At 38.4% G+C, this 144179-nt stretch overlaps 2 protein-coding genes across 3 annotated transcripts; one reads left to right on the forward strand and one right to left on the reverse strand.

The window, feature by feature from the left end:
- The first annotated feature begins 7047 nt into the window (after nt 1-7047).
- On the forward strand, nt 7048-64194 carry SLC13A4 (solute carrier family 13 member 4). Its single transcript, XM_026693037.2, has 16 exons — nt 7048-7279; nt 22017-22145; nt 25942-26078; nt 29632-29813; nt 30788-30842; nt 31973-32012; nt 34776-34853; nt 36909-37099; nt 51355-51474; nt 53310-53411; nt 53739-53840; nt 55513-55610; nt 56379-56509; nt 58714-58875; nt 60937-61074; nt 61585-64194. The coding sequence occupies exons 1-16, from the start codon at nt 7169-7171 to the stop codon at nt 61723-61725; spliced, it is 1917 nt and encodes a 638-aa protein (XP_026548822.2). The 5' UTR covers nt 7048-7168; the 3' UTR covers nt 61726-64194.
- A 2775-nt stretch (nt 64195-66969) lies between these two features.
- On the reverse strand, nt 66970-76711 carry STMP1 (short transmembrane mitochondrial protein 1). 2 transcript variants are annotated; one of them, XM_087968518.1, is made up of 3 exons: nt 76595-76711; nt 70223-70276; nt 66970-68954 (listed from the first exon to the last, which is right to left on the reverse strand). In XM_087968518.1, exons 1-3 carry the CDS (start codon nt 76607-76609, stop codon nt 68877-68879), a joined length of 147 nt encoding a protein of 48 aa, XP_087824644.1. In that variant the 5' UTR covers nt 76610-76711; the 3' UTR covers nt 66970-68876. The 2 variants fall into 2 exon arrangements, with proteins under 2 accessions (XP_087824644.1, XP_026550864.1); XM_026695079.2 differs by lacking the exon at nt 76595-76711 and having other exon boundaries at nt 70223-70303.
- Nucleotides 76712-144179: the final 67468 nt, after the last annotated feature.

Consider the following 144179-nt stretch of genomic DNA (forward strand, 5'->3'; position numbering starts at 1 on the left):
TGGTAGATCAAAGTCTCCACTGGCTGTGAAATGGCACTCTTCCCTCTCTGTGAATCTTGTGATTGAATAAGGCATGACTTGGGTCAGATTCCTGATGAGTTTCCTATGTGGCTCATAGATTAGTCTGGAGTTTTTTCAGGTCCATCAAAGCAGGGGTCTCTAACCTTAGCAACTTTAAGACTTGTGGACTTCAACTCCCAGAATTCCTCAGCCAGCTGGCTGAGAAACTCTGGGAGTTGAAGTCCACAAGTCTTAAAGTTGCCAAGGTTGGAGACCCCTGCATCAAAGGACCAACTAATGGCAGTTGATCCGTTTGGCTGAGAAGGAGAAAAGAAACCCAAGCTGTATTTCTACTGGACCGAAATCACTGTGAGATGACAAAAGTGACAATCTTTGGGAGTAGGAGCAGGGGTGGGCTTCAAAATTTTTAGCAAGGAGTTCTCTGCCCAGTTGCTGGGTGGGTGTGGCCATGAAGGGCGTAGCCTAGTCAACCTCCTGCACCACAGTGGGGTGTGTGTGTGTTTTTGCCCTCAGGGACTTTCCTTAAGCCTCCATGATGGAGAAAACAGCCTCCTGGGCTCTGGAGGCCCTCTGGAGGCCAGAAATGGACCCATTTCTGGCCTTCCCGAACTTCAGGGAGGCCCGTTTTTCATCCTCCCTGAGTTTCCACATGTGCCTTGCACTTACCTGCATCCAAAATGGGCCGAGTGGGGACTCCTGGGAGGGGTGGGGTGGGGTGGGCAGGGCCAGCCAGAAGTAACATTTGGGGGTTCTCTGAACTATGCAGAATCTTAGCTAGACATTCTCCCGAACCACTTGCAAACTCCCAGCAGCCCACCCCTCAGTAGGAGGTATCTTTCCCCATTGTGAAGATAGAAACTTTCATTTGGATTGTTTTGGTCCATCAAGACCATCCTTACTACTGGTAACTACAAAAATAAGTCCTTGAAGTTTCTCGGTAACATTTTCAGAAGCAGTTTGCCAATAATTTCTTCCTAGAGATGAGAGCGAGTAATTAGCCAAAACTCATCCAGTTGGCATCCATGTTAAAGACAGGGCAAAGAGTCATAAACTTCCAGCTTCTAAGCAAGTGCCTTGGCTACTAGACCAACATATCTTCCTTGAATCAAGTGGATATCTCAGGATAGTCATTTACAGAGCTCTGTAGGAAGAGAAAAGTGACCACAAGGATCAGAAAGAGGAAGGAGACGACATGAGATACATTTAGTATTATAGCCCTATTTTAATTAATATTCATTAAGAATATTCTTCCAATGCTGTGGGCAGTTATAAGAGTACCTCAACCATTAGTTACTGGCATTTACAAAAGCCAGTGTCACTGTTAGATATTTACATACACACCTCTGATTGGTTGGTCTGCGGCGGTGGGAATTTAAAGAGCCGTCACTGGTTGTAGCCGGGAGCAGCTCAGTGGTAAGAGGAGCTGCCACTGCTGCGGCTTTGTTCTGAACAATGCAATAAAGAAGCTAAGCAGTCGGAGCCTCCCACGTTATCTCTTGCCTACAATTTAACAGTCACCAAGCCATATATTCTGACTGAGTCTTGGAAAGCCACATGATGTTCTTTGCTGTAGAAGTAAAATTGTCTGTTCATGCATGCAAATTGTTTCAGGGATCTGTCTAATAATATGAAGTAGGAGAAAGCTTAAGTGGCAGAGTCGTTAAGCAATGGCAGCTTTATAGAGAAGAGCCTTAGCATTCTCCAATTTATCTTTGAAGTGAAGGTGAGGTGAAGATTCTTCAAAGTTTATGAGCCGGTCTCACTGAACCGAAATTGTCAGTGGTTGTCAATAGTCAGAGTAAGGGAAGGTAGAGAGGGAGAAGGAATTATCTAATTTTCTTCCAGGATGTAAGAAAGGTTTAAAAAAAAAAAAAAATCCTTACTTGCAAACTGGGAGGCATGGTTTAAGACAGGGCTCTCCAACTTTGGCAACTTTAAGACTTGTGGACTTCAACTCCCAGAATTCCTTACCAGCACTGACTGGGGAATTCTGGGAATTGAAGTCCACAAATCTTAAAGTTGCCAAGGTTGAAGACCCCTGGTTTAAGAGATAGATACTTAGCAGATTTGTACAACTTGCAACTATTTGTTTCGTGACCAGTTGAAGTTATGATAGCACTGAAAAAAAGTGACTTATGGACAATCTTCACACTTGCAACCATCACAGTGTCCCGGGGGTCATGAAAGCTCCATTCATGACCTTCCCAGCTGGCTTCCAGATTCACTTAATGACCATGTAATTAATAACTGGAATGATTCATTTAACAATCATGGCAAAAAGTCATAAAATTGGGTGTGACTCAATGGAAGAGTCTGTATTGATAGCGATCATAAATCTCTCCCTTCTCATTTTTCCAGTAGGACCAACTGAACCTAAATGAGATCACAATTTGATCTCACCCCCTCATGTTGTAACAAAGAATCAGGGGAAGTTTTTGTCCTTTAGCATACCTTCACTTACTGAAATATCCCAATCAAGAATATTATAGTACTGGAGGTGCCCCATCTTTCCATTTAAGATTACCTTTAAAATATCATGAAGAAAGATGACAGTATGTGTCAGATATGCACAGTGCAATTGTTAATTAAAGGTAACTGTAACTTCTCTCACAGGAAACCTATATCTGCATAACTAACCCCTCTTCTCCTCCCTTCTTCAGCTTCCATCTCACTCCAGTTTAAGTCCTGTGACTGTCTACCCATTCTATGCATTGATCAAGTGAGCTGCTGCTCAGAAAAGCGTATACTTTTAAATAAAATATGTTAGTCAGGAAAAGTGCTACCATATCAAGATGTATAATTAGAGAACCAGTGGTAAGGTTAGTAATACATTACGTAACTGAGTCTTACTGATGAGAAACCAGGAAAGATGGAACAAAAACTTTATTTATAAAACTAAGTTGGATCCGGGAGGAAGGCAGTGGAATCTTCTGAGTAGATTCAGCCATTATTGTTGGGACAAACTAACTATTAGTCAATAGCTTCAAAGTTTTCTTTCTTTCCTCCCTCCCTTCCTCCTTCCCTCCCTCCTTCCTACATGATAGCAGTGTTCCAATATTTGAGGGGCTGCCACAAAGATATTTTCCAATATCTTCCAATTTCCAGAAGGCAAGACAAGAAACAATGGATGGAAACTAGTTAAGGAGAGAAGCAATCTAGAACTAAGGAGTAATTTCCTAACAGTGAGAACAATTAACCAGTGGAACTGCTTGCCTTCAGAAGTTGTGGGTGCTCCATCATTGGAGGCTTTTAAGAAGAGGCTGGACTGGTATTTGTCTGGAAAGGTATATGTCTCCTGCTTGAGCAGGCTTGGACTAGAAGACCCCCAAGGTCCCTTCCAACTCTTTTCTATTATTCCTTCCTTCCTCCTATTCTCTCTCGTTCTTTTTAGAAATCTTCATTTACTCAAGGAGATGTTGAGGAACTGGGGTCCCCAGCCTAAACTTCCAAGAAAAGAAATCAATCCACAAAAAGTTTGTACCATGCTTCAGTTGAAAAGCAATGAATGAAATTTGCTTGTGCTTTTCATTCTTTTCTCATATTCCTGCAAGGAAGCTAATATTTGGCCCAAAAAATATATGTGTTAAGGTTGACTTGTCTAAAATGGAAATTTGGATGCAATACTGCATATATTAGGGAAAACTATCTTTAAATATATATATACTATCCAAGCAAAGGAATAGTGTGAATAATAAATGGATGTCTTAATCCAACAACCATTAATGCGTATCTTTAAGCATTATTCACTTGCGTAGCTTTCTTTCTTTTTTTTTTCACTGCTTGGCCCAATTTTGCTTCCATTTCCAGATTACTACTCATATCCTGTAGATATGCAGCTAGCAATGCTATGTCATTTGTGAATTCCATATCCATAAACCTCAATTCCTTCTTACCCTCATTATAAAATCTATATGCATAAAGAACAGGATTTCAGAAAGAAAAGAGTCTTGCCATGCTCAAGAGCTGATAGTGAAGACACCTATGATACCATGATCCGTTTTCATGGAGCAGCTGAAGTTCAGAAATGACTTTTGGAAAAATATTAACAAAGCATTGACCATTGTGATTTTGCCATTTCTCATTATTCTCAAGATTTTATCATCTCAACATAGCCTGTGAATCTTTCACAAGGCAGCCTTTTAGCAAGACCTTAGCTAAACTTTAAGCCACATTTCACAGCACTGTGTGACTTCTCTCATAGTCAAAATGAAGTATTGTTGATTTAACAGAGCCTTGGCTTGCTCTCTGAATAATACATATACAAACAAAGCATAAAATACTATGCAACTCCCTGTAGAGCAATCAACTTAGAAATAACTCTTTATAGTCCAGAACTTCAAGCTTCTAAAATAAAGTATTTCCAGCTTTGTGGGTTTTCATCCACCTCTTTTATTGTAGATAATGTCAGTAGTTAAAAAATATAACAATGGCATCCCAATCATTCTATTTTATTCAGTAAACTATTTCAAGACAAAGGAATAAAGCAGCCATATTCTAAGATATATTTGGGTTTGGGGTTCATTTATTAGAGGAAATGTGTAAAAAGCCTAGCAAATGAGGGGGTGGGGGAGAAAGAGAGAAAATAATTGGTTTAATTGTAAACCTTTACATTAGATCAAAATTGGTAGTTGTTTTTACTTGAAAAATAAATTCTTCCAAATAATTAAACAAGGAACCAAAAGATACTACATAGGGTTTCAAAATCCATCAGGGAGTGAAAGGTGATATTCTTTGTGAAGGATTCCATTAAAGTTAATTTGAAATAATAAAAAAAAATCATATATGCTTGCAGTCATGGCAAAAAAAAAAAAGTAAAGATGGTGTGATCAAAACTCTACTCTGTTTTTAAGTGTGTCATGGCTATCATTTTGAATTTTAGTTAAACACTCCTTGGACAACTCTGAAAAACATAAAGATTAGCAGATGACTTATGAGTATTTTGGAGGATATATCTAGGGTCAGGCCAAAATACACAAACTGGTCAGTTTCCCGCTAAGCGGCAAAACCAATAACTAACTAACGAACTATATAATATATAATCTCCTTCAAAATCATCATGAAATCATCATTCTCAATATTAGTAAAGCAAAAAGGACTTCTATTTTACCCCATAATGAAAGCAGAGGTGAAGTATGTCAACAGCTACTGTAATTTCTCCAGTCCAGTAATAGTTAATGAATGCCTTTCTGCATATCATACAGCTAAACTCAGAGTTGGAGACCCACCAAGAAAAATATAGTACAGAATCCACATGATTTGGAAATGTGAGCACATCAGCAGAACTTAATGCAAAGTCCAGCTGTGCCTGGTCATACTTTTCATCCAACCCAGATCAGAGTGGTGAGAAATTCCTGGAATTGTGTTAGGATTGTGAGAAGCTACAAGTGCATCCAGCTATATACTGTTGGAGTCCAGCATTGGATGCCCTAGGAGCTGTTGATAAAGTTCTACAGAGGAATTATTGAATCTGTCATTTTTACATCTACAACAGCCTGGTTTGGTACAGCAACTGAACAGGACAAGAACAGACTCCAATGGATAAGACTGCAGAAAAAAACATTTGCAACCAATTTGCCTTCCATAGAAGACCTGTATATTGTGCAGGTCAGAAGGAGGGCTGAGAAAACTACAATGGACCTTTCACATGCTGGACATAAACTGTTTGAACTCCTCCCTTCAGGATGACGCTATAGGGCATTACATGCAAAAACAACTAGATATGGGGACAGGTTGTTTCCCTCATGCCATCACTCTGCTGAACATCTAATCCTTACAATATTGCCTTATATCTAAGTATATTTGCCTATGTTGTATGGCTGTAGTATTATTATTATCCTTCTCATCTTTTCTACTACTCCCCTCGTATTGGTAGCATTATGATTATTATTACTCTGTTGCTTTGCACACCTAATTTCCACAGCACTACATGCCTAAGGATGTAGTTCCATACTACCCATGTAGTATGGTTGTAATACTATTATCCTTTTCATCTTTCCTACTACCTTATCCTATTGGTAACTTATAATAATATTGCTTTGTTGTTCATATGTACACTGAGAGCTTCTGCATCAGAGACAAATTCCTTGTGTGTCGAATCACACTTGGCCAGTAAAGAACTCTTCTCTTCTCTTCTCTTCTCTTCTCTTCTCTTCTCTTCTCTTCTCTTCTCTTCTCTTCTCTTCTCTTCTCTTCTCTTCTCTTCTCTTCCATTCCATTCCATTCCATTCCATTCCATTCCATTCTATCCTGCTGGAGTCCAGCATTGGATGCATCCACCTCATGTGAATAACTTCTACCATTCATGCTGCAAATATTTGCATTCTTCAGAAACAAAGCTGCTGGGGTGGAAAGTGAAGGAAATCAATGAATTATTTTGTACTGACAACAGGGATTCATATTTTCACAGCAGTTCTCTGACCTTGAAATTGCCACACTGTTCAGCATCTGGGGTTGGAGCTAGAGAAGCCGCAGGGGTGGTTGGGTGGGAATAGCCTGTTCTATGGAAGGACATTGATTTCTTTCACAGAAAGCTCCTTAGGTTTTGCCTAAAGGGGAAAAACGCTTCCACCTTGGTGAGCTATGGTAGGCTGAGACTCCTTTTTTATCTGAAAGTCAAGGTAATCTTTGCAAGAATTGCTGTGAAATTCCTAGCAGTGGGGGTGAAAAAGAAAGTAAGAGGAAGCTAATCCCTAAGCAGTTGAGAAAGGAAAAATCACAAGAGAGCACAACGGAGAAAGAGGAGGAAGTAAATCTGAAAAACTGTGAGTTTTCTTCAAAGTTTTAATTAGCACGGTGAAAACCCAGTTGGGGCACACCTGGCAGTGTGTTACTGGGGAACAAAGCAGTTGTAGGTGCAATTTGCATTCCTTTCAAATAGTGATGGAATGTGAAAATACATTCTACGTCATGGAAGTATCCTTGAGATTTTCCTGATCACCAAAAAGCCAAAGAGCACAATGTTCTTCAGGTACTTTCAGTGTCATGGTTGTGAAGAACCATTAGTCGGCCCTACCTAAAAACCACAGACCTCTTAATGCATTGAATGAGGCGTCTTTGAAGGAAGGAAATTCTCCAGTAGAAAAGAAGAAACCATTGACTGGAAGAGTCCATTTGGGAATATTCATCAGAAAATCAACAAGCTAACAATATGCAGTGTGAAATGACGGTAGCCAAGGAATTTCTCCAGGCCAGAAACCTACTACTGGTTGTTTTAATTCCACTTTTGCTGCTTCCATTGCCAGTCTTATGTCCAACAAGTGTAAGTATTTTAATATGTTCTTCATTACAATTTTAATTGGGGACTAAGATGGACCACGGAAGACAGAGTAAATGAGCTATTGATCAATTAGGTTAAATGAATAATTAAATTTTAGCATGCCTATATTTCAATATAGACATGGGGAAAGGGACGACTTTCCTGGCTTGGAGCGGAAAAAAATAGTCTTTTTTTCAGGGAATGAGGAACATTCAAAATGTCCCTTTCAGCTCCCAAAGTGAGAAATGAACCACGTGAAATGATCCGATAGATAAAAATGTTCAGGAAGCAAAAGTAATTTAAATATAATTCCAAAAGTTATTCCAGGAATCAGGATTTGGGCACACATTCCCTTTTACTGTACTAATTACTTCAATGGATGAGAAACCAAGGAGAATGTTATCTTGAATCCCGCAGACATGCTAGCTTGGGATGACAGGATTTGAATATAAGATCTCATCTGTTTGAAGCTTATCAAAGAAAGATCCAACTTAGAAATAAGGACAGATTTCCTGGCAGTGAGAACAATTAACCAGTTGAAAGGCTTGCCTCCAGAAGTTGTGAGAATTTTGTCTGAAATTTTCTGCTTGAACAGGAGGTTGGACTAAAAGACCTCCAACTCTGCTATTCTGCTATCTTCAAAACCCTAGATTTGGAGAAGCTGGTATGGGAGTAGAGGGACCCAAGGAGAAGCAGAGGTCTTCTTGAATGGTTTCTTCTCACACAGTGAAATGAAACTAGCAGCTCTGGGAAGGGGAGGATGTCTTTAGACACCATGACTGAGCTTTCTCCAACATTTGCCTTATTGCTTTCTAGCTTTTCAACCTGATTTGGCTATTCGATGTAGCAGCTAAATTGAAGATCAGTATCCAGAGGCAGTATAAAGCAGAGACAGAGACAAAAAGATAAAGGGTAAAAAGTGACAGATTTGGCATCTTCAGGGATGCTACTGGCAATTATTTAAAAAAATGAATTGGAGAGAAGAAAAATTGGCTCAAGTAAGAAGATTGTACTGCTAGGACTAAGAAAACATGGTTTGGGGTTATATAATGCAATAGCCACATAATGAGTCCCTGTCATTTAATTGTCTCAATGAAACCCTACAGATATAGAAGTGATCCTGGGCTTAGCATTCATTAATCTTCCAATTGGTTGTTACCACTATTGTATAGGCAGAAGCTCAACTGCATGCTGAAGGGGAAAAAAATTAAAAGAGAGGCACATGCAAGCTGCAAGCCATGTGCTTCAATTTTAAGACCAGTTCTTTTTACATAGGAACTGACAGAGGTTATTCAGTGATGAAGATATTGCATTTCAACACTTCTGAATTGCTAAGCCCTCTTTACAGCCTGATTTTCTATGTTGAACTCTGCAACTGTATTTGAACTCTTTGAACTTTTTCCAATCTTCCTTTGTCAACCCCAAAATAACTTCCTTTTTTGAGAATAATATGCACTTGTCCAAAGTCATCTGAGGAAATTGTATTGTTTACTTCAACTTGCTAGCTTTAATGAACCCAGAATATAGCTTTTTCATAAATACGTTTGAAACCTCTTTAATCCTGTTTTTCTTGTTAGTTTCTTTTATTTAAAATAATAATTAACAAAGACAAGAAAAGAGAAGAGCAAAAGAAAAAGAAAAAGGAAGAAAAACATGGAGAAGGGACTTATAAGCTATAAAGTAGACAAAAGTTTACAAAATATATTAGAAACTAAAAAAACATTCCCATTATTCTACTAGCAACATTAAATTGGTGCAATATATGAAGATAATATATCAGTTTAGCACTTTAAACAGCATTGTACAACTGAAGCCAACTAAAGTCAGTCAAAAGACAAGAATAGTCAGTCTATCAATAAAATTTAACAAGAATTTCTAACTCATCTAAGACAGTCTGTCTTAATTATATGACTAATCAGACAAAGCCTAGTGTTTTAAGAACTTATGTTAAAAGAAAGACAAACCTGAGATGCTAATTAACAGTATCCTCTTGTCTATCAAGGTTATAGTGAATTAAACAAAGCAGAAGTCAGCTAAAACTGATTTAAACAAGGGAAGCAAAGAAAGGTAATAAGATTCTTTCTCTGCTACAGATAAAATAAGATAATGAAGACAGAATTAAGATGCAATGAACAGAAACTCACACAAACATTAACAATCAGCAAATAGTAAATTAATATAAAATGCTATTAAATGTCCGTAGCATTGCATATTTACCCTTAATTCTATTTGCTTAATCTATCTTTCAGCAAAAAGAAAAAGGAATCCTTTTCAACTGTAAATTATTTCAATGTTCCTTTGTTTTGAAAGCTGTTGAATTTTTGCTGATAAACACGGAATAGTTTATATTGCCGCAGACTTTTTTTCTCAAATAATATGTTACCAGCTTGTCTCCAACTTTAATTCAAGGGCTTGGTGTTTCAGCTTTCAGCCCTTAATCAGCCTGAAAAATTAAAGTATTTTGTTAACCAATGTCTGAACTACAAGAGAATGTTCTGTAATATCTCAGGCTGCAACAGTGGAATATATGTGAGGAATTCATGAAACTTTAGGTTCCAGAACTCTCAGTTCTTATGGCCAATGGTGAGGAATCTTGGGGGCTATTGCCTGTCATGGTTGCTCTGACAATCAGGAATATTTGGTTGTACAGTATTATCTCAGCTTTACTATAGGACAGGGGTTTCCAACCTTGGCAACTTTAAGACTTGTGGACTTCAACTCTGCTGGTTGAGGAACTCTGGGAATTGAAGTCCACAAGTCTTAAAGTTGCCAAGGTTGGAGACCCCTGCTATAGGACAGAGAGAAATTCTTCAACTTGTTTTCATTTCTACTTGTTTTCATTCACCTGAAGCTTTAGAAATCTTTCTGAGGAGAAAAAGCTTTCAGGTGTTCATGGGTGGAGATCTAGAAGATATTTTGTTGTCAGATACCCAAGGCTTGTTCTGTCAGAAATAAGCTTTTCCAGAAGCATTTTTATTGCTAAAGGGAAGTTCTGCTTTTAAGAAATTATTAATGTGAACTAGCCCATCATTCATGAGGCCCAGTTCCCATCTCTCCCCACCAGTCAAGCCTCCAACCCAGAAAGGTTAGGGACTGCTGCTTTAGAATTAAGAATGAGGCATATATTTTAAATCAGAAATCCCATACCTTTAAATAGATTCCCAAAATTGTGCAGGTATTTTCATCTAGTCTTTCCTGTCAATAAATTCCAGCTAAGTTTACTTTTAAAAGTAAATTAGTTAGGGAAAAAATAAATCTAATCTTCATTTCAAGTAAATGCTTAGGGATGTAAAAATATTCAGTTTAAATATTTGATTAATTGCTTTTCCAAATCTGAGGTAGAATGTAGTCTGGATTCCCAGAAGGGAGGGGCTGCATTCCAGATGGCAAAGAGGGACTGAAGCTTAAATAATTTGGTCAGGAGAAAGAGAATTAAGTAGGAGCCTCTCTAGCAATTCTCACTATATTATCTATGATGATGCAAATAGTTGCTTTTATTTGGCAAGATTCTGTCTATAAATAAGGAAAAATAAAGGAAACTGGTCAGAAGTATTTCCACTTGTATTTCTTGCTTCTTGTGGCCTGAAAAATCTGACATTCTGGAAGGGGGGAAGCCAGCTATCAATTTGGTGGCATAAAAACAGATGTCACTGAATTGATTTGATGATTTTGAATATGGCCAAAACTCACTTTTCTGGATTGAATCAGTTATTCAGTTTGTAAATCCAAATAGTACAGTAGATAATATGTCCAAACTGATTTTACTTCCCAATTGAATTAATTTGACTTCCCATATCAGATTTATGATTCCACAGATAAAATTGCATCTAAATCCACATTGGTCCCATAGATGCTACACATTTCTTTAAAATGTTTGATTTAATTGGCTGAACAGAAAATCAATTTAAAACTCCATTTACTTTTTGGAGGAATTTAAATTGCCAGGTCAGCTTGACTAATCTTATTAACCTTGAATTCTGTGTCAAAAATGAAAGGACAGCTAGTAATTAAACATCATATAGTAAAGCAAAACTACTGTACTCTACTCTTTATTTCTGGCAATTTTACATCAGATCAAGAGAAATTGAAAGAGATTCTAGCTGTGCCTGATCAAGACAGGTTGGTTTTTAAATACTTCGTAATTAAATGCCTTCATTATTCAACTGCCCTGCTTATTGACCATTAAATAACCCAACAGAAACCAATTACATTTTAACTGAGATTAATAAACTGGCAAAGGTGATTGATGGTTTTCTGTTTACCATTTTGCCACATGAAATTAGTCAGCATGCCACCTGGAATTCCCAAGGTCACAAACAGAATGTGTACCAATGGATAAGGGGGGAAATGAGCTATAGCCTCTTAGGAGCACCTGATCAAGTACCATGGTGCCTTCCAGATGTGTTGCATAGCAGGGGCCATGTTTGCATAGGAATTTGATGCATCGCCATTCACATCTGGAAGGGTCCCAGACTGAGGGAGGGGGAATGATGGAGAATTTTGGGAAATGTAGTCTAACTCACTTTGAGGGCCAAGCATTGAGGAAGTCATATACAAATGGGTCATATCCTGATTGTGTACTTTAAATTTGGATTTACTTTTTTATTTTATTCTGTTCTTTTTAATTGTTTATAAGCTACTTTTCTATCAAAATAGACCTTTGTTCACACATGATAAGCCATGATTAGCTCAACTATGGTGTCTTAACTGTGTCTGGGTTTACATGTGCCAGTAGGCCCTAATAAACCACTACAACCCATAATATGTTGTATGTGCTATACAACACATTAAACCAGCCAAGAAAACAACTTTAAGGTGACTGACAGTGGAAGCTGAACTGGTTGCTGTCTCTATGATGAATGTACAGCAGGAAACTTGGTTCACACCCCAATGCATTTTATAGTTGACTTTGACTGATATTGAACAGCTCTAAGCTAAGAAACCCTCCAGCAAAATTATTTGATGGATTGTTTGATTTTGTGCCATAAAGTCAGTATCAACTCTTCGCAACCATCAATATCTGTCCCCAATCTGGTCCTTCATTATAACACTTCAGTCTTAAGACTTATGGAGACAGAGAAATAGAACTCTGTTTCCCAACATCTACTTTATACCTTCTGTAGTAAAGAATAGCAGAATTCAACTTTTGTACAGTCTTTGTGTTCCTTTTTATAATTTCCTTCCACCTTGCAAGCCCACGCCCTATTACTGCTTTTGATGTAATAAATAATACTTATTGATAGTGTTTATTTCTATATTTGATTACATAGAGGAATACATAAAGATTTAATGGTACAAGGTAGCTTATAAATAGGCATAAATAAAGTTGGTTGCATTCTTAGCACATTTTTAATAGAATTCCTTTAATTTCAGGTTCCTTTTCCTTGGCTCCCTCCCCCACCCACCCACCCTTTTTTTTTTGGCTTTTGCATCTTAGCCTCTTCAACTCCACAGGCCCATTGCTTTAGAAATTCTTCCAGTTTCAAGATTTTCTTGTGGTGTAACACAAGGAGAATGGGCTGTTTGGAAAATAAACACAACCCATAGCAGCAGGCTCAGATTTAGCCATGTGCTTTTCAGAAACATGCCTTCTATATTTATTAACTCTTAAAAATATCAAGTAAATGTTTGCAATGAATTATTTTGATGTCAAATCCTCTGGGTTTTGAGGATAATCTTTATTAGCAAATAATGTTTTAACCAGCATTCTGCATAAATAAATTTGCAAAGTGCTCATAACAATAAAGCCTTCTCAAAGGCTTTATTGATGACCAAGATTTTAGATAGATAGATAGATAGATAGATAGATAGATAGATAGATAGATAGATAGATAGATAGATAGATAGATAGATATTGTGTGTGTGATTATAAATACAAGATTTCAAGGATTCCAAAAGCATCTAGTTCTCTTTATCCAAAGGGCTAGAATTATAACTTCATCACGTAACAACAAGTACTACGTTATATAAGCTTAATTACAGTTCTTTAGCAGAAGAATGAAGGAATGGATGGAAAATCTTAAAAACAAGAATCCAACTGAAATGCTAATGCTAGCATGTTGGGAAATACAAATGTCTGTTCTTCAGCAGATTCTGAAGGTCTCATGTATATTTTATCTTGTCCTTTGAAATACATTAACATGTAAAATTTAAACAGAGGAAAGTGATATTCCAAAACTTTTTGATTTCTGTCTCTATGTAAACCAGGCAAACCTGATTAATACCATAATCTCTTTTGACTTTTGCTGATATTGAACAAATATAAGCTATGAGAAAATCCTGAGATGGATGGATGGATGCATGGATGCATGGATGGAAGGACAGATTATATATAAGAGTCAGTGTCAACTCTTAGTAATCACATAAAGAAACCTTCTTCAGAAGGCTCTGTTTAATCCATCAGGTCTTCTAAAAGTGTACCCATCACAATTGTAACTGAGTCCATTCACCTTGCTGCTGGGTATCCTCATCTTCTCTTTCTTTCCAACTTTCCCAGCTTCAAATTCTTCCCCAGAGAGCTAGATGTTCACATATTGTGAAATCGAATAATTTGAGTCTTGAATGAGAATTCTGGGTTGATTTGTTCAAAAATTCATTCCCCCCCCCCTCCCGTTTTCTTGGCTATCCTTGATATTCTCAAGACCTTCTCCAGCATGAAAGTTCAGAAAGATCAACGCCACTTTTATCCTGCTTCTTTGGAGACTAACTTTCACTTCCACAGGGAAAAAACATTGTCTGCATGATTCTGATCTTTGTAGCAGCTGAATATCTTTTCCAAGACCTGCATTGCTAGCTTACAAAGTACTACTCTGCAGCACATTTCTGAAGAAAATCCCAAGGCTTTAGGCTAACTTGGGATTTAAAAAGAAGATTTGTACATAGTCACCAGGAGCTGAGCTCAGCTTGAAGGAATTTTTAGTGACCAATAGTTTAGCCATATAGCTAAATTACATGACATGGTGTGACAGTTTAAGTACACTCTGAATTATTTTGTCCTTACTACTGCTTTCTTCTTTTCCTCTCCAACTCACACATGTTAAAAAATAAGGAACTGTTGAACTTCAGAATTTGCTTTCAAAAAATATCCCTTATGCTGGCATTTTAACAGTATGTTTCCTGTTATTCCCTGTTTATATTATATTTGTGTTTTGACTTCTCTGTAAGAGCTCAAGGTCATATAGTTGATTTCCACTTGCTTATGTTCACCCAAAAAATAACTCTCTGAATAAGAACAGGACAAAATATTATGACTAGTGGATTTCCTGTCTGAATAGAGTTTGATTCTATCTGCTAGGAACAGAAGCTCTCAAATATTAAATGTGCTTTAAATGGCTAAATTGTTAAAAAGTGCCACTAGAAAATGCCTAAGCAGCTTAATGCCCCTGAGATGTTTTAGTCTTCAAATCTAGTTAATCACAAGTATCCTGGTCATTGGCAATGGATTCCATTTATATATGCTCCAAATATGCAGAGCTTGCCAGATTGCTTAACCCTCTTCAGTAAAGGAGAATATGTGAAACTCAGGGTTGAGATGAAGGATCCTTGGTGGTCTCTGAGCTTGATTGTTTTCTTGCAGGTATTTCATTACCCAGACTAAGTAACATCATCAGAGCTAGCAGTGCCATTGCCTAGTTTGAAGAGTCTGCAAGAAAATAACCCTCTTCAGAAATGTAATCTCTAGAATGGGTGTTAAACCTATAATCTGATACCAGAATTGAAGTGCAAACGATAAATACAAAGCAAGCGGATTTCTGGGTTGGGTGGTATAAAAACCATTGTAATACATACAAAATTGATGTAATAAAGTAGATATACTCTATTAGGTTCACACACTGAGTTTGCTTAACCATAATTAAACCACATGGCCTGGTTTATATAAATCAAGGAGAGAAGTAACCTAGAACTAAGGAGAAATTTCCTGACAGAACAATTAACCAGTGGAACAATTTGCCTCCAGAAGTTGTGAATGCTCCAACACTGGAAGTTTTAAAGAAGAGATTGGACAACCACTTGTCTGAACTGGGGTTTCCTGCCTAAGCAGGGGGTTGGACTAGAAGACCTTCAAGGCAGGGGTGGGATTCAAATTTTTTAACAACCGGTTCTGTGGGCATGGCTTAGGTGGTGGGCGTGGCTTGGTGGTCATGTGACTGGTGGACATGGCTTGATGGTCATGTTATTGGCTGGGCATGGCCAACTCAATATCATTCACATTGAGGCATGCATCTCCTTGTCTGGCCTCTCATGACTGTGGGGATGTTGCAACAGTCGTAAGTGTGAAAAATGGTCATAAGTCACTTTTTTCAGTGCCACTGTAACTTTGAATGGTCACTCCACACAAGCAAAGTACCAACGAAGGAGGGGGAAAAAACTCCAGAGACGTTCCTGAGACAAGAAGTCTAGTCCTGCCAAGAATGTAATAAGGGTCAACGGAGAGGCAGTTTCTGTAAGCAACACCAGAATGTTTCCTTCCTGCCTTCCTTACAGGATTAGGCCAGTAATTTCTTCTAATAACCTGGTCTCTGAACTGCTTAGAATGTTAACAACCGGTTCTAGCGAATAGGTGCGAACTGGTAGAATCCCACCCCTGATTCCATTCTATTCTTCTCTTCTCTTCTCTTCTCTTCTCTTCTCTTCTCTTCTCTTCTATTCTATTCTATTCTATTCTATTCTATTCTATTCTATTCTATTCTATTCTTTCTTCTACTCTATTCTATATAGAATCTTAATGTGTGACAAATGTTCATATGGCAGACAGTAGGGGAATTTCTCAGTAAAATACGCCTCATTAGCAGAACTGCAAAAAGACATTCACAACATTTTGTAAAATTATGTATTTCTCATCTTTGGGTAGGAAGGGATCTAAGCATTTTTCATTCTACTTTTCAAAAACCTGAATTATGCGAAGAGTTCTTGTAGATGGGTAAGAATTCTCCAACTGGATATACTGAAGGTATGATGGTTGGTACCTTATAACCTTCACCCCCGCCCTTTTTCTTTTACTGGGGAATCAATGAGGTCTGGCTCTTAGGTTTAAACTAGCTTTCCTATCAACTTGTAACATATGGTTTACTAGCTTTCATTCACACAAACTTTAAACTGTTTGGCTTAACATGTTGAGTAAAGCCATTGTTTTCCTATGTGTAATTTGAACACAGATGCAGTTTGAAGGGGAAATAGCCACAAATTATATGAAAATAATCTGGTGCTTGTGGGTTTGGAATATAATGCTTATAATTACTGTTATATAATTGTTATAATCACTATGAATCTCATCACAATAAAGTGAGTCACTCCTTTCATTATTATATTCAATGAAGTAACTCAGGAAGAAAAATCTGGCAGTCACAAGGTTCTAATCAATAGTTCTGTGCTTGCAATATACTAGGAATAAATCCAATTAAGTGTAGGAGATTTTTTTTTCTTATTTAATAATGCATAGAATTGCAGACGTACTTTCTTGGAAGTAATAGTATGCACATATTGAATCTAGAATTACTTTAAACTGGGAAAACTATTCATTAAACTATCTGAGAAAAGAATGAGTTAGCATTTAAAAGTGTGAGATATTCTTTCATTCCTTTTCCCTTTCCTTATTCCTTTTCCCCTTTCAGTTAGAATCTGGGTCATAGCCTGATCAAAAGCAGGGTAGAAATAAGTTATTTCCAGCTATCTTCTGATAACTAGGTGATTTATTTAGCTAGCTATATAAAGTAGGCCAATCAGGCTTGCTTAAGGCAAAGTGCACCCCTTTTGCGATTTCCAAATTGAGTATTTTGACCCTGCTGGTATTCAGCTCTTCTGGGTAGCACAAGCCTTTTATTTAATTGTCCACCCTACAAAAATCTGAAGATTTCCATCTCCAGTTCAGCTCCATTTTTGTTTTAAAGGTCTGTTGAGCCCTTAGCCACCCCTGCATTTTGAACCTCTTTCTTTTTATAAAATCTTTGCCTTCTCCAATTGAGGTATGTTGAACTAAGTTTCCATCATCCCCTTAGCATGGCTGGCAATATTTATTTATTTTATTTATTTATTTATTTGATTTGCCAATTGTTTACAAGATAATAAGTATAAGTGTATACATAGTTGTGAATACATGAAATGGGTACATATAAGAAAAATAAAAGAATAAGAGAAACAATAGGACAGGGACGGTAGGCACGATGGTGCGCTTATGCACGCCCCCTACAGACCTCTTAGGAAAGGGGTGAGGTCAATAGTAGACAGTCTAATGTCTGTCAAAGGTATGGACATTGTACTGCAACTGGGTACCATGGCATGAGAGACTCTTTTTCTCGTGTATTTTTCTCTTGAAATTCAGTCTGTTAACTTTGCTGGCCATCATGATCATCTTCACCAATTCTGGTCATTGTCATCATGTTTTAAAGATCTGATGATTCTACCCGAGTGAGTTCCAACTTGGATAAAGGCTTAGAAGAGATTCTGAAAGAAATAAGAAAACTTTTAATTAAGGCAAGGAACATTTGTAAAGTTCATCAAGGAAGGATTCCACAATAAAAGGTGGAAAAAAATGTGGAGGTTCCTGCTAAAGTGCCAAATATAAGTGCTTCTCAAAAAAGCAAACAATTTCAGTAAGGTCAGGTTGGTCTCTCCAAGAAAGATTATTACCACTTGAACAACATAACTTGAAGCTAAAGTCCTCGGTATTAAGCAGAAGTTGATTAAAAGGTTACTATGAGATTTCTCTACCCACCTAAGAGTTGATTATGATCTCCTGCATTTCTCAGGATTATCTTCCTTCTGCTTCCCTGTATTTTTATGTTGCTGTAATAGAAGATAACATTCAGCTAAATAGTTTTACAAACTGATTTCTCCCAGGAGACGGGAAAGTTGAACACAAGTTTTCTTTGCAGAAAGTCTCAGGTTTAATTCCTTTGCTTTTTAAGAGTTATGTTTTAACTCTATATATTAACCTTTTTTTAAAATTAGTTTGTTGCCTAAATCAAATTAAAAGGTTGTCCCTACAGTGAGCTTCCATTCATATTCACAAACAGTCCAATTAGTTTCATTTTGATATCTGTTTCTGTTGTGTTTGAGGTCCATACAATAGACAATTGGAAGAAGTATGAACAGCTCTTTGTACTCAATATACAGCTCTTTCAATAGCATTCACTTTCTCCTTTTCCCAGCCTGTCCTCTGCTATCTTCTCACTCTGTTTAATGTCAGGGCCAAGTTAGATACAACTGGGTAAGGAGAACCAATGGCTTGATTTCATTTCATGCAACTTCATACATTCAGTGACAATCAAAGCTCTTGATTTACCGGATGTTTCTTTCCACTTATAACAATGGAATGGTCTATGCTTTTCATGCAGAATTGAATGAACATGTGTTGTATAAGTTTATTTATTTTATTTTATTTATTTTATTTTGATTTGTCAATCGCTTACAAGATAATAGATATAAGTATATACATAGTTATGGATACATGAAATGGGTACATATAAGAAAAATAGAAGAAACAATAGGACAGGGACGGTAGGCACATTGGTGCGCTTATGCATGCCCCCTACAGACCTCTTAAGAAAGGGGTGAGGTTGATAGTAGACAGTCTAAGGTTAAAGTTTTTGGGGTTTGGGGAAGAAACCACAGAGTCAGGTAGAGTATTCCAGACATTGACCACTCTGTTGCTGAAATCTTATTTCCTGCAATCAAGTTTGGTGCAGTTAACCTTGAGTTTGTATCTATTGTGTGCTCTTGTGTTGTTATGGTTGAAGCTGAAGTATTCAGCCATTGCAATGTATGATTTTATATACCATACTTAGATCAGACCGAAGACGGTGTAATTCAAGGTTTTCTAGGTCTAGAATTTCAAGTCTGGTGGCATAAGGTATTCTACAACTAGTAGAGAAGTAGAGAACTCTTCTTGTGAAATATTTCTGGACTTTCTCAACTGTGCTAATATCAGATACGTAATGTGGGTTCCAGACCGATGAGCTGTATTCGAGTATTGGTCTAGCAAATGTTTTACATACTCTAGTTAGTAGTGTGATATTACCAGAGAAAAAGCTATGTAGGATTAGGTTAACAACTCTTAATGCCTTTTTGTACGTTTGCATCTTAGAGATGTAGTTTGGAACCACAAGAGCTTGTCTCTTTACAACTCATACTTAAGCGGCTTTGTTTCTTAATACTGATTTTATCAAGCTAAGAGAAGATGGCATACATAGTGATACCAAAGCACACTCCAAAGAGATTTTCAATGGATTGGATGTTTGAAAGAATTACCACATGGAATTCTGGGAATTGAAGTCCACAGATCTTAAAGTTGCCAAGGTTGAGAAACATAGTTTTAAAGCAACTCAGAGTGACTTAGACTGCTTTTGCACCAAGCAGTTTATGCCAGGATTTTCAGTCCAGGGAGAAACAAGAGTTGGAGTAGATTAATAATAACAGTAGAGTCTCACTTTCTGATGTAGACGCTCACTTAGCAGAAGTCATCTTGTGGCTGATGAGTAACTATGTTGGATGCCATCAAGAAATAAAATGGGGGGAGAGAATGGACATTTCAAGATTTTGGACTGACTCATCCATTTCTGAAATATGAAAATAAAATAGTCTTTTTGCAATCTTCTTATTGTTCGCTGCTTTGTAAGAGCTGTAGTCACACTGATAGAAAGATCTGCAGCATTCATTCCATCAAATCCAGATTTAGCGTGCAGCTGCCACTTGGCTAAGTCTAGCTGTGGAAATAGTATTCTTGAATGACTAATGGTATTGGCATTGTGAGAGTGTGCTTGTATCTGTGTGTACTATGGTGAAAAAAAGTGTGGTTGTTCTATAAGTGCTATGCTGTAACACATAAAAGCTAGTTGGAGTTTCAATTGCACCATCGCGATCTTGATTTCTTTTTACCATTTTCTTGCCTCAGTGTAAATAAAGATAATGAACCTCTGGGATGCACTATATTTTGTACTATGTATATTAGTACATTAAGATTTATTCAAGGTGTAGAGATATCCTACTTTACAACAGCATACAGCCCTGAATAGGAAAAGACTGCAGAACAGTGTGTGAAAAGATACAATATATGCAACATAGTTCAAAATGGCTGATAAAGTAAGATTTACAGAGTGGAGCTGAGAAACGAGTCAATTCATTAAAAACTGAAATTTGTTCCTAGGCTCTAACGGGCAGTGTTATCTGGAGCAAGTTTGATTTTGTGACTTTTGAGGAAATGGGTAAGGTCTTCTAGTTGGTGATCTCAGTCTATTAGGTTCCAGTCTATTAGGTTCAGGTTCTTCTTGCATGATTAAAGCCACCCAGGAAGTGTCCTATATTGGATCCATACAGTATATTTACTTCTTGGTGTGGGTGATGGTGCTTTCAGTCTTAACTTGCCTCTAGTTAGTCCTAACCTACTCAACCTAACCATCCTGGACAATTTCTGTCCCGTCTCCAAATTCCCCTTTCTAGAGAAGGTACTGGTCGGGATGGTTGGGCTTCCTTGGAGGAAACCAACTATCAGTATCATTTCAGGGTTCATTTTGGAGAGACCATTGGTTTATTTATTAATTAAATCTGTATGCCATCCATTTCCCTACCAAGTTACTCTGGGCATCTTACAATACCATAAACAAGAGATTAAAATAATTACAGGATTAAAGCATTAAAAATTAACAGAATAAGAAAATAATAGAGTTGGAAGGGATCTTGAAGATCTTCTAGACCAACCCCCCACCCACCACAACTTCTGGAGGCAAGCTGTTCCACTGGTTAATTGTTCTCACTGTTAGGAAAATCAAATGTTGTCTGATTTTTTTTTTGTTTATAAACAGATGTTGTGTTAGGAAACTCATCAAATGTTAAGTGTTTAAACATTAAAATGGTTGCATTAATTAATGACCTGTGGCAGAGCTGAGATTAAGTGATGAGTTCATCTTGATGTTCTTTGATCTCTCAGCCAGTTTCAATATTTTTGATCACAGCAGCCTTTTGAACCAGCTTCAGCAGTTGTGAATGGGAGGCACTATTTTGTGGTAATTATTATCCTCCTTTCCCTGGGGCAAGTTTTAATTGCAGTTGACAGGGGGAAATGTTATACCCAGAGCCCAACAGTGTGGAGTGTCACAGGCCTAAAACTCTTGTTTAACATCTATAGAAAACCACTGGGTGATGTCATCTATAAGTTTGGGGGCAAATCTCATCAGTGTACATTGAGTGACTTGAATACAACCAATCTGCACAACTTGAAGAAGCAATTCATAAGCTATAACATCATTGTTAGCATGAGGGTTAACATCATTGCCCAGATGATCATTGGTTGGCCTCTCCCCTCTTCAGAAGAGCTTTATAGCTCCCGCTGCCTTAAGAAAGTTCAAAATATTCTTAAAGATCCATCTCATCCTGGGCACTCTTTTTTTTTTAGAACTATTACCATCTGGCAGATGGTGCAGGGTAATAAAAACAAGGACAAATAGGCTGAAAAACAGCTTCTATCCCAGAGGAGTAGCTCTATTGAATTCTACTGCATAGTGTAATACTAATGTGGTATCACAAGTTTTCAATTCAATTGTATAGAATGTGAAGGATGTGTGTTTGTGTTTTATTTTTTATAGTTATAATGTACACTGAAGATGGTATTTAATTTCATTGTACAAGGTACAATGACAATAAGTAAACTAACTGACTTTAGACACCTCAGTTGAATCATTTCTTCAGCCAGTAGTTGCAGCTCAGAAGTGTTCACATGACTCTAATTATTCCTGTATGTCTTCCCCAGGAAGCCTCGTGTGCCTATGTGCTGATTGTCACAGCGATCTATTGGGTATCTGAAGCAGTGCCCCTTGGAGCAGCAGCCCTCATTCCTGCTTTCCTCTATCCACTGTTTGGTGTCATGAAGTCCAGCGAGGTCAGAATTGTGTATTTTTCCTTCCTTCGTTCCAATGGTAACATCAAGGATCCAAGAATCACACTTGACTCTCGGACCACCATGTCATTTTCTTAGCAATTGAAGCTTGCCACACTTTCCTTTGGGACTTCCTAGTTTGATCCCAGTTATTTCTCCCATTTAACTGTAAACCAGGTCTGACCCTGCTTAGCTTTCTGGAATCAGCAACAGTTGGCTAAGTTAATTCACTCCAGTAGATACATCCTTTCATGAATTTATAGTTCATGATTGGTGGCCAACTTTGAACTTTAAAAATACATAGCCAACTTACTATCTGCTGAGATACCCTTATTTCAATCCTTTTTAAAACACAGGCAATGTTTCTTAGGGTTTGTTTGCTATAAAATGCAATAAAAAATGCTATAACCAGTACTGTTTAGGGGCAAGCTCTTTATTCCATTTTATTCTGTTAGGCTTTAGAACCTACAGGTATCTGATTTAATAGAGGACTCACTGACACATCTATTTGTGAAAACTTTGAAGTGAGGTTATTTGCATTTCAGCCCTCATAATTTTGGATAATGTCATGCATATTTTTTAAAAACAAATCATATCTGCCTATATGGCAAATAAATGTTCATTGCACAATTAATAACTAGCTCATTTTAATATTCCTAAACATGACCATTGCAGAATCTCAAAACAGTGACATAACCATGTGAATCCATTGCAAATATGTCCTTCTAAGTCCATGAATGCCTGCAGAGTGGGGAAAAAACTCGCCTGATAAACACTGGATCTTCTGCAATGGGAGATGTATGTTAAATCCATGTCTGCCATACCTTGTTCAACCTCCCAGGTTTACCTGATAAACTTGCATTATTCTCAAATGCAATTATTGGCATACTTATATGGTTTAAGTTAGCATCCTGTTGATGCAAAGAAAGCAGTGACAGACAGAATAATGAATAATCAGAGAACCATGTCTTCTGTCTCTCCAAAGATATCACAATTTTAGATGTTGAGTTGGAATGCCACATACTGTTTTAGGAATGCAGAGTTCCTAAGTTATATAGTTTACTGAATTCCATAGGAACTGCCTAGTTCGTATTTTATCAGGTAAGCTTACAATCTAAAATATATGACCTAAAAGGAGGGAAAAAGAACAAGCATAGGCATCAATTTTCAAAGTAAAATGGTAGTTAAATGTCTGTGGAGAGTCTCAATCATCCAGGTCATAGTTATCTCAAATATGCTTTTTTTCTTCAAAAGGCAGATGAACAGTTTTTTTCTCCTTGAAAAAGAAGAAAATGTTTCAATTCTCATCCAAGAAGCTTCATCAGTTCTGATAATGGGGAGGATGGAAGGATAGGTACTGACAGTTGAGACTGAATGGTGGAGAGATGGAAGGGTGGGTTCTGATGGGATGGCGGGGGATGGGGGGGATGGAAGGATTGTATTTCATTGTAGTCATCTGGTCATTAGCATTCTCTCTAAGACTTGTTTATCTATGACCTCAGGGTTACCTGAATCAGGGTGTAACTAATTGTGGAATCTTCCTGGATGTCACAGCTCCAACAAATACACCCCCAATCAAATCAAAAGTCTCTAGCCACCTCTCAGAGAAAAGAAAATTAATTGTGAAAATTAATTAAGTGGCCATGTTGGCATTTAGCTGGGTGCAGCTGGTACTAAATTACATCATACATTCCCCCTTTGACCCTGGTCTTCTCCCTACCCCCTGGATGTGACTTCTCCAATGGGAGACATCCATCTCCAAGAGTCATCCATCATGCTCTCCAATAACCTTCTTACCTCCAACAACTTTGGGCTGCCAGGGTGACTATCTAGGCATTTAAGGAATGCCTTGTTTTCCCCCACTCCCTTTCCTGGCAGCTAAAAAGACCAAAGAAGTATCTTTTTAGTTGACACTGGAACTGTTGCTGCATTAAAAACTGGAGACAGGTGGTGTCTTATTCTTGGGTCAGAAGTGAATCCTTCTTGGGTGAGAAGCAAAACATTTTCTTCTTCTTCCTTAAGGAAAAACAACAACAGTCCAGTTGTCTTTTGTAGAAAAATAAGCACCTTTAAAATGGTGGTTCTTATGACCAGCTGGATATTATTGAGCAAACAGCCTGACAGGAGAAAGAGAAAATACTGTTGAGAAAGCAGCTTGACAACTGATAGCAGGCTGATAGAATAACACGTCTTTCAAATTCCCTCAAAATAGATGCATATGAATGGCTGCAGTAGAAATAATTCACCCATTACCAGCAATGGTGTAAGAAATACTGCTTTATGACACCTCCAACATTGCTTCTCGTATATCTTGGAATGAAATATAGGCATTGCTTTAGGGAGTAGGGAAATCATCTAAAGTGATATAGGAACTGTCACATTATAGTACCGCAGCTCCTCATGTCACTGCTGGTGAAATATAAATTAGCCCTTAGCCTGAGTATATATTTATCTTTGTACTAACTCTTCCCAAAACAAATTAGTAACATTAGAATGTCCCTGGTTTAGCAGAACAGAGTTAAGTTACTCTGACACATTTATTTATGCAATTATTTATAGACTGCCCACTTTAACAAAGGACTCCAGGCAGTTCATAATCAAGGCCAGGTAAAAACAACAATCTACCTAACCTCATCTAGCTAACCCTGCAGCCTGCAAAACAAATCTTCAGATCTTTTCAAAGTGCTTTCTAAATCGTCTTAGAAACCATACTGTAATTTTTCTCCACAGTACAGCAAACCTGCTGACACTTCCTCCTCAGGGTCTTTTGGCTTTTAAGAATATAAGCCTTTGTTTTAGCCACCCTGCAAGAGGGTAAAAGGGATAAAATGGAATAAGCAAGGTTTTGTGTTGTTAAGGGATTCTTTTCGATTCTTAAATTAAATTCTTCCACTTAAAAAAAAAATCTGCATGGATTACCGTGAAGTGCAGGGCAAGAGCTGGGACTTAGGGAAAGGACTAATGGAAATAAGCAAAAAAAATAAAAATAAAGTTTAACCAAGATAGTTGCATGGCACTTTGGAAACATCCATTGGGGGTTATTTAGCAAATAAACAGACTTGCCTATTTATTTTAAGACTGGAATCTTGCTAGAACCTCCAAGGAGAACCCAAGACAAGATAAAACAATTAAAAATGCTTAACTTAGGTATCAGATTTTAAAACCATTTCCCCTTAAAAGCTTTCAAAATAAAATAAGTATTTCAAAATCTGGTGTAATGTTAGTAAAACCTACAACAGGATTGGGCCTATGAATAAAGGGAATTTCATAGTGGATGGATGTACTAGTTGTTTCAAAACAAGATGGATGGCAAATAGATAGATAGATAGATAGATAGATAGATAGATAGATAGACAGACAGACAGACAGACACAGATACACACACACACACACATACATAAGCACTCACAGAGGGAGGGAGAGAAAGAGAAATATCTATTCCATGCCCTGCACATCAACTTCAGCCAAATATTATTTTACATCAGTCTCTGGGAATCGTTTTTCATTGGAGAAGACCAATGGTGTTTTGTTTTTTTAAATTTGAGAAGACCAAATTACTTGGTGTCATTTCCTTAATATCATTGGTCTTCAATAAAAAAAAGATTTAAGATTTAAACCAGGACCATAATACAGTTTTAGGAGCAAATCTCTGGTGCTCACAGACATAGAAGTGGGGATTAAGTGTTGCTCCCCAGGAATGCATCAAAATTTGGAAATTACATGGACCCAATTTCTAGATGACTGTAAGTAATATATACCTCATTTCCTCTGTCTACCCATTGACTTCAATTGTCCATAGGTTGCTGCTGAGTATGTCAAGAACACCACCTTGCTTCTCATTGGGGTTATCTGTGTGGCAGCTTCTGTTGAAAAGTGGAATTTGCACAAACGGATTGCCTTGCGCATGGTTATGATGGCTGGAGCAAAACCAGGCATGTAAGTGAAACACCTTTCTCTGATGATGGTCTTTAGCCAGTCAGTGGTTTGCAACAAGAGAACAACCAACTGATAAAATGCACAATAAACATTTGATAAGTGCATCATAAAGACATTTTAAAGATACAGGTAGTCCTCGACTTACGACCACAATTGAGCCCAAAATTTCTCTTGCCAGGCAAAACATTTGTTAAGTGAGTTTTGCCCCATTTTATGATCTTTCTTGACACAGTTGTTTAGTCAATCACTGCAGTGATTGAGTTATAACACAGTTGTTAAGGGAATCTGGCTTCCCCCCGTTGGCTTTGCTTGTCAGAAGATCACAAAAGGGGATCACATTGCACTGCAACTGTCATAGGTATGAGTCAGTTGCCAAGTGCCTGAGTTTTGATCATGTGACCATGGGGATGCTAAAATGATTGTGTGGAAAAAAGGTCATAAGTCCCTTTTTTCAGCGCTGTTGTAACTTTGAATGGTCACTAAATGAACTGTTGTAAGTCGAGGACTATCTGTGTAAAAAGTACAGTAAAATAAGTTTAGAAATCATTCTCCTCTGATTTCTCTTTCTGCCTTAATGTCTCGTCTGTTTACTCTGATGCTTCTGTTTTACCTTTGTAGAGACTACCAAAGTTTGTTGATTTTATTATAAGTAATGTACATATGAAAATCCCCTTCATCTTCAGCACATTATTTCGACAATACAAAGAGAATCTCCATTGTGGCATCTTTTTGAATAGCAAAAAGTAGAAAATTTATTGATTTAACAAAGAAGACAAATTATAAAGATGCTGCAAGAATCAAGAAAACGAAGGATTTGGATTACCAGATTGGTCTTGATATTATCAAGCATGTGCAATAACATGATTAAAAGAATGGATAACTCGAACTTCCGGTTTGTCGGCTTCGCAAGCGGCAGGGATTTGCGATCCTGCGTGATCCCTGCCGCGCTAGCCGCTTTGATGCCTCCGATCCATCGATCTAGAGGCTAGGGCTGCCATGAAGAGGCAGCCCAAGATAGGAGGGATCCGGACAGGGGGTTGGGGTCTTCGAAGACCCCTTCCCCACCCGGCTTAACCCTCTTTCTCAAGGCGGTGGAGCGGTGGTCTGTAATGGCCGCCACAAAGAAGCTGACAGCTGGACAAGATCGTGCTGGAGGAAGAAGGAGAAAGTGGTGAAGCGAAAGTTTCTTGGCTGAACTGGACTATAAGATACAAGTAATACAAGTAATATCCTGAAAATTCGGATTTTTTGAAAGATACTTTGTTTCCAGAAGAGATTTACAAGCGGCGAGTGAAAGTGTTTTAAGAGAAAGTTTACTCTCCTTCCACATGGATTTAACAAATGGATATTGAAAATCCTGCTATTTTATAGAAGGTAAAAATTTAAAGCTTTCTGTTATAAGTGGGAAGGGAGAGGACAAAAAGAAAATTTTCATTAAGATTTTGCTGGAGGAGATGCCTGGAAGATTTTGAGATTGGAAGTTAATTGTAATAAGACTTTAAAATACAGATTGGGTTTTTTTTTCCCTTGCCAACTGATATTACCCCAGGAAGAAAAAGTGTGAAGAACTTTGTGTTCTGTTTGGATTGTTTGATGACTTTGGGATTTTGGGGAATTGTTTAAAGTTTTGAATTATCTTGGTTGTTTTAAAAAGAAGAAGAAGAGAAAAAAGAAGAAGAAAAGGTTTATAATGGCTTTATCTGTTGATGAACTGAGAGAGGACTATGGTAGAATAAAAAAAGAAGGTAAAGGCGGTGTGAGAGAAATTTTTTGCTTTTTAGAAATGGCGCTTGCTACTTATCAACAAACGCAGCAATTAATGGAGGATAAAAAAGAAGAAGAAGAAGAAGAAGAAGAAGAAGAAGAAGAAGAAGAAGAAGAAGAAGAAGAAGAAGAAGAAGAAGAAGAAGAAGCCATCTTTAATGAGTCTACAAAGTTTACAAAGCTGATTAAGAAAGGAGGGAAAAAGAGAGGAAGGAAAAAGGATATAAGACTTAAAAAAAAAACATCCAAGAAAGAGAAAAATAAGATGCAAAATCAATATACTGTTAGAAAGCAAAAGAAAAGAGAAATGCAACAGAGGGGGGGAGCGAAGGGGGGTAAAAAGACCAGATGGGATAAGATAGGAAGGAAGAAGGGGGGAAAAAGCCAAAAAGGTATGAAATAAGGTGTGGAGAAGAAATCTTTTTTTATGGATAATGGATAATGCATAACTTTGTTTTAAAATGTTTCTGCAAGGTACATGACAGTATTGTAGTATTTGTATGAGAATCAGAAAATTAGAATTTTATAAGGCTTAAGTAAAGATTAAAATATTAAAGGTTTAATAATGATAGATTTTAAGATTTAATAAAATATTAAAAGGAATGTCTAAAACATTTAGTTTAAGTATAGAGTTTAATTGACTATTGTGTGGATGTTTGTATGAACTTATTATTATGGTATTTGTTTTTGAAATAGATAATTGGAATGCTATGAGATTTAATGTTTAATTATATATTTAATTACTTTGTGGATTTACTATTTTAGTAAGTAGAATGTACTAAGCAGAATTGGATAGGGAATTAGGTGTTACCTTAAATGTTAATGTAGGGGAGCGATGGAAAGGCATCATACTTTGATTGGTGATTTCAGGAGAAATATTTTTTTTTAATATGAATGAGATAAATGGATAATTGAAAAGAATGGACAAAAGATATAAATATAATGATTTAAATTAAGATGAAATAAATAAAATAGAATTAAGAAGAGTGGAAAGCGGGGAGAAGTTATAATAAAGATATAGAAGGGTAATAAGATAGGTAATGGCATATAAGCTGAACATGAATTTAATTGAAGTCCATACAAAGAGAGGTAATCCGGGCCAAGCTACTTTTTAAAAAGAAGTTTTATGTTTTTGTGTTTTGTGTGTGTATGTCTGATTGAGATTTAATAAAACCTTGGGAGAAAGCGAGAGGAATATTTGTAAACAAGGCAGAGGAAAATATGAATATGATGAGTATAAAATGGATAAATATAGAAGAAATGTAATTGAATAAGAGTAAAGAGAAATAATGAGAAAATTGCTAAAAAAATATTTAAGTGGAAATGGGATATATTAGAATTGTATTGTATAAAACAATGTTTTATTTGGCTTGTAAAATTTATAATGGAAAGAGGTTCAATATCTTTAATGTTTAATGATGCTTTGTTTGTCTGTAAAATTAATAAAATTTGTTTTTTTAAAAAAAGAATGGATAACTCTCAGACATGACAGATATTATATCTAGAAGGACATGATTTACAATTAGGATAGCATGCCTTCCTTTGGTATGAGAAAAATAAAATTCATAGATACTTTCAAAATTGCTATATAAGAAATTCACTGATATCGCTATTGGAAAAGATAAAACCTAAAATGCACTTGAAAATACCAGAATGGCTCTCAACTATGGAAGCCTTTACATACCTAAATCTGGTGAAGCTAGAAAAAATCGTGACATATAAAATTATAAAAATGTGGACAATGAGATTTTAACTGACTCCCAATTGATTCTTCTGCCTTAAACTCTAGGCTGCTTCTTTGCTTTATGTGTTGCACCACTACCTTATCCATGTGGCTTTCCAACACATCCACCACAGCTATGGTGATGCCCATTGTAGAGGCAGTTCTTCAGGAGCTTGTGAAGTCTGAGGAAGATCATGAGATGAATGGCACTGCAGGAAGCACCATCCGGGAAGAGAAAGAGACAATAAGTATGTGATCATCCTCATTCCTTTTTAATGCTTTTCAGAGAGAGATGAGCATAGTCCAAGTTGCTATGGCAAATCATACACATGCCTTCTGCCTTCACCTAAAAACCTCAAAGGGAGTTTTCTTAGAATCATAGAGCCAGAAGGGATTTAGAGGTCTTCTCATCCAGCCCTCTGTTCAAGGCAGGAGGCTTATACCAAGCCAGTCAAAAGGTTGTCAAGTCTTTTCTTAGAAAATGTCCAGTTGTGAAGGTGGCTTGAATTTGATTTAGAGCAGGGATCTCCAACTTTAGCAACTTTAAGACTTGTGGATTTCAAATCCCAGAATTGAAGTCCATAAGTCTTAAAGTTGACAAGGTTGAAGACCCTTGATCTAGAGGCCTAGCAAACCAAACTCCAGAATGTGCAAAGACTTTGAATCGCATTCCAAGAAAGGCAAGCACAGCTTCTCTTTGGCTTTCCAGCAGAAAACATGGAAATTGGCCAGAGTAAATAATATAGTCAACCTATATGCCCAATTTTAATTCCCAGCTGAATACATAAACAGGACTAAACTGGCTGGAAGAGGTTGTTTCGTCCAGTTCTGGCTTTCCAAATAAGAGGAAGCAAATCAGATAAATGAAGCATATCTAATGAGCAGCTGATTTCAGTTGTTTCACAAATTAGAAACAGATTGGAAGAAAACAAATCGATGCTCCACAATTACAAAGATCTTTCATGATCCTCCTAAATTATCATGGAAGACAAGGTTATCAATAGCTTATTAGTAGCTTTAATCAACTTGTGGAGATCAGTGGACACATTTAGAATTTTGGAAGCATATTATAGGCCCTCTCTAAAAGTTATTTTCAACCATCATTTTATTTTTTGAGAATACGTCTGAGATCCATGTGGGGACCAGAGGCTTTGAGGGATAATTTGGCAACGCTTGAGACCAACCCTTATCCTGCCTCCTTTTCTTGTCTCTTTTATTTTAGGTCTTGGTGACAAACATGGCCAAGGCTCCCTGGAGCTCATTTTCATCAACGAGGAGTAAGAATGAAGCCTGTCCAGCTCTAATGGACATTTGAACCCTTTCAGGTCACAATGAGATAACATACCAGGAGCAGAACATGAGATATTATATCAAGAGAGATTTAGAGATTGAACAGGTTTAAGAGAGGAAAGAATTACATGTGTTGTTTTAATATTTATCGAAGGAAGGAAGGGAGGGAGGGAGGGGAAAGAAGGAAGGAAGGAAGGGGAAGGAAGGAAGGAAGGAAGGAAGGAAGGAAGGAAGAAGGAAGGAAGGAAGGAAGGAAGGAAGGAAGGAAGGAAGGAAGGAAGGGAAGGAAGGAAAGAAAGGAAGAAAGGAAAGGGAAGAAGGAAGGAAGGAAGGAAGGAAGGAAGGAAGGAAGGAAGGAAGGAAGGAAGGAAGGAAGGAAGGAAGGAAGGAAGGTTCCCCTAAAGGATAAAGTCAGGCATACTTTTTGTTACATTGCATATACTTGGTTTTTAATCAATTTAATATTAAGATACTCCTTCCCCCCAGTTTTCACTAGAATTATCACCAACGAAAAAGAGAATCAACTTGATAATTTCCCACCCCAAGGGAAATTATCCCTTCTTTTTTTGTCTCTAGCATGCTTCCATCATACTGAATTCCTTCTGCATAGCTCAGAACTAAACCTAGAACTAGAGCAAGCAGAATTACATTGGGATGCAAATCTCCAATGACCTCTCTATAAAATGAATAATTTTTTAAAAGGTGAATTTACAAAGAGATTTATATAAAGCCCCAGTGTTCTCTCCCAGCACTGCAGTGACGTGAGAAGTAACAGCTGCTTATTGTACAGGTGCAAACAGCACAGCTATTCTCCAAGCCAGTTGTCCATTTTTATTTTTATTTTTTTGTGAGCTGGAGAAAACAAGGACGAGACAAAGCTGTAAACAAAACTGCTCTGCTCTCACCTTTTGTTCTCCCAGGCAGGCATACAAAATACCTATTTGACCTTCTTACATCACTTGCATGAATTTGAGCCTCAGTCTATCATTTGTTGCAGGAGTGCTGGGATAACAGAATTGGATACAAAGCACCATGATTTCCTGGGAGTATATGCTATGGCACATCTATGATTCATTATTAATGTTTGTCCTTTTTTATTCCCCCTTGTTATCTGTAGTGCTACAACTGCTGATTTCAGCTCTCTGATGCAGTCCAAGGTATTTTTAGAGCATGAATTTGTGCTTCAGTAACTCTCTACATCAGGGGTGTCAAACTCATGCCCTCATGATGGCGTCACATGACATATCGGGACTTTTCTTCCCCTTAGCTAAACTGGGCATGGGTGTGGCCAGCGCATGATGCATCCAGCCCACGGGCGGGGAGTTTGACAGCCCTGCTCTACATCATTCATAAGGACTATCCCAGGGTAGTAAAATAATGGTGGAACAATCAACTCCCCCTTTGCTGTGCAAAACTAAGCCACATTGTGGGTTTTGTGAGTACAGATGAAAACACAATCTCATAGAATGGAACCATGTCAGATACGGATGTCATAAAATAACCCAGGAAGCCCATATATGTTTTATAAGATCTCTAATTTGTCTTTATTCTGGAGAAGTGGGAATATTTTTCCCCCTTTGAAAAACCACTGAATAACAGCCATTCTCCATTTTTATTTCCTATTCGTCTTACAAAATGAGGATACTCTGAGCTTTCTTGTAACTCAAAATGATTCTAGACGTTGCTTCCTTGGTTAATAACAAGCCCCTATTTCATTAAAGTAACCTAGATAATAATATTGGTCTGACCCCAGTTTGAGAATTGTGTTCAGTTCTGGTTGCTACATTTTAAAAAGGATCCAGACAAGCTGGAAGAGGTTCATTGAAGAGTGGGGAGGAGGATTGGAGGACTAGAGACTAAGTTGCATGGCAACTGACTGGAAGGCACAGGAATGTTTCACCTTGAAAAGAGACAACCAAAAGGGAGTACAGTTTATTCACCTGAATAAACATTGACATCTTTTCTTTATGATCTATGAATACAGGACATGAATTTAAAATTTCAGATATATGCTAGAAAAATATTCTCACAATAATAGCAATTTGATCATTGAACTCATTATCCAAAGAAATACAAAATTGTGTTCAGACAGAGACTTCATCATAATCTGTTGAGGATGACAATGTAAGATAAGAGTTTAATGACCATGGCCTATAGACCACAGGTCTTCATATCCAGATGTCCTGACAGAAACCCAGATGTAAACCCAGTCAATCACTGCTCAGTGGTCTTCATAGCAGGCCACTTTACCTCTGAAGATGCCAGTACAGTTGCCACATCAAGAAACGCACTCTGGCCACAACAGTGACTAAACCCTGAAGCCCAATACTATCCAACAGTTACCGGCCATGAAAGCCTACACTAGTATAATCTGTTGAAGAGTTTTTGATTTGCAGTCCTATACTCAACAAGGGTTAGATTCAGAAACCTAAAGGGCCCTTTCCATATTCTATGCTAATGTAAGCTTAAATTGCATTAATCAACTTAGTATCCATATCTACAATGCTGATCTGGTTTCATTTTAGAGTTCTATCCAGTTCTAGGATTATCTATTTAGGACACTGGCTTTCATATTCTCTAAGCTTATTCAGGCTCTATCTCCACTAATCTTCTGCTTCCATGAAAATGGCTTGATAACATTGGATTTGTAATTCAAAATGTTTCGGTTCTTAGAATCCTTTTTCCATGTCTCAGCCATATCCTTGAGGTTTTATACATGGGTGTGTAGAGATTCTCAGTCATCCAGGTCATGGTTGTTCCAAAGGTGCTTTTTCAGGAGGCAACTGGATTTTCTTGTTAAACATTAATCTGACTGAGTCTTTCAATAGGATATCCACAATGTAATAATTCATGTTGCTAGATGGACTGTTCTTTCCATGGACACTGATTGTTCTTTGGCTATTGGGTTGATGGGATAGAATTCTGTAGTTGCAGATGTATTTAAAATCATCTAAAATCCTGTGATTCTCTGGAGAAGCAGATGAAAGTGAATCTTTGTTAAAGCTTTTTATTAGCAAATGCTAATAAAGAGGACGTAGTTGGAGGACATTCCATCTAGCTATTTTTGAGTGGGTGGTTAGTACATGAGGCTGGTCAAAAAGAAACTGAATGACTGTATCAGCTCTACGTTGCCCGGGAGAGGTCTACATAGTTGCTAATAGCTGAATCAAGAGATTGCAACACCATGAAGTAGGTAGTTCATCAACTTTAAGAGATAACACTGAAGAGATTTATAGGCAAAAGTTTCAGGACCATGTCACCAATACAAAACACAAACCTATTACAACTAATAGTCTTCAAGATGTTCACATATTTCTGGATACAGGAGCGTTCCAGAAACTGGACAGGAAGTTTTAAGACTAGCTGAGAGTTAAGCAGCAGCCCCAAAGGCAGAGAAGGCTTCCCATTGATGAAATTCTATTTGTTAGTGATACATTTAACTCTGCCATAGTTCTACTTTGGACTCTGGGTTTGGGGTTTATACTCCCCTTTAAAGGAGCATGTTCTCACTTTAGGGATCCTCCTAGACTCATCACTTTTGCTAGAACAACAAATAGAAACTGTGGTTTACTTTGGCTGTATAACAATTACAAGCCTGTCAGAATTATAAAGTCCTCATAATAATGATTTGTGTCCTCAACACCTCACACCTAGACAACTGCAGCTCAATTCTACATGGAGCTATTTTTGAAGGTCACCTGGAAGCTTCAGTTGTTTATTAGTCACCTGCTACTCAGTGACAGTAGATTTAAACATCAGTATATGATCACTGCACTGGCTGCCAATTTCAGTTCCCATAGCTTGTTGCCAAACAATTTAACATGTGGAAATATTCCTAGAAAAACTTATTTTGGGGTGGGGGGAGTGATTGAAGAAGATGAAAAGTGATGTTTTCTAATAAAATATTTCTGGTCCCTCAGAACATGAATGGGGTACACATGATAGCCAACACGATTGGAACAATGAATTCCAGAACAAATGGGCAACATCTACCCCAGGTGAGGACATTATTTTGTTGGAGACAAACATTAAGTCAGTTGCTCTTCACCCAATAAGATTTAGTTTCAGAAATTAGCTAGTCACATCGTAGCTTATTATTGATACACTATGACTCCAGCTAGCTAAAAATGGAATTAAATTTGGCCTGCTTCAGAAAAAGTATCAGATTCAACCATGCTGCAATTCATGGTTAACCACAATAATTTCCTATGTATGCTAAGACAATCATCTCCAGATGTTAATTCTTATAGCAAACTAGATTTCTTGTTTTAGTGCAGTTGGCTATTGTGCTGTCTATTGACTAGGCAGTGTAGCTCTAGATCAACTGCCTTATAAACATATTTTAAAGTTTCTAATCAGACCATATTCAATGAGCTGTAACCAGTTTGCAAGACCAGAACAAGATGTAGTTTCAGCTTTCAACTTTGTATTTAAAGATTTTCTTCATAAACAAGGGGGGAAAAAAATCCTTTCCTTTCATAAAACAACAGCAATCATATATATCTATTCATCTCTTCTCTCTCTCTATCAGATATGTTGCTTGTCTCTCTGTTAAATATGTAATAACACAAAACTAAGAAAGAAACAGCATTCACTGAGTTTTTAAAAGTCAACTTGAACAACAAAACAGCATAAACATTAAAAGTTCAAGCAGGACACACTGAAGTAGTAAATACAAGTGAAGACAACTGACAGTTTATATAGGATATTCAATTTCCTGCTCATAGGTAGAATCCATGTCTGTATGCTTGAGATCTTCCAGAGGTTGATAAACTAAACTCCCAGCATCTCTCTTAATTGATCATGCTCTGGTAGACCTTGGGGGATTTATAGTTTATTAATACTTAGTGGGCTATAAATTCCACATTTCTCTTTGAAGAAATGTTCAAGTGGGTTCCAATAAGAGAATCATTGGGTAGTTGCTAAGTTTTCTGGAGGTCTTGGAAACCAGACTGGAAGCTTTGGAAACCAGACTGGAGGGTCCAGGCTTGTGGTGGTGAGTTGTCTCCACAGAGAGTTGGCTAGGACTAGGTGTCCCAGGCAAGGTGACAACAGGGAGGTGCTGGCAGAGAATTATCCCATTCTGAAGTCAAGACCTATCTAATCCAGTATTCTGTGACATGGTAGCCAATGTGATGTATATTATTTGTCCAGTACTACATTTATGATTCAGCTTTCCTCTGAGATTCTGACCAGTTCTGGAGAACCGGTAGCAGAAATTTTGAGTAGTTTGGAGAACAGGCAAATACAACCTCTGACTGGTCCCACCCCCATCTATTCTCTGCCTCCTGAGTCCCAGCTGATTGGCTGGGTCTTCTTTTGTTGTCCTGTACTGGAAAGCAGGTTAGTGGGGTGGGAGGGAAATGGATATCGCAATAACCTTCCCCCAGGAGCGGGGAGGGATGGGGATTTTACAGTATCCTTCTCATGGAGGTGGGTGGGAATGGAGATTTTACAGTATCCTTCCCCTGCCACACCCACCAAGCCATGCCTCACCCACCAAGCCACACCCACAGAACCAGTAGTAAAAGAAATTGAATCCCACCATTGTATGAGTACCTGAAGTTTTCCTTCAATTTAATCTCACAATAACCAATCTGTGAGGTAGTTGGGCATGGTATTTGTTCACAATGTCAGCCTGGATTGCACAATTGAGGAACAATTTGAACTAGACCATCCCTTTTTCTAAATACAAAAAGATTGTACATCAGTCTTATATCATTTTTTTTCCTGACAATTAGTAAATAAATCTTGTAAATTTGTTTTACAATCTGTTTTTATTGATGAATATTATTGCAGTTGTGTGATTTCAGTTTGAAATATTTTTATGATAATTTGTCCCAACTTGGCCTTCAGCAAATTTTCTGGGGATTCAGCGATCAGAATTCTGAGGCAGCAAGAGCAACATTTCCAGCTGACCAGGAATTCTGAGAATTGCAATCTCAACATTTCTTCATGACCCTGGGTTGGAGAATGTTGGTCTAGAAGAATGAAGATTTGTTTCTCCATTTTTAAAGCAAACAAATTGACACAAATGATGTTTTTCCCCCCAGGCTCAAATCCTTGTTCTGCCATCCCAACCTCAAAATTTGGACCAACATAGCAAACAGCAATATCCATCCAAGCATGATCATATGATCTGCAAATGCCTCTCACTGAGCATTTCCTATGCAGCAACTATTGGTGGACTCACAACCATCATTGGTACTTCCACCAACCTCATCTTCCTAGAATATTTCAACAAGTAAGTATTAATAAACTCTGACTGAAACTGATGTGAAAAGATATGTGTTTATCCTGATCCCAGGCATAATTTTTTCTTATCCATTAGTTTCACAAGATATTTAATATAAATTAAGGAAACAGGCAGGCATGATGTTTTTCCCACAGTGGCTAAAGTGATTTCATTCACATAATGATCTGGAAATTATATCTAAAAGGAGAATTTAAGGAAACAGGTGTGTTTAGTCTCAAGAAGAGAAAATTGAACAGGGATATATTCACACTTAAAAGAATCTTCATTTAACAACCCCATAATCCCTTGTAGGGTGGAGCCTGGGCAACTGAATGGAGCTAGCAGACTGTTTTAATGGCCAGATGCCCTTCCTATTGCCAATGCCGAGTTTTGTTCAGCAGATATCTTCTCAGTGTGCCCAGGGGGAGAAATATCTGCCTCTACCTGTGATCGAACTCACAGACTCCTGATTGTGAGGCGAGAGCTCCACCTCTAGGCACCACTCCATTCACACTAGAAAGAATGCAGCATAGAAAAGGGCTGAGATTTCTTTTTCTCAGTGTGTATTATCTTAAAGTACAGGAGACAAAACAATAGCTGTAAGTTACAAAATGGCACATTCCATCTGAATGATAGGGAAAACATCCGAAAGATAATAGTCTGGCAGTGGAATCAATGATGAGCAAATTGGCAAGCTCTGGATATGTTCAGAGAGAGATTAGGCAGTTGTTGATTGCCAATGCTTTAATCTGGAAACTTGCATTGAGGGAAAAATTGGATTCAATACAATTGCTTCCAATTCTTTTCTGCAAATGGTGAGAAAGTACAAAATGAAGCTCATCTACATAGAAAAGTTCACATCTAAGACTATGAGTTTAATGGAAGATAAGACAGTACTTGAGGAGCCAAGAAACCTGTGAAATAAATATTTGGTGTTGTGAATCAATAAAAGTGAATAACCTAAATGCAAATTAGGAGTTGAAAACCTGCACACTTGATTGGTCCTTATACAACAACTTGGGATTGGGCCAGAACCAGTCCCTGATTGGCCACTTTTGGGACTGTCCTTATTGGTCAGTAGTTGGAACCTGTTGCACATTTTCATTGGTTAATAAGGCAGCAGCTAACCCTATAAAAGGGTTACTGCTGCCCATAGCATTGCTCTGTTCCATTCTGATTCCTGTTATTATTAAAGAGTTGAAGTCACTGGTCAGATGTCTGGTCTCCTTATTCTCCAAACTTAACACTGGCGACGAGGATGGGATCCGGAGACCGAAGAGCTGACTAAACCTACAGAGCAACCTACAGAGCACGTGGTTGATCACGCACCATCAACGGCAACATGGCCAGCGGTGTCGTACCACCCGCCTCCATTCACCCAGAAACCGAAGACTGGGAGTCATACATGGATAGGTTCCAGATGTTTCTGGAGACCAACAACCTAAAAAATGCAACAGCGGGAAAAAAGAGCTATCTTTCTAACTCACTGCGGGCCGACCGTGTTTAAGATGGCAAAGTCACTTGCACTTTCCAACCCTCGTCAGAAGACACGAATATTACCGAGGGACCAACAGAAAGGTGAAAGCCTTGCCGATTACATCGCGGACCTCCAAACCTGGGAGGCCTCTGCGGATTCGCAAATTTAGAAGAAGCTCTCCGGGACCGCCTGGTTCTGGGCCTAGAAGACGGCGCTATCCAGAGCAAAATTATGGCTAAGGGGGACATCAGCCTCACCAATGCCCTTAAAGAAGTCTCGGCAGCAGAGGCGACAAAGAAGTCGGCAGCCCAAATGCGCCGCACCAACGCACCGCCACGTAAACTCGCCACTGATACCTCACCTCGCTCAGAGAGACACCCGGTATCAACTCACCACGAAGACCTAGAGTCCCCCGTCCGACAGCGATGAGGAAGAGGTCAGCCGACTTCGAACGGAGAGAGACCAGTCCTCACAACACTCATTTCGACCGTGTGCCGGCTGTGGAGCAAATCACCCACGATCCGGCTGCAAATTCCTTGACGCACTTTGCCGCCATTGCGGGAGACGCGGTCACATCGCAAAGGTTTGCAGGAGCAAACAGAACTCCAAACCCCGACAGGCCGAATTCCAGTCTTCCGATTCTTCGGCACACACCGAGAAAAGTTGAACCACTCCTACAGAAACAAGCCGTCCACCACTTCCACCAGGCGTGAAGAAACCAAGCGGAAGAGACCACCAAACAATCACCATAGGCCACGCTACATGCCTTGATGCCGGGAAAATCCGAGTAAAGGTCGCCATCGAAAACAAACCTATGCGTGATGGAGGTAGACTCAGGATCTTCCTCTTGATGGTGTCGTGGAAAACGCTCCAACAGCTCCTTCCAACGATTCGCCGCCAAGACCTTAACCCTCAGAGGGTTATACTCAAAGACTATCAGGGCAACCGAATTCCCGCCGCCGGGTCCCGCAGATTCCAGGTCTCATTCAAGGACCGCACCGTCGCACTACCACTGACTGTCGTGGATCGAGACAGGCCTAGTCTTCTAGGCCTGCAATGGTTCAGGCTGCTCGGAATCACTGTAGCCGGAGTCCACAAGGCCGAAAGCGTCGATTGGGAGGAAGCACTCGTGCAAGAATTCCAAGACATTTTCGCGAATGGACTAGGCAAGTATAAGGGGACCCCAATCTCGCTTAACTTGAATCCCTGAAATAGCACCCATCCGCCTTAAGCTGCGTTGGGTGCCGCTTCGCTTTAAAGCCTAAAATCGACGAACAACTCGATAAGCTGATAGCGCAGGGCGTACTGGAACCCACCGACCACACCCGTTGGGAAACCCCGATAGTAACGCCTATCAAGCCTGATGGGTCCCTAAGAATTTGGCGGAGACTACCGGGCCACATTAAACCAACCACTGCAGCAAAGTGCTTATCCAGTACCGGTAGTGCAACACTTACTCCATTCTCTGGCGGCGGAAAGTTTTCACCAAACTAGATTTAGCCCAGGCGTATCAACAATCGCCTGTAGACCCAACCACAGCCGAGGCGCAAACGATCGTAACACATAGGGGCGCATTTAAATGCAACCGGCTCCAATTGAGTAAGCGCGCCCCTGGAATCTTCCAGAGTTTAATGGAAAGGTTGTTACAAGGGATAAAAGGCATTGTCCCATATTTCGACGATGTACTCATCGCCGCACCTAACAAAGACATCCTAGAAAAACGACTCAGAGAGGTTTTACTAAGATTCCAAAATGCAGGCCTCAGAGTAAAAAAAGATAAATGCCACTTATGTACCGAAAAAGTAGAATTTTTGGGATACCTCCTGGACAGCCAAGGAATTCATCCCACCAAGACAAATTACGAGCAATTAAAAAGGCACCCACTCCTAGGAACAAGGCAGACCTACAGGCTGTTCCTTGGACTTATCAATTTCTATAATGTGTTTTTACCCCACAAAGCAACAGTAGCTGAACCATTGCATAGACTATTAGACAAAAAGCAACGTGGGTTTGGGGACAACGGGAACAACATGCTTTCCAACAAGTAAAGAAATTGCTAACTTCTGATTCAGTACTTATGCAGTACAACGAGACTCTGCCGCTCACTATCACGTGTGATGCATCACCTTTGGAGTTGGGGTATTCTGGCCCACGTGTTACCAAACGGAGCAGAAGCCCCCATCGCGCTTTTTTTTTCGAACCTTAGCTAAAGCTGAACGAAATTATAGTCAGCTGGACAAAGAAGCTTTAGCTATTGTTGCTGCAGTTAAAAGATTTCACGAATATGTTTATGGCGCAGGCTTACAATAATCACTGATCATAAACCGCTACTGGGGATCATTGCGGGTAATAAACCAACCTCGTATATATTGTCCCCCAGAATGACCCGTTGGTCTGAATTCCTGGTGGCCTACAACTACACCTTGCAGCACCGCCCGGGAAATCGATTCTCCACGCCGATGCATTGAGCAGAACACCGCTCCCAGACACTGTTGTGGATCCAGCCCCAACCCTCTCAACACTACAGATTGAAACTCTACAGGCACCACCCTTGACGGCTAGAGACATTGCTTTTGAAATGAAACGTGACCCAGTTCTGCAACACATACTACGCTGGGTTGAACGGGGTGGCCGACGGACCAAATTGCACCTGAATGGGCGCCTTCAAAGCCCGCCAAACCGAGCTGTTTTCCCAAAAAGGCTGTATCTTGTGGGGCGATCGAGTCGTAATCCCTGGCAAATTGCAACAGACTGTGTTGGCGGTATTGCATGAGGGACATCCGGCATTGTGCGGATGAAATCACTGCACGCAGCTACGCTTGGTGGCCAGGAATCGACAAAAGAATCGAGGCCTGGGTCGCTGCGCCAACGTTGCCAGGACATCAGCAACGCCCCACCGAAAGCAAGCCCAACCGAATGGGAAACACCGAGGGGACCGTGGTCCCGTATTCATATTGACTTTGCGGGGCCTACCAAAGGTCACACTTTCCTGATTACTGTCAATGCCTATTCTAACTGGCTCGAGATTCATCGAATGCACACGACTACAACCGACTCAGTTATTAATAAATTAAACAGACTATTTGCCACGCACGGGTTTCCGGACGTGTTGGTCTCGGACAACGGCCCGCAGTTCACTGCATTGCCCTTTGAACAATATCTGGCTGATCGGGCATCCGCCATGCGCTGACTCGCCCGCGCACCCTGCGGCGAATGGACGGCAGAACGCATGGTACAATTTGTGAAAAGACCCTGCATAAAATGGAATTTGGCAACATCGACGAGAAAATCAATCGAATCCTCTTATTGCAGCACATCACGACCCACAGTGTGACCAACAAAACACCCGCTGAACTTCTTATGGGGCGGAAAATACGATCGCACCTTGACCGGCTCCACCCCGCCGCACCAGAAAAACCTTTCGCTCCAGCAGCAAATGCCGGGAATTTAAGGTAGGCGATTTAATCTTTGCCAAAAACTTTTCCGCGACCCATTATGGATACCCGCAACCGCTACCCACCTCACCGGGCCTAGATCTTACCGCCTGCTAACAGATGATGGGAGGTGTGGAAACGCCACATAGATCAACTCCGATCGAGATTACCACCCAGCGGCCATGACTTCCCGGTTCAACAACTCAAGGGGAGGGAGTATCGAGGGAATTGACTTTGATACAACTAATAGCAGGTCAACGGGAGCCCTACAGCCCAGCGAAGCACCGGAACATGAAGCGGGAGGGAGTTGATGTCTTCAGGGAACTTAATACGGGGGAAACGAACTGCAAAACCTCGAAGAAACACGCAGCAGCAGAGACAACCACAGTGAATGCAGCACGGAATCGCTGTGCAGCGAAATAGAACTTAACAATGGTCATCCAAACGCTCCACCGAACCGGACATTGGACAAAACCCGGTGGAGCCTCGGAATCATCCAGGCAGACCAAATGGCCTGCCTATCTTGAGGATTTTATCACAGCTCCTCAAACGGAACCCAAGGGGGAGGAGTATTGTGAATCAATAAAAGTGAATAACCTAAATGCAAATTAGGGTTGAAAACCTGCACACTTGATTGGTCCTTATACAACAACTTGGGATTGGGCCAGAACCAGTCCCTGATTGGCCACTTTTGGGACTGTCCTTCTTGGTCAGTAGTTGGAACCTGTTGCACATTTTCATTGGTTAATAAGGCAGCAGCTAACCCTATAAAGGGTTACTGCTGCCCATAGCATTGCTCTGTTCCATTCTGATTCCTGTTATTATTAAAGAGTTGAAGTCACTGGTCAGATGTCTGGTCTCCTTATTCTCCAAACTTAACATTTGGGTTCTATTATTATTCTGTTTTATACTCTTCCTTACTTTGATAGAGTTCTAAGTAGTATTTTCATGAGTGTAGCATTCCAAATCTAGATGTATGCATTACTGTTCATAAACTATGATCACATCAGAGCTGTGAGCAATCATATTCTGAAAAAGGCCTGAAGCTGTATAAGCCTTTGATTAGACAACTCACAGTGGTATAGAATGGATATATCTGACAAATGGGTTCTTGGTGTTCTTTGAGCTTGGTTCTTTTCCTCAGTGAATGAGAGATAAATTTTCTGGTTGTCCTGCAGTCTTGGTTGCAATATAGCAATAGCATTTAGACTTATATACAGCTTCACAATGCTTTATAGTCCTCACTAAGTCAGCGGTCGCCAACCGGTGGGCCGCGGCCCACTGGTGGGCCGTGAGAAAATTTTGGTGGGCCGCAGAGAAATCTCACACCCAGAGCACCCCCCCCCCAAAGCAATTAATCCAGGCTGCGCTGCCCACATGGCCCGTGGGAACCCTCCCCGCCCACTCACTCCTTACCCGCACACTTGCCTGCTAAATTGTTATTTTTTCCTTTTTCGGACCATCATCTGTTTTGTTGTGCCGGGAGATTTAGATTAGCTAGGAATCAGGAAATGGTTGGAATTCTTGCTTTCTAGTTACTCTTTAGATCTTTGGCTTTGCTTGTAAGCACAGCTGAACCTCCCTTAGGACTGAAGGTTCTAAATTTGAGAGACTGAGCTTGCCGATGGCAGATAGATAGATCACTGAATGATTTTGTGAGCAACTCAAACTGCTTGCCTGCTTTGCCTGATTTTGGGTAAAAGTTGCTCTTTTTTAAAATAAAAAAATCAATGTTTACATACATGGTGTGTTGTGAGTTAATTTTGTGAGTTTGCTTGCTAGCAAATTTTATATGACAGACTGAGCTAGCCAATGGCAGATAGATAGATTTCTGAATGAATCTGTGATTCTGTGAGCAACTCAATTTGCCTGCCTGCTTTGCCTGATTTTGGGTAAAAGTTGCTCTTTTTTAAATAAAAAATTCAATATTTATATAAATATTTATAATATTTACATACAAGCCATGCCCAGCCAGTCACATGACCACCAAACCACACCCACAAATTAGGCTATGCCCACAGAACCAGTTAGTGGTCCCTGGGATTTAAAATTATGAGTTTGGAGGTCCAAAAGGTTGGCGACTCCTGCTCTAAGTGATTTACAGAGTCACCTTATTGTCTCCAACAATCTGGGTCCTCATTTTACCAACCTTGGAAGGATGGAATGCTGAATCAACCTTGAGTCTGGTGAGATTCGAACTGCCAAATTGCAAGCAGTCAGCAGAAGTAGCCTGCAGTACTGCATTCTAACCACTGTGCCACTTCAGCTCTTTCTTTTATAATTTTTCTTGATCTTGATTATATTATAGTTTCTTTCTTGATTATACTAATGAGAGTATATCTACAGAATAGTATTGCAGAATATAGAATAACACAGTTGGAAGAGACCTTAGAGATCTTCTAGACAACCCACTGCTCAAGGAGACCCTATACCATTCCGGACAAATGGGCATCCAAACTCTACTTTCTTGATTACACTAAAGAGGGTATATCTACTTTTTTTAAAAAAATTCATGTACTTATAAACTCTAACAATGAAACTAGTGAATGTGGGAATTAGCTCTTTCTTATTTCTATTTGTTTATGGTAAAAGGATAACCATGAGAGAGAGATTATCAAGAATGGGGAATACAGGAAAGCATTTAACAATAAATCAATTTCTCTCCTTATTTTTCTCTTAAGCCCCCACACATACACAACTGACAATTAAAATTGACATTCATCCAAAAGTGCTAATTGCCAACAGGAACTTTCCTCCTATAGTAAATGTGATAGTGGTATTGCAAAACAAATAGCATGGTGTTTTTTTTAACCCTGGTCACTTTCTACTACTATTGCAAATTTTATCTAACATAAATACAGCAGGACACGTGAAAATATGGGAGATGACCTGATGCATAATATTTGCCCCATCCCACAAAAATAGCTCTATTTCTAACTTTCCAACATGAAGTGAGACCTAAGAGTGATTTTTAAGCATAATTGCTGGTCAACTTTTAAGTTCTTCCTAGCTTCAAGAACTTTATCTGATAATGGGAGAGTATCTAAACAGGATCAGCCAACCAAACATATCTGGAAAACACATTCTCCAATCAGCCTATTTAGCTATAAAGTTCAAGTGGGGAAAGCTCAAGTTATCAGTCATTTAACTGTTTGTGTTAAGAAAGATATTTTTATTTATTTATGTATTTATTTATTTGTCAAGCGATTATAAGATAACAGATATAAGTATAAACATGGTTATGAATACATGAAATGGATACGAATAAGAAAAAAAAGAAACAATAGGACAGGGACGGTAGGCACATTGGTGCGCTTATGCTTCTTCTAAATATATGCTTCTTCTAAAGCTACTAGATGTTACATTTCATAACCATTTCGTCAGTATTGCAATAATTTAATGCTACTCAGATAAGATTTAGCTGGAATAGGTAACTTTCAAATCCATGTAGCTGGAAAGATGTAACAGACAAGCTAGAAAGGTGCAGTTTTGCAATCCTGCAGGACTCCATAAAAAAGTCTCCCATAGTTCACACCAGAACGGGCGTTCACACCAGAACGGCGCCGCCTGGCATGAAGCCTTTGCAGCCGACCCTGAGCGAGCGGTCCGGGAATCCCATCTTGAGCGGGCTTCCTTTGTTGGGTAAGGCGATCGAGCGATCGGCTGGGATCTAGCGGGCGGCCTGGCGAGCGCGCGCTTGAGAGCCTCTGCAGCCCCGAGACGCTCCGAAAAACTTTCTTCGCCGAGGCTTTCTTGGAGAAGTCCCATTTTCCGGTTGCTAAAGGCAGAGGACAGAGCTTCCATTTGCGGGCCACCTGAAAAGCCGATCTGACCCGTGGGGAGGAAAAGCGCGAGGGGTTCCCAGCGAGGGGATTTTGCATTTCTTGGACTTCCGAGTTCTTTGCTGCTTCTCCCGGAAGGAGGCGATTTCTTCGGGCGCTTGAGCCCATCGCCGCGCGGAAAGGAAACAGCCCCAGAGGGGAAAGTGAAAGTGCCGGAAACGATCGGGAAGGGCCGGCAGAACCATCTCCCCAAGAGAAAGTGAGGACTGCAGGCGCGATCTCTGCTTGGCGCCTCGGGACTCAGACTCGAATAGAACTAGTTTAGAGTAAATGTTTGGCGGATTGCTGGCCTTTCAAAAGATACAAAGATTCGTCCGTGGCACAAAGCGAGCGTTTCTACCACGACCGCGAAAGAGCGCTAACAAACAGCCCGGAGGCGCAAAGGCAAGCGGGCGAGGGCCATCTCATTCATCAAGGAAAACAAAAACAAATAGTTTCCTGTGAGCTGTTCAATCTTTCCTTCACTCAGATAAAAACCCTTGGATCATTGTGTTACAACTTCCTGTTTACAGAGTAATAGCGATCTGCTTTTCAAACAGCGATAAATTCCTCTCTGCCAGTTAAACAATTAACCTGCTCCTTGCAGACTCTTAATACTACCTCATTACCTCAAATCTTACAACTTTTCTACCTCATCAGCTATATCAACGATTAGATAATCAATTTCTATAAAATATTTTATTAATGGTTTAACTGATTTATTGTTTTAATTGATTAGTGTGATTAGAGTGTTTAGTGCAAATAGTGTGATTACTGATTAGTTTAAAAGATCAAAAATTCATGTAATTTAATTGAATAGCAAAATCATTGATCTAGTGAATTTAAATGAACAGTGTGGTTAATGATTAGTGTAATTAATTGATTAATGATTAGAGTAATTAACTATTCAGGCTGATTGTTGCTCAGGAATATTATCTGACTTGAGAGATTACTGCAATTGATTGTTTGATATAATATTGGCTATATAGATTACCCAAAATTGTTCCTCTAATTAATTCAATCAACGTACTATTTTAACAATCCTACCATGCCAAAAAGAAAATCCTACGCCAAACCAACAACCTAAAGAGAAGATGATCCCCACCAATGAACCACAAGACTCCTGCACATGCCTTAAATGCTACAAAAATCTAAAGGATAATGAAAATTCCATCAAATGTTCTCTGTGTAAAAATACACTCATCATGACTGCTTGGGATTACCTGAGCAGATGATTCAATACCTAAAATCATCCAATGAGTTTCCACATATTCTGCAAATCATGCAGACCCAAACTGGATCTGCCTGAAAGAGTTGATACCATTGAAACCATTGAAACATCCCCTACCATCGAAACCATTACAACATCCCTCAACATCATAGTAGCATCCCTGGACGCCGTAAAAGAAAGAATATCCAACCTTGAAAAAAAAGGACACAACGCAAAAACCTGAACATCCAATAGCTACTAACCACATCTCTACCAATCAACCACAATCCAATCCACAACCCAATCCACAAAAACACAACCCAGACAAATATTGATATCCCAATTCTCATCAGAGAAGCCGTTGAGCGTGAACGGAAACGCCCAAACGCCATCTTATTTGGTCTAGAAGACATCAATGTCAATGATGACATCACAACTGTCCGAAACATCATCAGAAATTATCAAGCATCAACCATCTCCGCTGATGAAATACTTGACATTTCCCGCATTGACCGAGAGCTCAAAAATAGAGATGGCTCTGTGGCCCCACGCTTTGCAGGGTCATTTGCAAAATGAATCAAGCAAACGTAAATTCATTTATACTATAAACTCACTCGCCAAAACCAACACCATCCATAAGAACCTCCGTTGCCGCCCTGACCTAACCATACAGCAACGTGCCCGCTCCCGTGCACTCCGCATCGAACTCAAAAACCGTCTAGATAATGGAGAGAAGGACCTGTACATTGACTACCATGCTGACTGTATCAAAAGTAAAACCACTCAACCCAATACTCAGCTTTTACCCTCAACCACAACCCTACCTCAACCCATCCACCATCACCCAAGACTAGGCACGCACGCCCCCAACTACCTCAATTCCAACTACTGCCGGCCTTAATTGCAAACTACTCAATGCAAGAAGCCTCGTGAATAAAATACCTGAATTTCTCTTCCTCCTAAATATGGCTAACTTCGACATTATATTTGTCTGTGAAACATGGCTCAATGCATCTCTCCCGACTCCATTACCACAGTAAGAGACTATCATGTTTACAGATCAGATCGTGAAAATCGTCGAGGAGGTGGAGTTGCTATATTCTATAAAAATCCTTACATCTAAAAAAATATCCAAGTTACCCAGGAGTTTGCCCTTCCTGAAACCATCATCTGTGAACTATCCTCAAATATCACAATTCGATTCTTACTATGTTACAGAGCACCTGATTATGACATCGAACATGTAAACAAGCTAAATACATTACTAACATGGGCTGCATCCTGCCCATACCCTTTTATCCTTCTTGGTGATTTCAATCTACCTCATATTAACTGGACCCTAAATGATTGTACAACTGAAATCATACACACAACCTTCTACAATGCTATTACAAATCTGGGACTGGAACAACTAGTAACCAACAACACTAGACTAAACAACTGCCTCGATCTCATCTTCTGCAACAGTTTGAACCTAATCTACGTGAATACAATCTAAAGAACCCTTTTCCAGTAGTGACCACAATATGATCGACTTTTGTCTCAACATACATCCACACAAAAATCACCACAATGATGTAATCCCCTATTGTAACTTCAAAAAGGCAACTATGATCTTATAGACAACGATCTCTCATCCCTTGATTGGCAATCTCTATTCACTGGATGCAATACCGTTGAAGACCATTATAACATATTTTTACTTGAAGTCAAAAGAGTCATCAAACTATATGTACCAACAACAACTCCCAAAACAAAACAAAAAGCAGATTACCCATATCAATAAGGAAACTTCAATCCAAAAAGAGATCACTCTGGCGGAAAAACAAATCTGGTCACGTTGCCAATTTCAAAAACCGATACAAAAATCTATGCCACCAGATAAAGACCGAATGCACCAATTATCACATTAAACAAGAGGAAAACCTTCTAAGCACCAATTCCACCGCGCTTTTTACAATTTTGTAAACAACAAACTAAAAGACTCAAGGTCCATCCCTAGGACCTGATGGTAAAGACTGCAACGACGACACCATTAAAGCCAACATCTTTAACACATTCTTCGCTCAGTATTTGTAAACAGCAATGGATCATGCCCAATATTTCCTAGCCGTACCACAGATAACAACAATGATCTAATACATATCGATTTCACAGAAGACAATGTTGAAAAAGCAACACGCAACCTAAAACCATCTCTATCTATTGGACCGGATGGAATATGTGCCTACTTCTTAAGAAAGCTATCCACTGCCATAGCCAAACCTCTAAGCATAATCTTTGAAAAATCTTTCAGAACCAGCTCCTTGCCTAACCTATGGTCACAAGCCACAGTCATCCCCATCTTCAAAAAGGAGACCCAAGCCTAGTTGAAAACTACAGGCCAATCTCCTTATGCTGCGCCACCTGTAAAGTCATGGAATCAATTATTAACCAATCCATCATCCTTCACTTAGAGACAAATAACCTACTCTCCAATAAACAATTTGGTTTCAGGAAAAAACTATCCTGTAATCTGCAACTCTTACACTGCAAAACATATGGACGACACAACTCGACCAGGGCAAAACAATAGACGCAATCTACATAGACTTCTGTAAAGCCTTTGATTCAGTGGTACACGACAAACTACTCCTAAAAATAAAATCCTATGGTATCTCTGGACAACTGAATAACTGGATAGAAGCATTCCTGTCAAACAGACAACAAATGGTCAAAATCGGGAGCGTCTCTATCAAATCCAGTACCTGTCAATAGTGGTGTCCCCAAGGGGGCGTGCATAAGCGCACCAACGTGCCTACCGTCCCTGTCCTATTGTTTCTCTTATTTTTTTATTTTTCTTATATGTACCTATTTCATATATTCACAACCATGTATACACTTGTACTTATTATCTTGTAAACAATTGACAAATCAAATAAATAAATAAATAAAATAAAGGCAGTGTTCTAGGACCAACTCTCTTCATACTCTACATAAACGACCTCTGTGATCATATTAAGAGCAATTGCGTTCTCTTCGCTGATGATGTAAAGCTGTTCAATACCACAGACAATACTGCTACCCTACAAAAAGATCTTGACTATGTATCCGAATGGTCAAACAAATGGCAACTTCAAATCTCAACAAATAAATGCTCTGTCTTACATATTGGCAAAAAAAATCAGAAAATAAAATACAAGCTGAATAGTCAAGATCTTGTTGATGACCCAAGCTCTGTAAAGGACCTTGGAATACTCACCTCTAATGATCTAAGTGCTAGAGCACACTGCAACTACATAGCCAAAAAGGCATTAAGAGTTGTTAACCTAATCCTACGTAGCTTTTCTCTGGTAATATCACACTACTAACCAGAGCATACAAAACATTTGCTAGACCAATACTCGAATACAGTTCATCAGTCTGGAACCCACACTACGTATCTGATATTAGCACAATTGAGAAAGTCCAGAAATATTTCACAAGAAGAGTTCTCCACTCCTCTACTCGCTGTAGAATACCTTATGCCACCAGACTTGAAATTCTAGAACTAGAAAACCTTGAATTACGCCGTCTTCGGTCTGACTTAAGCATGGTATACAAAATCATACATTGCAATGTCCTACCTGTCAATGAATACTTCAGCTTCAACCATAACAACACAAGAGCACACAATAGATACAAACTCAAAGTAAACCGCACCAAACTTGATTGCAGGAAATACGACTTCAGCAATAGAGTGGTCAATGTCTGGAATACTCTACCCGACTCTGTAGTTTCTTCCCCAAACCCCAAAAACTTTAACCTTAGACTGTCTACTATTGACCTCACCCCTTTCCTAAGAGGTCTGTAGGGGGCGTGCATAAGCGCACCAACGTGCCTCACGTCCCTGTCCTATTGTTTCTCTTATTCTTTATTTTTCTTATATGTAACCATTTCATGTATTCACAACTATGTATACATTTATACTTATTATCTTGTAAACAATTGGCAAATCAAATAAATAAATAAATAAATAAATAAATAAATAAATAAATAGTAGCTAAGTGGATGATTACATCAGAGAGAAGGCATTTCCTGGTATTTGCATACTTAGTTGCTAATTTGACCACTAAGATTTTCTCCTTTTCAATGAATTCAACCTTTTTCTATCTTGTCTTTTTTTTCTTCTGTTTGATCTTCTTCCCTTGGACTGATGAAACAAGTTTAAAATAGTGTAATTGAATTGCTGTAAAAATTATACGTTCTTCCACACCAAGGTAGAATAAGAGTGGTAGTGAATTGGTGATGCTCAAGGAGGCTTTACATAAATTGTGAATACATTTCTTTTAACTTCTTTACAGCCATTACCCAAATTCGGATGTAGTGAATTTTGGAACCTGGTTCTTATTCAGTTTACCTATCTCACTCATTATGCTGGTGTTAACCTGGTTCTGGATGCATTGGCTTTTCCTTGGTTGCAAGTAAGTGAAACTGTGATGATATGTAGTAGGCTGGATTCCCAGGCAGGAGGGAGAGGGGGCATTCCAGAGGAATAAGGGACAACTTAATCCAGATATTATGTGTAGGAGAAAGAGACTGAAGACAGCCCCACTCTAATAGTTCACAGAGTATATGGCAGATGCAGATAATAGAGTGTTTAGTCTGGCAAGTTTCTGTCTGTAGGTATGGAAACAATAAAGAATATGGCTTGGAAGAATCACCACATGTTATTCTTGGTTTTTGGGTCCAACAAAAAACTGCCCTATCTATCAACATTCCCAATCTATAGTCAGAGCGCTACATCACGCTGGTATTACATCAAAAATGTCCCAGTATGGAACATTAAAGCTATGAAACGGAGGCCAAGGACTAGCATCAGCAAGTAACGGATAATATATTCACAGTTACAGTTACAAGAATTGGGCCGCAAATATCCAGATAATCAGTAGATCAGGGCACAGAATATAGAAATAATTTAGTGGCTGGAATTTTTGTAGCCCAGCTCTGTTAACCTAAATGATTCTTGTATTCTTCTGTTTCTAATAGCAGGTTTTGTTTTCAGCTGTTTTAGATTTTGTATCATTTGTTTTAGTTAATCTTTTTAAAAGGAGCCTGTTTTGCAACCCTGAGGATTATTATACAGAAAGAAATTGTATTCATGCTAGTACACAAATAGCTGGAAGCTGGCAATGACCTCAAGCTGCCATTGGCCTTATCTGGAAGGGCTCCAATCAGTCTCTTGAGACATTTTGTTTCCTAATAAAAATAAGATATAATAAATCAGAAATAATGTATACTCTTGCAACAGGTCTGAACATGATTTTTGCACAATGAACAGTTAGTTACATTCTGTTGGCACTGCCAACTTCAAATGTTTTTTAGTGCAAAATGTACATTTTGTGGCTTATTATTTTGTAATTCTGTTTACTGCAATATATTCAAGAATATATTATGTTAAAAAACTTGACATAGCAATAATCCAAAAGTTGGAGTTTTAAAGAAACCCAAAGCTATGTTGTCTGTTCCAAGTACTGGGGAAAATATGGCAGTGGGAAGCAGAAGCTGAAAGAGACGGGATAACCCCCCACCCCCAAGAACAGAAATCAAGCAAAAACCCAATTCTTATTAATGGAGAGCATCCCAAGTCAGTAGAATTTCGTTTCCCATGCTTCAGAAGTTTTCTGAAATTGGATCACAAGAGCTGTAAGTGCCATTGCCCATACTTTTTGCTATAATGTAAAATGAAAATTTTACATTATGCAAAAAGAATCAGAAAACAAAATAAAATTTTGAAACCACTTCAGTTAAATCAGAATGCTTAATTTTGCATCAAAAAAGCTTGGTCGGATGCAAGTTCAAACTGAGATGTAAATCATAGTTGTTTAATTTTGATCTTCACACTTTGGTTAAATTGAAATAAACTTAAGATATGTATATATTGTTTACTTGCACTGATGGTAAGTAATGTGGGTCAGATGCTGGCTTATATACTCCTGTGATCTGATTCAGAAAAACTCTTATGTGGTTGTTGTGCTTAGAAACACCAATTTCAAAATGAATTATGGTATGAATCCATTTCATTTCACAAAGGACTTTAAATACTTTATGAACTAAATCTACACAGAAGGACCTCCTTCTGTTCCTTTTTATGAGTATCGAGGAACAAACCCAGTTGGTAAACTGAATACTTTTTTCTGGCATTAATTCAGCTCTCCCCAGAGTGTGGTTGTCGAAGCCAATATGGATTTGCTGCAAATCTTGCTGCAGTTTCATACTCTAACTTCCTTCCGTTTTCCCATATCCTATTTATTTTCAGTTTCAAGGAAACCTGCTCAATAAGCAAGAAGAAGAAAACCAAGAGGGAAGAAATGTCTGAGAAGAGAATCCAAGAAGAATACGAGAAGCTGGGAAATATTAGGTAGGAAAAAGGGTACCCTTTTTGCTTATTGTATTACACTGAACCAATCTCTCATTTTCCAGATTTATTAGAACTTCCATGATTTCCACACACAATAGCTGGATAAAAGTTCCAGCTATTGCTGTTTCAGTACATTTGGAAGTGCCAGATTGAGAAAGACCATTCAATTATATATCAATGGACCAAGATCCAAGAAAAAGCATGGATGAAATCAACGTGGAGGAACTGCCTTCTACATTCTGAATAGAACTAATCAACAAAGTATTGGGTTGTGGGATTCTATTTTAAAAGCTTCTTTTAAAGTATAAATAAATATTTCCTTTCTAGCTATCCTGAGATGATGACTGCATTCTTTTTCATTTTGATGGCTTTGCTCTGGTTTACAAGAGAGCCTGGGTTTATTCCAGGCTGGTCTTCCTTCTTTGAACAGTAAGTAACTACAGTACTTAGAAGCACAATGTTAGGTTTCCTGACTAGAACTCAACTGTAAATCAGAGAACTCATTATATTATGTCTTAGTTTGACCCTTAGCTGGACTTAACAGAAGATTCTTAGCTAGATTAGACCACTATCTGACTGTCCCTATCATTGTGGAGTTTTTGTTTTCAAAATTTAATCAGTTTAAATCAATTTTTCATCTTCTGTGTATGTCCTTCTGTGTGTTCAGATCTTCAAAGTTTTCTTCCCTGTCTTCTACTGTTTTTCATTTCTTTTTTTATTGAAATATTTTTAAATCGACATTTTTTTAGGAATGCTAGTTTTGAGATCTTTTTCTTGCTAACTTCTCCTGACATAGTAGTTGTGTAATATGTAGACACGGTGGCATAATAAATTCAAAGCAATCCTATTCATCATTGCTCTGAGGTGTGTGTGAGGATGTGTGCATGAGGTTGTGTTTAGATTCGGTTTCAGAACTCCTCCATTACACGATCACATAACAATATAGTAAACTATACATATAATCCCCAATATTTCTGATGCTCCCATTTCTCAGCTGAGTTTCTCTATAAAGTACAGATAACAGATAATCAGAGTTGGAAGGGACCTTATAGGTCATCTAGTGACTAGTCCAAGCAGGAGACCCTACACCATTTCTGACAAATGACAATCCAATCTCTTCTTGAAAGTCTCAAGTGATGACCTCAGCTTACAACAATTTATTTACTGACCATTCATGGTTACAACATCACTGAAAAAAGTTACTCATGGCCGTTTTTCACACTTACGACCATTGCAGCATCCCCATGGTCATGTAATCAAAATTTGGGAACTGATTCATATTTATGACGGTTGCTGTGTCCCAGGAAAATGTGGTCACTTTCTCACAAGCAAAGTCAATTGGGAAGCCAGATTCAATTAACCACTGTGTGACTAACTTAACAAACTGCAGTTATACACTTAACAGCTGTGACAAGAAAGGTAATAAAATGGGGCAAAAAATTCACTGTCTCATTTACCAAGAAAAATTTGGGGCTCCACTGTGGTCATAAGTCAAGGACTACCTGTACTGTTATAAACTTTGGATCTTCTTGTTCATTTCTCCATTTTTTGAATGAGAAAATAAACAGCAGCACAAGTTAGGAATTTCCTGGAAGAATCATACTAAGCTGAATGTGCCTTCCACCAAATTTTGGGGGTAATTAAGTTCCCATCTCTAATACTACATGTTCCTTTGAAAGATCTGTAGTCTGCTTCTGGGAGCCACCATCCACACTTACTCATTGGTTGTGGAGACAATAATGCAGAACAATATCAGTAGTCCTCCACTTATCTTATCTCTTTTCTTGTTCCTTAAATTATTTATGTACCATGCTAGATAAAATTGCCTGACTCGGTAAGTATTACAGAATGTTCTTGTAAATATTTGCGTACAGTGCTAAGACATAGCTTGACTCAGGTGTGGTACAATGAGGATCCAGGCATTATAGCATGGAATTATGTGAAAACCAGGATGCCATGGCTTGTTTAACAAACCATGATTCATAAAATAAATGACATGTGCATGGAGTCAGTGAGGGGAAAGAGGACATGCATCAGAAAATGAATTTATGTGCTGATTATAGTCAGTGTCTGTTGTAAAACTGTTTCATGGTTTTCCTAGGAAAGGCTATCGGACAGATGCCACTGTCTCTGTTTTCCTTGGTTTTCTTCTCTTTTTGATTCCAGCAAAGAAGCCATGCTTTGGAAAAAAGACGAAAGGTATGAAGGCTTATATATGGAGCAACATTTGACGTTATTTTATTTCAGTTGGTATCAGTATCCAAAACTGAGTTCACATATTCACATCACAATTGTTGGTCACAATTATACTGTTACTTCCCAGATTGTCTCCTTGGGGTGAATGTTTAGCTGGACAACAGATCAAATTATGATTTGCCATAGGCTAGGAATTACAGACATTCTAACTGATCTTAGCTTGTGAATGCCAAAGGCAAAAAGCAGGATAAGGAAACTGCAGCTTTCAGATAGCTATTTTAATTGTGACCTGCTGCTCTATGACTTGAACTGAAAAATAAATAAATTGAACTGAATTGCCAGGTCAGCACCCCAAACATAGGATAGGGTAGAGTAGGGTAGGGTGGGGTAGGGTGGGGTGGAATAGAACAGAACAGAACAGAACAGAACAGAACAGAACAGAACAGAACAGAATAGAATAGAATAGAATAGAATAGAATAGAATAGAATAGAATAGAATAGAAGATTTGGAAGGGACATGGGAGGTTCTGCAACAGAAACCTCTTCTTTTTTCCTATGTATTACTTTAGACTAGATTTTCTTAACCTGATAGCTTCCAGTTGCATTGGTTTTATTCATCTAATATGTACAATAGGCGTCAGATTTTACCTTAGAAATTGCCGCTTTCCAGATTCTGCGGAAAAAGTATTTCTTTGTAGACATTTTTAGACTGTGCAGTTCCTAACTGCAAAAGATTTCGAAACAAAGCAAGTGTATTTTATTTTGTCATAGGTCATGTTAGTAAGTCTACGGATGTTAACTCAGGAGAGTCCATAATCACCTGGAAGGACTTTGAGAAAACAATGCCATGGGAAATAGTAGTTCTGGTTGGAGGAGGTTATGCTTTAGCAGCTGGATGCAAGGTAAGATAATTAACCTCAGGAGATTCACCCCTGGTAACACTCTATGTCAGTGTTTCTCAAGCTTAGCAGCTTGAAGATGTGTGGACTTCAACTCCCAGAATTCCCCAGCCAACCAGAATTCTGGGAGTTGAAGTCCACACATCTTCAAGCTCCCAAGATTGAGAAACACAGTTCTGTGTGATGAAAGTGTTACACTGCTTCCAAAACTAAAATACTGCCAGTGTGAGGGACTTTCCCCTCTTAGTAGCTTCATTCCTTGATGCATGGTCAAAGCACGTTAACAGGGTGAAAGCCCAATCCAAAAGAGGGTAGGATCGACCCACTTCTCCTTATCAATTCAATTTTTCCTTCCCATATTCTTTGCCCGGTGACTACCAGAAAATGGAATCCCTCCAGGGATCTGATACAATCACTTTCCAAGTGTTACAATATTCCAACTATTCCAAAAATGGACTTATAATTTGCTCTGAAACTGATTCTTTTAAAAGTTTGCAGTTTAATTATCACTTGGGCCAACTAGTAGAGGTAGTCTTCAACTGAGTGACCATTCAAAGCTACAGCAGTACTGAAAAAAGTGACTTATGACCAGTTTTGAGCCATGGTGGCACAGTGGTTAGAGTGCAGTACTGCAGGCTACTTTTGCTGACTGCTGGCTGACTGCAATTTTGCAGTTCAAATCTCACCAGGCTCAAGGTTGACTTAGCCTTCCATCCTTCCGAGGTGGGTAAAATGAGGACCCAGATTGTTGGGGGCAATATGCTGACTCTGTAAACCGCCTAGAGAGGGCTGTAAAGCACTATAAAGCGGTGTATAAGTCTAAGTGCTAAGTTTTCACATGATCACTGCAGCATACCCATGGTCATATGATCAAAATTCAGGTGCTTGGCAACTGGTTTATATTTATGATGGTTGCAATGTCCTGGCATCATGTGATTGCCTTTTGTGAACCTCTGATAAACAAAGTCAATGGGGAAGTCAGATTCACTTAACAACGATGTAACTAGCTCAATAAGTGCAGTGATTCACTTAATGACTGTGGCAAGAAAGGTTTTAAAATGAGGCAAAATTCACCTAACAACTGTCTCACTTAGCAACAAACATTTTGGAAGTCAATTATAGTTGTACGTTGCAGACTATCTTGAGAACTGGAGGAATTAAAATAACTGCATTGTTAACCTTTATCCTTACCACTAACTAATCTGTCACCAGATCTCCACTCTCCAATGATAAACATAGTTTTGAGAAATATGCAATAGAGACAGAATTCATCTCTTTTATTTGAAAAGATGCTTGTGATCCTGAAATGCCAGGGAGCACTAGACTGTAGTATGTTCTTTGTCTTCAGATAAGTTTGGACTGTGGGGAAAGCTATTTTTTTATGTTTTCTAGTAAGAAATGGTGCTACCATTTCCTATTAAGCAGAATTCTTCCCAGTCACTAGTGAATCCTTCTTTCCTGTGATTGCTTACTTCATCTCCTTTCTCAATTGCTTCTCTTTAGCAATAGCAAAAGCACTTAGACTTACATACCTCTTCATAGTGCTTTACAGCACTAAGTGGTTTACAAAGTCGGCATATTGTCCCTAACAAAACTGGGTCCTCATTTTACTGTCCTCATTTTATCAGAAGGATGGAAGGCTGAGTTAACCTTGATCCAGTCAGGATTGAACTCCTGGCTGTGGGCAAAGTTAGCCTGCAACACTGCATTCTAACCACTGCACCATAATAGGTCTTTAGAAGAAGGATAAAGCAGACAGAGACATGGTCGATTCACTTCTTCATAAAGTCTTTCCCAGACTTCTTTTTAGTAGAATCTCAAGGGAAGACAATAAATGAGAGTAGATGCTGAGGCAAGCCAAGGAGAATTCACACATTGCACAAACAACCTAACTGCCAGTATGTGGAAGCGTTAAAACTAGAGGTGGTATTCAGCAGATTCTGACCAGTTCTGGAGAACCAGTAACGGAAATTTTGAGTAGTTCGGAGAACCGGCAAATACCACCTCTGACTGGAGATTTTACAGTATCCTTCCCCTGCCATGCCCACCAAGCCACACCCACAGAACCAGTAGTAAAAAAATTTGAATCCCACCACTATTAAAACCACTTTTTTATTCCTTCAGAACTGGGGGTTAATGCTTGGAGCAACTACTGCAAGAACTACAATCTGTTTGTTTTTCCTGCCTATCCTTTCTTTGCCCCTCAGACCTCTGGACTTTCGACATGGATTGGGAGGCAAATGTTGTCCCTGAGTAGCCTTCCATCCTGGGCAGTCAGTCTGCTGGCCTGCCTCCTGGTGTCCATGGTAACGGAGTTTGTTAGCAATCCTGCAACCATAACAATCTTCCTTCCAATTCTATGTGGTATGGTGAGTACAGTTTTGGATTTATTAAAACAAGGTTAGGCAATCCTTTAAGATAAGGATCACATTTAGAGGGGGAGAGGGCAGTTTTCCTTTTTACATGGACTAGTCACAAAATAGGGATGCAGTGGCTCAGTGGCTAAGACACTGAGCTTGTCAGTCAGAAAGGTCGGCAGTTCAGCGGTTCGAATCTCTAGCGCCACGTAATGGAGTGAGCTCCCATTCCTTGTCCCAGCTTCTGCTAACTTCAAAAGCATGTAAAAATGCAAGTAGAAAAATAGGGGCCACTTTGGTGGGAAGGTAACAGCGTTCCATGCACCTTCGGCATTTAGTCATGCTGGCCACATGACCATGGAGATGTCTTCGGACAGCGCTGGCTCTTCGGCTTTGTAACGGAGATGAGCACTGCCCCCTAGAACCAGAAATGACTAGCACATATATGCGAGGGGAACCTTTACCTTTACCTTTTAGTCACAAAATACACAGACATCAGAAAGTAAACAGACAAGATTATTCCTACTACCCCTCCTACCTTCCCAGAATAACCTATATTACCCAGCTTACCTTGGTTACCAATAAAGGAGGATATTTGTAGCTCAGAGTTGAAATGAAAGGTCCTTGGTGCTCTCTGAGCTTGGTTGCTAGTTAGCTAGCTAGCTAGCTAGTTAGTTAGTTAGTTAGTTAGTTCTTAAAATTTATATAGCTGCCAGCTCATTCACAGCAAATCTTGTTGACTTACAGATAATAAAAACACAATATAGAAAAAATAAAAATAATAAAAAGTAAAAAAATAATAAAATAATATCCTCCACCCCCACCTTCTCGGAGACAACACACACTCAAATCAACCATTTAATGGGCTCCATCCCACTCTGGGTTCCCCAGGGAAAACCATATTTTCAGGGCTTTACAAAAAAATATCATAGTGAGGGTCAGTCTAATTTCTGTTCCAAAGGAAGGCAGACACAATGGAGAAGGACCTTGATGTACAATTCAGAAGAGACAATCAAGCTCAAACGGAAACAAAAAGACCAAAACATCTCCTCACCAGCAATCAACACCTAGGTGAGCATAGATTAACTCCAAGATTAACATCAGACCAATTCTCAAGAAGTACACAATATTGCAAGCAAGGAATTACCAAACAAGCTAACCATAAACAGCCCAACTCAAGAACCATCTAAACCATTCTCACCAACACTGACAGGGCAATCCACTGGAATATAAAATGAGAGACACTCCACTCCCTATTAGCACTGATGATGTTATCTAGTTTGGGTAATGAAATATCTTGCAAGAAAGCAACCAAGTTTAGAGAGCATCAAGGATCCCTCATTACCTTAGCCAGTTTTTTTGAGTAAGGACATAGCCACACAAAGCAGTGAACTGAAGCTCTCACCCTTTTCATTTTTGGAAGAATCTGGTGGAATCTTTGCAAGAACCAATTGTTGCTGTACTTGAAAGGCAATGAGCCACTTTCTTATGTAATGGTTAATAAAAATCATTAAAAAAGAAAATTAAAGTCAGCTGGGATAGGAAGTCCAAATGCCACCAAAAGAGGAGAAAAATGACGACACAATCCTGTTGCTATCACCTCATCAATGCTCTAATTTATATACTTGCATCAAACCTTGGAACACAAACACGTAATGGGGACATTTGTGTGATGGCATCTCTGTGTAGTCATCGTCAGTTTAGCAGCGTTGCAGTTTGCTAGAGATAATGCTACAACTATGTTGTCTATAACTTATTGAGGTAGAAAATCTAGGTAGAGGGCCAAACCTATAGCCAATCTTGGATGCTAAAATACATGACCATTGGTTGTAGTATATTTTCTACATGAATTATCATTTGAATACATGTGGATTTCAGTTTTATCAGCACCACTGCAGTATATTTCTCCAATGACTTGCATTCTATTCTATGGTTGAAACAAAGTGTGAATGAATCAAGATAACCTGTATGTTAGTCTAATATTAAGCCATGACCCTATATCTAATAATATTGTTTCTCCAGTTTTGTTATGCATATCACCAAAAGAATTACTCTTCCTCATTCTCTTTGTAGTCCGAAAGCCTCCAAATCAACCCACTGTACACCCTGATCCCTGTCACCATGTGCATCTCTTTTGCGGTAATGCTACCAGTGGGCAACCCTCCAAATGCCATTGTCTTCACTTATGGGCACTGTAAAATCAAAGATATGGTATGTACAAATTATATTTAGGATAGTTTGAAATTATGGGTTTTACTACCACTATTATTACTACTACCATCTCCAACTCGCAAAGAATGGTGTCAAAAATGCTACAAAGGCAAAAATACGGTAGTTGAGGAAAAGTCTTGATTAGAATTAAGGAAATCTCAGACAGAAAATATAGATTAGTGTTTATCAACCTTGACAACCTTAAAACTTTATGTGTTCATCCATCTTAAAAATGCCAAGGTTGAGAAAAACTGACATGGATAGATCAGAGATAGAGCTAGGGTTATTTCAACCTGGTTAGTGCCTTGTTGGTTGTAGTTTGGCAAAGTGAACAAGGACACATCTGGAAATAGAAGGAAATGATTTAACCCAATTAAGTAGCTGATCTAAATGCTCTCTGGATTTGGTCTATGAAAAAAATTCCAGAAGCTATCCAGACTTGGTGTGCTTGAACTATAAACCCTTATTCAAATTGATACTCATTATTGTGATTTTTCTTTTTATTTGTAGATCAAAGCTGGCTTTGGTGTCAATATCATTGGACTAGTGATTGTTACATTGGCCATAAATACTTGGGGAATTAGACTCTTCCAACTGGACATATTTCCTGATTGGGCCCAAGTCAGTAATAACATTACTGCCCCATCATAGACGACATCGGCAAAATTTGCCAAATCCCAGAAAGTGGACACACATTATTGTACAAACCTGTATTAAACAAGGAGGCTCAACTATATATATTATACCAGGAATGGGAATAAAATAAGATGTAACTTAATTGAAGTTCTCCCAAATATTACATCTACCATCTAGCATTTTTATTTTCAACTGTTAAATGAACACTGAAACATGTTTTCCCCCCATTTCCATTTGATGGGATGTATGTAACTCACGATACTCTAGTGTAAAATTGAAGATTAAGGGTTAACTCTGTAAATGTTTGTGTAGAAAACTGTATATAATAGCTAGTTTATAAGGATTCTTATAAAGGATCTTTAACATTATTTTGATGGTCTCGGTGGAAATGTGGGCTCTATTCATATTCATAGCATAAAGCCATCCTATACATACTGTCTCTTGGGATCTCTAAACTTTTCTTTTTAAATGTTTAAATTGGATGCTCTACTGTTCAGTAAATGCTGTCTTGCTCATGCTGCTTTTCTACTGTTCCCTCTCCATCTCTCTCCGTTATTTATTTTCTTTTGCTAATTTTGATTAGAAAAGCCAGTTTGGTGTAGTGGTTAAGGTATCAGGATAGTAACCAGGAGACTGTGAGTTTTAGCCATACCTTACATACAAAGCCAACCGGGTGCCTTAGGCTGTTTATTCCTGCTGAGCCTTAGGAAACAAACAATGTTGCTTCCAAACCATTTCCAAAATCTGGCCAAGAAAATTGCTTTGACACAATTGCCAGTAATCAAGACTGACTTGAAAGCACAAGAAAAGTGTTCAACATAATATCCTACTTGAAGAAACCCCCACAAAAACTGCTGGGTAGATGTCTTTTCTGTTTGATCAGGGGTGTCAAACTTGATTTCATTGAGGGCCACATCAGGGTTGTATTTGACCTTGGGGGGCTGGTGTGTGTGTGTGTGCACAGGGGTGTAACCATGGTAGGTGTGGCCAGCTTGTCGTCACTCATTGAGGCTCCGTTTCTGGCTGTGATGGCCTCCTACAACCCTCTGTCAGTGAAAACTGAGCCTAGGGAGGCCTTATGGCCTCCCTGACCTCCATTTTTGCTGGCAGAGGGCTGCAAGGAGACTGTCATGGCTGAAAATGGAGCCCAGCCTTCCCGTGCTCTGTTTTCACTGGCAGAGGCACCGCGGCCCAGTCATTCACTGTTTCCAGAGCAGCCCCACAGGCCAGATCTAAGCACACCGTGGGCCGAATCCAGCCTGCAGGCCTTGAGTTTGACACCGTGTTTGATAATGTGTTTTTGTATTGCACTATTATCATTATCAAACACAATTAAACATTTCATAAAATAGACTAACTCACTTTAATGATTTGTTTTCTCTTACTGAAAAAAATTGCCTGGTTTCTCATTTAATCCCTATACAGAGGTCTTCCTGAATTTCTTTTGCAATGATAAACCTGCTTTCGAAATGCAATTTGAGGCGGGGGGGGGGGGGGAATAGGAATCTTTCCTGTGCTGAAATATGCCGCTGATAAGTGTAAGAAGGATTTTAAAGCATCTGCATTTCTGGTTAGCTGTAAATACAAGCACTTAAGCTCCTTAGTCCTTATTTAGCTCTGAGAAACAGCTTGAAGAAAAGGAGGCATTGTTAGGACTGGCCTCAGCTAAGAATCTATGAATAACTTTCAGAGAACTCCTAATAAATGCAGATGTCCTGCAGTTTATTCTACATACAGTTTAGCATAAGAACAAGGGAAACTGTTGTGCAGAAAATTACTCTCCAAAGCACCAGAGGGAAGGACAAGAAACAATGGTTGAAAACTAACCAAAGAGAGAACCAACCTGGAATTAAGGAGAAATTTCCTACCAGTGAGGACAATTAACCAGTGGAACAGCTTGCCTCCAGAAATCATGGATGCTCCATCACTTAAGAAGATTCTAGACAGTCACTTATCTGAAATAATATCGGTTCTCCTGCTTGAGCAGGGGGCTGGACTAGAAGACCTCCAAGGTACCTTCCAGCTCATTCATTCTAAATCTAAACAATGTCCCAATGAAGAAACTTTTCAGGATAACAAGGCTTAAGGAAGATTGTGGTTGCCTCATGGAAACATTTTTGCTGGAAACATTGCTTTTACCCTGCTGGAATTGCAGACTATGGACAAGATTCACAAAAATATGCCAGTGTGACTTTGCTGAGCTCCGGAAGGATCAGGCATGTTCCCCTTAAAACATCCTGTGACGGGACAGCTCGAATTCCTACAAATTTATTCTGCACTAAGTGCCTTTACAATAGACTTATTATTTTCATAATGCTTCTGTATTCTTATCCTATTACAGATGATACATAACCTGTAATAATTATACCCTGATTGCCTTTTGTATGTTTTTTTCCACTAAGAAAAAGTAATAACCATCTTTTGTTCCCATTGCAAATGTTTCTGTTGCAGAAATTGCTTGGTAATAAAGCAAAGTCTAGAAACTATTCATCTTCTTGTGGTGAGTAGAAATTGTAGTGTGGATGTCCAAACACATTTTCCCCTTTCTCTTTTTTGTCTGCTTGTTTTTTAAGGTAAGCACACTCTTTCTACAAGGAACAGAATGGCAAAAGGCTTTTTCTCTAGGGATATGAGGGTGACCTGGTTACAACATCTGTCTGCCCCTTTGACTGATAGGTTTAATTTCACTGGCTAACCAAATGTCCTCTTATACTTCTAGGTGTTTCCACCAGAAGAGGGACAATTTCCATATAAGTGGCAAAAACCACCTATAAACAAATGCTCTGCTTTTATTTTGTACTATAAATGTACAAAACTCCTGTGAGAAACCTTTGTCTGGATCAAAACATCCATTTTGCCCTTAAAAATAAATTTCCTCTCACCATGAAAAAAAAAGAAAAGGATATGATTTTTCATCCCTTTCTCTCTAGTGATGTTGCCTTGTCATCAGACAATTCCCCTGCAACCTTCAAGGGTGAAATCTGTAACTATGAAAAGTGTCCCACCCCACAAAGTTGATTGCCAACTGTGCTTTTCTAACAGAACCTTCAGTGTGGACTTCAGTGGTTTCTGCTGAACAATAGCTATTACTTATTAATTAAATTTATACCAGTCTCTTCCAGGTATAGAGATGAGGGGCTCACTGAAACACACAAAAGTGTATTTGACTCTTTACTGCAGTAGCACCTGAGCTAGTATCTGTACTTGCTTCTCACTCAACTCCAACAACATGACCATCTGCTATAATGTTTGGAATATTGGCCAAATGTTGGCAAGATACAAATTCAGATCTCCATCAGCCATGCATTTCTTTAGCTGAATTGTGCAAGCCCCTAGTTTTCAAAATCATTTCTTGTAAGGATTTGGTTATTTGAAAGAAAAGGAGGAACAGACAAGAAATAAATCTGCATCACACATAATAGGGCATGGCTAGATATAACATAGGACCAATTCTTCAACCACTCTCTCTCCAATGACAACAGGTACAAGTAAATTTGTCAAACTTTGCCCATCCTTACACCCTGGTTATGTATTTGATTTTCTTGATATAAGAAAGAACTTGAAAAAAATCATGAGCAAATGACTCCTATCAAATCTAATTTATGAATTGATCTAAAGTATATGTGTGTTGTTGGGCTGTAGAGTTTCCACAACATTCTCTAACATGAAAAGGCTGTTCATTCTCTAATAATAAAAAATTAAAAGAAATAAAATGTTAACCTTACTGAAGACCTGAATGTAGGCAAAGAATATCACTAATGTCTTTTAACTGCAAACTTATATCCTATTTAGAATGCCCTTGACTATAGATAAAAATAGGTCAGGACTGAGAAAAATAATATTACCAGTAACGTTATTATCGCCTGTCCTTTATCCCAAAATGAGAACTAATCAGAGTAATAATTGTTAAACGACAGCAGCAAAAGAACTTCCCTGCTAAACCGAGTGATATGGAAGCCAGTGGTGTATTATTTTCAACACATGTATTCAATATAGACTTGGTTGGTCCTTTATTATGTCCATCATAAATTGAAATAGTAAATAAATGATGCATGGCCGCAGCCAATTTAACAAAATACAATTAAGCAGAACATCATTCAGTATATTGTATAAACCCAGCCATAATACGCAGCAAGAGTTGTATTATTATCATATTACTTGGAAATAATAGAGAAGAAAAAAATTAATACCTTATGATTATTAAAAAGAGTGATTAGAAATAAGTTTCATAATGGAAACAATTTGCAAATAAAAAAGAAACAAAACTTTCTTGCATAATTAGGACACTTAATTTGAATAGTACCAGTTTAAATTTCCCAAATTAAAATTTGGTACACAAGTCCAGCAACAGATGCATACACAAATGCCAATATTTAACACTTATAAGGATTTCTTTTGCTATTAAAAGGACTATCAATACATGCTATGGTATTTGATTGTTTTAAGGGCCTATATATATAAAATTATGTTGATGTGATCAACTGACGTTCAACACCTTTGATAGCATGAATAGCTACTCTGACCTTTCTCCAGTGAGAATTCTGTTCTTCTAAGGACATAGCAGTAATTTTAATATCAATCCATGTTATTTGTTGCCTTCTGTTTCTACCTTCCCTCAACATTCCTAAACATACTTTTCTTGTATCACATGCCCCAAATATGAGTTTTCTAGTTCAAGACAATCACATCAAATGAATTATACATCTGCATATAGTCCAGAATAACTGAATCCTTAATTCTTACCTTCAAATTCATAATTCAAATACACAAATATTATGGTTTAAGAGGTATGAAATTAACCATTACTCTAAGTTGAATTCCTTTATTCCACAAACTCCACACATATATATATGTAGTTTGCATATGCTTATTCCTGGATAGACAGGTAGATACCCAGGTGGATATAAAATGTGCACCATGATTACTTCCCTGTATAAGACAAGGACTTCTGTTTATTTACTCAACCTCACATGCTAGGTGGGGAATTCTGGGAGTTGAAATCCACATATTTAAAAGTTGCTGAGGTTAAAAAAACACTGATCTACTTCATCTTTTCTTATAATATAATGTGTACAATTCACAAAGTATACTGATAGGTAACACACTAATTTATTAAAATATTTCATGTTATTCTAAAACTCTTAGTATTCAAGACAGTTGTATCTCTTCCATCAGTTGCACAGGAAAACTATCCTAGAAATTGTGTTGGCTAAGTGGGATTGAAAGAATGTAATTCAAAGAAAAACTGGCAACTGTCAATGGAAGTGAATAACCAGATTTTATTTTGTACCATCATGTGTACTGTTTGAACCTTCATATTTTGCAGACATGAGAAAGAATTTTGTAATTCTTCAAAATCCTATTTGTAAATTTCAGAAGATGGCCAGAATTATAAAGCTGAACTCTGCAGACCATGACTTAAGGCAACAGTTCCATTGATTTAATGGTAACAAATATGCAATCTAGAGAAACATTTCATGCTATTTCATGTAAAATTAGCATTGATCTCTCAAAGTCCTCCTTTCCGAAAATTTGCATCAATTGGGACAACAGTCCACTTTCCCCTCTACCCATATAGACAAGCTTCTGAAAGAGAGAAAGAAAAAAATTCTGATAAAATTAGATTGGTTGTGAAATCAAGCAATTTTAGCCAAATACTTTGTATTCTGTAAAAAAGGCAATTGATAATGATGCCCTAACACTGCATCTATATGTGATGGTATGATGATAATACAAAGAAAAGTTTGATATGATGAATATAAATCCACATAGAGAACTAAAAGTCAAGTCAAGGGGGAAAGGTTCGCAGTGATATCACTGTGAATTGGACACTTTTTAAAATCTGAACTTTCTCACAATACTTTAGTATTTATTTGTTACAACATACACATTTTTGAATGCACATATTAATCCATAAAGCCATACTCAACATAGTATAGGAGCATTGTTATAACCCCACGCCTATGATTACCAAAACTTGCTGTTTAACAAACAAACAAAATAATAAATTCAAGTAATTTTCGTGTAAAATATATAAGTAATCCATTTAGCATATGACATAAAACTAGAATTCTAGGTTCTATGTTCATCTGGCCACAAGCATATTATCTAGTCCATTATTAAACCTTAGAAAGCCAAAACCTGAACTTTGATATTGTGGTAAGGAAGGGTTTCGGTAGAATAAGAGACTTGAACTTGGGATGAATACTAGCCCTTTTTCACACTGCCAATTTTTAGCATTTCCGTTAACAATATTTAATAGAGTGATCAGTCAGAGAAGGCTACAAAAATGTTTAAAGGGAGCCTATGATAGATATGCTTACCCCTATATAGACAATGGAATCTGCAAATATTGTCCAGCATCTTCTAAATACATGCATCTTTCTTTGTTTCAAGAAAGAGCTACAACAGATACAAGACAGTAAAATTCAAGCCAGTTTGCATAGTTTCATGTTTTCATCATCAGAATACAAGTGCAGACTCCATCAATTCCTAGTTATATCAAAATGGTAAATCCTTAAAAACATTACAAACAAAAATACCAACTAAGAATCGGAAGATGAGTACATTTTGTTGATACATTGCAACAATTCAATTAAGTTGTTCAATTTTTATTTTTATTTTACAATTTTTACAAACAATGGATGAAGCATATTGGCTTCATATCACATCACTATGAACTGCTCAACATTTTGACATTCAATTTACTGATTATATGCAGACTATACATGTTGCAGGAATGCTCAACAATAGAATAGAAAGGTCATATTTCAGCAACAAGATGGGCATTTTTATCAGACAGATTTGGTATCTTACAGATAGATGCCAATATTTGTAGAGTTAGATGTTGTTTTTAGATTGGAATAATTAATGGCATATCTTCATTCTGTTCCTGACTCTTGTTATTACTAAATATAGAGTATTACTGAAGCAATATACAGAGAACAAAAGTCCAGTTTGTGTATGTGTATGTGTATGTATATGTATATATATATATATATATGATATTGCAAGGAGGCCACGTGGATATAGTAACACTAAGCCTGATTGCTTTTTAAGGCCTTCTGAAATCAGGCCTGACAGCATTCATTAAAGCCAATAAAGTTTGACACCTGGATGGTTAAAGTAGACCATCTACATTGAATAGTAGGATGCCTAAATCAGCATCATTTATCGTTTGGAGGCTTCTTCTTAGCTTCGACGTCTTTCTTGATGTCTTCAATCTTCTTTGCAATGTTTGGAACCTATAAACATATAAAGAACCATTGCAATTTACAGAGTCAATTCAAGGTAATCTCTGGGTCCATGATATAATGTACTGTATTTTGTATAATTCGCTGTGTATCTGTATTTATATTCAACGTGTTCATAAACATTTTGTACAGTTGTATATGTTCATATATGTGCAGTCACACTTATCTTTGTGTCTCGTGTACATACATTTTGTTGTGTTTTCCATTGACATATTCATAGATGCCTTGCATATTTGCATACATATATTTATATTTTACTGGTGTCTTGCACTCTAGTTGGATGCTAACTATATTTCATTGCCTGTATCCATGGCAATGACAATAAAGTTGAATCTAATCTAATCTAATCTAATCTAATGTACAGGAATGAATTTTCTCCTATTCCCTAGTCTGCACTATACTCTAGTGCCGTGATGGCGAACCTATGGCACACGTGCCAGAAGTGGCACGCAGAGCCATTTCTGCTGGCACGAGAGCTGTCGCCCAGAGCAGGTCCACTGTGTGGGTGTGAGCACCGCCCGCCCGGCAGTTGATCATCGGGTAGCTACCCTGATGTGCCGGGGGGGGGCAAAGTGAATGCAGGAAATGCACATGCATGCAGAGATATGTGCAGCACACATGGGGGGTTTTGCGTGCATGCGCAGGTGTGGGGAGCCCCACGTGCATTGCCTTATGGATGCAGGCACACATATGCGCGCACACTTTTGGCACACAAGGACGGAAAGATTAGCCATCACTGCTCTAGTGTCTTTGCAAGACTGACAACAAATTGATTTATTCCTGTGCTGTATTTCAAGTTTGGCTGTTGGAATTAGTAGCAGTAGAACAATAGGCAAACTTTGGTGCCTTCTTGGACAAACACTCAAGAAAAAAAATAGCATTCTGAAACTTGTAATGCAGGCTTCAATGGAAAAGTGTCAAAATATACCACAAATATTTCATGCAAATAAGTAAGAGGAGGTTAATGTAGAAACAGAATGAAATGAAGGTATGGATGAAGGAAAGGAAAGCTGATCTGGACTCTCTTTATTACACAAATCTAAAGCTCCGGGATTGTGGTTCCATAGCAAAATAGGAAATCAATAGCCTTTCAGATATTGCAAATCAACAAGTCCCATCATCTTTGATACTTTTGACCACTGCATTCTAGAAAAAAAAAATGGGAACTGGAGTTCAGAATCATCTGGTGTTTGACAGGCTCTGCAATGCTCACAAATTCCAAGTTTTAACATAATTTCAAAAGCAGCAAAAATACTTACATCATAGTTCTGGGCCAAATACATTCCAACTACATTGCCAACTGCAAAACCGAGCTGGAGAAAGAACAAAAAGGATAACATTGAGGATTTTACTTCTCTCTCTCACCACACATGAAATGTAATTTAGAAATGCAACTAGTTTTCCATTCTATCTTTTAAAACAAATGTTTTGCCAATTTCAGGCCAAAACCTGATTTTCATTAAAGTGTTTATCATGTTCTTAGCTAATGTTTTTGCCAAACGGTTTCCACCATGTGGCTGAATTCCATGTAAACTACATACAAATAATTCTATTCGCCATTTGCAATTTTAAACACTAGGATTGTGCAAACAAACCAACAACCAGGCTAGGATTTGGGAAGGCCTTAGACAAATATTCCTAGTACAGGTGCGAGAGAAAGAGACAGGATAGGGGAGCTTCCTTTTTCACTGGCATAATTGCCACTTATTTAATTGCCAGCATTTTCTCGTGGCTGTTTCTACTTCTCAAGTGTGAGATAATAAAGATGATAAACCATTGAGGGATGTGGCAAGTGGGTAACTTTTTTGTGGCTAGAACATGCACTTCCTTCAAAACATCATTCCCCAAACTTTGAGGCTTGGCGGCCTGGCTGGGAGGGAAAAAGATGGGAATTGGGCCACACAAGTGCTAGGGCAGTGCACATGAGCATGTACACATATCTGTGCCAGCCTGCTGCTCGCACAAGTTGAGCTGCACATGCACATGCCCATCAGGCCGCCTCTCGCGCAGCCCAGTTCCAAATAGACCATGGCCCAGTAGTGGGTTGGGGACCCCTGCTTTAAAAGAAGAGACCTCTCAGAACCACAGCAGGAATATCAATGGCCCAATGGGAGGGGGGAGAAAGTCTGTAAGATTTTAAAAGGGAAAAAAAAAACACCCTATACTGCAAAGGTAATATACCTGTTTTGAACCTTGATTTTGCTCTCCTCCTGCCAAAATACTTCTGTGTGGAAGGAAGCATGCAGTTAGATAACTCAAGGTTTTGTCTTGGGCCCAATGCTTTTCAACCTCTTCATAAATGACCTAGACGAAGGGACTGAAGTGGCATTCATCAAATTTGCAGATGACACCAAACTGTAAGAGAGGCTCAAGAGTCAGAAGGTTCTTCACAGACTTGAGCATTGGGCCCTATCCAAAAGATGCAGTTCAGTGGTAAGAAAAGTAAGATCTGCACGGAGGCAGGAGAAACCAAATGCACAGGTACAGAATAGGTGGTACCTGGCTCAACAGTAGTATCTATGAGAGGGTACTAAGTGTCCTGGTGGGCCATCTCAGGGGATTGGACTAGAAGATCTCCATGGTCCTTTCCAGCTCTATGATTCCATGATTCTATATTAAAAAATCATGCCGTAGCATGATCAAGGGGGCATAGAAAGAGATTAATTGCTTCCAAAGTATACACATTCCCTTTTATATTAATGCATACTGGGACATTTTAATTAGAGTAGCATATAAACCCCTAGCAAATTAATACACAGGTAACTAAATCCTTAGATGAAAAACATAAGCCCAAGAACTGTGTCAAAAGAAACAGAGCATGAGTTTCTCTAAGGACCTTCATGGGCATTTCAAAGATGCCTCCATGGAAAGCCAAATGGGAGAGTAGTCAGACTAACAGTTTAAATGTTGATGAATGACCATCCAAACTAAACTCTGAATCACATAAAATGTTTTGCTTAACATAGCTTCATAGTGTAGTCCAGTGCTGCTGTCAATTTGTGATGGCTTACTCCTGCGCATACAGATTTATCCAATTTTATTCATCTATTTTCCAAAAACAAGAGTTTTGGACTAATTTAGATGTGCACTTCTTAAATGGTTTCCATCTGGGTAATGAAGTCTTCAAATCTCATAACACTGAAAGAGTAGTGAAACATTAATATAACATTCCAACGCCTGGAGGTTAATTGGTTTTAGCACTTGAAAATCTCAGCTTCAGCCATGAATGAACTGCAGGTTTTACTGACAACCAAGAATAGAAAGAGCTATTAAAAATATAGGCATTAAAGCTATCGTTGTTTTCAAAAGTCTGCCATTGTATGCCATTCTCATTTCCTGTACAATATAGTAGATTTGGTGCTTTAAAAAAGTGAAAAAAAAATCCATTTAAAATACAATGTGATACACATTGTAAAGTACAATGTGATATTAATGCAGTAAGCCTAAATTTTTATTCTTATTTTTATTCTTCATTTAATTTAGCCTTCCCCAACAATATGTCCTCTAGACATGTTGGACTACAACTCCCATGACTCTAGCTGGTTCTAGCCAGGTTGAGGAAAGCTGCTTTGAAGCCTATGTTTGCTTTACTGTCTTGGAAATGGGAAAGATTTAGAAATCACCATTTTCTCCCCAAGTGCCCAAAGTCCAGTCCAATTTGCCTAGCTGTGTGCTTGCTATGACAGTAAAATCTTGATCTAACAAATTCCATTTTGACAGACCTCTGCAACGGACACATTTTTTTCATCTAGACATCTCCTTGAAATAATAACAAAGCTCACTGAATTAATTTGGGCAAGATAGATACATTTATGGTAATCTTACCTTAATTTTACAACATCTGTCACAATTTGTATTTTGCATCTGTATGACTCCCCAAGGATCACTTCTCATAAATTGTTCAAAGTACCTTTGAACATTATAATCTATGAAGCAAAATAACTGGGCTCAAGTTCACCCACATAATATAGAAAACTACCTATGGGGCATATAACAAGATATCTAAATATAAGAAGCTATACAAAAGATATAGAGGGCACAAAAGCCTGCTAGGTTGGGGGTTCCCAACCCCCAGGCTGCAGCCCACTACTGGCCATGGCACATTCAGAACTGGGACACACAAGTGCATGCGTGCATGCAGCTCAACTTGCACAACTGGCAGGCCAGCACACATGCATGCAGCTCGACTTGTACGAGTGGTGGATCAGCGCGCATACATACAGCTCAACTTGCTTATGCTGGCCGGTTCCTGTCTCCGCCCCCACCAGGCCGTAAAGTTTGGGGATTGTTATGCTACTTGACAGGGCTTGGCACTCTCTCTCCCTCTCTCAACCCAACCTATCTCACAGGGTTGTTCTTGTGGGGAAAAAGGAGAAGGAAGGAGTATTATGCATGTTTACTGCCTTGAGTTACTTATTAGGATTTTAAAGGATAAAAATAAAATAATATATCTATATATACACACTCTTCTCTGATAAAGGATTACTTACTATGCTAATGAAACTAACGTTTCCAGAAACTTAAGAACACTTTATTCCCCAATTATATGTCCAAAGACTGACTGACTATGGAACTAACATAAAATTCCACCACTGAGCAAGGATCCCAATGATGCTGTAATTCGATTCATGTGCTGATACAACCATACTGATACAACCATATGCACAAGACTGACCCATGGAAATATTCATAGTAATTAGAACGTCCAAGCAGAATCTCAGGGAATCAGATAGAACCACCATCTTCTTCCAGCCGGAGAGGGGAGATCACTATGAATAATTTATAGACTAATTAAATGAAAAACGTTTTTCTGCCTTTTTTTGGACATCCAAAGAACATGAAAACACAGAGGTTTCCAGTAGCAGCATCTTCTTTTAATTCTGAAAAAGCATGCTTGATTCTGAGATTTCTCATATTTCTCTCTGAACCCCCAACCCTGACCATTCATCATCATCAGTGTCACGTGTACCATACTATTGTTTTCAGGATAGATACTGAACCATTTACTTTTCTAGAGATTTAAGTATTTTACTTCTCCAGTAAGTCCAGTTTGTTCCTGTTACAGCAAACTTGGCCCTCTTTTTTCAGGTTGAAAGTATAAAATATACACTGAAATTGTTCCATCAAGTGGTGGATGGAAAACTTGACTCCACTGGCATTTTTTTTGACATGCTTTCTGGAATTTTGAAATGGGATTAGTTTTTACACAAAAATGCAAGACAGACCTCAAAATTCCATATGAGAACAACAGGGCCTTCTATTTAATTGGCTCTGACAATGAGACACACATTCTTATATGCATTGTACTCTGAAGATGCAAGAATTTCCTTTGTCTCTGATCTGTATTCCCATTTCCTATTTATTTCTATTATTCTGCCACATGATTTCATACTCCCCCTTTCTATTAATTTATCATTAAATAGTTCAGCTTCTTTCAGCTCCTCAAAGTTTGTCCCAGTTTGGCTGGCTTCTTGGGAATGGAAAGATAAACTATTCTCAATGCTAAAATTCCAGAACTAGCTGGGAAATTTGATTACAGACAAGAGTCTGCAAAAAATTACTGATGACAACAGAATAACAGAGTTGGGAGAGACCTTGGAGGTCTTCTAGTCTAACCCTCTGCTGAAGTAGGAGACCCTATACCATTTCAGACAAATGGTTGTCAATCTCTTCTTTAAAAAAATACAAAAATAAAATGCTCTACCCACATGTTTTTACAACATGGGAATTTTCCAAATGTATGAAATTCAATTTTGAGAATTCTCAGTCATGACCAGGCTGGCTGGGGAATTCTGGGAACTAAAATTCACACGGGGAATTGCAATGCAGTTGGCATTGTGTATTCTAATTCTAATTGTATTTTGATGTGGATTTTATGCCCCAATTCATATCTTATATACATACTATTAAAAATAAATTCAGCAGAATTGTCTAGCATTTATTTCAAAAGCTAGTCTTAATTATATCATTCCCCAGGAGAATAGAGAAAAGAAACGTTAGCCACAACCCTGATTAATTCCACACTTCTTAAAATAAGAATTCATATTAAAAGGGCAGATTAAAAATAAAATACTACCATTACTACTACAATACTTGTTTATATCAACCTTATATGTAGATCTCAACAATTTATACAAGAATCTGATCTGATTATGATCTTTTGGAAAATGTAGTATTTATTTGTTGTATTTTCTATATTGTTAAAATATAAGCAACTATAATCACTTACTACTATGGGTAGACCCAGTCATTGTACTTTAAACAAACCATAGCTTAGCACATTAAGTTTCATAGAATCTGCATTTCCTAGAATCAAAAATCTTTAAAATGCTGCAAATATCTTTTTTTTTTTTTACAAAACATCAAGAACCACTGATTATGCAGGATGATGATAGCAGAAGTTTTCCTGCCCAGGATTCCAAGGTATTCTAAACTTGGGCAGGAAAAACCAGATGCATGAATAAGCGGTACCTGGATTTAGCAATAGTTTTACCAAAAAGGATCTAAGATGAAAATAAGCCAGCAATGTGTCCGAGATGCCAAAAAAAAGTCAACAAAGTTTTGGGGTGCATCCACAAAAATGGTGTTATGATTACAAAAAGTGATTATACTGCTCTTTGTTATAGTGGTCAAGCCACACCTAAACTACTATGTCTAGTTTGTCACCGTAATACAAGGATACTGAAGAACTGTGTAGAGTGTACAGAAGAGCAACAAACAAAGTAAAGAGCTTGGAGACTAAATTCTATGATGAATAGTTTAATCTAAGAGAAGAGAAGGCTGAGAGACATGACAAGAAATCTAATATATGAGGGGATGTCACAGAATAGAAAGTGCTGGTTTCTTCTCCAAGACTAAGACAAGAACCAATGGATAGAAGCTTAACAGAAAGAGACCAAAATTTGAAATAAGGATGAATTTCCTGACTGTGCTTTAAGCTATTAAGCAGCGGAAGAGCCCACTTCTTGAAACTGCAGTTGCCCCATCACTGGAGATTGCCAAGAAAAGGTTGGGAAGTTTGTATGAGGATTGCACGTTTTCTTCCAAAGTAGGAACAGAATATAGAGGAATTGAAGGTGCAGCTAACGGGAAAGAGAAAAGTTATTTTCAGGGGCAGGGATGCTTACAACCCAAGCTTACAACCTATCCTTGGACAGAAGCTCCACAGTTAAGATTCACATGGAAGTTAAGCTCAAGAAATACCATAAAGCTTATAGGATTTAAAGTCCTAAAGCACATCAATTTTCAGGAGGCTGGCTTAATTACATCCGACAAGAAGAACTAGCAACTATCTGTAGTTCTAACAGTGGGAGGCTTTATTTAAATAAATTGCCCCGACTCTCCCGGGTGTTTTTTGTTTGTTTGTTCGTTTTGTTTTTGTTTTGCTGGACAGATCCCAAAAACAAAACAAACAAAAAACAAAAAAAACCGCCTTCCTTCCGGAAAGTTTGTCTTTTTTAAAAAAAAGTTCCAGTCCCTGGAGCATTCCCATTCGAACGCCACCAAGGCTCGACCCTGTTTAGCTTTCCAAACCACCCAAAGTCGGCCGGGCGTCGCCACCTAAAAATTCTCTTTTTTTTTTTGCAGTGCTCCCCTCAGCCGGGCCACCCCTCCTTTTGCCAAAGTCTTACCAAAAATTGAAACATGGTTGCCAGATGTCACTCTCTGTCCCTTCCCAGCGGAAGGGAAGATTTACAGCTGATTACTTTTTTTCTCTTCCGGATACCCGCCTTCCTTACTGCGTTTGCCTCTCGCATTGGCCGAATGGCTTGATGGGCTCCTCCCTTTTCCAATCCCTATTTCCTCCCCTTCCTTTTTTGTTGCTGTCCGGCTTCAGGTACCCTCTCTTCCAAGGGCAAAGCGCTGTTGGCTTTGGAGGGGGAAAGGGAGGCGTTATCATTGTAATTTATTTGGAAATAGCCGCCGCTCCTTCCGTGGAGCGATTGATGGAGAATTGCTCACGGTGCAAAACTGAGCAGAAAGTCGCACTCAAGGCGATTGTGTTTTATTCCCCCTGATTTCAGTGGGGAAATAAAACCGCTAAACTGTGCAAGGAACTATATTCCTACTCAGAGGAAAGCCCTGTCGAATATACCATAGTAGGGCTGAATATCTGAGAAATGGCTATAGATTTGATTGAAATCCTGAATATTAGTCAAATATATAGGAATAATAACAACTATAGTATAATCCTGTTTTTCTCTTTAACAGACACTACCACCATCGATCTGCCCAATAGCCTTCCCGAGTAAAATAATAACAATAACAACAAAATAACAATAATAACAACAAAATCATCACCTGTCAATTGCAAAAGGCAGCTTTAGTTGGAAATTTACATCCTGCAAGGATATCTTTAACACCATCAAACATCCACATCTGCCTATCCCAGTTGCTTGAGGACTTAAAATGCCAAATCCAGTCCGAGCATCTGGCTGATTGTATACCATAATAATAAATTGTATGCCATAAATAGTAAGTTGAGGGGAATGAGAAGACGGTATTTGGTTCACCTTAAAAATATTTTAAAGATTATTTTAAAAAGTACATGATTAGGGCTATCAGAACTGGGCTGCAAAACTCCATATATCAATTGGAAAGAAGGTAATGCAGGAATTTCACGTGATTTGAGTTGGTCTAGAACAGATACCTGAGCCTTAAAAATGTTCACGTTTTGAACAGAGCACGACATATTTAAGAGATGAACTATAAAATGAAAGAAATTTAAAGACATTGAGATTGTGAAATATGTTACACATTGCAGTCTCGAATGCTCAGGAAAACAATGCCAATTATCTTAAGGAAATTAAAACAAGTTCAGTTATTTGTTCTGCTATATCTTTACATTTTTTCTTAATCTTAAAATTAATCTTTCTTGTTGATGCATATTTGATTGCATTTTATTTCAAGGAAAGAAAAGATTAAGAAAAAATAAGAGTTTAATAATTAATTACCCTTTAATTACACAGGCTATTATACATGTTTAATTGACCTAGCCAGTCAAGGAAAATGAGAAATAATTCTAGCGCAACAATACAAAACACATGAATTTTGTATACTATGTAGAAATGGCATTCTATGAAATGAACACAAGATGGCACCTCACATCCACATTAGTTGATTGTTTTTCACACAGCATTTCTTTTATTTAGTAGGGTAATAGGGATAAAGAGAAACTTAGTTTGAAAACTGCAAATCTATTAAAGAAAATACATTGAACATCTTTAAAAAAGAAAATAAAACTAAAAGTACTTTCATTTCTGGTCCCAGTTCCATTTCTGGGTTTCATCATAGTTAATTTATTAAAAAAAACATTCCACAAATATCGGGCATTGCTGTTTCCAAGTTTCATTCAATGTTTTCATCTTTATTTTTGTTGTAGTAATTCTGTAAATAGGTTCTGAAAGTGTCTTGGGAATCCAATCACTGAGTTTCTCAGTTAAATGCTAGGAAAGTGCACTGCATAATTCAAGTCTTTGTGTTCAATATAGCCACTGCATAATTCATGCAGCGCACTGCATAAAGATGCCAATTTCTAATGTATATTAGAAATATTAGAAATATACAATGTATACTGTATATAAAGTACATCTGAACATTTTCCTCAAGAAGTACCAAACTTCTCTTAAAACAAGTTATATGCTGATATTTTGGATAAAAGACACTAGATGGCAGTGTTTTTCTTCTTAAACTAGTTGAAAAATTGTTAAACAACCAAAATCATCTTTGGATGCAATCCATTTGTTTAAAAAGTATATTTCTGTGTGTGTGTGTAAGAATTCTAAATTAAAACAGCCATTATACGAAAAGGAATAGTTAATGAATTGCTGAAATAAAACAAGATGCAAAGTGTTTTTCCTGTTTATCATGGCTGCATCTCAAAATAAGCCAGGATATACATAAAAATCATATCTAGGTGAATGTGTGTGTGTGTGTGTGTGTGTCTGTCTGTCTGTCTGTCTGTCTGTGTGTATACACATAATTGCCCCTACCCCATTTTTCTGTGCAAAAGATTGAACACTAACCACAGATATTAGAAGGTCTGTATTATAAATTTCAACTTGCAACTGACATTTCTAACTTTCAAGCTTCCAGTAATTTCATAACAGGCAAAATTGATATAGTCAGATTTATTTTGTGCATTGGCTGCTAAAGGAAAAATATGGTTTTTTTTTACCCACAATGCTAATGGGAAAAACAAAAGAAATTGGGATTTTAGGCTTATATACTGCCCCATAGTGCTTTAGTTTAAAGCACCCTCTGAGCAGTTTGCAATATAGAAGCATTATTTGCATATTGCCTCCAAGAAACTAGGTCCTCATTTTACAGATCTCAGAAGGATGGAAAGCTGAATCAACCTTGAGCCCCATCAGGATCAAACTCCAGGCTGTGGGCAGAGTTTGTGTGCAATGCTGCCCTTTAAGCACTGAGACACTAAATATCTCCACAAAGCACCAGGAATTTGCAACACACAATCACAATTCCATGTAAATGCATATTAAAGGTATGCATGCTTCAAAAATGATTTGGCAGAAGTGTTTTAGAGCTCAATACAGTACAGCATTTCTTTAGTATTATTTTATAAAGCCTGAAAACATATATAGTTTTTCTGAGAATTAGATTAATTGACTCTTAAAAGCAGCCCTATCTTTTTTGTAGGTTCACGAGAACCCCTGGGAAAAAAAGATGGCTGCATTACTTAGTGATAAAGTACACAAATGCCTTCTGAAATAATTTTTCTAAATAATTTTCGAAGCAGGCACTGCCTGAGTATATATGTATGAGCATTAAAAGTTCTATTACTCATTTTGAATACAAATGTGAAAAACTTTTCTAAGTCAAAACATTGACTCATTTGCTAATGTGTCATTCCAAGTGTGCCAGAAGAGATCCAATCTCAAAACAGACTATTCTGACATCCTGAGAACAACTTGAGTTCAAAATGTTTTTCCTTCCTCTAGATTCAGATGTTGCTACTAGGACTTTTTGAAAGTCTTAGTAGTTTAGAACTTTACTTCAGCTTAGTTTAGGACTTCACTTTAGTACAAACTGTTGTGGAAGAAATATCCTTCTGTCTTCAGTTCTAAGTGGGGAAATAAGACTCCCAAGGGCGGAGGTCTTAACTAACTTTGTAGGCTTTGTCTGGACCACATGGCTTTACCTGAGTGCTGGCTGATGCAATCTTCCCAGGCCAAGTGGTGAGATGGGTAGAGGGCTTTGTTATGTAAAATAATCTAGCCCAGGCCTTAATGGCCCACCCATTAACAAAGGTGGGGGAGAGCTTCTGCTTCCAAGGTGAGTTTTTGCTTCTGAGTTTCTATTTCTCTTTTTAGGGAAAATATTCTGCCTTTTTAATATATCCTAAAATATTTCATTTCTCCAGGAGAGGAGTGGGTGCTAGCTTCCAACACTAGATATCATCATCATCATCATCATCATCTGCACCAAATAAGACTAAATATGGTGTTAGAACAAAAGCAGCAACAAAAAGAGGCTTATCCTTCCATGGGTTACATCAAAAACTTGACATCCAATAAGGAGGTCAAATGAGTTAACTCATTTTTTAAAAAAAGGATGGCCTTGATACATTTGCAAATTATCCAAGGGGTTTGAGGCAACCTTCAGGTACATCAACAAGAATCACAACACTTCTTAGTGGTTTCTTATAGGTTTCTCATGCAAATCTGTGTCAATCTCTTGTTTCAGAGATTGTTCCCCTGAAATCTTTAAATTGTAGTTAAAATGTCATTAAGAAAGACTGATGAGATCAAAGTCTGTGACAATAATTCTAGGCCAATAATGAAAACAGCATCAAGCATAATTCTAATACATATCTGCTCTCTTCTGACTGGGAAATATTAGTTGTTTTTAAAGCAGCCTGATGGGTGAAGTACTACAACATGCGGTATCTTTTAGGAAATCTGCAATCCAATGATCATACTACAGAATAAAACTTGTTTTTTTTTAATTAAAATTTTTATTGGTTTTTAAAACAAATATAAACAAACAAAACATAAAAACATCAAGCCATCTTCCATATATATATATATACATACAGTGTGCCAGTTGGTTTACAAATTGCTTTGTGCTTCCATTTCGTAGTCTTCAATTACAATTACACTGTATATAATCTCGTATTTTCAATCAAATATTAAATACATTAATATCATTATTAATCAATCATTTGACTATACTTTTATTCATTCATGCTTTACGAAATAATCATATTTTACTTAATTTGTTTTATGACAGTTCATATTATCATCCCAAATTTATCCTAGAATCATTTTGTAGATATAATAAGAAAAGAATACCTCTTTATATATTTAGTATTTTCTAAAAGTCTACATATTTCATTACTATATTTTATTGTCTAACCATTGATAGAATAGATCCCAAATTTTATAAAATTGTTTATTATCTTGTTCTCTAATTTCAAATGTCAATCTACTCATTTCAGCACATTCCAATATTTTCTTAATGATTTCCTCCTGTGATGGTGTTTTCTCATTTTTCCAGTTTTTAGCAAATACAATCCTAGGCACTGTTAATACATTTACAATCAGGTATTTCAAGTCTTTACTATATATTTCAGGTAAAATTCCCAATAAAAATATCTCTGGTTACAAATCTATATATTTTTTTTGTCATTTTTTCCAACCACGTGTGGATTTTAGTCCAGTATTTTTTAGCATCCGCACAAGTCCACCACAGATGGTAATATGAGCCAGGTGTCTGATGACATTTCCAACATTTTTTGGATTTATTCTTGAGCATTCTTGCTATTCTTGTTGGGGGAAAATGCCACCTGTAAAACATCTTATACAAATTTTCTTTATATGCTATTGACATTGTCATTTTATAATTTTGAGACCACAATTTTTGCCATTTCTCTAGTTCAATCCCATATCCAAAATTCTTCCCCCAAGCAATCATAGTTTCTTTAACTTGTTCTTCTTCTAGTTTAATATCCATACACTTTTTAAATCACCTTTTCATCAGTACCTGTCAAAATCTTATCTAAGTCAGTCAGTTTATCATAGAAACCTTCTGTTTTAGAATCTTTATCATACCTTGAATGTATTTGCGCATATGAAAACCAATTCATCTTTATACCTTGTTCCTCTAGTTTTTCTATAGATTTAAGTTCACCCTTTTCATTCAATATTTCACCATATCTAACTGTTTGTTCCTTTTTGTATATTATAGGATAAGAAAATGCTTCAATAGTCAATAGCCAGACTGGAATTTTCAAATGACATTGTCTTTTAATCTTCTCCCAGTTTAACCACAGAGACTCCCGTATATAATGTCTTCTAAAATACCCCTGTGTTTTAGTTCCTTTATACCATAAAAAAGCATGCCACCCCAACAACAGATCATGTCCTTCTAATGTCAACAATCTATTGTTTCGTAATGTTATCCATTCCTTAAGCCACATCAAATTTGTAGCTTGGTAATACAACTCCCAATTAGGCAAACCAAATCCTCCTCTTATTCTAGCATCTTGCAAAAGTTTTTACTTTATTCTCGCTTTCTTACCTTGCCATATATATTTCAACACAATTCTATTTAAATCTTCAAAGTAATCTTTTCCAAGCCTAATTGGAATTGTCTGGAACAAATATAAAATTCTGGGTAATATATTCATCTTGATTGTTGATATTCTCCCTATTAATGACAGTTGTAAATTTTCCCAATTCACCAAACCTAGTGCTATCTGCTGTTTAAGTTTGATATAATTGTTCTCTTTTAGTGTACTGCATCTTGCTGTCAAGTATATCCCCAAGTACTTGATCTTATTCGTGACCTGAATTTTCAATAGGTCTGCCAGTTCTTCCTTTTGTCTTGATAGCATATTCTTTGTCAAGATCTTTGTCTTATCTTTATTTATTTTCAAACCAGCCACCTTTCCATATGTCTCTATCTTTTCTATCAATTTTGATGCTGTTTCTAGTGGATCTTCTAAGATAAAAACCAGATCATCTGCAAATGCTTGCAACTTATTCTAGCATCTTAATTTTCATCCCTTTTATATTCTTTTCATCTCTAATATTTCTATTTAGCACTTCCAAAGTTAACACAAACAACAGAGATGATAGTGGGCACCCTTGTCTTGTTCCTTTTCTTATATCGATAGAGTCTGTCAGTTCTCCCTCTATCATTACCTTTGCTGTTTGCTTATGATATATAGCTTCTATTGCTTGAAAGAATTTTCTAGCAAAACCCATCTGTTCCAGCAGTAATAACATGAATCGCCAATTCACATTATCAAATGCCTTCTGTGCATCTAGAAATATCAGAGCCATTTGTTTTTCAGGATGTGCCTCGTAGTATTCCAAAGTGTCCAAGATTACACTTATATTGTCTTTAATTTGTCTCTTTGGCAGAAATCCATTTTGAACAGGATGGATAAAATTATTTAAGTATTTTTTAAAGTCTTTCTGCCAATATTGAAGTAAAAATTTTATAATCTGCGTTTAGTAGGGAAATAGGTCTATAGTTCTTGATTTGTAATGGATCGGTCTCCTCTTTTGGAACAAGTGTAATATAAGGCTTCTGACCATGATTTAGGTATCCTCTTCTTTAACATAACTTCATTCATAACTTCTAGCAATGGAAGGTTCAACGATTCTTGTAATGTTTTGTAAAATTCTGCCAGAAGTCCATCTGGGCCTGGTGCCTTTCCATTATTTTGCTTCTTGAGTGCTTCAGTTAACTACATCATCGTTATATTACTTTCTAACATTGTTTCAATCTCTTTAGGTATCTGGGGTAACTTAGCATTCTATAGGTACTGTTTAACTCTTTCCTCATCAATATTCTCTTGTGTGTATAGTTTCCCATAATAGTCTCATATGATTTCCTTCTTCTCTTTACTACCATAGCAAACTTGGCCTTGATCATCTATTAATTGTAATATTTTCCTTGATTCTTTCTCCTGTCTCAATCTATATGCTAACCATCTACCTGCTTTATTTGCATCTTCAAAGTAGTTCTGTTTAGCACCTCTAATTTTCTGTGCTATTTCTTCTTTTTCTATTAGACCCATTTTATGTTTGGTTATATCCATTTTTAACTTAATGTCCTTTTTCTGTGGCATTTTCTGTAGCTCTTTTTCAAGTTCTTTATACTCATCCTCTAATGCCTTAGAGGATAATCTTTTCATGGTATTTCTTTTCCTTGTATAGTCTATTATCAAGCCTCTGGCATATGCCTTCATTGTATCCCATACGTTCTGGATTGATGTATCTTCTTTTTTGTTTTCTCTAAAGAAAAAAGCCAGTTCTTTCTCCATCCACTGTGTGAAGTCTTTTTCCTTTAAAATAGTATTATTTAAGGTCCATCTAGATCTTCTTCTTTGTCCTTTCCATTTAATTGTCATTGGATTGTGATCTGCCCAAGTACTTGTTTCAATATTTATTTCTTGAATATTAGTTAACAATTCTGCTGACATCCATATCATATCTATTCTGGACCATGATAAATGTCTATTTGAATAGAAAGTGTATTGTTTAGTTTTAGCATTTCTTTCTCTTAATGTATCTTTTAAGTTTATTTCATCTACCATTTTAAAAAAAGATTTAGGGAGAGTCTTTCTATTTTGCTTTATTGTTTTCTGTGCTGTATAGTCCAGTTTATTATCTACAATTCCATTAAAATCTCTCATCATAACTATATTAACATAGTCCAGTTCAATTATTTTCATATGTAATTTTTTATAGAATTCTTCTTGATTGTCATTCGGGGCATAGATTGCAATCAGGAGTGTTTTCGTATTATTGTCCATTATTTCCATCATTAGCATTCTTCCATCGTCATCAATATAAATCAATTTCGCTGGGATGGTCTCTTTAATATATAAAACCACTCCTCTTTTCTTGCATTGTGTATGGGAAGTAAATATTTTCCCTAATTTTGGCTGTATCAACAATTGTTCATATTGCTTTTTAATATTTACTTCTTGTAGGCAGATTATATCAAATTTTAATTTCTCTAATTTATGGAAGGTTTTCCTTCTTTTAACAGCTGAATTAAGTCCATTTATATTAATTGTAATCATTTTTTTCTTTTCCATGGTTATATTTTGTAGTTGGGTTTGACAGCTCTCGTGGATCTTGGTTCACGTTGTTCTTTGGCTTCCTCCTTTCCACCTACTGCACCTTCTTCTTTTTCAGTCGTCATTTGGCAGTCCTCTTGGAGTTCAATTAGTGAAATTTCTTTTTCTGCCTCTTCCTCTTTCCCTCTAAAAAATTCTGTGTAAAATGATTCAGCTTTCTCAATTGAATCAAGTCTATATCTCTGTTCTTGCCATGTGAACATTAAACCTTCTGGAAGCGGCCATCTATAATTCACCTCTTTTTTAAGTAGCAATTTGGTCAAGAATCGGTATTCTCTTCTCATCTCTCTCACTCTTCTGGGTACTTGTTTCAAGACCACAATCTCCTTGTCTTTGTATTTCAATGTTTTCTCTCTTGCCACTTGCAATATTTGCATTTTAATGGCTTTCTTTGTAAATCTGATGTGAACTTCTCTTGGTAGGCTATTTCTCATTGCATATCTTGTGAAGACTCGATAGACCTCATCTACTCCATCCATCATCTTCTCTTTAGTTATTTCCAAAGCTTCAGCCAATATTTCTATCATTATCTCAGCTAGATTTTGTCCCTCTATGTTTTGGAATCTAAGATAAAATTCTGATCTGTCCATCTCCCATCTCAGCATACCACTTTTATCTTGTTCAACCACAGTTAATCTGTTATCAATGTCTCCAATCTTCTTGTCTCTTTGTTTATCTTCTTCTTCAATTTTTTGGAGTCTCTCATCATACTTCATCATCATTTGTTGGATGTTCTCCACTTTTTCATCAGTTTTCCCTGTTCTTTGTTTGATGTTCTCTATTCTCTTTTCAATATTCTCTGATCTTGTTTGAATATTTTGAATTCCTTGCATAATCATCTGCAGGGTCACTTTTTCTTGTTATTTTTCTTGCCTTAACATTGTCTGTATTGAACGTTGTCCTCCAGATGGTGGAGAGGAAGAAGTAGAAGTTGAGAAACCAGGAGCTGTTAATTTCCTACTCATTTCGAGCATTTCAAAATCTTCAGGTTCTTCTGGACCTTAATCCAATTGTGAAATAACCAATTGCAGTTCCAAATAAAAATAGTAGGAAAAAAGAAGCCAGTAATAATAATAATAATAATAATAATAATAATAATAATAATAATAATAATAATAATAATAATAATAATAATAATAATTTTCTTCAGGGTTTTGTATACCTTAATCCAATTGATTGGTTAGATAACAATAAAAATTTAAAAATGAAGGAAAAAACCATAAACACACACAAAAAAGAAAAAGTTGTAAAATCCTAAAAGAGGCGGAAAAGTGAAGAATAAAAAGCTAAAAAAAGAAAGGAAAAATTCTTCAGGTTCTTCAACACCTTAATCCAATTTAGAGGTCTCAAATATAAAAGAATGCATAAAAAAAAAGAAGGCCAGAAAGATAAAAAAAAAAAAAAACAATATGGAAGGTAGATGGAAAGACAAAAATACCAGGAAGGGAGAGAGAAAAAAAGGCTACTCCCTTAAAAAGAAAAGGAAGGGAATCATTAATACTGAAGCTTTTCCTTTAAAATAAAAAGCAAGCATAAATATTTAACTTCCAAAAACAAGAAAGAAAAAACAAAGACAAGTTCCAAAGAGCCAAAAATCCAAGTAGCTATTACAAAAGGTGAACTGATGAGGAGGGGTAGTGCAGCTTAGAAAAAATTAAAAGAGCACACTGCACTTTGTTTAATTATCCAAGGCTCTTGTTATAACTCTCTTCTCCAGAGACTTATCACCTTTTCTTTTCTTATAAGCTTCAACACCAGACTCCAGCTGTTGATAGAAACCCAGAAGAGCACCTGCAATAATACTCTCTCATGCTCTTCCCTCTATCTTATCAAATAGCAATGTCCTTGAAAAGAAATCTCAGTTGTTTCTCAGCTTTGTCTGGTCAAAAGAGAAATAAAATATTTCCAAGCCTCTAGTTGGCAGTGTTACAAAGTTTCTTTTGCTTTCACTTTCCCCTCCTTTTCCAAGCAAAATATAATAAGAATTAATTTAAAAATGAAAAAAAGATATTTAAAAAAATAACTAAAAGGTGGTCTCTAGCCTAAAATATTATAACATCAAAAAGGAGAAAAAGAATAAAAAAAGAAGAAAAAAAAACTAGTCCAGTTTCAAAATATAAAATCATGTATAGAAAATCCAGCAATGAGGAAAAAAATAAAAATATTACTTTGACATTCCTGTTTAAAATCACTGCTTAATCACTTCTGTCAAAACTTTTACAGATTATTTCTTTTCCTTAGGGTGTCCTTTCAAATCTTAGAATAAAGAAAAAGTTCTCACCAAACCGGCATATTCTCTCTTTCTGTTCTCTTTCATTTTGGAGCTGTCCCAACTTCCGCAGCTTTAATGGCTGCCTCTTTGCCGCTGGCAAAAAGAGCTTCTCCTGGATCTACCAGGGACTTTGCAGTATCCCTGGGATCAACAGGATGCGCTCTTCACTTTCACCGTCTCTTCAGGATGGTTTAGATCCAATTGGACCGTCTAGGAGCAAAGATATCGGCAGCGATCTCAGACCTCCAAGATCGCATGCCGTATCGTCGCGATGCCAGCTCCGCCCTCCTTGAATAAAACTTGTTGAGTAAACTTGATTTAGTGGTTTAAGGCACCAGGCTAGAAGGCGGTCCGTCCGGAACAAGTCCACCGGCACGGGCTGGGCGCGCCTTGAGGGGGAGCCGGTGAGTCGGGTAGCTCACCGAAGCTATAAATGGCGGGCCCATCTGTGGACCGGGCGGCGCCCAGCTGATGCCGGGGGGGGGGGGGGTGGGGGGGGAAGGGGGGGGGGGGGGGGGGGGGTGGGGGGGGCAGGCTGAGAAGCTAGGAAAGAGTGAGTTCTAGTCCTGACTTAGACGTGAAGCCAGCTTGGTGATTGTGAGCAAGTCATTCTATCAGCCCTTTCACAATAGATCAGATCAGAAAACATCCTACACACATCTGATTGGATATAGGCTATAGTTATTGAATTTTGAAAGTTTGTCTGAACATCTTTTTTGTGCTTTTTCTGTAGGCCAGGCTGTAGCTCTCTGGATCTCCTTTTCTGTAATAGAATCAGTGATAGGCAAAGCAGTGTGCGCTGCCAAACAAAATGTCTGTGCATTTGGACAGAATATAAAATAATCTTCAAAGGTTTTGAATGCAGTGCTGATCTTTTTTCTTAACTATAGTCTAGCCTAACCAGACTTGGGAACCAACCCCTGAAGATGATACTTGAATCCTAAGGGGCCCTTTAACATTTCCTTCTATGCTATCTTCTATCCAGTGTCAAGCTGAAGATTTAGTTCTTCCATTATCTGTTCTTTCCAAAACATCTGCAGTTTCTCAGCCACCAAAATGTTTTTAGATCTCTGGAGTCAATAACCTGGAAGGATAACACATCACTTCATCCTACCAGCTTTCTTTAGACATAAATTGATGATAGGAAGGTCCTAGAATAAATGTGTCTCTTGTAGTGAGCTTCCCAGGGAACTGAAGTACTTTGTCAAAATTCAGATTTGTTCTTGCTTCTCCCACTTACTTTGAATACCCATCCATAGCTCAAGGTCTTCAATCAAAACAAAACTATTTGTGTATTCAATAATCATGAAGGGACTTTAAAGATAGAATTTCTTCTAGCTGATTCCCATCATTGAATAGCAATGCTGAAGGCAACATCAGATAGCTGCATACCAATTCAAATAATGATACTGTTAGAATTTTCATTATTTGCTGCTGGTGAGTACCAACAAATTGGAAGCCAAAAAGGAACTTGGAAAAGCAAGTAGGAAATGAGGGATATAAGACCCACAGGTTTTGGAATAGGTGAAAAATGTATTAATGTTATATTGATAAATTGCATTCATGTCCAAATATGTTTATTTGTAATTTCAAAAATATTTTCCCCATGTGTTCCTATAACTGAATCTTTTGATTGGATGCCCACTTGACACAAAACTCATCTAAAGTTTGTTTTTGCCTCATACTCTATACATACATATGAAAGCTGGAGGGCTCAAGAGAATAATTTTAGTGATTTTACAAACTGCCTGCCAGAGCATCTGCCTAACAAATCCATGATACAGTCTTTTGATTGCCAGAATGCTGTTTTTGAAAAAGCAAATTCATTTCTAAGATTCTCAGATCTGTTAAAATGCTTCCTTTCAATACTTGACAGTACCATTGTTATAGGACCAAGATTAAACAAATTTATTTCAATCCCAATTTTGATACTTTTTTTTCCATAAAAATATGGTATGGTATGATTGCCATAATACCAGGGGTGGGATTCTACGTGGTCAGTTCGGCTCTATAGAACTGGTTGTTATAATTCTGCCCAGTTCGGAGAACAGGCAAATCGCTCCACTGGCTGGCCCCGCCCATCCCCGCCTACTCACTCCTTACCTGGCATACACGCCATCAAACTTGCCTGCCTTTGGTAAGTTGCTATTTTTCCTTTTTTTCTTTCCTGACCATCAGCTGTTTTGCTGTGCCGGAAGATTTAGATTAGCTAGAAAGCAGGAAATCATTGGATTTCTTGCTTTCTAGCTAATCTAAAAGCAGAGCTGAACCTTTCTTAGGACTGAAGCTTCTATTTTTCAGTGCAGACTCAGGCAATAGATTGCAGAAAGATAGATCTCTGAGTGAACCTGTGATTCTGTGAGCAACTCAATCTGCCTGACTGCTTTGCCTGATTTGGGTAAAAGTTGCTCTTTTTTTATAAAAAAAAATATCAATATTTACATAAATATTTACAATATTTACATACAAGCCATACCCAGCCAGTCACGTGATCACCAAGCCACACCCGGTCAGCAAGCCACACCTATCCAGTCATGTGACCACCAAGCCACACCCACAAATTAGGCCATGCCCACAGAACCAGTTGTTAAGAAATTTGAATCCCACCCCTGCATATTACTTTATTTATTTATTTATTTATTTATTTATTTATTTATTTATTTATTTATTTATTTATTTATTTATTTGATTTGCCAATTGTTTACAAGATAATAAGTATAAGTGTATACATAGTTGTGAATACATGAAATGGGTACTTATAAGAAAAATAAAAGAAGAATAAGAGAAACAATAGGACAGGGACGATAGGCACGTTGGTGCGCTTATGCACGCCCCTACAGACCTCTTAGGAAAGGGGTGAGGTCAATAGTAGACAGTCTAAGGTTAAAGTTTTTGGGGTTTGGGAAGAAACTACAGAGTCGGGTAGAGTATTCCAGACATTGACCACTCTATTGCTGAAGTCGTATTTCCTGCAATCAAGTTTGGTGCGGTTAACTTTGAGTTTGTATCTATTGTGTGCTCTTGTGTTGTTATGGTTGAAGCTGAAGTATTCATTGACAGGTAGGACATTGCAATGTATGATTTTATATACCATGCTTAAATCAGACCGAAGACGGCGTAATTCAAGGTTTTCTAGTTCTAGAATTTCAAGTCTGGTGGCATAAGGTATTCTACAACGAGTAGAGGAGTGGAGAACTCTTCTTGTGAAATATTTCTGGACTTTCTCAATTGTGCTAATATCAGATACGTAATGTGGGTTCCAGACTGATGAACTGTATTCGAGGATTGGTCTAGCAAATGTTTTGTATGCTCTGGTTAGTAGTATGATATTACCAGAGAAAAAGCTACGTAGGATTAGGTTAACAACTCTTAATGCCTTTTTGGCTATGTAGTTGCAGTGGGCTCTAGCACTTAGATCATTAGAGGTGAGTATTCCAAGGTCCTTTACAGAGCTTGGGTCATCAACAAGATCTTGACTATTCAGCTTGTATTTTATTTTCTGATTTTTTTGCCAATATGTAAGACAGAGCATTTATTTGTTGAGATTTGAAGTTGCCATTTGTTTGACCATTCTGATACATAGTCAAGATCTTTTTGTAGGGTAGCAGTATTGTGTGTGGTATTGAACAGCTTTACATCATCAGCGTAAAAGAACGCAATTGCTCTTAATATGATCACAGAGGTCATTTATGTAGAGTATGAAGAGAGTTGGTCCTAGAACACTGCCTTGGGGGACACCACTATTGACAGGTACAGAATTTGATAGGACGCTCCCAATTTTGACCATTTGTTGTCTGTTTGCCAGGAATGCTTCTATCCAGTTATTCAGTTGTCCAGAGATACCATAGGATTTTATTTTTAGGAGTAGTTTGTCCTAAACTACTTGTCCTAAACCTGAATCAAAGGCTTTACAGAAGTCTATGTAGATTGCGTCTATTGCTTTGCCCTGGTCGAGTTGTGTCGTCCATATGTTTTTGCAGTGTAAGAGTTGCAGATTACAGGATAGTTTTTTTCTGAAACCAAATTGTTTATTGGAGAGTAGGTTGTTTGTCTCTAAGTGGAGGATGATGGATTGGTTAATAATTGATTCCATGACTTTACAGGTGACGAGCATAAGGAGATTGGTCTGTAATTTTCAACTAGGCTTGGGTCTCCCTTTTTGAAGATGGGGATGACTGTGGCTTGTGACCATAGGTTAGGCAAGGAGCTGGTCCTGAAACATTTTTCAAAGATTATGCTTAGAGGTTTGGCTATGGCAGTGGATAGCTTTTTAAGAAGTAGGCACATATTCCATCCGGTCCAATAGATAGAGATGGTTTTAGATTGCGTAGTGATTTTTCAACATTGTCTTCTGTAAAATCGATATGTATTAGATCATTGTTGTTATCTGTGTTATCATATTATTAGACTAGGGGCTGAAAGTTTCTGGTTCTATTTCAATCTTAGCCACTGTCTCCCAGTCCATCTTACCTTAAAAAATTATTGTGGGGAAAAATAGGAGTGCTATATATGCCATGTGAACTTTTGAACAAAAGGCTGGATATAAATCTAATAATTAAACATGGATGCATGGATGGACACATGGATGCATGGATGGATGAAGGATGATAAATTCAGAAATTCATTCTTTTTTTTAAAGTTATGCTTTCAATGTCCTGTCCCAGTTCCTGAAGGCTGAGTGATATGGATAGTGTAAAAACAATTTTGACTTAATCCTACAAAGACTGAATGGTTGTGAATATTAAGACTCCCCACATCTTTAAAGAAAAAAGCCAGTTCTTTCTCCATCCTCTGTATGAAGACTTTTTCTTTTAGTATATTATTATTTAACGTCCATCTAGATCTTCTTCTTTGTCCATTCCATTTAATTGTCATTGGATTATGATCTGCCCAAATACTTGTTTCAATATTTATTTCTTGCATATTGGCTAACAATTCTGTTGACATCCATATCATATCTATTCTGGAGCATGATAAATGTCTCTTTGAATAGAAGGTGTATTGTTTAGTCTTAGCACTTCATTCTCTCCATGCATCTTTTAAGTTTATTTCATTTGTCATTTTAAAAAAGAAGACACACTTCTGCACTTCCCCATTCAAGAGTGATATATCTAGGGGTCTCCAGTGGTGAGATTCAAAATATTTTACTACCGGTTCTGTAGGTATGGCTTAATGGGTGTGAGGTGGCTTGGTGGGTGTGGCTTGGGTATGGCAGGGGGAGGATACTGTAAAATCTCCATTCCCACCCCACTCCTGGGGGAAGGTTACTGCAAAATCCTATTCCTTCCCCACTCCACTAACCTGCTTTCCAGCTCCGTTCTCTTGTGCAAGGCAACAAAAGAAGACCCAGCTGATCAGCTGGGACTTGGGAGGCAGAGAATAGATGGGGGTGGGGCCAGTCAGAGGTAATATTTGCCGGTTCTCTGAACTACTCAAAATTTCTGTTACCGGTTCTCCAGAACTGGTCAGAACCTGCTGAATACCACCTCTGGGTCTCCTTGGACTCACAGCTCCTGCTCGGCAGCTGTGGCCAAGGAAGACTTTGCCTAGTAAATTTGCATAGAGTCTCCTGATTGGATTAGATAACCTCCAAGGTCCCTTCCAACTCTTATTATTTTATATTCTATGATTGAGTTTCCAGTTGTGCACCTCCTTGGAACAGGAAGCTCTTATAGATAATCACTCACTAGCTTCCCAACTGCACGGACCAAAATTATATCAACTTGACTTACATCATCTGATATCTTAACATAGTATTAAACTACTAATCAATAAATGGACAAAATGCCTGACTCAACTGAGAAACTCTTCAGTAAATTAAAACTCCCAAATAAGATGTTTAATATGTGCCAGGGATTACATAGAAAATATTGCCCAGTGCATAAAGTAAATAAGAAGATGTAACTATAGATGTTAACCCTAACCTGAAATCTTTCACAAAGTTTCTTTTAAAGCCATTAGTTTAGAACTATTCAATCTGATTATTCTACAACAATCGAAGGTCATCAGCATACACAAGGATTTTATTTGTTTTATTAGCTTCTGTAATGGGAGATGCTCGATCAGCAATAGAAAACTCTGAAATCAGAATCCCCTTTATTCTTGTTTGTCCTCCCATCTCAGTCCTGAGTGGTTAGTAACGTAGCAACAAGCTGCAGCTTTTCGTTATCATCATAATTTGCTACCTTACCAACATCCAAAGGTGACATTTCAGTCAGGCCAAGCTAGTCCGTAAACGAGCTGAAGTATGAAGCTTTCCGTCTAAAGGAGAGAATGAACATTGAACAGACCCATCCGACAAAGCGTTTACATAACAACCTATAATACTGCTAATATTTTAAGTGAAGAAGGGATAAAATATAATCACACTTAAAAACAATAATTACGAAGCTGGCAGGATGGCTACAAAATTAGGCCAATTCACTCATCCCACATTTACAAACAAAGCAACAGTCTTTGATTGTTTTTTTTCCTCTCTATTGTATTTCGTGAAGGAAAATGTGAAAAACTAAATGGAAAAAGTTACATGAAAACCTCAAAACCACATGAAAAAAAAAACCACACGAAATAAAGAGCATTTAGATTAGTAGTAGGGGTGACATGATAGCAGTGTTCCAGTATTTGAGGGGCTGCCACAAAGAAGAGGGGGTTAATGTATTTTCCAACGTACCAGAGGCAAAGACAAGTCAACCAGCAATGGTTGGAGACTAACCAAGGAGAGAAGCACCCTAGAACTAAGAAGAAATTTCCTAATAGAGAGAACAATAAACCAATGAAACAGCTTACCTTCAGAAGTTGTGGGTGCACAGTCACTGGAGATTTTTAAAAAGAGACTGGACAGCCATTTGTCTGAAATGGTATAGTCTTAATGTTCTAACCCTTGTGACTTTGTGCAGGAATCCAGTCTTCCGATATATTCCACCATGTCAAATACAGGGCTGTCTGTAAAATCCTGTTGCTTTCATCAGAATGAAAACAAAAAAAGAATCCTGACATCACCTTGCAAACCCCACCCCTTTAGGGTCATGCATGCAATATTATGAAACACATAAAAAAGTATTGAGGCTTCCATCATGAACCCCAATGCCCATTTTCATTAGTCTGGTCCTTGCTTGTTTGTCTTGCAAACAGCACTGATTGGATAGTATACCTTTGACACCTAGTGCAATACTTCCCACAAAGTGCTTCCTTCTGTTTATTCTATAGAGCAGGGGTGTCAAACTCACATCATCACAGGGAAGCCACATGATGTATTGGGACTTTTCCCCCCCTTTGCTAAACCAGGCATGGGCGTGGCCAATGCATGACGCATCTGGCCCACAGGCTAGGAGTTTGATAGCTCTGCTATACAGCCTATATCCAGAAATGATGAGTGCTTACTCAGGCTTTCCATCCACTTGATTCTACATTGCTTTAATCAGTCACTGCAATTCCTTCCACTTTTGCTCAGTGGTTAGCATTGTCAGCACCCTTGGGACAAGCATGACCTGGATGACCGAGTATCTCCATAGATATTATCATGGAAATATCAAATTTATCTATCATGTCCCTTTGGCACAAACTTTTTCCATAGCCTTTCTTTCTGTCACATTCTGTCCATTAACCTGCTTCCAACATTAGCCTTATCGCTTCTAGCATTTTTGGAAATGTCTACAGTCAATCAAACTCAGCACCTGCTGACACTGCCCCAAGGATCAATTTCAAAAACTGTCCTGCTACTTTTTTGATGTTATCGTACAGGCATCTTGGCTCTGATAATGTTGTCTCTTTCTATACTGTAGGTTCAGCTTATCCCAGAAAGTTCCCTAGTGTCTATCAGTCTAAACATTCCTTTGGGCTCCAATATCTCATCTATGACTTAGTGCTACTTGTCTAGACAATTCTGCACAGAGATATATAATACTTCTGCTATGTTTAGCCACCCCAGACTTCCTAACACCCTAGAAATGTAACTGCCAACTGAATTTGGCTTCCAAGATTGGCCAACTACACCCTAGTGACATTGGTGCCAATGGAACTACTACCTTCTCACCAGAAATACCCAATCATTTATCTGCTCTACAGAAGCTGACTGAGATTAATGGGCATTTGTAAAACAGCCAGCAAGTGTAGTGCTTAAGAGGTTGGCTTGGCCCAAGAAAGACTTCGGTTGAAGTCTAGCCTCGGCCACAGAATGTAGCTGGGAGTCTTCAGGTCAATCCAAATCCCCATCCAGAGTTACTGTTGGGGGAAGGGGATTAAGAAGAGGCTGAACAATGTCTTGAGCACCTGAAGAAAAACCAAGGGATGCATTTAACCATTAGAAAATCTTTCTGGATCTCTACTTCCACTCGACTTCCATTTTGTCTGAGAACCTGCTTAATATTATCTCCTAGACTGAGACAAATCTTTGAAAACACTGAGTCCATGGCAAATGATTCCCTATAAGAGCACTCATTGGTTTTATTTATTAATATTTACATAATGGAGCTTTAGTAGAAATATCAGGGGAAGGCTAGGTAAAGCACATAAACTTTTTCAGCATTTAAAAGGATAACTGTAATCAGGCAAATAGCACATTGTTACCTAGAAAATGCTTTTCTCTGTAATGAGGAAAATAGGAGAGCTTGGCAAGAATTAAGCTCCCCCCACCCCAAAAAAAAAAAAAAAACCTTGAGCAAAATGTTTATTACATTTGCATGGCCTGCTCTTTTGACAGCAATTTCACTAGCTTTCATTTTAAAAAAAAAATCATGCAGATAATATATTAGATACTGCTGGAAGAGTTTTCTCAGCAGTTTAGAATGTTAATCTGCCTGGGCTCATTTGGTGAGATTTCAGTATATCCAACTGCATTCTGAAAGTTATTAAAGGAAAAACGTCAAATGCAATCCTATTTCTGAGAGTCACAGAATCCCAGGGTAGGCCTGTGTTTGAAATTTCTATCTAAACCCAGCTGTGGTTTACACATATTTTTTCAAAAAGAACTAAGCGACAGATTTCAATGTTTATCCCTATCTGCAGTTTCTCCCTCCAGTGCTGCTGCTGCTGTTGTTATTTATTATTGTTATTATTATTGTTGTTGATGATGATGTTGTTGTTAAAATTGTATGCCCACTGAACTTTCAGGGAAGAAATGGTGAACTGAAGTTGGCTCTGCTAAAAGCCAACAACTCCGGACAAGGAGTTGCTCTTCTGAGGAGACCACAAGAGAGTAATTCTCTGGTCGGTTTAAAGCTCTGGGAATGACAGAATCAGGGGTGGGCAGCAGCAGAGAACCGATCTGCCCCAATTCGGACGAACCAGTAGCAAATTTTAGACTGTTCAGTGCTGACAAATCCAACCACTGTCTGGCCCTGCCCACCCCACCCTGTCCCTCCCAGGAGTCCCCACACAGCTCATTTTGGATCCCAGGTAAGTACAGGGCCTGTGCAGAGGCTCGGAAGGGTGAAAAATGGGCCTCCCAAAGGCTCCAGAAGGCCAGAACAAGCCAGTTTCCGCCCTCCAGAGAGCATCCAGAACCCAGGGAGGATGAAAATGCCCCCCCACACTGTGGTGCGGGAGGCCGATTAGGCCAGGCCCACTATGGCCACACCCACCCAACAATGGGGCAGAGGACCGGTTGCTAAAATTTTTGAAGCCTACCCTTGGAGAGAATAGCCATCTCAGAGTTACCAATCTTTCCATCAAATATCCATTAATTTTAAATAGAGTATCAGGGAAAAAGAAACTTCCAAATGAAGCTCTGGAACACACTGCAGATCTATAAAATATCTGATTTTTTTCTACAATGCAGTGGGTAACTAATAGTGGTGTTTGGACTACAGTCTTGTCTGCAGTAAATATTCTAATCAAACAAGTCATATCTGGGACCTTTCTGCCAATCCCAGGTAATAACTGAATTAAGACTTAACTGTATGAAGTTAGAGAATTTGAAGTAGAATTTGGATTCAGTGCATTGTATTTACAACTATCGAATTGCATTTGCTGTAATTTTTATTCAGAGAAATCCCTATCATAAATATGAGCAAGTTACTTTCCTCAATTTCATTAATAATACAAGATGTATCAAATAAATCCATACAGTATATGGTCCAAAATCCTTTTTTTGGGGGGGTAATATTTTATTTTTAAAAAACAAAAATACAAATCTCTATTCACATTAACAGTGTTTGTGTCATTATTAATACATACCTCTCCTTTTATACATAAACACCAGCTCTTATTTCTATCTCCACCCATTGATCGAGTATCATCCAAGATCGATTATCTCCATAGATATTATCATGGAAATATCAAGTTTATCTATCATGTCCCAAACCGCATAATAGTCTGAATCATCTTTGCCTCTTAATTCCATTGTAAATTTATCCAGTTCCGCACAATCCATTATTTTTTGTGTCAAGTTTTCTTCAGATGGTATCTTTTCCTTCTTCCATCCCTGTGCGAAGGCTATTCTCGCTGCAGTTATGATATGTATAATGATGTATAGGATGACCTTGCTCAATTTTCCCTTAATTATTCCTAATAAGAATATTTCCGGTTCGAGTTCTAATATGTGCTCTGTAATTTCTAATAACCATCTTTGTACCCTTATCCAATATTTTTTAACCTCTGGACACTGCCACCACATATGGAAGAATGTTCCTTCTTTGTGTTTACACTTCCAACATTCTGCTTTTGTGTTTGGATACATTTTGGCCAGTCTTGCTGGGGCTAGGTGCCACCAACAAAACATTTTATATTGATTTTCTTTAAATGCTGTTGACAAGGTCAATTTACAGTTGTCAATCCACATTTTTTCCAATCCTCTAAATTTATATTATGCCCTACATTTTTTGCCCAGGCAATCATTGATCCCTTTACTATTTCCTCTTCCAATTCCACTTCCAACAAATAGTTATACATTCTTGTTATAAATTTTATCTCCTTGCCTGTCAAAATTTGGTATGGTCCAAAATCCTACTTGGAGGTCAAGGTGTTGAAGGGGAGCATCCATGCAAAGAGTAAAAATGTTAATTACAGACAGTCCTTGAGTTGCAACCATTTCTTTAGTGATCTTTCAAAGCTAAAATGGCACAGGAAAAAGTGTTTTCCATTCTTATGACTGTTGCAGCATCCCCATGGTCATGTGATCAAAATTTGGACATTTGTTCAAAATTCTTGGGAATGCAATCAAGAACCAGGCACGTAATATCATATGTGGTGGTCTTGTAAAAGAGCAAATTGGCAAACAATTCAGACATAGTTGGAAGAGCTGATTGGATGAAAAATAGAATTTAAACCAGAATTATTTTTATTAGGAATCACAAATGAGAGATATAGCAAAGGGGGTGACTTATTTAACAATACATATTATAATGGCAGCAAGAATGGTCTTTGTCCAAAATTGGAAAAATAGGGAAACTCCCTTAGAATGTGAAGTCATTAAGAAAATACTGAGTTGTGCTGAAATGGATAGATGTTGGAATTGAAAAATAAAGGTGAGACAGAATACTATGAGATATGGAATAAGTTTTATCAATGGTTGAAACGGAGAGGAGAGACCCAGAATAAATAACCAGGATTTAGAGAATGGAGAATTTAAATTATGTATCTAATCACAACAGAATATAATTGGATAAGACAAAAGTTAAAAATTAATATAGATGAGATTATAACAATAGCAATAGCATGTGCTATAATCTCATCTATATTAATATATACTTATATACTGCTTTATAGTGCTTTACAGCCCTTTCTAAGCGGTTTACAGAATCAGCACATTGCCCCCAACAATTTGGGTCCTCATTTTACCCACCTCGGAAGGATGAAAGGCTGAGTCAACCTTGAGCCTGGTGAGATTCAAACTGCCAAATTGTAGGCAACTGGCTGCAGCAGAAGTAGCTTGCAGTACTGGACTCTAACCACTGCGCCACCAAGGCTCTTTCTATTATTTATGATTATGATGTCTTTATAAATGTATATACTGGATAGACCAATTGTACAAAGGTAACAATGTATATATGATACCTATCGTATATTTTAGTATGTAAGGCAAAGACGATGCCAGGACGGTTACACTGTGTCCAATGTTTTAATGTGTAATTAATAAAATTTATATTTTAAAAAGTTGGACATTTGGCAACTGCTTCACATTTATGTCAGTTGCAGCATCCTGAGGTCATGTGATCACCTTTTGTGATCTTCTGACAAGTAAAGTCAATGGGGAAGCCAGATTTACTTAACAACTATGTTACTAATTTAACAACTGCAATGATTCACCTAACAGCTGTGGCTGTGCAAGGTCATAAAATGGGGCAAAACTCACTTAACTGTCTTAGTGAGCAACAGACATTTGGAGATCAATGGTGGTCGTAATTCAAGGACTACCTGTATTTAGCTCGACTACCTGTATTTAGCTCAGTCATGAAAAATTAAAAGCTGCTTCTTCTTCTTTTATCTTGCCTTCCCCTGCCATCCTTTGGAATCTAGTAGGAGACAATGATTCCCCACTATAAAAGTTTTCCAGTTGGACTTTTGTCATGGCCAGGGGAGATGAGAAAATAACCTTTTTCATTTAACATTTCAAAATCCCAGTTAGAAAAATTGTAGGGTTTAATTGCCACAGCTGCTGCTCTAGGTTACATCAAAAGAAATTATTTCCAGAAGGTAAAATCAAAATGGTTTGATATGAGATGAAGTCTCTGTGTGGATTTTTCCCCCCCAAACATCTTCCCGGGAACCGATACTCCTGTAGTAGATTTGATTGAGCTGGATATCTATCATCGGTTGCCCAAGTGGGCTTTTTGGCTGTGAAGCATTGTTTCTGCCATCCTCAATTTTCTGTAAACAAAGGAAGCAATCAGCACTGTAGCTTTTCTTGTGATGAGAGAGAGGCCAATTATTCTGTCTTTCTGGACAACATGACCCTTGATAAAGCAGTGACATTGCAAGTGAAGTTGGATATGTTGGTACAATTAATCTGATGGTGCAATGTACAGGCTGGCTCATCAGTGAGGTGAGTAATGGTCCCAGATCAGGATTCATAAATAAATGTTAGAGGTAATATGAAGGAACATTTGCAGAGCTGGCCATTTCGTGGTGGTTTCTTAGATTTTCTAGGATTCCAAACAGGAGAAATAGTCTGGATTCTGAAATATAAGAAGGTGAACCAAGAGAATCAGGAAAATCAATACTGGATTTTTTTTTAAAAAATCATATCCAGTAAGGATTCTGGAGACTACATTTAAAGAACTTGGTTTCTTCCCTGTCAGCATGTATAATTTAAAGTAAGCAATTATGGTTAAAGAAGATAGGGCCATCATTGTTGTTAAGTTCAAGATTGACTCAGCCTTCCATCCTTTCGAGGTTGGTAAAATGAGGACCTAGATTGTTGGGGGCAATATGCTGACTCTTAGAGAAAGCTATAAAGCACTATGAAGTGGTATATATGGTAAGACTAAATGCTATTGCTATGGCTATCTCTTTAGGTCTTCTACATGAGGATAGTGTAGCCTGCAGCTCTATGTATCCAGTTAACCAGATCATATGTAGCTAGGAAATTTACATGGCTTAAGTAGTTTACTAGTTTTGAATTGAGCAGAAATTGTTCAGACTCAATGCAGCATGGCAAGAATAGGAAACTGTTAACTCCAAAAATGAATTTCTCAGAACTCTGATTAATAAAAGAAATAAAAATATTGCATTATATTCTCTAGTGATTGTATGATCCTAATCTTACTTTTAATGTTTATTAAATATTTGCCACTCTCAGAGTTTGTGATAAAAGGCATCATTATCAGTTTCAGAAGAACTCAATTCTTATCAGTTCCAGTAGGGGGCTGGACTAGAAGACTTCCAAGGTCCTTTCCAGCTCTATTCTGATTCTGATTCTTGTCATAATGGTGACTCAAACCAAGAAGCCTCTTATTGAAGATGCCAGTTTGCTTTGTGAATTCACTATCACATAGAGGCAGATGTGGTAGACAAATAAGCAATTGATGATTGGTGCCATTTTTTGCTCTTTCCACAACTGAGTTTCTCCTACTTTGTTTGCTCTTGGTCAAAGGAGACAATGCTATGTAGGTTTCAATGATAAGAAGGAAGTACACCAGGGGAAATAGATGAAAGATAATCATCTCAATGATGGGATGTGAATTTTAGTGAAAGTTTTCTCCTTGATGACCAACAGTTCTGTTGATAATGTGATTCACCAATCACCACAGTTAAAGCTAAAGCTACCTCAAGACATTTTCTTACTTGGGATAAAGCACAAAATAATACAATATTCCCTATATAGAAAAGATGGTTGGGATTGCCAACTGAATCTTGTCTGCAACAGGGCGTGTTATTCCAGTTCATCAGCAATGGTAGTCATGATAAGCTGAAACATGAGCAATCACACAGGAGCTTGTTTGTTTGTCACAATTTTAGTGTGCCTTTCTTCCTGCATCTCTAAACAACTGATAGAGCCCTTCTTCCTCCAAATTTTCACAAAGCCCTATAAGAAAGATTGAGCTTGAGATGAAGTAATTAGCTGCAAATCACCTAGCAAGCTTTCCTTGAAAAAGCTAAGCTTATTCTTCCCAATTCTATACCAGTTTACCACCATCACCAGTAATTTGACAACTTGCCACAGTCTTATGAATTTCACTGATCTGCACTTATGTTTCCAAAGCACACAATTTGAAATTCCATTCATTAATGAATAGATCCATAAATAATAGATCCATAAAATGGATCTAATAATAGATCCATAAAATCATTCATAAAAGAGCTGGTGGGATACAAGAGCTGACAGTTATTTTCATATATGGCATTTACAGAATTGTACCTCCCTCCTGTGATATTTACCCATTTTTTTTTTCATTTACAACATTCTTCAAATATGCTGGGATTGCAATAACTAAAATTGCCAGCCAGAATTACCATTAGGTCTGTTTAAAACTTGAAATGTGTTTGGTTTTGCTGGCAGTTTGGGCCAATCAACCTTCTGAAGCTTCTTCCTGAAGCAACATACTCTATCCCTTAAACTTTTAAAAATGAGATGGCCATACTGTTTTACCTCATCTCATTCTGCGCACTTTATTCAGCACTTTTCAGCTAGTGTAACGGATGGAAGAAGATTCAGCTTATGTGAAACTAAGTGGAAGGGGGGAAAAACTCGCTATTGCTACTGGAATTTCTGGATTGAGGTAACTTGAAGTATCTCAGCAAGGTGATTCACATTGCTACAAGGAACAAAGAATCAATTGTATGGAGCAAAATGGTTTTTGACCTGAATAGTAGATACTGGAAGATACTAAGTAGTCTAAGAGTTTAAATATTAGGATTAAATCCATATTAAACCTTTTTTTAATCTTTTCAAAGATTTTTTCCCCCAAAAACCAGTCATTATTATTATTACTCAAAATACTGCTCTAGTCCAACTCCTCCTGCTCAAGCAGGAGAACTTCTACCATTCCAGACAAATGGCTGTCCAAACTCTTCTCTAAAACTCCCAGTGACAGAACATACATAAATTCAGGAATCAAGTCATCCCACTGATTGTGGGGTGTTCTTACTGTCAGGAAATTTCTTCTTAGATCTAGATTGGATCTTGTCTTGACAGGTTTCCATCAGTTCCATCTTCTCCTGTCCTTAGGTGCTTTGGAGAATAGGTTGATCCTCTCTTCACTGTGACAGTCCTACAAATAATGGGTTACTACCATCTAGACATGTTTAATCTTTGGAATGGAGGGAAGAAAAGATATTTTTTTCTGGAACTCCTCAGGGAGTCTAGCATTTGAGGTTACAGAAGCATTTAGCAGCAACACAAATGGAGACAAAGCTTTTTCTCCTCTTTCTTTAGCTATACTTTTATTTGTCTCTGATTATCATTGTAAAGGCATTCTCTGATCTGGAAGCTACAGGCAGATTTGTTCACTTAAGAGCAGCCTTTTCTCCTGTTTTCCTTTTAATTTTTTTTTTTTTGAAGGTTTAACTTTTAGTGGACTAGTTTTGTCTGTTCCTTTTCTTTCCTCTCTTTTTATTTAGGATTATTTATTTATTTTATTTCTCTTTGTAATATAATCTCAGTCATCAACTTGGCCCCTTCTGGTACTTATTGTTTTTATATCCATGTCATCTCTAGTGGTTTCCTCAAAGCATAAAGTATATTTGCAAGAGAAGATGGATTTTTAATTTTAAAAAACTTAAACAGAAACAATGTAGAATATCTTTTATAATTGAAAATTAGTAGTTGCAACAATAGGGGGTACTCACCAATTAATATTAGCTTTATTAGAGATCACCTAGATCCTGCAATGCGTATGCGATACACATACACCCATGCCGTGCACCTCTACACATGTGTGAGCGTCTCTCGCACACGCATCTCCCCCCACACATGCCTGGGAGATATTCAACAATCAGCTGGCTGGTGGGGGGCATGCACACATGCATGGTGGATCAGTTCCAGCCAACAGCTCGCATGCCAGCAGAAATGGCTCTGCATGCCACTTCTGGCACGTGTGCCATAGGTTCGCCATCATGGACCTAGATATTTTTTGTGCATTTGTTTTACTTTGGGCTTGATCAAGTAACTGAGTTTAGGTTGTCCACGACTTACAACCATTTGACAGCACTGAAAAAAGTGATTACAACCAGTCCTCACGCCTACAACTGTGGAAGCATATTCACAATCAGGTAATCAAAATTTATTTATTTATTTATTTATTTTATTTATTTGATTTGCCAATTGTTTACAAGATAATAAGTATAAGTGTATACATAGTTGTGAATACATGAAATGGGTACATATAAGAAAAATAAAAGAAGAATAAGAGAAACAATAGGACAGGGACGGTAGGCACGTTGGTGCGCTTATGCACGCCCCCTACAGACCTCTTAGGAAAGGGGTGAGGTCAATAGTAGACAGTCTAAGGTTAAAGTTTTTGGGTTTGGGGAAGAAACTACAGAGTCGGGTAGAGTATTCCAGACATTGACCACTCTATTGCTGAAGTCGTATTTCCTGCAATCAAGTTTGGTGCGGTTTACTTTGAGTTTGTATCTATTGTGTGCTCTTGTGTTGTTATGGTTGAAGCTGAAGTATTCATTGACAGGTAGGACATTGCAATGTATGATTTTATATACCATGCTTAAGTCAGACCGAAGACGGCGTAATTCAAGGTTTTCTAGTTCTAGAATTTCAAGTCTGGTGGCATAAGGTATTCTACAACGAGTAGAGGAGTGGAGAACTCTTCTTGTGAAATATTTCTGGACTTTCTCAATTGTGCTAATATCAGATACGTAATGTGGGTTCCAGACTGATGAACTGTATTCAAGTATTGGTCTAGCAAATGTTTTGTATGCTCTGGTTAGTAGTGTGATATTACCAGAGAAAAGCTACGTAGGATTAGGTTAACAACTCTTAATGCCTTTTTGGCTATGTAGTTGCAGTGGGCTCTAGCACTTAGATCATTAGAGGTGAGTATTCCAAGGTCCTTTACAGAGCTTGGGTCATCAACAAGTTCTTGACTATTCAGCTTGTATTTTATTTTCTGATTTTTTTTGCCAATATGTAAGACAGAGCATTTATTTGTTGAGATTTGAAGTTGCCATTTGTTTGACCATTCTGATACATAGTCAAGATCTTTTTGTAGGGTAGCAGTATTGTCTGTGGTATTGAACAGCTTTACATCATCAGCGAAGAGAACGCAATTGCTCTTAATATGATCACAGAGGTCGTTTATGTAGAGTATGAAGAGAGTTGGTCCTAGAACACTGCCTTGGGGGACACCACTATTGACAGGTACTGGATTTGATAGGACCCTCCCGATTTTGACCATTTGTTGTCTGTTTGACAGGAATGCTTCTATCCAGTTATTCAGTTGTCCAGAGATACCATAGGATTTTATTTTTAGGAGTAGTTTGTCGTGTACCACTGAATCAAAGGCTTTACAGAAGTCTATGTAGATTCGTCTATTGCTTTGCCCTGGTCGAGTTGTGTCGTCCATATGTTTTTGCAGTGTAAGAGTTGTAGATTACAGGATAGTTTTTTTCTGAAACCAAATTGTTTATTGGAGAGTAGGTTATTTGTCTCTAAGTGGAGGATGATGGATTGGTTAATAATTGATTCCATGACTTTACAGGTGACGCAGCATAAGGAGATTGGCCTGTAATTTTCAACTAGGCTTGGGTCTCCCTTTTTGAAGTTGGGGATGACTGTGGCTTGTGACCATAGGTTAGGCAAGGAGCTGGTCCTGAAAGATTTTTCAAAGATTATGCTTAGAGGTTTGGCTATGGCAGTGGATAGCTTTCTTAAGAAGTAGGCACATATTCCATCCGGTCCAATAGATAGAGATGGTTTTAGATTGCGTAGTGATTTTTCAACATTGTCTTCTGTGAAATCGATATGTATTAGATCATTATTGTTATCTGTGGTATGGCTAGGAAATACTGGGCATGATCCATTGCTGTTTACAAATACTGAGCCGAAGAATGTGTTAAAGATGTTGGCTTTAATGGTGTCGTCGTTGCAGTCTTTACCATCAGGTCCTATCAAGGGAGGGATGGACCTTGAGTCTTTTAGTTTGTTGTTTACAAAATTGTAAAAAGCACGGGTGGAATTGGTGCTTAGAAGGCCCTTGGCATCATTCTGATCCAGCCTTCATGAGTACTACTCAACTGCTTACTCATGAGGAAAACCCCTTTTTATTTAACAAGGCAGGAATAGCACTTCAATCCCAACATAGAGTCCTGACCAACCTGGGTATTGGCAAAGAAATCCTGGCAAGGAAATCCAACAGAAGGAAATCTCCTGTAGTGTGAACAGTTGTCTACCGGTGCCTCCACACCCCTCCTCTTTATGTTCCAGCCAGGAAGGGGCTTGTTAATGTCTCCTTTTCCTGGAGAGCTGGCTCCAAGCCCTCTGTTGCTCTCCTCTCCTCTCTGCGCATATGCGCATCTGGGACGGGCCCCAGCTGTTCCTCCTCTTAGCTCAGCTCAAGGCACCTAAAACAGCTGTCTCTCTGCCTGAGTGTGAGTCCCTGCTCTGCCTCTGGCTCAGAGTCCTCTTGCTCCTCAAAGCCTTCCACAGGCTCTGATGTTAATCCAGGCACCAGAGGTGGTATTCAGCAGGTTCTGACCAGTTCTGGAGAACCAGTAGTGGAAATTTTGAGTAGTTCGGAGAATCAGCAAATATCACCTCTTGTTCTGACCTACACCCTTTTCCAACAAATCAAACACAATTCAAAAAGAACAGAAACCTTGTAATGTTTTTACAAAATAATTAGCTGTGATAAGCACAAGCCTTGCCAAACTGTGTGAGACTTGCCAAAAGATAACATACAAGAAATAATTTGCAAAATAAGAATCTTCAGATACAACTCAGGATACTGGAATGTCCACAAGGCTGTAGTTTCAAAACATCTTTGCCTTAAGCTGGCTTTTAACTTCTTGAAGGAGGGCCCATTACCTTGCAGCCTTACTCCCGAGTCGCCGGTGCTGTTGTAACTGCTCTTTCCTATGAGCAATCCTGCGCGCACATGCACTTGGTACAGGCTCCTCGGGAATCTCCTCATCACTGCTGCCAGCCCCCACAATCTCTGAAGGCAGCAGTCCACTCCCTGATGGTCCTGGCCCCTCATCTGAGTCCTTGCTCTCCTCAGCTATCTGCACCTGCTGCCAGCTAACCACAACACCTCTGACTGGAGATTTTACAGTATCCTTTCCCTGCCACTCCCACCAAGCCACGCCCACAGAACCTGTAGTAAAAAAAATGAATCCCACCACTGCCAGGCACCCCCTCTGCAGCCTCTGATTGATCTGACACAATAGGCATGTTGCATGATGGTACAGTGTCCTGCAGAGTTACATGATTGCCATTTGTGAATTTCCCACCCAGCTTCTGACTAGCAAAGTCAATGAGGGAAGCTCAATGACCACTAATTCATTTAATGACCAATGTGATTCATTTAATGACACCTCCCCAGTTAGCAACAGAAGTTCTAGTTCCAATTGTGGCTGTAAGTTGAAGATTACCTATATCATAGGGTAGCTATGTAAGTGAAATCAATAAATAAATTGATCCTCATGCTGATGATTTCATCCAGCAGTTGCAGCCAGAGGTTGAAAAGGAATGGGGAGAAAATAGAGGCCTATAGAAAGCAGGAATATTGACAATGGAAAAAATGGTACATTATTGGCCTCCCAATAAGCTATACTGACTAATATTATTCCTACAATTAATGGTCTCCAAGGCAGCATTAGTAACTGCTCAAAAAAATAAAGGGAACACAAAAATAAGACATCCTAGATCTGAATGAATGAAATATTCTTATTAAATACTTTGTTCATTACATAGTTGAATGTGCTGACAACAAAATCACATCAATGGAAATCAAATTTAGCAACCCATGGAGGTCTGGATTTGGAGTTACACTCAAAATTAAAGTGGAAAAAAAACACTACAGGATGATCCAGTTTTGATGTAATGTCCTTAAACAAAGTCAAAATGAGGCTCAGTAGTGTGCGTAGCCTCCACGTGCCTGTATGACCTCCCTACAATGCCTGGGTATGCTCCTGATGAGGTGGCAGATGGTCTCCTGAGGGATCTCCTCCCACACCTGGACTAAAGCATCCCCCAACTCCTGGACAGTCTGTGGTGCAACATGGTGTTGGTGGATGGAGCGAGACATGATGTCCCAGATGTGCTCAATTGGATTCAGATCTGGGGAATGGGCGGGCCAGTCCATAGCATCAATGCCTTCATCTTGCAGGAACTGACACACTCCAGCCACATGAGGTCTAGCATTGTCTTGCATTAGGAGGAACCCAGGGCCAACCGCACCAGCAAATGGTCTCACAAGGGGTCTGAGGATCTCATCTTGGTACCTAATGGCAGTCAGGCTACCTCTGGCGAGCACATGAAGGGCTGTGCAGCCCCCCAAAGAAATGCCATGCCACACCATTACTGACCCACTGCCAAACCGGTCATGCTGGAGGATGTTGGAGGCAGCAGAACATTGTCCACGGTGTCTCCAGATCCTGTCACGTCTGTCACATGTGCTCAGTGTGAACCTGCTTTCATCTGTGAAGAGCACAGGGCGCCAGTGGCGAATTTGCCAGTCTTGGTGTTTTCTGGCAAATGCCAAACGTCCTGCATGGTGTTGGGCTGTAAGCACAACCCCCACCTGTGGACGTCGGGCCCTCATACCATCCTCATGGAGTCTGTTTCTGACTGTTTGAGCACCCACATGCACATTTGTGGCCCGCTGGAGGTCATTTTGCAGGGCTCTGGCAGTGCTCCTCCTGTCCCTTCTTGCACAAAGGCGGAAGTAGTGGTCCTGATGCTGGGTTGTTGCCCTCCTATGGCCTCCTCCATGTCTCCTGATGTACTGGCCTGTCTCCTGGTAGTGCCTCCATGCTCTGGACACTACACTAACAGACACAGCAAACCTTCTTGCCACAGCTCGCATTGATGTGCCATCCTGGATGAGCTGCACTACCTGAACCACTTGTGTGGGTTGTAAACTCCATCTCATGCTGCCACTAGAGTGAAAGCAAAATAATGATCTGTCTCTTCCAGCAGACAGCATCATGGACTCTAGCAACTGGTAGCCAAATCTGACCTTAGACTTTGCTCTCACCAATAAGCAACTGAGTCAGAAGATAATTTAAAGCAGCGGTCACCAACTGGTGGGCCACGGCCCACTGGTGGGCCATGAGAAAATTTTGTTGAGCCGCAGAGAAATCTCACTCCCAGAGCACCACCCCCCCAAAGCAATTAATCCAAGCTGCGCAGAAATACAAGGCTGCGCTCCCCACATGGCCCGTGGGAACCCTCCCCGCCCACTCACTCCTTACCCGGCAAACTTGTCTGCTAAGTTGCTATTTTTCCTTTTTCCGATCATCATTTGTTCTGCTGTGCCAGGAGATTTAGATTAGCTAGGAAGCAGGAAATGGTTGGATTTCTTGATTTCTAGCGAGGCACAGCTGAACCTCCCTTAGGACTGAAGGTTGGCTTACAAGCAAATTCAGTGCAGACTCACAGCAAGCAAATTTGAGAGACTGAGCTAGCCGATGGCAGATATATAGATCAATTAATGATTCTGTGAGCAACTCAATCTGCCTGCTTTGCCTGTTTTTGGATAAAAGTTGCTTTTTTATAAAAAAAATCAATATTTACCTACATGGTGTGTTGTGAGTTAATTTTGTGAGTTTGCTTGCTAGCAAATTTTGTATGACAGACTGAGCTAGCCAATGGCAGATAGATAGATTTCTGAATGAATCTGTGATTCTGTGAACAACTCAACCTGCCTGCCTGCTTTGCTATTTTTTTATAAAAAATTCAATATTTATATAAATATTTATAATATTTACATACAAGCCATGCCCAGCCAGTCACATGGCCACCAAGCCACACCCACAAATTAGGCCATGCCCACAGAACCAGTCAGTGGTCCCTGGGATCTAAAATTATGAGTTTGGTGGTCCCTGAGGTCCAAAAGGTTGGCGACCCCTGATTTAAAGGCAATTTATTAGAGTAGTATGGTGAAGTAGTATATCTCTCTGAAGGTGGAGAGCGAATGTTGAAAAATAGCTTAGGTTTACTTTACCATAAGCACAACAAGGAAACTTCAAAGTAAAAGTTGATTGGTTTAAAAATAATAACCTGTCCAGTTATCTCATAAGAATTACAGCATCCAATAATATGTGAGCATAGCCATAGAAAAGAGCTTTGTATTCTGAATAAGAGCAAAGGAAACTCTAGCAAGGAAAAAACATCAGAATGGCCATGGATAAGATACATTCTCAATGCTTCCCAATGCTGGGCTTGAATATTTGCTTTGATTGTTAGCTGAAAACAAAACTGTTTTATAGGTTTTTTTTTTCTCCAGTCCTGGTTTTTAAAAGGCCTTTTACATTATTTTTTAAGGTTAAGGCTTATAGCACATTATTACCAATACATTTGAAAAATGCAAATTTAAAATACAAAAAAAAAAAACCCATGTTAGCCAGTATGACAGTATTACAAAACTCAAATTGCAAGTATCACAAAATCCATCCTACATGGCCCTCACATAACATCAGCATGTTATGACTATTTTAATTTTTGCATTCCCTGGAATTAGAGGTGGTATTTAGCAGGTTCTGACCAGTTCTGGAGAATTGGTAGCGGAAATGTTGAGTAGTTCGGAGAACCGGCAAATATCACCTCTGACTGGAGCAGAGGTGGTATTCAGCAGGTTCTGACCAGTTCTGGAGAACCGGTAACGGAAATTTTGAGTAGTTTGGAGAAGCGGAAAATACCACCTCTGACTGGAGATTTTACAGTATTCTCCCCCTGCTACTCCCACCAAGTCATGCCCACAGAACCTATAGTAAAAAAAAATTGAATCCCATCACTGGACTGGAGATTTTACAGTATCCTTCCCCTGCCATGCCCACCAAGCCATACCCACAGAACTGTTGTAAAAAAAATTTGAATTCCACCACTGCCTGGAATGTTTATTTGATTTTTGTTCTACTGTAATATGGCAGTTTCAATATGTCCCATATGCTGTGTTGATTGGGCAGCCTTAAAAATCCAATGCAGTGAGCAAATAGATCAATAATAAGATAGGAGTTGACTTGGCATTGTTAACATCTTGCTCACCTACCATTCTATGGAATAAAATTAAGATTTGAGGATGACAAGATTAAAGGTGAGGCTCCCGATTAACTAGCGGCTATGCCCCTGTGACAGAGCTGAGGTTGAAACTGTGGAGCATGTCCTTTTATATTGCCCTATGTACAACACAGGCAGATCTAAGTTACTGTCTCTCCTTGAAACAGACCCTTCTAGTCCCAATGTTAGTAATTTGTTCTTATATTGTCTAGGGGATGGCTCCTCATATATCACTTCTCAGGTTTCCATTTTTTTTTAAGAGCTGTAACCATCAGAGGAGAATGCTGTAATTCCCCTTAATCAAGTTTTTGGTGACCAATTGTTCATGATTAATTTTCCCATGTTCTTCTTTTGTTGTACTTGTGTTTTGGTCTGTGACCGCAAATAAAGTATTATTATTATTATTATAAGATTAAAGGTGAAGTCCCAGGTCCAAAGTGAGGTTAGTCTTGTCACTACAGAAACATGGTGTCAGGTCCTGAGTTTCAGCAGGTGATGAAATGATTGGAAGCTATTTATGTCACTCTACTCAGTCTCCTCCCTATATTTATGGAAGTTCTGTAAAACAAAAAGCCCATCAAATCTACAAAGAACTTCAGAAATTTTCAGGACATTTTTTTTTTAATGCTTCAAAGCTCCTGAATGTAATTTGAGCTTTGAAGCAGGAGTGATTGAACTGAAGCTTTGTGGAATCAAAGCACTGCTTCAAAGTTTTGTATGGACCTATTACTTAATACAAGGCCAAAACTGATATTGCTGTTCACTATTATTTGTGAATTATTCGCACATCCAATTCAGTAAACTGGGTTTTTTCCCCCCTACTTGCCATCTATTATCCTTGATGTGCTCTGCAGTAGTAGTTCCTGCTGATGTAGTGGGTTTCAGCCACTGAATTTACAGTCTGGCTCTTGTATATGCATAGCCTCCCCATGTGACCAAGACATACTGAGTTAATCAATTGGCTCTAAGTGTTTTTTTGAATTGGACAGTCAAGTCAAAATGATGCTATTTGTCCAGAAGCCTTGCAATTGTGATTATATATGTTAATATATATAATAATAATGTGACAGCAGCAGAAGAAATAGCAACAGCCTACAAAATGTATTAAAACTTCAGTTTTCAAACCAATATTGTGACAGCCTGTGGTTGCATTTGGCTCTCTAGCATTCTGTCCTATGCGCATCCAGTCCAACATGTTACTCTTTTTCAACATGTTCTTTAATGGGTCATGGAGGGAAGTAAGCAGTGGGGTGCCACAAGGTTCCCTCTTAGGCCCAATATCTTCAATATCTTCATTAATGATTTAGATGAGGGAATAGAAGGGGAACTTACCAAATTTGCAGATGATATTAAGCTGGCAGGAATGGCTAACACCCAAGAAGATAGGCTTAAGAACCAGATGGATCTTGACAGCCTAGAACACTGGGCCATATCTGTTGAGGTTTATATATTTCCTGGTTTATATATTTTCCAACCCAACTGTTAGGTGACTTACATTCCTAACAATATCTAACAAAATGAAATTCAACGTAGAGAAAAGTAAAGTCCTACACTTAGGCAAGAAAAACCAAAAGTACACATATAGACTGGATGAAACCAGGCTCAATAGCAGTAACTGTGAGAGGGAGACTAGGGATGACTGGGGACTAACCATGCCCAGTTCCTGTAAACATTCTTCATATGTTGACATCCTAGAAAAAATACAGAGAAGAGCAACCAGGATGACTAGGGGGACTAGAGATGACTGGAGACTAAAACATATGAAGAAAGATTACAGGAACTGGGCATGGCTAGTCTAGTGAAGAGAAGGATCAGGGGAGACATGATGGCAGTCTTCCAATATTTGAGGGGCTGCCACAGAGAGGAAGGGGTCAAGCTATTTTCTAAAGCAGCTGTAGGCCGGACAAGGAACAATGGATGGAAACTGAACAAGGAGAGATTTAACCTGGAAATAAGGAGAAACTTTCTGACAGTGAGAACAATCAACCAATGGAACAGCTTGCCCTCAGAAGTTGTGAGAGTGCCATCACTTGAGACTTTCAAGAAGAGATTGGACTGCCATTTGTCAGAAATGATGTAGGGCAGGGGTGGGCAAACTTTTTGGCTCGGGGGCCTCATTGACTTTTAAAATTTGACAGACGGGCCACCACCTGGTGTCGAAATGCCTGTCATTACAAGTCAAAATCAAATGAATGCAATCATTCAATCATTCACATCAAACCTTAATTCTGTACCAATTTTCGGCGGGCGGATTAAAAATACCAACAGGCCGGATGTGGCCCGCGGGCCGTAGTTTGCCCACCCCTGATGTAGGGTCTCCCGCTTGGGTGGGGGGTTGGACTAGATGATCTACAAGGTTCCAACTCTGACTATCTCTTAATCTGTTAAATGAATGCTCTTGGCACTTCCCTTTCTCATTATTGTTAGGCCCTCAGATACCAAAAGCCAGCTAATGAAAAAAATTATACCACTTTCTTGTGGCTCCATTCCCTGACTGCTTTGATATGAAATTGTTAAACAGAATGCTATATTTGCATGCAATCATGATTATTTTGCAGCAGCTGGATCATTTAATTATTTAGCAGCATGTTTATAAACTTCTACTTTAATGACAATGTGTCCTAATGATTTCTTGCAGGATCATTACCTTGGCGAGCAGTAGTTAAGTAACAATATTATGGTTCTCTGTCTTTGCATTGCCTGTGGAATTTTAGGCACATGTTGGAAGAAGTACTGTGGATCATATGCATAGTTTTTATTAAGGGATGGCCAGATTCACCAAAGAAATTGCCAAAATCAGTCTCCATAACTGAAAGATTTGCTTGTAGGGCAGATTTTTTACTTTCAAGAATCTCTTTTCATCTTACATAGCAACGACCACAGGTGGCTGGTCCAGAAATGTTTGATCTAGAAACTGGGACAAATTGAAGAGCACACCTGAACGTCTTCCTGCCCTTACCTACCTCATCTGGATCTTAGAAATCAACCATACTTTCTGTAATAAGAAATATGTTTGAATTGGTTTCACAACCGACTTTTATATGGAAATATGGATGGGAAATGTTGAAATGCCTTTCTTTAACTAATTCCTCTGCATCAATTGAATCAGGATGGAGAGAATTGACAGCAGCAATAAAATGTTGAAATGTATTCATGTTCATTTCATGTCCTTCTTTCTCCTCTGAGGAGAAGTTCTCTCCCTCTTTTCTCTTGGTGAACTTTTGATATCAAAGCATTAAGAGATGCTTCTGAAAATATTGAATTTCAAGTGAGTTGAAGAGTTGGACAGCCAACTTCAGACAGTACAGCTTCAGGTACTGTTGAGATATCAAGATTAAGAGTCTAAATATCAGAATTGAAGAAAATTTCAGTTGAAGAAAAACACATTTAGATCGGAGTTGGATCTAAGGGGAGCTGTTGTGCTCTTTCTTCTTTGAGTTTATGCCTCGTTGGTCAAATTGAATATTTTAATTCTAAGTCAACAGAAGTAAACACAGAACTCTACCTGATAGAAAATTAAAAGACAACTTTTTGCAAATTTGAATGCATGCTTATTATTTATGTGGATATTTACTATTTAAGTGCTAATACAAACAAACAAAAAAGAAATAAAGTCAGCCCTTCGTAATATCTCCTTTGGCAAAAATAAGCTTTTGAAAGATTCCTGTAAGCAGCTAAGAAAATTTCTGTTCTTGCTTTTGATTTTTTTTCACCCAACCTTCCCTGAGGTATTTTAGCTCAAAAGTATTCTTAGGCCTTTCTGCAGGTGTTTCATAGCTGAGATCTCTTTATTGATTTTCAATAATATTCAGATGTGGAGAACTATCAAAGCTATTCCAAAACATTCCTATTTATTCCTGTAAGCACTTCTTTATGCTTGATTTAGAGTGGTGTTTTTCATTGCTGGCTGAAGAATTCTGGAGTTAAAGTCCACATATCTTATAGTTGCAAAGCTTGAAAAACACTGGTTTAGAGGTATGTTTCTTGAAAATGAAAAATTACAAAGTACTGACTGAAGGGTGTCCAAATTTCTATAGCTGTTCTCTAGTTTACTGCTTCTCAGCTGCTTCTTAGTTTAAATTTGTAAACCACAGCATTCGCAAAGGTTTTCCAGATTGTCAAAGCAATTCAAATGCATTTGGCTCAATATTTTGTTTTGACTTTTTGATTTGATTTGTAGAGCTGGCTTTATTCAGAGACTTGGTTGAATTAGCTTATAGTCAACTCTCCAAATTAAAGATTTGCACATCCCTATTAACCACGTTGTGGTAGATGTAGTAAACCACTACATATACCTTGGCCAATGGATCTCAGTGGAAGGGGATACAATAAAGGAAATTGAACAGCATGTTAAATGTGGCTGGCAGGCATTCAGCAAGCTAAGCATAATTTTCAAGAACAACCTCTCCCTATGCCGGAAGAGAAAAGTTTTTGATCAGTGTGTGGTACCTGCTCCAATATATGCCAGTAAAACATGGACACTAATCACACAGTCAGTACAAAAACTAAGAGTGGTGCAAAGAGCCATGGAAAGATTACATGTTTTGGCATTACAAGACAAGATAAAAAGACCTGCACGTGGATTGGAGAACAAACAAAAGTATACAATATCATCAAGAATAAAAGAATGGAAATGAGCTGGTCACATAGCAAGAGAACTGATAGCAGGAAGACCAAGGAAGTCATAGAATGGTTGATAAACACTTGATAAAAAGTGTCCACGAAATTAGAATTAGAAGAACTTCATTGTCATTGTACAAGTACAATGAAACTGTGGATGCACCCCAACAACTGTTCGCAATACAATAAAACCAAAGCACTTAAAAATGAAGATAAGAAAAATAGAAAGATACCTAAAACAAGATGGGTCAATGACACCAACAGGAATTGCAGGTAAAATTGGTAAAAGAAAGCTCCGGATCATATTGGTTGGGAACATGTGGAAAAGGCCTTCATCCTGCACTGGATAGACAATGGCTAAAATGATGATAAGGATTAACTATGTCAGCTAATTACAGCCATTATATACATTTGACATATTTGGCAGATGGTGGAAATAGTGTTAACAGAACCTGAGATGAGTATTTTTCTTTCCAGTATGCTCTGGATGTAGCACTGTTCTGGGCATTGTAGAAAGTTTAACACAGAGACCTTGAATCACCTGGTACTACAGTCTAACTTCCTACTCAAGAGGTCATCTGTTTATTATAGCTGGCCACAGTTTGATAACAATTCCTAATTTGTTTCTCAGAAGCAGCTGGAAACAGGTTTCTGGATAGCTTCTCATAGAAAGTTCCTAAGTTCTGGGGGCACTTTAAACATGCCCATTCCAAGTTTCAAGAGGAAAGAAGCATAAAGCATAAACCTTCCCTCTATCTTTCTCTTCTCTGTTATTTGGCACAGATCTCGGTGTCTATGGTGCAAACAAGATATTCCTGCCAAAATATGCACAGATTGTGAGTTTGTTCCTTGCTGACAGTGTGGTTAGCCAAAACTGCAGGTTTGTGAATTGTCCTTTCTCAGCTGCAGGGCTAACATAATTAATTTATTTTCTGGAAAGAAGCCAAATACATAAAGGTTAACCAATCTGATTATTAAGGGTTATTAAACCTCTTGCTTATGCATTACTAAGAGGAGGGAGGGAATTCTGGCTGCAAATCATTCCTATTTCCCAAGTTTGGGTCTTGTTTTGTCCATATTCTACCACTGCTTTCAAAGGTACATAGTGACAAATAGGTTGTATCATTTATTTTCCTTTTGCTACTTTTGTTTTCTGGGTGGAGGAACAGTCCATCTCCTAATTAAGAAGGGAAACCAAAGGCTACATTATGAGAAAAATACATATTTTCTCTTTCTGCTTCATTTAATGGCTAATTGAACTGCTGTTGTTATTGTAATTTGAACATAATTAGAACAAGATGTTTGCTTTGGTCTCTTGGATCCTTGACTGTTTCTGCCTGCAGCCAAATTTGCTTGCCTTCTAATAAATTGGAATAATAATAACACTAGCAAATAAGCAGATGTAAAAAAAAACAGTCAAATGGAAAAACAATTAGTGTCAGTATTAAATAGAATAAAAACAGGTGTCTACAAATAAGACTAATAATTATTGTATCAATAACTGACCTTGAAATAGAGATCTCTAGTGCATTGTTTCTCAATTTTTGAAAGTTTACCATGGGTGAAGTTCAACTCCCAGAATTCCCCAGCCAACCTTATGACCTGGAAATTCTGGGAGTTGAACTTCACCCATCATAAATTTGCAAAGGTTGAGAAACACTAAGGAGAAACTTCCTAACAGTGAGAAAAATTAACCAGTGGAACAGCTTGCCTTCAGAAGTTGTGGCTGCTTCATCAGTGGAGGTTTTTAAGAAAAGACTGGACTGTCATTTGTCTGAAATGGTGATGGCGAACCTGCCAGAGGTGGCATGCAGAGCCCTCTCTGTGGGCAAGCCAGCTAGCTTGTCTTCGGGTCTCTGCTGCACATGAACAGGGAGCCAGGCGCATGTGGCAGATGCGCTGCATGCATGGGAGGGGAGGTGCATGTGGGAGCATACAGGCATGCACAGGGGGTCGCATGCGTGGGGGACACACACACATTGCATTTTGGGGGTTTGCATGTGCGCTTTGGGCACTCAATGCCAAAAAGGTTAACTATCACTGGTATAGGGTCTCCTGCTTAAGGACTACCGTAGAAGGACTCTACGGTCCCCTCCAGCTTTATTCTGATTGATTAACATGAAGAACATTATAGTATGCCATTAAGTACGTTTATTAAAATGGTAACTGTTAAGTATGGAGAATAAGGAGACCAGACATCTGACCAGTGACTTCAACTCTTTAATAAAGTGATAGACATAACAGAGCAATGCTATGGGCAGCAGTAACCCTTTTATAGGGTTAGCTGCTGCCTTATTAACCAATGAAAATGTGCAACAGGTTCCAACTACTGACCAATAAGGACAGTCCCACAAGTGGCCAATCAGGGACTGGTTCTGGCCCAATCCCAAGTTGTTGTATAAGGACCAATCAAGTGTGCAGGTTTTCAACCCCTAATTTGCATTTAGGTTATTTCACTTTTATTGATTCACAACAGTAACAAAGAGAGGCTTCCTGCAAAGCAGAGCCCTTTTTGCCACTTAAGGAACTGCAGTTATGTTTGGGATTGCTACTGATGTGGTTGGATGGTTTTTAGGTGAAGAGTGGTTGAAAACAGTGGAGGCCCTGGATCTACAGAATTGATCCTGTGGATACACTGCAGTGCAGAAGCATTCCAAGCTGAGGATCCTCTCCTTTGCTTCTATCAGATATAAGCCTTATGGATTGGGCAAACAGCCTCCCTTCCACCTGAGGGGCACAGGCTGGCCACCTAGTATAGATCCTAGATGGCTGTCATGGGTAGCTAGGAGGCACAGCAGTGTGTAAGACAAGGGTCTTCAAACATGGCAAGTTTAAGACTTGTGGACTTCAACTCCCTAGATTCCTGAGCTAACATGACTGGAGGAGGAATCCTGAGAGTTTAAGGACTACCGTAGTCCTTAAACAAGTCTAAAGCTGTCAAGTTTGAAGACTCCTGGTATAAGAGAACACTACCTTGGCTGGCACAATGTCTTGATGTGGAGCTAAAGGCTACCCTTCAGCTCCAGAATCAGAAACCTGAATGCCCTAACTTGTACATCTCTGCCAATCAAAGGAAGATCAACTATGGCTCCAGAAAGGATCCATGGTGCTTGTATGAGATTGGCAACCTAATGCCCTCTTTCGAGCTTCCCTCTTTCTCACTCTCTGGCAGTGAATTATGGATTTGATATTGTTCTTGGTTATGGGGACCCAGGACCATCATTTCTTCCTTTTTTATTCATCTGTCTGAGAAGGTCACTCTTGCCCAGTGTTTCTCAACCTTGGCAACTTAAAGATATGTGAACTTCAACTCTCAAGAATTTCCCAGCTGAAATAAATGCAGTGTCAACCCTGAAGTGATGGCTGAGGCCATCTTGGAGGCTTCAGTATCGCCACATTACTAGAGGGAGGGGGGAATAGTTATATAGGGTTTTGTAGCCAATACAACTTTCCTGTGGGAATCCAAGGATATACACACAGGTGGCTAGCCAGAGGAGGTGTGAAGTAACCAGAGGTGGTGTTCAGCAGATTCTGACCAGTTCTGGAGAACCAGTAGTGGAAATATTGAATAGTGGAAATAGTGGAAATATTTAGAGAACCAGCAAATACCACCTCTGACTGGCCCCGCACCCATCTATTCTCTGCCTCCCGAGTCCCAGCTGATCAGCTGGGTCTTCTTTGGTTGCCCTGCACAGGAGAACGGAGCTGGAAAGCAGGTTAGTGAGATAAGGAGGGAATGGGATTTTGCAGTAACCTTCCCCCAGGAGTGGGGAGGGAATGGGGATTTTACAGTATCCTTCCCTTGCCACATCCACCAAGCCATGCCACGTCCACCAAGCCACACCCATAGAACCGATAGTAAAAAAAAATTGAATCCCACCACTGGAAGTAACCAAGTAGTGGAGTGAAGTAACCAAGCAACCGGCCAGCCGGATTGGACAGCATGACCAGTGACTTGGGGGGAAGGGAAACTTTTACTTTTAATTAGCTGCAGAAACGTTTAGAGTTGCCTTTCACCAGTTGTGCCAATATGACATACCCAATAAAACTATTCTTTGAGGAATTTGCCTGCCTCAGAATTCTAATTTCTATGGGTGCATTAATTGGAACACTGACATGCAGCTAATGCCAATTGTGATACCTGCTGGGAGATTAAAATAGAGAAGATGGCAGATATGGTGTTGTGATCCAAGTTCTGATGTGCAGACAAAGTGTGTGTGTGTGGGGGGAGTTAGATCATGGGGATGTATTAGCCATCTTAATCCCTCTCAGATGCTACATGATATGGCTGAAGAGGGAGAAAGAGAGAGAGGAAAGAAAGGAGAAGAGTTATGTTAGGTTACATTATATAGTTTTTGAAATATAAGAAGTAATTCTGCTTTGATGGGTACTCATGTCAAGGACTACATCCAGTTCTATAACCATGCTGTAAGAATGTAGGGAGATATTATTCATACCTTCCTTGTTATACTTTAGAAATGCATCATATCTTCTGTTAGCTTAAGTATTAAAAGGCTGGGGTTCAGTGCTATGACCCAGGAATCAAGACAGGCAACAAAAACCAGATAGCCGTCCCATTTCACACCCTGGTCTTTCAGAAGTGTGAAAGAATGACATGAAAGGATACCCATACTATAAACAGTGTTTATTGTGCATGCTGATATTATCTAAAAGGATCAGACCCTAGTAGTAGTGAGAAAGAAGATAACAGAGAGGTCATTCCAATAGTTCATCCAAAGTGTTCCATGTGAGAATCATATTGTAATTTGCCACATTCCTTTTATCTTTGTTTCTATTGTGTAACAAACCAACGGTATATAATTTGTAGTCTTGCTTTGCTGAGGGGGTGGGTGGTGGGGCTCTTCAGCTCTTTTAGCAATTGTAGTTTCTGCAATTATCTCCAAGCCATTTGGTTTCTTATTTAAAGGAATAAATTCTTACAACAAAGGATGGAGAGGAACTGAAAGTGATTTCAAAGTGCTACATCCTGGAGCTAGGAGCTAAAGCCTACAAAGACAAATTAAAAATTCTGGCCAGGTTTAACCTTAGGAAGAAAAAGAAGGAATGTCTTAAACTTTCTGCAAATTACTTTTTATATTTTCATATAAAAAGAGGTCAAAATCAAGTATCTGTTTTTGCAAAGTTTTGGACACATAAGCTGGAAAACAGATTCTTACGGAACATTAGGAGAAACCACTTTCTGGCAGTAAGAGCAGCTTCACAGTGAAGCCAATTACCCAGAAATATGACTGGCTCCCTTTTATTGGATGTGTGTAAGGAAAGGCTAGACAGCCATCTGTTTGGGATGTTTTAATTTGGATTCCCGCACTGCAAAAAGGATTGGACTCAATAGCATAGTTGGCCATATCCAACACTAGAATTCTATGGTAATAATACACATTTTGCAATTTACTCTGTAAGTCCACATTTCCTTCCCCACAGTGGAGATATGGCTTTGACACCAAAGGATGCTCACAGAGAGATATATAGATTATTATTATTTTTTGTATAAATTGATTGTTCAGTTTTACCCCTTATATCTCCATTCCATGAATTCTTCCTCAAAAACTTAGATCATCTTTTGATACTGATGCTTAAGTGTTATATTTAAAGTCAATATGTAGATCCCTTTCATTACACCTTTTTACAATGATACATTTTCTGGTTGTGTCTGGGATCTTTAATTTCTGTCCTGACCTTCCCACATCCAACTTTAGTGCAATCACACGCTGGGGCAATTATTAATACCTCCCTCTTAGACAGACAGGATTTGTAAAAAGAAGCTTTTGATGTGATAGAAATAACAAAATGTCACACTCATTAGAAAATAATGCGGCATTAAATGATTTAATGAGACTTTGAAGTTTATTTACTTTATTATCTATTCTTAATGATTTTGCACAGAATCGGAGCCAATAGAAGTAGAAAAAGAGAGAAAATATTGAATGTTAATTTTGACAAATTGAAAAGTTAGTCACATGAGGATACACTTGAAATCAAAATTTGCAGTATTTACCATTAAAAAAAAAGGATGGCCTTCAAATGATCATTCCTATCTTTGTAGTGTTAATATCTGGAAGAAGGATAAAAATACCACCCTCCCTCAGATGTATGCATATATATTCATACTGAAAACATACACACACATATCCATATCTGCTCAGAGTTTGTATCACTTCATAATGCTCTGAGACAGAAAAACAAAAATCACGAGTGAGTGCCAATTAGTAGCCTTGAAAACCACCGTCGGGGACAATTAATTCCGCTGATGACATGCTAACTTTGAATGCAGAATATTGAATGAAACCATTTTCCTGCTTTTTGTTAAACACGAGGTTGCTTTTTCTGAATGAAAGCTCTTGTTAGGTTGTTATTGGTGGATGCAGGCACCCGTGCATTAAATTGGTGCTCACCTTGGATATTTTGATTCATGCCCGTTTCTGTTCAAAATGTTGTTTCACTTTAGACTCCTCTGCTTGTCGTAAAGTCTCACCTGGTTGGCTCAAGCTGTTTTAAAAGGTAATGGGTGTCAAAGTTGGTTTCAAAGTAATGGTTTGTGTCCAATATCTTCTTGACTGCTGTTGGAGTTCATAGTTGCTGAAAGGAAACATTTTATAGTTGATTTTCTATTTGTGAGTTTGTGAGGCAGGTAAACAAGAATAATAAATATACTATTCACTCTTAGGTCTTAAATGCTTATTTATTTGTTTGTTTGTTTGGCCATCCATCTTATCCCAGGGCAACTCTGGCTGGCTTACAATGTTAAAAATCAACCAGCAGCAGACCCTATACCATTAATGGCAAGTGGCTGTCCAGTCTCTTCTTGAAAACTTCCAGTGATGAAGCTCTGCAGAAGAGAGAATTAGAACTAGAGAGACAAGGGGGTAAAAAGGGGAGGGAGAAGATGAGAGGGAAGAAAGAAAGGAAAAGAAGTTATAAAGGACAGAAGCAAAATATAGAGAAACAGGGCCTATTTAGAGATAATGGGTTAAAACTTAATGGTAAAAGGGATTCTGCAAAGGTACATAAGATAGTATGGTTATATTAGAAGCAGAAATAATTTTAGAAAATTTGAAACAATGTATAATTAAAATGTCTGATAAAATAGCTATCGTAATTCAGTGGAATGCTTGTCAATAAATAAATGTAACAAAAGGTATATTTAATGATTTATAAAACTTATGTGAAGAGAAATAAGGGAAAATTAATTATGGAGATTATATGTGTTTTTAAGGAAGTATGATATTTAATTGAAAAGAAGTGTTAAAGATGTTAAGATGTTAATGATTATTAATGATAGAACTGAACTGGAATGGAATGAGGGTTTATAATTACATATATTTACAATGTTTCTTTTTTTAAAAAAAGAATATAGTGTGTATTATAAGAATGTACCAAGCAGAATTCGATTGGAAGTTATGTATTATGTATTATATTGAAGGTCATAAACTTAAGGTATATATTGAAGTTTAAATAAGAGTTGAATGGACGTAATTAAAAGATATAAAGGTGTCATACTCCAATTAGTAACTACAGGAGAAAATTTGTAAAGATAATATGAAATAGAAACAGAACAGACAAAAGTATAAATATAATGATTTGAATTGAGATGAGATAATCAAAATAAAATTGAGAAAATTAAAAGAGGGGAAAAACTATATAGAAAATGTAAAATAGTATAAGATATGGAATAGAATACAAAAAGGAGCATGAAATTGAGTTTTGTGTCTGTATAAAGAAATTCAACCCGGGACTATGCTATTTTCAAAAAAGATGTTTTAGACTTTATTTAAAAAAAGAGAGAGAGAGAGAGAGATTGGATGGCCATTTCCCAGAGATGAACCAGTACATCAAACAAGCCCTCAATCATAAACTACGCACATATGAATATGACAAAAATCATAAAAAATAACTGAAGAGTCAGTGTTCTTCCCAAATGCCCTCCCTGGCCAGATCAAGATCGTCCAAGGTTACATGCAATATTTCAATCGGGACTATAGAAAGTTATAACCCACCCCTCTCCTAGAAAAATGAAATATCCTAGGAAATATTAAAAAGGCAGAATATTTCCCTTAAAAGGGAAATAGAAACTCAGAGAGGCAGAAGCTCTCCCCCCACCTTTGTTAATGGGTGAGCCATTAAGGCCTGGGCCAGGGGATTCTACATAACAAAGCCCTCTACCCATCTCACCACCTGGCCTGGGAAGATTGCATCAGCCAGCACTCAGGTGAAGCCATGTGGTCCAGACAAAGCCTACAAAGTTAGCTAAGACCTCCACCCCTGGGAATCTAACAACCAATGGGATACATTTCTTACACAGGAACAGGAAACACTAAAGTGGGGCCCAACAGAGGGTATAAAACTAAGGGTCTCTCAGCATCTTGCCCCTCTTCCTCTTTTCCTTCACCCAAAATCTTGGAGCTCCAGGCCATGTGGTTCTGTCCACCATTAAACCTTATTTCCAAACAACCTCCATGTTTCCAGTGTCTTTTTCCCCACTTAGAACTGAACCCAGAAGGATATTTATTTCAACAGGACCCTAAAACTTTACATTGGCGATGGGCTTCTGAATCTTTTCACATGTCTTTATAGATTCTGATAATGCCAAAGCCATTTCTATAGTGCTGTAATTCTTAACTTAAAGTTTCTTCTTGTGGGAGCTGCAACTCCCACTGTGTGTGTATATATACAATTTCATACGCTTAGGATAAGGAAAATCTACTGAGCTTCAAATAAAGCTTCCAGTAGGAGTTGGTTTTTGAGCAGCTGTGAAACTTGTAATCCTTCACATTGAGAGCAGCAATGGGGGTTTCTTTTCTCTCTCCTGCATCTATGCTCCATGACTTATAACATTTCTTTTTTTTTTTTAATCAAATTTTATTGATTTTCAAAAACAATACACAAACAAACAAAACATAAAACATAAAAACATAAAACATCTTTTCTGAAAGCAGCTTGATCCCGGGTTACATCTCTTCGTACAGACACAAATTCAAATTCATTCTCATTTTATATACCATTCCATATCTTATTGCCATTTTACATCTTCTATATAGCTTTTCCCCTCTTTTAACTTTCTTGATTTGATTTCATTTATCTCATCTCAGTTCAGATCATTATGCTTATTATTCTTTGTCTGTCCTGTTTCCAGATATCTATTATCTTTTCCCTTTAAACAAAATTTCTCCTGCACACTGATTGGAGTATGACGCCTTTATCTCTTTCCCCTAAATTTATAACACTTAGTATAGTAGATAACTTCCATTTGGATTCTGCTTAGTACATTCTAAAGTTACACACTATATTTTTTTAAAAAGAAAAGATTATAAATATGTAATATAATTAAAACAACAATCCATACCAATTCAACTCTATCATTAATATTAATATTCATTTAAATCTTGAACATTTTACACATTACTTTTCAGTTAAATATCATACTTTTATGGGAACACTTATAACATTGTATCATTAAAATGTTCCCATTCCTTCCTAATTCAATTCTCTCATTTATTTCATTGCCTTCCTTTTGTTCACAAAAATTTCACTGAATTACACTGAATATTTTATCCCACTTTTTAATCACATGTTGTTTCCAATTTTCTAACATTATTTCTAATACAGATATAACAATACAATCTTATGTACCTTTGCAGAATCCCTTTTTCAATTAAATTTTTACCCATTATCTCTAAATAAATCCTGTTTCTTTACATCTTGCTCCACACCATTGAAACTTCTCATCCCTTCCTTCCTCCCTTGCTTCTTCTCCCTGCCCTTTTTATCCCCTTGTCTCTCCACCTCCATTTCCCTCTTCTGTATTCCCCCTTTCTGTTGTTTTCTAACATTATATCCAGTTTTCACCTTATTTTTCCCCTTTTTGGTTGTTTTTTTAGATCTTAAAATCTCCATTTTCTTTTCCTCCTTTCACCTTTCTTCCCCAAGTAAAGTTACTTGTTCATTGAAGATGACTTCTTCTTTGTCCCAATCATCTTGTTGCGCAGTCAGTTTCTCATAGGTACAAATCGCCATTTCTAAGAATTGAAAAAGAGAGCCAAGAGAGCCCTTCCCTTCTTGTTCCTCTTCTTTATATTTTTTGAATTCAATTTTCAGTTCATCCACAAGTGATGCCATTGTAGGAAAAAAAAACTGTTTTCCAAACAACCACCCAAATGTTTTTAGTCCTTCAAATATAATTTCCAAAAGTCCCAAAATCACCAAACAGTCCAAATACACTGTTTCTTTTAACACTTTCTTCTTTCTTCACTTTCTCTTCCTGGGGTTACTGTTTAGTTACAAAATTCCAGTTAACATGTATCTTTTAGAAGTCTTGTTAGTATTTAATGATTCTTTTAAGTTCTAGGCAATCTCCTCCTGTCTTCCAAATCCTGCTCCTATTCTTTTCCTCTCCCTTCCCACTTACAGCAAAAAAATTTTTTTTTTAATGTTCAGAAATCTTTATTATCCCCTTGACATTTAATTATCCAGTTTAGTTACCTATTGATGCCAAAGTGGGTTTTTCCGATTTCTCATTCTTTTCTGTTCGCTGTCAACATTAGGAAGGAGAGTGAAAAAAAAAAAGAACTTTCCCTTTTAACTTTCATTCGCCGCTTGCAAGTCTTTGGGAACGATGTATTTTTTGCAAATTTTAAAATCCAGGGTACCTTAGTTGTTACTTTGTGTCCTGGTCAGCCAAAAACTTTCACTTCTTAACTTCCTCCTGCACTTTCTTTTCCGGCTGAGTGCTTCTTTGAGGCGGCCATTTCTGACCGCTGCTCTACTGCCTTCGGAAAAGGGAGTTTAGCTGGCTGGGGAGGAGAGGTGTGATTCCTCTCGACCCTGCCAGATCTCCCCTGTCTTCACCACCTTCTACAGGGTGGCTTAGCCCCGAAGCCGGGTGGCTCAGGGCACTCCAGTGTTGAGCGCAGGCAGAAACCATGCACGATCGTGGATTCCTGCCTGCCCCAAAGCTCTGCAAACCGGAACTCCTACTTATAACATTTCTTGATATAACTGAATCAGATGTTTTAAGACTGTTCTTGTTTCAAGGTTCTGATAGAAGGCTCTTTTCCTATTAGTTTTTATTTACTTACTTATCTTTATTTATTAAGAATTCTTCATTAAAAAAAACAAATCAAAAGAAAAAGAAGAAGAAAGTGCAGGGAATTAAAAAAGAGAAGGGAAAACCCCTAAAGTTAAGAAATATAATGACCTTCTTCTAAAGGGATTGTTACAATCTTATAGACCCACCTTAGATATCCTTAGATATTACACAAGTGCTTTCAATTCCTCATTGCTGTGCATTTTCTTTAAGCTTTAGGGCAGGCCCATGGGCCTGATGCATTACGCACTGGCCACGCCCATGCCTGATTTAGCGAAGGGGGAAAAGGTCCTGATATGTCATGTGATGCTGCCATGACAATATGAGTTTGACACCCCTGCTTTAGGGCAACCAGAAAACATCCAGTGTACAGAAGAGAATAGTAGATTTTAAAATGTATAAAGTTGTTGTTGTTTAAAAGTATTTACTTATCAAATCTTGCTTTAGGAAGACTTTTTAAATGTGACACATCTACCCAACACAGAGATTTCTTTGCCACCTCATGATTCATTTTTTTTCCTGCATTTGCATGCTGCTAGTAAAAGCAAAACAAAATCTAACACTATTATTTCTTTATTTTTCTTTTAAAAAATAACTACAGTTTTCTGCTGACATATCTATAACACACAAATATGATTATTTGTTATAAGAATCAGACTTATCATAATGGATCTGGAAATCTGCATTAAAATAGTAAATGTAGAAGAGGAGCAGGCTAAGCTAGAGGGCAGGATAAAATGTGTCATCAGTTTGGAAACTTTATGTTCACACAAAAGTCCAGACTTCCATGAATTCCATTGACCCTTATCTAATGCCATTTCAGCTTTGACTGTTAGTTGGCCAGGTTCTTATGTATAGGTAACAATAATAAACTCTTCAGTGCTTTAAGCTTAGCAAGTGTTCCTGATTCTTTGTGCCTGTCAATAAATGATAAGAGAAATAAATAAAACAAAAAATGGATGAGGACATTCCTGTTTCTCTCAACAACATTTATTCTCTGTGTTGGGAGAAAATGCCAATTGCCTTGAAACTAAACCCAGGGCTCTCTGATTAATACAAGATCTTTAAATTCACATGCTAGCAAAATAATTCTTACTATAACATAGATGATAGCCCTATAAGGCAGGGATCCCCAACCTTTTCGACGCCGCGACCCGGTTCCGACATCAGCTGGGCGCTGTGACCGGTACAGTCGTAACAACTGGGCGCCGCCATCTTTTATGACGAAAAGGCGTCGGTGACGTCATCGGGCGCTGTTCGTCATAAAAAGATGGCGGCGCATAGCGCTTCTGGTGAGCTTTTTCGGCAGAAATGGCTTTCACCCGAAAAGCTCATCGAAAGCGCATGGCGCCGCCATCTTTTTATGACGAAACAGCGCTTCCGGTGAACTCTACCCGGAAGCGCTTTTTACCAAAAAGATGGCGGCGCCCAGCAACCAGCGCCCGAGTAAGGGTTGTTCCGCGGCCCGGTACCGGTCCGCGGACCGGCGGTTGGGGACCCCTGCTATAAGGGAAGGAAGATGCTAGATATTCGAATTTAGAAAAGGCTGATGAATTTGAAATATCATTGCTAATACATGCTGGATAATTGATATCAGGAATTGCTTCACTAATTATACAGTATAAAGCCCTGTGTATCAACCATGACTGGTGATGGGATGTTCTTAGGAATGTGGAGTCCCAGAATAGATCATTGTCCTCATGTGAAACTCATACACAAGGCAGGATACTTGATATGGTGAAACATAGTCTGGATTCCTAGGAGGGGGACCAAGGACCAAGGGACAGTTGAAGTTTTGATAGTTTGGTCAGAGAAATAGGGTCCAGATAACTCCTTCCTAGGACTTCTTGGAGTATATCAGTGGTGGCTAACCTTTTTGGGTCCCGTGCCAGCACCCAGAAGGCAATGCGCATGGGCCCCCATCTGTGCATGCACACAAGACCTCCCCCACATCCTTGCACATCTCTGTGCATACGTGCACATCTGCCACACCCCACGCCCCATGCGCATGCACTCCATGTACCCGACAATCAGCTGTCGGGCTGGCGGCACACATGCATGTGCAGTGGGGCTCTTCCAGGCGACCTCTCCTGTGCCAGCAGAATTGTCTCTGTGTGCCATTTATAGCATGTGTGCCATAGATTCACCATCACAGGAGTATATATTGAATAATGCAAGTACTTGTATTAGATTGGCAAGATTTCTGCCTATATGTGAGGAACACTAAAGGAAACTGCTTAGAAGTAACCTGGTGTGTCTTTCTTGATTTTTGGAGCCTGACACTACAGTGTCAAGGAAACCTAATGAAGCTTAGCTCCAGGTCATCAAGGGAGTGAGATGAGGCAATATAAATTGAATAAACAAACACACATACTCTATCCTTATTTATTCAAACTATATGTTGAATATATACAGAAGGAAGCTAGATTGGAAGATAATGTGTATCATTTCAAAATGGAAAGAGGGAAACTTGCACTAAGCTGATGACACCACTCAAATGACTGAAAATGCAAATGATCTGGAAGCTAAAATAATGAAAGTCAAAAGGTATAGTGAAAAAAATGGGATTAAAATTATAAACTAAGGACAATAGGTAGAGCAATACACCTTAGAACTGTCAATGAAGATATTGATGTGATGGTTAATTTATGCCCTTTAGACTTGACTATCAACAGTAGAGAAATGAGCAGTCAAGAAATATGCACTTAGTTAGGTAGTAATGAAGATTTTGGAAAAGATATTTAGCTGCTGTGATGTCTCTATGCATATAAATATTAGAATCATGCAGACAACTCTGCTACACCCAAAGAATGAAAAAAAGGACTTTGAAGATAGAGGATGTACAGAGCGCTACAGTTTGGGTTTGGTGTCTACCCAATAATTATTTTCTCTAAACAAGCTAGCATGTGAGTGCCAGGAGACCTTCTCCTCATAAGGCCTAATGTTTAGCTTTCTATCATTTTCTACTATTTTGTTTAGAAACTAAAGCAAAAAAAATGGGAAGGAAAGGAAAGTTTGTTTCCAGCCTATATCAGACGCTGTATATATTTGCTACCAAATTCAACTAGGCAACCAACACTGATTCTAGCTAGCTAAAATAGAGGAATTGATTTTGTGGCCAGAGCTTTATTTCCCCAAATATGTGCAGCAGAAAAGGTACAGATGTTCTTGAATGAAGCTTGACTTTTGATGACCACATATTTACAATTTCCTTGACAGGGTGTGTGAGATTATTTGCCATTGGCTTCTAGGGTATGATTTTACTTCTCAGTGAAGTGTATAGTCTTGGAATTCCCTGGTAGTCTGGCATCCAAATATTACCTAGGTCCATCCTGCTTTGCTTAGGGATCTAGATAGGCTTGGTGAAGTTCTTTCACTGGCTGAGACTCCAATAATCAAATACACTTCCATAATTATTATCATTGTTGTTGTCACTTTAATAATAGTGGAGAAAATACTAAAAGCAAAACTTTTCTGAGAACATGACTTTCACATTAACTATCTTGTTTATTCCATTCTGCCCAATGTCATTTTAAGTTTGCTTTTCTTATATCGTGATGGCAAATAAAACGGCTGAAATTGCTGGTTGCATTATCTTAGTAAACGAAGCAAAGTGCTAACAGAACAAGGCAGGAATGTTTTCAAAGACACAGTAAAATCCATGGTGCTTTTCTTATGTCAGTCTCGGAAGGGCAACCATAACCTGCTGTTTTGCATTTTTAGCAAGTTAAAAATAAATCTCATTCAAATTATTGAATGAATCACATTGAATCACATTAAATTGTAAAGCCAACCCAAGATCTATACTTAATACTATCTTTCAGGCCTGAGAGGATGAGAAAGACAAAAATCAGACTATGTTCACCTGAAGAAAAAATATGCCATAAATCCAGATGTCATAACATATCATCCTGTTCACATAGCTGAGAATGCCATGGTTTTACAGTTATACTGCTAATGAATCAAACTAATTGCTAGAAGAGTTGGCAGATTGACAGTGAAGTAATATTTCATGAGCTCTATGACATAATTCTCCAAATGATTTAGACAATATAAGATACCTTGGTGACAATTGCTTAAGAGTTATAATTTAATATGGGAGCCTAAAGCAATGTGCAGGATATATATTTGGAAAGCACATAATTAATCTTTTATCCACAGTGATCCAAAGGTCATCCACTTTCCATTGTTCACTTTCTCCAAGCCTACAGAATTAAATTCAGTTGACCTTGAAAGTTTCAGGATGTTGGCACCAAAACAATTGAATGAAAACTATGAAAAAATAAATCAATGTATTTCTCCCTTGTTCATTATGAATATTAAAAATAATGTTAATGCCTGTGTTCAACAGGGTAATATGAGTTGGTATTTTCAGCCTCTAGACTTACTCTTTTGTTCTGTCTTTAATTGTTCTTATTGAGCTATTGTTGTTTGTGACACTGGGATCAACCCGTCCTATTTAATGGAGAGCTTCACTAATAATGATGGATGGGATTTTTCAGGGAACAAATGTTTTCCCAGGCTATACTGCTATGGAGTGATATATGGTCTAGGTATTCATTACAATCATATACACCTCATAAGGTATCTGAGAAGATTACATATTTATTTATCTCAATGTTCATTAATAATTAAGGACAGCTGATGTTTTATTTTTGTTGTTGTTGTTGTTGTTGTTGTTGTTACTATTATTATTGGTGTATGGCATTGTTATAGTAGGCAGGAGACCACAAGGCTATTGCAGAGTAATAATTTGGCTTGGCAAGGTACCAGCCCTGTTACAAGACAAACTTGTGCACTTCCCAAAGTTTGCCACAAGAGGGCAAGCTGGCTTCACACTAGAGAGAAGGAGCAGCTCTTCCTGTAGTGTCACCCAAGGCCCCCCACTTCTCGGAGCTGCCTTGCAAATGGGAGCCATATCTGGGAAGGTTCAGAATCATCATGAACCTGCCTGCCTGCCCAGAGTACCAGCTCACCTCCCCACCAAACTGGTACCAGAGGTGGTATTCAGCAGGTTCTGACCAGTTCTGGAGAACCAGTAGCGGAAATTTTGAGTAGTTTGGAGAACTGGCAAATATCACTTCTGACTGGCCCTGCACCCATCTATTCTCTGCCTCCTGAGTCCCAGATGATCGTCTCGGTCTTCTTTTGTTGCCCTGCACAGGAGAACAGAGCTGGAAGGCAGGTTAGTGGGGTGGGAAGGGAATAGGATTTTGCAGTGTGGAAAGGGAATTTCACGAAGGCAGTAGTGTCACAAAAAAACAGGAAAAGCCCAAGGGGAACATCAGGTCAGCCAGAAAACAAACTTACATAGGAAAAGGAATCAAATAAAAAGTATTAAAGAATCCCTATAGACAAAAGCTAAGTAATTAAGAAAACTAGACAAATAGGAAAAGGAAACAAAAGATAATTTAGAAAACCCTTACAAACACAGGGCATACCAAATAAGCAAAACAAACAGACAAAAGACACAAAATATAAATTACAAAAGGGACAGACAGGAGATTGCCACAGAACAAATATGAAAAACTACCTTAAAGCTAAAAGAGATTACAGAAAACCAATAATACAATCTGGCCACCCCACGGAGTTTGCCGGAAATAGACAAACTCAAACAGGATTTGAAACATTAGGCACAAATACAAACACTCACACAAAATCAACTTACAAAGGGAGAAAAGGGTATAAAAAACCAGGGACTTACCATGGGAAGCTAGCTAGCCCAGGAACGCAGACTTCTCGCTGTTCTCCGCCTTCCTGAAAAATAAAAAGATCCAGCTTTCAAGCAGTTGTCCGTATCCTTGCGCCGGAGCTCTCCCAGCGGGAAAATCGAATCCTCGAAAGAAAGGCATTTTGACACCTTTCAACAGCAGTAACTTTCCCCTGCCATACCCACCAAGCCACGCCATGCCCAGCAAGCCACATCCGCAGAACCAGTAGTAAAATGTTTTGAATCTCACCACTGAGCAGTACCTATTATCTGCTTGCGTAGAATATTAGGTGGACAGAAGCTGAGGTGAGTGATAGGAGCCCACCTGCCACACAGTACTTGGGCTTGAACTTGTTGGACCTGAGACCATCCCGAGCATCATTAAACCATCGAACCACCATCCCTCTTTTTTATTTACTAATCACATTTATATGGCTGCCCATCTTTCAACAGTAAAAATCACAAATTGACGCATCTCAACTCAACAGTATTAAAGTCGTTCTTTGTGTGTAATACTCAATTGATTAAAAAAAAACCTAAACAAAACAAAAAAAAAAATCAATCACTTCCTAAAATGTATTTTAAAATCCAAGGAGAGTATTCCGGGGTGTATGTGTCAGAATGAGAAGACCTTTTCTTCCTTCTACAACATTTCTAAGAATGAGTAGGATGCAGACATACTCAAGGCAACTGCTGAGGAAGTTCATATCAAGGAAGAGAGCTCCTGAGATATGTTGGTCCTATTTTGTTTTGGATATTTGGTGCTATAAAGTCCAAGTGCAACCTGTTTATTTAGCCTCAGCAATAAAGCCTTCTAGAGTCAGCAAAACTACGCAAGTGGAGTTCTTGCCCCTATTGTTAAACTTGCCTAGGGATGAGTTGTTTTCAGAAAATGGACACAATACAATCAGGATTAAATATGCACTGTAATTGAAGAACAGTAGTAATTACAAACTGCTGATAATCTATGACTGATAAAGCAGTTCTTAACTAGATATCTTCCTTGGGTCCAAAATCCAATACCTTCTCTTTCTATGTTTCTGTCTCTGAAATCATCATTTCTCTTTGGATACTTACATATACAACATGCAGCAGTTGCTTGTTTACAGCCTCTGCATTCCTTTCTTTGGAATTGCTATCCATTAACAAAACACTAGCACCTATGGAGACAATTCTGAATACCATAGAACTGATGCTCGTTACAGATAATCCGCAACTTATACTCGTTTGTTTAGTGACCATTCAAAGTTAAAGTGACTCTGAAAAAAGTGACTTAAAATTGATTTTCACACTCATAACCCTCACAGTCTCTCTACTGTCTCATGTTCAAAATTTAAGTGCTTAGCAACCTGGCATGCATTACAGTGGGATCATATCCTAGAGAAGGGGTCTCCAACCTTGGAAATTTTAAGACTTGTGGATTTCAATTCCCAGAATTCCTCAGCCAGCTTTAAAACCCCAGTCCTAGAGTCCAATACACCTAGAGTACTGCATCCAGTTTTGGTCACCACATTATAAAAAATATGTTGACAACCTAGAAAAAGTACAGAGAAGAGCAACCAGGATGATTAGGGGACTGGAGAATAAGGCATATGAAGAACTGTTACAGGAACTGGGTTTGGCTAGTCTAGTGAAGAGAAGGACCAGGGGAGACATGATAGCGGTCTTCCAATATTTGAGGGGCTGCCACAGAGAGGAAGGGGTCAAGCTATTTTCTAAAGCACCCGAAGGCCAGACAAGGAATAATGCATGGAAACTGAACAAGGAGAGATTTAACCTGGAAATAAGGAGAAACTTTCTGACAGTGAGAACAATCAACCAATGGAACAGCTTGCCCTCGGAAGTTGTGGGAACGCCATCACTTGAGACCTTCGAGAAGAGATTGGACTGCAATTTGTCAGAAATGGTGTAGGGTCTCCCACTTGGGCAGGGGGTTGGACTAGATGACCTATAACGTCCCTTATCTATCTGCACACACACACACACACACACACACACACACACACACCAACTTGCTTAACAATGGAAATTCTGGTCCCATCTTTTTTTTAAAAAAAGAGAAATATATCTTTACATATTTTTGAAGTCTCCTGTTTACTTTTCTAGAGTTAGGAATTCATTCAGATCTAATATACATTGCTCAAAAAAATAAAGGGAACACTTAAACAACACTTCTGTGAAATCAAACTGTCCATTTAGATAGCAACACTGATTGACAATCAATTTCACATGCTGTTGTGCAAATGGAATAGACAACAGGTGGAAAGCATAGGCAGGTAGCAAGACATCCCCAAGAAAGGAGTGGTTCTGTAGGTGGTGACCACAGACCACTTCTCAGTTCCTATGCTTTCTGGCTGATGCTTTGGTCACTTTTGAATGCTGGCGGTGATTTCACTCTCGTGGTAACAGAAGACGGAGTCTACAACCCACACAAGTGGCTCAGGTAGTGCAGCTCATCCAGGACGGCACATCAATGCAAGCTGTGGCAAGAAGGTTTGCTGTGTCTGTCAGCGTAGTGTCCAGAGCATGGAGGCACTACCAGGAGACAGGCCAGTACATCAGGAGACATGGAAGAGGCCGTAGGAGGGCAACAACCCAGCATCAGGACCGCTACCTCCGCCTTTGTGCAAGGAGGGACAGGAGGAGCACTGCCAGAGCCCTGCAAAATGACCTCCAGAGGGCCACAAATGTGGATGTGGGTGCTCAAACAGTCAGAAACAGACTCCATGAGGGTGGTATGAGGGCCTGACGTCCACAGCTGGGGGTTGTGCTTACAGCTCAACACCGTGCAGGACATTTGGCATTTGCCGGAGAACACCAAGACTGGCAAATTCGCCACTGGTGCCCTGTGCTCTTCACAGATGAAAGCAGGTTCACACTGAGCACGTGACAGACGTGACAGGATCTGGAGACACCGTGGACAATGTTCTGCTGCCTGCAACATCCTCCAGCATGACCGGTTTGGCAGTGGGTCAGTAATGGTATGGGGTGGCATTTCTTTAGGGGGCTGAACAGCCCTCCATGTGCTCGCCAGAGGTAGCCTGACTGCCATTAGGTACCGAGATGAGAACCTCAGACCCCTTGTGAGACCATTTTCTGGTGCGGTTGGCCCTGGGATCCTCCTAATGCAAGACAATGCTAGACCTCATGTGGTTGGAGTGTGTCAGCAGTTCCTGCAAGATGAAGGCATTGATGCTATGGACTGGCCCGCCCATTCCCCAGATCTGAATCCAATTGAGCACATCTGGGACATCATGTCTCGCTCCATCCACCAACACCACATTGCACCACAGACTGTCCAGGAGTTGGGGGATGCTTTAGTCCAGGTGTGGGAGGAGATCCCTCAGGAGACCATCCGCCACCTCATCAGGAGTATGCCCAGGCATAGTAGAGAGGCCATACAGGCACGTGGAGGCCACACACACTACTGAGCTTCATTTTGACTTGTTTTCAGGACATTACATCAAAGTTGGATCAGCCTGTAGTGTTTTTTTCCACTTTAATTTTGAGTGTAACTCCAAATCCAGACCTCCATGGGTTGTTAAATTGGATTTCCATTGATAATTTTTGTGTGATGTTGTTGTCAGCACATTCAACTATGTAATGAACAAAGTATTTAATGAGAATATTTCATTCATTCAGATCTAGGATGTCTTATTTTTGTGTTCCCTTTATTTTTTTGAGCAGTGTACATCCCAAGCAAAAATATATGGAATGTTTTGCATACAAAGCATGTATTTTCTCATTGGAGTTTCCCAGTTCAAATGTTTAAATGCTGGTAACTGCAATCACTTTTTTTTTTAACTGTCCACTCCAACTTTGTGAGGGGAGGGATTCTTTTTCCCATGGATCATGGGGCCACTTTGTAAGTGGGGTGGGGAGGAGTTGATAATCCCAATTTATTATCATTTGCTTTGGAAAGATGGCATGCCTATTGCAGCAAATCTCAAAGGGAGACTACATTTTGCTGCAGCCCAAAGGAATAATGAAATAACATCACCGTCAGTGTAAACATGTGTTAAGTTGTCATGACAACCTCCATCCGTGAAGAACAAAAAAACCCAAAGGAAAAAAAAGGAGAAAATCTCAAAAAAAAAAAAAAAAAAGTTAGAAACAGAAATGGTCTTTTTCCATTAATTTAGACTGCATTTTATGGCCTGGGGCTCTAACAAGGAACATCACATTGGAGGTGGTTGTTGAATTAAGAGGCAATCCGACATCTACCCCCCCTCCCCCATGTATCCTGTTCCCTTCCTTTCCATTTTTTAACTAAATCTTGATGGGGAGCTCTGTTTTTATTCTTTTAAATAGCAATAGCACTTCAACTTATATACCGCTTCATAGTGCTTTACAGCCCTCTCTAAGTGATTTATAAAATCAGTGTATTGCCTCCAACAATCTGGGTCCTCATTTTACCAACCTCTGAAGGATGAGTTAATCTTGTGCTGGTCAGGGTCAAACTTCTGGCAGTCAGCAGAGTTAGTCTGCAATGCTGCCTTCTCACCACTGTGCCACCGTGGCGCCCTAAATTTTTTTAAATAGCAGTAAATCCTTAAAGTTATTTAAAATTGTTAGGCTTTTATTGTTTTAATTCTGCCCAGAGTCATTTGCTACAAGATGGGTGGCAAATAAATTCAATGAATCAATGAACTTTTGTTTTCCACTCAGTCCTTCTATAATTTCCATTCACAGTGATCCTTTAACATAAGTCACTGTAGCAGAACATATTGAGCTGAGCATCTCTGAAATATTAGCATCTTGGGCTTGGAGATTCAGGTCATACGTACACCTAGAAAATGTACCCTAGAACAGCAAAATAGTGGCAGACTATTATTTAGAGAGTGAAGTTTTGATTCATGTCAATTAGAAAGGGATGATGAAGAAATGTTTTGACCAAGTGCTTGTTACTGAGTGCCACTGAGAGGAATTCTGCATTTTATCTACTAGTTCTCATTCCATTTGATAAAAAAGAGAATTTCCATTTGAAATTTCTTTCAAAGATAAAAAGAACTTTGGCCAGATTTTTATGGGAGGAGTGTGATGTCCCTGCATTTATCTAGTTAACAAGCATTTGGAAGTCTGTCCTGCCCCTCTTTGCACAATTCTCTGTTCAATGATTTGCCTGTTGAAACAGATTTTCAAATTGAAACAGGGGCCTGTTTCAAAATAGGCAATCAGATTAGACCCAAGGAGAAATTCCCTAACAGTGAGAAGAATTAACCAGTGGAATGGCTTGCCTTCAGAAGTTATGGGTGGAGGCTTGTTGAAGACTTTAGGTCTTGGAGTCTTAGTGGATCACCAGCTAAATATGAGCCAGCAGTGTGCAGCAGCAGCCAAAAAAGCTAATGCAATCCTAAGTTGCATTAACAGAGGGATACAGTCAAGATCAAGGGAAGTACTAATACCACTCTATAAAGCCTTAGTAAGACCACACTTTTGTTCACCACATTATAAAAAAGATGTTGAGACTCTAGAAAAAGTGCAGACTAGAGCAACCAGGATGATTAGAGGACTGGAGACTAAAACATATGAAGAATGTTTACAGGAACTGGGCATGGCTAGTCTAATGAAAAGAAGGACCAGGGGAGACATGATAGCAGTCTTCCACTATTTGAGGGGCTGCCACAGAGAGGAAGGGATCAAGCTATTTTCTAAAGCACCCAAAGGCCAGACAAGGAATAATGGATGGAAACTGAACAAGGAGAGATTTAACCTGGAAATAAGGAGAAACTTTCTGACAGTGAGAACAATCAACCAATGGAACACCTTGCCCTCGGATGTTGTGGGAACGCTATCACTTGAGACTTTCAAGAAGAGATTGGATTCCCATCTGTCAGAAATGGTGTAGGGTCTCCCGCTTGGGCGGGGATTTGGACTAGATGATCTACAAGGTCCCTTCCAACTCTGATTATCTGTTATCTGTTAAGACACTGGACAACCACTTGTCTGGAATAGATCTCTTGCGTGAGATCTGTAGGGTATTGGACTAGAAGGACCTCCAAGGTCCATTCCAACTCTGTTATTCTGTTATTCTTATTCTGACTTTTAGGTATGATCTATTCAAGGTGTAAGCAGCTAGGGATCTTTTTACAACCTGTGGACTTCAACTCCCAGAATTCCTGAGCCAGCTCTCTAGCATGTTCATCTTTTCATTAAGCTCAGTGGCCTTTCAGGTTGACCAGGTAAACTTTTCTTTGGCCTTTACTCACATTCTCAGCAATTTGTTTCTTTAAAGTGGCCAGCTATAAACCTGAGCTCTCTTCTTTTTTGTGCTAATGAAAGGTTACACTTCCACGCTGTTTCACGCCAACACAAGTTCAGCACCACTCTCAGCACTGTAATTATAGGCTCCAGGAGATAACCTGTCAGGTGTTCTTAAGTCAAACTGTAAATTTCACATGATGGGGATGAATACTTACAGATTGGCCTTGGTAGTTTTATTTTCTTTTATCAGAGAGTGGGAAGGCTTAAAGCCTTAACATCAACAAGTTAAGTCCTGGATAGCTTAGGAGTCTATTGTATAACAACATTTTACATGTTATTTTATATTGTGTGACATCTCATTTGAAAGTTGCTCAGAGGTCAAAAACCTACAGAGAAAAGTACAATTTTATTGATTTGTTCCAATACACTAGTACAAGAACATTTTACCTGAGAATTCTGGGGTTTGAAGTCCAGCCATCTTAAAGCTGCCAATGTTGAAAAGGATGCCTACCAGAAGTGGGCAATTTGCAAGGACTTTAATGAATGCTTTAAGCGCTTGCAAAACTTATACTTATTTTTCCTTTTCCCTCAGGGCTTACACAGCACATATTATAAAAAAGGGACTTCAGGTGTATAAGTACAGTCACTGTCTTGACTTTTTGACCTGCCATGGACACCTTAATTTCCACATCTCCCAAACACCCCAAAAATTGGTTATATTGTGTAGTTAACAGGGGGTAGGCAGGGAAGTTTTACAACCACATATCACCCTTTCTGCTCCCCTAGTGACAGGAGGTCAGGCTGAAATGTTTCTTTCTTATTGTAAGCCTAGATGAACTTGAAAGCTGACATAATTTCTCATGAATTGAATTTAGGCAAGATTTCTTGGTACATTCATTTATTAACTAGTGGTTCAGTGCTGAAATGTCCATATCAGATATGTCGACTGTTTCAATGTGTCATTTAGAAATTAATTTTCATTTTCATTTCTTCTTTTACCATTTCCTCTATTTCTTTGCCTCCAAATTATAACAGTGACATAAAAATAAACAACTGTGTCTAGAAATACTCCGAAGATATAAACCTTATACAGTAAGTTTCTAGTCTGGGTTGATTTAACTGTCAAAAATCCATAGCAATTCTTTATTTAGTGTTATTCTTCTAAGAATTTTGTGTCTGTCTCCTAACTCCCAAAGCAATGGTGCTTATTCTCACTTGTTTTCCAACTCCTTTTGGCCTTCTATTTCCCACAATGCTTACAAGTAGCCCTCAACTTACAATAACAATTTGTATAGTGACCATTAAAAGTTCCAATGGCATTGGAAAATGTTACTTATACTGGTCCTTACAGTTACAACCAAGACAGCATTGCCATGTTCATGTGATCAAAATTCAAGTACTTGGCAAGCAGCTTGTATTTCTGACAGTTGCAACATTTTGGGGGAGCGGAGGTCATATGATTGCCAATTGCGACCTTCTTATATGGCTTCTGATAAGTAAATTCAATGTCAGCCTTGGAAGCCATATTTTACTTGGAAGCTTCGAGGGTGCCACATTTAGTGCCTGGGAATTTGGGAAGAGGGATTTCATAGCGAGGTGGAAGATTAGACTCAACAACATTCTTTCTCAGAAAGTCAAGGACATGTTATCCTGCACCTGGAGAGGAGTGTCTGGAGGAATGTCTCCAGTTGGGACAACATTTTGATTGGGCCATGTGATGGACCGGTTGGGTGCAGGAGATGGATCTTTGAATTTCTTTTGGAGAGGGAAAACCCAGAACTCTCAGATTTGGGTTTTCCCATATATGCCAATATGACAATTCTAATAAAATGGAACTTTGAGGAAATGCTTGTCTCAGAGTTTATTGGGTTGGAGTTGGTTAGTTGGAACACTGACAGTCAATGGGAGAAGCTGGGTTCTGTTAACAACTCTGTGATTCATTTAATAACTGTAGTATTTGATTAACAACCATGACAAAAAAGTCATAAAATCAGGAACAATTCTCTTTTTTTTAAAAAAAGATTTTATTATTTTCTATTGTTTACATTTTGTTAGCGCTTAATAAACATCGTGTTGTCTGGGTTATTCAATTTGCTTAACAATACAGATTACATTCTTAATCTTCACCTCCCAACCACTGGAACAGCTCTCTTTATAACTGCCTTGCTTATCAACAGAAATTCTGGTTTCACTTGTGGTCATAAGTCAAGAAATACCTGTTATATACTTTAGAAAACTGCTCTGTTCGTGTGATAAAGTAGTCGGAATCCAATGACAATGAAATTAAGATTCTAGAACTCTTCATCTGTTCAGCTAGGTTTTTTTTTATACCAGAATTTAATACTATTCTGTCTTTGCAAATGAGGATTCTTTACAAGTCCCTAAAAAAGTAACAATTTTTCATGATGCAAAAATATCACATTTCATTGAGTCAGGTAGGCCTTTTTTTAGACCAGCTGAATAGCTGGAACTTTTTAGAGTTTTCCAAAACTCCTGGATTTCATATGCTTTTCATAATGGATGGAAGGAGGGGAGATAAAAAAAGATGCTATTTTAGTTTTGTACTGTTTGATGTTTGTGCTTTTGCTGTACATGGCCCACAATCAATAAAAGTATGGCAGTTTACAAATATTTAAAATAAATTGTGTTAACCTTTAAAAAAATAGTAGACTAAATAATTGGATATGATTTAGAGAAATAACAGCAACAGGCAGAAATGATAAATCTAAATCTGCTACTTTCATTAAAAAGAAGGAGACTATAAAACAGGACTTGGTCACGCAGAATAGTTTTTGAAACCAATTTTAAAGCTAAAGGTACATTACAACTTAAGAACTATATGATTGGCAACTGTTGGCTTCCAAGTTCCAGGCATCATAAGCTGTTCAATGCCTTTATTATTGACAAATAGACAGAATGAAGGAAACTGTTGGCAGTAATTCTACAATAGCTGAGAATATTATAAATTTGTGTTCCTAGGTATGATGGCTACTCAAATAGGCATTTTAGGAGCACACAATTAACTCACTAGTTTTAACTGGAGAACCAACTGATACTTGCAGGTCAGTCTAATCTCATAAGAGAGGGATACCAAAGATGAGAGGGTTTTTTTCTGTCTAATTATCCTTTTGGTTGAGTGGAATGACATACAATTCTGGTTCACTTTCCCTTTCATTATATAAAGAATGTATATTAGCTGAAAAAAGATTTTATTATATTGTAGGAAGTTAGCACCCATCCCTCTCCTAGAAAATTGAAATATCCTAGGAAATATTAAAAAGGCAGAATATTTCCCCTAAAAAGAGTAGAAACTCAGAAGCAGAAACTCACCTCAGAAGTAGAAGCTCACCACCACCTTTGTTAATGGGTGGGCCATTAAGGCCTGGGCCAAAATACTTTACATAACAAAGATCTTCAGGTAAAGCTATAGCAATTGCCAAAAGCCTTTTTCAGTGCATCATCATCCAGCAAGGCTCAACCAAACCTAGAACTCAGGACAGCCTACAGAGTTACCCCTGCATGGCCCCATGGGAGTCTGACAACCAATCAGAAACAAGCTTCAATTCAAATCCCAACAAAGGTTATAAGACCCAGGCACTCTCAGCATATCAGTCCCTTTTTTCTTGATCTCTTCCTTCACCTTGAAGCATGTGATCATCCTTCCTTTTCACTCTGGAGCTCCAGGCCATGTGGTCCTGTGCACCATTAAACCTTCCAAACAGCCTCCACGTTTCCACTTGGAACTGAACCCAGAAGGATATTTCTTCCAACAACATAAACATTGCTCTGGTTTTCTCTCATATGCAGCCCAATGTGCTTCTTTTTATTCTAAGATATCATAGGAGAAATAAATGTGTCATTTATTAATTTTTAAGAAAATACACTACAATGTATTTAGCTGGACTGGCATAGTATACTCATACAAATCACTGTAGAAGAACAGATTTAACATAGGACAATCGAATCACATAGTAGCAAATGGCCAGTCAGTTGAAGAACTTCCAATGCTTGTCCCAAATTTTATTTCTAAACAAGGATTCCCTTTCTACATTAGGCATGTTTACACACACACACACATGTTTTCCCTTCTATATTAGTCATAATTCCATCAAAGAATACTGAAAATTGGATCCTGAAAACTATGTACAGTAGTCCTGTACAAGTATTTGCCATTCACCAGAGTTATACTGTGATGCACTGGTAGAATTCAAAAAATTTTCTTTGCAAACCGCCGATCCCTGCTGCGTTCGCTGCCAAGGTGCCCCCGATCTGCTTGGATCTGGGGGATATAGCTGCCCTGTAGAGGCAGCTGAAGACAGGGGGGATCCGGATAGGGGTTTGGGGGTGTCGCGGACCCCCTCCCCAGCCGGCAAAACCCCCTTTTCCCAAGGCAGAGGAGCGGCAGTCAGTAATGGCTGCCACAAAGAAACCTGCAGCCGGACAAGATTGTGCAGGAGGAAGAAAGTCGGAAGAGCTGTGAAAGTGGTTTTTGCCCGGGATAAAGCAAGAGAAAGTACCCTGGAATTTGAAAGTTGCTAAAGATAAATTGTTTCCAGAAAGAGTTACAAGCGGCGAATGGAATTTTAAAAGGGAAAGTTTTTTTTTCTTGCCTTTCACTCTCCTTCCTAATGTGACAGTGGATGGAACTATAAGAGAAATCGGAAAACCTGCATTGGAGGTAATTAAATGCTGAAGGGATAAGAATTTCTGAACATTTTAAAAAAAATCTTTTTTGCTGTGAGTGGGAAGGGAGAGGAAAGGGAAAAAAATTGGAGCAGAATTTGAAAATAAGGAGAAGATTGCCTAGAATTCTAAAGAGTTATTAAACATTAATAAGACTTCTAAAAGATATATTTTAAATGGAACTTTGTGATTAAATACTAACCCCAGAAAGAGAAAGTGAAGAAGGAGAAAGTACTTTAAAGAAACAGTTTATCTGGATTGCTTGGTGATTTTGGAACTTTTGAGAATTATCTTTGATTAAAAGCACTTGGGTGGTTGTTTGGAAAAACTTTTTCTCTCTATAATGGCATCACTTGTGGATGGATTGAAACTTGAATACCAAAAATATAAAAAGGAAGAGCAAGAAGGGAAGGATTCTCTTGGCACCCTTTTTCAATTTTTAGAAATGGCGGTTTGTACTTCTGAAAAGCTGACTGCGCAACAGGATGACTGGGATAAAGAAGAAGCCATTTTTGATGAACAAGTGACTTTAGTTGGGGAAAGAAAGGAGAATGAGAAAAAGGAAAGGGGACTTTAAGACTTGGAAAAACAACCAAAAAAGAGAAGAATAAGGTGAAAAGTGGATACCATGTTAGAAAACAACAGAAAGGAGGAAAACAGAACAAAAGGGAGGTGGAGAGAGAAGGGGGTAAAGAGGGCAAGAAGAAGAATAAGCAAGGGAGAAAGGAAGGGACGAGAAGCCTCAATGGTGGGGAGCAAGATGCAAAGAAACAAAAGTCTTTTAGAGATAATGGGTAAACTTTATTGAAAAAGGGATTCTAGAAAGGTACATAAGTTTGTATTTTTATATTTGTACTTAGAGATAATCTTGGAAAATTGGGAACAATATGTAATT

Source organism: Notechis scutatus, chromosome 6 (assembly GCF_049901735.1).
Source record: "Notechis scutatus isolate UNSWTSFEM ecotype Mainland chromosome 6, rNotScu1.2, whole genome shotgun sequence".
NCBI lineage: Eukaryota > Metazoa > Chordata > Lepidosauria > Squamata > Elapidae > Notechis > Notechis scutatus.

Coding starts and splice junctions, on each gene's coding strand:
- SLC13A4 (XM_026693037.2), top strand. CDS start 7,169: ATGCAGTGTGAAATGACGGTAGCCAAGGAATTTCTCCAGGCCAGAAAC. Junction 7,280..22,016: donor CAGTCTTATGTCCAACAAGT/GTAAGTATTTTA, acceptor TGTCTTCCCCAG/GAAGCCTCGTGTGCCTATGT. Junction 53,412..53,738: donor GAGAAGCTGGGAAATATTAG/GTAGGAAAAAGG, acceptor TTTCCTTTCTAG/CTATCCTGAGATGATGACTG.
- STMP1 (XM_026695079.2), bottom strand. CDS start 70,303: ATGTTATCCTTTTTGTTCTTTCTCCAGCTCGGTTTTGCAGTTGGCAAT. Junction 68,955..70,222: donor ATTTGGCCCAGAACTATGAT/GTAAGTATTTTT, acceptor ATATGTTTATAG/GTTCCAAACATTGCAAAGAA.